This window comes from Galleria mellonella, unplaced genomic scaffold (assembly GCF_026898425.1).
Source record: "Galleria mellonella isolate WM207_F2 unplaced genomic scaffold, CSIRO_AGI_GalMel_v1 utg65, whole genome shotgun sequence".
NCBI lineage: Eukaryota > Metazoa > Arthropoda > Insecta > Lepidoptera > Pyralidae > Galleria > Galleria mellonella.
Genome location: NW_026442138.1, coordinates 241301 through 363196, shown reverse-complemented (window position 1 = coordinate 363196; position 121896 = coordinate 241301). Strand labels below are relative to the sequence as shown.

Here is a 121896-nt window from a genome sequence, read left to right as displayed (position 1 = left end):
AGCAGTACCATGGACATAATAGAGTATACTGTTTCGCCCATGATACCCCCAATGCGTTGCCATTCCTGAGGACTCAGGTGTTATTCCTCTGTACCCAGTAAATTCACGCCATATCCAACCCTTCAAACCGAAACACAGTTATGCAAACACAACTGCTTCACGGTTGAAACACGAATGGGACAGAGGTACCCAAGCAATCGACTTTTGTACAAAGTCTGTCCATTTTCTTAGCTAGTAAAAAATTTCAACTAAGAAGGTATATTATGAAATATTATTGATTTGGTAATTTCGTTGCTAATCTCATACGATTTGAATTTCTAATAATAATAAATATCTCTTATCAAATATTACTTTGTCTAGAGGGTGAATTACATAAATAATATTTGATTACTAAAAACTACAAATTAAATAATTTATATCGTTCATTGTGTTTTAATTTAATAATAATTTTCATAGAAGTAAACTCACGTTTTTAGCTATGATCTAACAATGACATCTAGTATTGAATAGTAAAAGAAAGTGTCTTGCTTTGTCAGTAGATGGCACACTTTATAAAACTGATATAGGTTACTGTTCCTTGATGTACCTCTGTTAATAAAATAATAAAAAACTAAAAATAAACATAGTAATAATGAAATTAAATTTATATAAGGGAATTTACATTCTAATAGAAAAAGAAATAATAATAATGTTTTTGTTAAACACAATTGGTCAAAACGAATCGCAACTTGACATATCATCTTATCTGTGGAAAAAAGAAAAAAAAAGTGCAAAAGCAAGCAAACCAAAGTACTGATGAGAGATTATTGATATTTTTCATAAATTTACTTTCGTTATGGGGACAGAAATAGCTATATCATTTAGTACTTTACGTGCTCAATTAGAAAATGAGAAGAGTAGTTTATATAAAATAGACGAAAACATCAAGCGAATACAAATAACCGGACGTTTCCCAAATGATAGGTTAGTGATTTTAGCTTGATAAACTAATGTATTTTCGAAGTGCTGTTCTCAACGATTGTGTTTATTTACAGATTTAATAACTCTTCGGGAGATTACGCAAGAAGTGGGCCCCGCCAGGTCGGTAGGAATTCCTTTCCAGATACCGGCAATAATTATAAAAATGATGATCAATTCAACAAAAGAAAACATGAAACCAAGACCGTTTTTAGCAGGTATTACTTTGAAACTACTCTATGCTCTCAAATGATTTATTTTATTAAACTCTTGTAATGACTAAAAACAAAAAAATATTACTCTGATGACCACTTTGTGTATGTTCTTTATATGTTCAGATTATCAGCCCGCGTTCATGATAGTGACGGAGAGGATGATGGACCAGGCATTAAGAGAGTACGAGTTCCATCAGCAGTTTGTCGGGAGCTGCCCACTAGGGCTGCAGTGTTACGGGCCCAAGGTGATGATGAGCAAGCGAGGACACGCAACAGACGCATCTTTGGTTCACTATTAGGGACTCTACAAAAGTTTAAACAAGAGGAAATTGTATTACAAACTAAGGTGGCTTACATGAAATATTTATATTTAATATAAAACAGGTTTATATGTAAAAATATTTATATAAACACATCACTGTTGTGCAATGACGATCTATGTTTATTTGTTTTTTTATGATTGGTGTAATAGCAAATTATAGAAAGTACAGAGCTCCATCTAGGCTCGAATTGAGCAGACCATCTGTAGGTAGTAGATAAATAATAATTTTTTTTTGTAAACATAATATGGAAAACAATTATATACATTTATATAATTAGGACTAAAATGAATTCCTATCACTCCAAGCCTTTTTTTTTTATTCCACCAGCTCCATGCTAAAATTGTGTTTTTTAACTTTTAGGGGTTTTTCGTATTTTGTAAATAAAATTTATTTTTTCTTATATGATAAACTTTATTTTATGAGTAATTACAGGATACTATATTATAATTCTTAATCAATGATCTTTCTTGAATGAGATTTCTTTTTTTTTATCTTTATAATCCCTTTTGGTATGGTACAAAATCAATGTCGTGTGACACTCGACATTTGAGTAGAAAGGGTTAATAGTAATACAGTAAATATGCTTAAATTCTTTTATTTTTTAATTACAGGAAGATAAGAAAGCTCAAGTGGAGCGTAAAATCGAAGAACAGGCTCGGTTAGAAAAAGAAAGGGAACAAAAGGAAAGAAAAACTCTTTACGCAGAGAGGGAACATAAGAAGGCCACTATCAAATCATTAGAGGCCAAAATGGCGCGTGTTCAGGAATTTGAGAAGTGGGAGGCCACACAGAAGAAACTTGGCAACTTTATACTGACTAAGGCCAAGCCCCATGTGTACTGGTTGCCTAAAAAGATGACAGATAAGGCCATGGAGAAGTTGAATTCAAGTAGAAAATTCCATGAAAGTAAGTATAATAGTAAGGTAAACCATAAAGTAATATCCTCATTTAACATGGAAAATTCATACATTAATTTAGTCTTGTCCATGACTTTGTATAGAACTGGGTTTTTGCATTGAGTAACTTATTGCTCAGCCCAGTTTGATTGATGAGAAATAACTGAATGCCCAGATAACCATTCTAACTAAACAATAATGTCACTAATGTTGTAGAATTCAAAAGCTTCCTGGCTGGTAAGTACCCAATCACTTATTAGCCGGGGGGGGAGGGATTGTTAGTACTGGAGATTAAGGGCCCTATTGCTAGCAATATCACCCTAGCAGTAGTGACCCTACCAGGTCGATCTCTCCGTGGTCCCCCCTAGAAACCATTGTGCTGAATTCCAAGTGTATTCATCACGATGAGCTTACTGACCTGCCTTTATCATTCTCATCTATCATCCCTCACTGGTGTTCCACCAGCATATACTGTTAGTGCGAGCGGGGTTACCATTCCATTATCAACCATTAAAAAAAAAACACTAGCCAGATTTTGTTTGTATTACTCCTTGCTTAAAAAATAGTCTTATTATAAAGTGATTGAATTGAAATAAGATTTTTTGTTTATGCAACTTAGAATGGCAGACAAGCTGACGGAAAGTGGTAACTGTCGCCTATAGACATGAGCAGTACCATGAACATAACAGAGTATACTGTTTCGCCCATGATACCTCCCAAGTGTTGCCATTCCTGAGGACTCAGGTGTTATTCCTCTGTACCCAGTAAATTCACGCCATATCCCACCCTTCAAACCGAAACACAGCCATGCAAACACAACTGCTTCACGGTAGAAACACGAATGGGATAGAGGTACCCAAGCAATCAATCCTACTGTTATCAATAATAAAGTTACTAAACCTGTAATAAAAAAAATAAATCAATTTTATCATTACTACTTACAGCTAAAAATGGTCCCTTATATCGCAGTGAGTAAAATTAATTGATTAATAAATATTACCTAATAAAGTTTATCATTAAAAATAGAGAAATATTGATATTTACAAAATATATAATAATAATATAATAATATTTCTTTATTTATAGATTACAAAGATCCATTCTTCTTAGTAACAATTGACTTAAACTATGTTAGTAGAAAAAAAAAAATACAAAATTTATTTTATGGCCCCTATAATAATTTTTACCCACAATGAGAGGATCGGGCTATCGTATTTATTACACAATGCCCTCAGAATGCTGTCACTGCTGCCACGCAATCAGTATGAAAGAGATGCGATCCGTTTGCGTTTGATGGCATAGAAGTCATCTGTCCATGCCGCTGCAAACATTGTGGATGCACTACAGAAACGTGGCAGCCGTAACAACACCCTGAAAATTATTGTATTGAACACGCAGAGCACTGTATGCCCGCTGTGTATAGTCAACCCACAGGCTGCCTAGTGTAAAAAGATTGGCAATATGCCTTGAACAATATTATTTTGACTTCAGTCGAGCAGTTCTTGATGGCATAGAGATATTATTTATTTGATGCTATAAGACAGCAGTCAACAAATATAACAGTTTAAGTTTACATAACATACATTATTGGGGGGAAAGGGATTGTTAGTAATGGAGACTGACAATCCCATTGCTAGGTATATTACCTAACCAGGTCGACCTCGTGGTTCCCCCTGGAAACTATCATGGTTAATTCCTGATGAATTCACCATGATGGGCTAACTGGGCTGTTTTCATTCTCATCTATCACCCTTCACTGGTGCTCCGCCAGCGTATCCCGTTAGCGCAGGCGGGGTACCATTCCATTTTCACCGATAAAAAAAAACATACATTACTTCAACTTTTTATTTTGCATAACTGCCTACCTATAATGTGTGTACTCCTATAATGTTGTTACTCTAAGTTTAATTTAATTGACTGTAAGTATAAGCGATGTCATGTGCATTAGTTAAATAAGGTTTTTATTTGTGAAAACCTGTAATTGGTTTTTTGTCTTTGCTGTTTTTTTTTTTTCATTATAAATATTTCTAGCCGTTGGTTTTTCTTTAATGAATAAATGTTCACATTTTCCTGAGCATATAATTCAACATGGAAGGTGGTCAAAGTGAGAGCCTACTATCAGTGGCGTAACTATACCATTTGGGGCCTGTGGCAAATTCCCACACTGATGGCCCTATCAGTAAAAATAAAATACCCGAGTACAATGTAAAAAAAAAAAAAGCTGAGCTCGCGGTCTATTGAGCCGGGGCTCTTTTGGATCGGGGGCCCGTGGCATTTTGCCAGTCTTGCCATCTTATTGTTACGTCACTGCCTACTATGGTCTGTAAATAATTTTTTAATAGTATTTAATGGAGAAATATCTTGAAATTTTAAAACACTTTGTTTTTAATCAATTTGAATTCATTAGTACCTGTAGTTATGTCAAAATAGTACATAATGGTGTAACTATACCATCTGAAACCTTTAGTAAATTAATTAGATGGGACCCTCCATTTACATATCTAAAAAAGCTTGATGTAGTTTCATGTTGCACCACGGACTCAGGCTAGGGGCCTATGGCATTTTGCCCGCTCTGCCACCCTATTATTACGTCACTGGTATACCACTATGCCACAATAACAACTGCAGTAATAGATTAATAAAAAAGAATTACAACATAGAGTAATATTTATTTAATGATTTAAATTTGATTTACAGAATGCATGATAAAGAAACGGCAAGAGCTTCAAGATGAGTTGCAGCGGATAGAGCAGCGTTGTCTCCGGACCAGAGCACCCGGAGCCAAGGAGAATGACCCTGAATCCACTGAAGATGGCCATAAAGAAGAGTCCAATCAAAAGAATTCTGATTCTGATCATGAAATGACAGATGATAAGGGAAGTAAAAGGAATAAGTTTGCAATGGACGCCGATGAAAAGGAGAAAGATGATAGCGATGTGGATGACAGGCATGATGAGGCTCCAAATATTGATATAAAGCCAAAAGAAGAGAAAGGTATTTTTTAGTTTCTTATTTTTTTATTTTTTTTATTTGCAATTGCAATCGAAAATGGTGATAATTGTCACCAATAGACATAACAAAATAATTATTGTGACATCTTTGGTATACTTCATGCATTACTATTGTAAAGTTAGTCCAATTCTTCCAACTGAAACCGTCATACATAGTTGCTTAGCGGCAGAAACTCGAGTGCTATTATCATTTTTAGTTTAACTATTTATCAGTGAGGCAGAACTTCTACCTCCCACTATTGCTGGCCAAAGCTTGGCGATCTTTTTTGCGAGATCATCCCTCCATTATATTCCGCCGCCGTGACCTCTTTTTGGATTTTTTTTAATTCTCTATTTGTTTAATTAATTATATAGTTCAAAAGCAATATAAAACAATAATTATAATTTTTCTAATCAGATTTATATCTTATAGATAAATATATGGCTGTCCCATTCGCGTCTACCGTGAAGCAGTTGTATTTGCATGGCTGTGTTTCCGTTTGAAGGGTGGGATATGGCGTGAATTTACTGGGTACAGGAATGGCAACGCATGGGGGGGTATCATGGGCGAAACAGTATACTTTGTTATATCCATGGTACTGCTCATGTCTATAGGCGACGGTTACCACTTTCCATCAGGTGGGCCGTCAGCTTGTTTGCCATTCTAAGTTGTATAAAAAAAATATGTAACTATATGTATTAGTAACAATATTTGTACTTATTTTAATAGTAAATGCATATCCTACTTAATTTTCTATTTGCTTCATAGTTGACTGGTGGAGGACGCCATTAGGTGTTGAGTCCGCTATATGTACACTTACATAAATATGCATTGAAGTTTAAATAAAAAAAATCTTTTCCAGAATTGGATGAGAGTAAAATGGACACCAATGTGAAGCAGAACACAAGTATCGCCGAGGATTCGACAATGATGACAGAAACGCAAGACGAGAGCGAGCCTCAAGAGATGAGCCAAGACGAGGTAAAGGCGGAGCAGCCAGACAAATCAGACGTCCAGAACTCAGATCATTCCTAACGCCTGTAATCATACTGTACTGAAATGTATAAAGTACTAAATAGACGAGATAAAATTATACCCATATGGAAAATTTATTTTCATTTTATTGGTACGGTTTTTGTTTATGGGATGAATGACGATTGCAAAATATAAAATAATGTAAGGAGTGCAACTTTTTTTTTCATTGATATAGTCTCTGGTCTGGTTATAGTTGTTAAAAAATGTTTTGCAATAATCAAGCCGGCGGTCACTTGATGGAAAATGGCAACCATTGTTTTTAGATGTGAACAGCACCATGGTCGTCATAGAAACTAATCATTTATCAAAGTACGCCTTTATTTTATCCTTATTATGTTACGATATCAATTGTTACTGCTTGTCTATGGTGTCCAGGCTGATTGATGAACTTGTTATTTTCAAAAATGGTATAAAAATGGCCAATATATACAACTTGTCACAATAGGGAGATTGTGTACTATATATTGGGTCGGTGCGTATGAAGTTGCCGATTTAATCAGAGGATCAAAAACACAAAATAATTTGTTTAAAAATTATTTAATTGTGACAAAATAATTACATTGATGCGCAATCGGCAATTTCATATGGCACCAACCCAACCCAATACATTACTGGTTACTTGTGGTAGGTCCATTAATTACGATACCAATTGGTACAAAATTATTTATTTAATTTAAATATATGTACATAGCAGTTATTATATTTACATCGTAATGCAGTAAATTCAGGCTGAAACAACAATATAGGCCTGCTGACAGTGAAAGATTATCAATACGAGATTAATGTGTCAAGCTCCTGTAGACAAGTAAATAAATAATTACATATGTTTTTTACAATAATTGTCTAAATATTTTGGTAACAATTAAGGGGCATATAACTTTAAAAAATCGCAGATACAGCCATCAAATGTACCATTAAGTACAATATAAAGGCAAATAATAAATTATATTAATATCTATAATTATAATAATTAAATTATTATACAAATAATTTATGTTTTTAAATCCTTTTTAATGTTATAGTGCAAGTGAGTTTGTTACTTCTTGATGCCCTGACAGATCAACGAATCATTATAATCTTTTGTAAACACATACATAATATTTAGCATAGACAGTCAATGGGCGCAGATGTGGTATATAAAAGCCCAGGAAGGAAGACAGTTCATCTTTTCTGTCCTTATTTATTGTTATTTTTAATTAAAAAAAGGCAAAGCCTACATATCCAAGCATAATAATCGTGACCAATAAATTTATCATAAAATTTTCAATCTAATGTGAAAATTCTAGAAGCTATATCGTCCAACATCCAATCCATGCCATCTAGAAGGTTCTCTCCGGTGACCGCCGAACATCGCACGATGCGCCAGTGGTGTGTTTTGATGCTGTCCAGGTCTAGAGCCTGAAAATTATATTTAATAAAAAAGGTTTTGTTTTATGAGAATACCACTGTATTAGATTGTGCTTTATATATTTATTAAATAAAATTGTCTAAGTGAGTAATTAAATGATCCATTTTTTATTTTTTCTAGATTTTATACAGGCAAAGTACAAACCATAGATACTAACAAACTTTAAAGACTATATATAATACGGTTCTATAAAGGGTGTCATACACTATCACTTATAATATGTTACAACTACTAAAACTAGGGGGAAAGGGATTGTTAGCAATGGAGTTCGACATTACTAGCAATACACCTATCAGGTCGACCTCCACGTGGTTCCCCCTGGAAAGCATCGTGAACAATTCTTGTTGAATTCGTCACGATGGACTAACTGACCTGCTTCATCCTCATCTATCATCCCTCACTGATGCCCCGCCGGTGTATACTGTTAGCGCGGGCGGGGTTACCATTCCATTATCACCCTTTAAAAAAAAATTACTAAAACTAAGACCTGGTAATAAATAAATCATAATTATGATTCATGTAAAATGGGCCTTTTTTTGCATACGAGCTATATAACATGCTACATTAAAAGAAATATTATACTGTATAAGAATAAAAAGGTGTATGTTGCTCAGTAGTTTGTATAAAACCCATAAGATCACCTCTCTAATCTCTTGTAAACTGAGTGCGCCAGGCAAATCAGCTTTATTGGCCAGCACTAGCAGCGTGGCGCCTGCAAGCCGCTCCTCCCGCAGCAGCGAGTGAAGCTCACGTGCACAGTCAGCTAGTCGCCGCGCATCTGCACTGTCCACCACCCATGCCACTCCATCTGTACTCTCAAAATAATTCTTCCAGTATGACCTAGAAAAATGGTAGTAATCATTACTACATTTAAGAAATTAAATTATGACGAGTGTTATGTTCACTACCAATTAAAAATTGACAAATACCAAAAGGTGTATAGGAACCCTTATGATGTGACTGTCTATTTGTCATAGCCCTATATCTTGGCAACTACTAATGCTATCAATTTAGAATAATTTTACATATTGTTGTTATTGAAAAAAAATTTTTTTATTACAGGAGCCCAAAAGTGGTGCTGGACATTTCAAAGGAGACCTACTAGTTCAAATGGGACATGAAGGGTCTTTGTTTGTAATTTTTAAAACTGTATTTCATTTTTTTTTATACAACTTAGAATGGCAAACAAGGTGACGGCCCACCTGATGGAAAGTGGTAACCATCGCCTATAGACATGAGCAATACCCTGGACATAACAGAGTATACTGTTTCGCTCATGATACCCCCCATGTGTTGCCATTCCTGAGGACTCAGATGTTATTCCTTTGTACCCAGTAAATTCACGCCATATCCCACCCTTCAAACTGAAACACAGTCATGCAAACACAACTGCTTCACGGTTGAAACACGAATGGGACAGAGGTACCCAAGCAACCAACTTTTGTACAAAGTCTCCCTCTGGTGATCATTTATTTTTATAATGCGTATTTTAGTAATTATGATAGACAATATGTGAAAAATACTATTCCCCCTTATCTCAGAAATTTGTGAAGTGAAAAATCTGAAATAATTACAATTTATAAAGTTATATGTGAATTTTATAAGAAACTGTTTCCAACTAACACTGTTTGAGAAGTTTTCAATAAACTTCCAAAAACAAAATTATGTGGTCCAGTTTTGAACCACAATTATAGCCTAAAATTGAGAAATTACAAAATGAAATGTCAATAATAAAAGCAGTAGAGGCAATTTTACTTCCTATCTATCTATGTATATATGTAGGTTTTTCTTTACAATATTCAATACAGTATGTCTATAATATACTAGACTGTATGAAAGGTAATAACATGGCTATATTAAATAAAAGATGAATAAATCTACAAAAAAAAAATGAATAAAATAAAAATAACATCAGGGGGACTGACTCAGAGATTGGATGATTTGACTCGGAGCACCCATGATGCTAGACACCATAATATAGCCAGAATAATCTTCATCTCATTATCTGTAGTTTAGGTTTTTTTTTTATACAACTTAGAATGACAAACAAGCTGACGGTTCACCTGATGGAAAGTGATAACTGTCGCCTATAGACATGAGCAGTACCATGGACATAATAGAGTATACTGTTTCACCCATGATACCCCCCATGCATTACCATTCCTGAGGACTCAGGTGTTATTCCTCTGTACCCTGTAAATTCACGCCATATCTCACCCTTCAAACCGAAACACAGTAATGCAAACACAACTGCTTTACGGTTTAAACACAAATGGGACAGAGGTACCCAAGCAAACGACTTTTGTACAAAATCTCCCTCTGGTAGGTCATGCTTGCTTGCTTACTACAATATGTGTGGTGTGGTCTTAATGTGTTCTCAGTTCCCACCAGATGCTTTTGATGTAAAGCTACCAAATGGGAAGATTCTCAACATCAAGCCAACTGGGTTGGTTAGAATGACCAACTGTCATTGTTAGTATACTAATTTCTTTAAATTCTAAATGCAATCATTGACAATTGACCATCTGGCATCAATCGTATCTATCGATACAAGCAGTGTCTTTCAGCTGAAAAAATGATGATGTACCTAGTCATCAAAAGAGCATGAATACCCATGAGGTTTTCCAGAGCTGGCGCTCCTGCATGACACCAAGCCATATTAGGGGTAGAATGATGATTTGACTGTACCTTAAAGACTTCTGTCCACCAACATCCCAAATATTCAGCTTGAAACCGCGGTGTTCTAAAGTCTTTATGTTAAAGCCGAGAGTCGGGGATATTGTGTCTATTGGTTCTCCATTAAACCTTTTTAATATTGTAGTCTTACCGGCATTGTCTAATCCTCTGAGAAAAAATTCTAAGGAAATTATTAAACATAAAATAAATACATGTGGCAGTAAATTGTAGTATAAAAGGATACAACATAAGTATTCGCATCTCTTTTTCCTTCTGTCGCAATTTCTTTAATATTGTTAGAAAACCCATATTGAAACTTTGTATCTGTTTGTTAAATAAGCCGATATCGTATTTTATTTTAACAACAAAAAAATACTAAAAAAACAAAATTTATCAAATTTTAGATAAAGTTGACTAAGTTTGACTGACACATCAACTGACTGACAGCTTCATTCAACTCGATACTCCTATCATTTCTATCACTAGAACTTCGTTCAAGGCTGTCAAAATCACAATAACAAATCCGAATTCGATCCAAAGAAAGCTAGAGAAAAAGATTCATGAATGGATAAGATAAGTAAGATGATTGATGCGAGATTGATAAGAGGATCAAAACTAATAATTAACGAATTTATCAGTTAGACTTACCGATAAAGCTAAGAAAGGAAGCTTTGAAAGGAACAATAATTATACATTTATAATTTCTACTCAGCTCTTATTCTACGTAGATTTATCTGTTACTATATAATTTTATGAGCTCTCTGAAAGGAAATTGATTCCTGACAGTAAAATTTAGCTAATCTTATTTAATTTAAGCCACGGACTTTAAATTTCATTAAATTAAAATGCTGAGGATTTTAGTGGGATGTTTTGAAAAATAACTAAAATATTATTCCACCTAACAAATAATTACATTTTCTAATAAATTATTTATTTACTGCTGTCTTGATAGTTATTAGGTATAATTCAAAAACATTATGTGCAAATATAATAAGTAAAATGAATGGGATACGTACTTATACGTAATTTATTATCTTCTGTATGTAAATGCAGATACTTTAAAATATTGGTAATGAGGGTTCGAAGGGCGCATATATTATTTATAAACGCAATCAGTAAACAAATAAAACACCAGCTCTTTGAGCTTTCCAATGACAACACTATATTTTTTAAATCATTTATATTCTACAGTTTACAAATGGCCAGTTTGAAGTTTAACAGATACGTCTCTGAAAACCTTTAATCATATTTTTTTAAAGACATATTTTTTTTTAAGATTAAGGATATAAATCCAAGTATCCAGTCGCAGCGTACTTCCAGAATATCTATCCTATGTTTTTGTGTCTGTACCTGCCATAAGCAACCCTTAACTTTTTCAGGAAATCGAATTGGAATCCATTATTGACCATAGAGTAAAATATCCAATCCATCCATGGCCGAACTCGTCGCTGTCAAATCTTTTATTTAATTTCTAATTCAATATGAAGCGTCTTCAATGATTTTATGCGGGTTTATCGTGTGGTAGTGATCGTGTGGCGGCGCGGTCTCGGTGATACTGCTCGTTGGTCGGCAGCACCATGTTCAGCGGGACGGTGCGAGTGAGGGTTTGTGAGGCGACGGGTCTCAGGCCGACCGACTTTCAGAAAAGGCACACTGTGACCTTCGGGAAACCAGGTGAGCTTTGTGCACGGGCTTAAAATTTCACTGCGCTATTTACTTTTGTTATGTGATGTAAAATATTTTACGTCGAGCGAAGTTTGTCCGCAATAATTCGTAAAGAAAAGGCGTTGCATGTTTACAAAATGGGTGGTGGTATATGTAAATACGCGGTATCGTTGCAGACGACCAGCCGATAGACCCGTACGTCTCGATCGACGCCGACGAGCACCATCTAGACCGTTCGACCACCAAACCCAAAACATTCGATCCAGTCTGGAATGAAACCTTCATACACGAGGTGCACAATGTCACCAGGTTCGTATCCCGTGTGTCCGCAATCGTTTTTTTTCACTTTTCCGCACTGTATATGGTTACTGATTATTGTTCTTTGTAGTTTGGGGATCACTGTATTTCACGACGCCGCTATACCGCCAGATGACTTTGTGGCAAATTGCACCATTCCATTTGAAGATCTGATGCATAGAGATAAAGAAGCCACAGATTTTTGGGTGAGTTGACAGATTTTTTGTGTGCTCCTTGTCATAACAAGACTGAAATTGAATTGGAAGTCAATGTTATCATAATCTTGAGATAAGATATTGATTGAGTTTGCTGCCTATAGTATGATATTTTAAAGATTCACTTTAATGTTTGTTTTGGCTGATAACAGTGTGATGGTTTGATATAAAAATAGAACCTTGGAGAGTGCACTGTTTATAATCTGTTTTAGTGCTCTGAGTGGTATGTTTATTGTAAAGTGATGATTGTCATACCTAGACTCTTGTTATACACAGCTGGTGGAAGAGGTGGGCTTGCTGTTTTGTGTTTGTTACATTTGAATATTTTAATTTCTAATAAGAATTATAATTGTACATAGTTTATTCACATGTGTAACAACTTATGTGCATTTTAATTATATGAAATTAAAATATACAATTTATAGACTTACACTTATTATTAGAAACTAATATTTATTATTTGATGTAAAATCATAATAGAAAGAATAAAAATGATCTTTTTTGAGATATACTTAATTCCTTTATTACTTTAAAATTTTAATTTTTTTTGTAATTCTACTGCTGGCTTTGGCATATTTGCAAGAAACTCGACAGTTATTATTAAATTTTTTTATGAATCATAATAAAATGGTAATGAGGTATATGTATTATTTATAATATTTTTATTGTAATTTTTAATTAATGATTTAAATATTTTTTGTCCAGTGTACACTTCATTTAGAACACTACATATTGTTATGGAAGTAGAATTCTCTCAGGAAGTTTCAAAATGTCATGGCATTTGGGGATGTACAATTTTAAAATGTTATTTATAACTTGTATATTTTTGTAGAACATCAAAAAAAAAAAAAAACAAAAGTTTTGAAAGACAGCAAAGTTAAAAGGAAACTATTTATTTTGTAAAAAAAAAAAATTCCACTTTTGTGCTGCTTTGTGTATTATTATTGATTTACAATAGATTACCATGAATGTATCATTTTCAGGTGGACCTAGAACCTCAAGGGAAGTTGCATCTCAAAATTGATCTGAAATGGAATTCTCAAGGTAAGTACATTTTTTTTTTCATTTATTACAAAAATAAAACATCCTTTAAGTTGACAATAAAATTGTCATATAGATTTTTTTTTATTATGGAATTAGATTATAGAATATTGTTACTATTATTGAAGGTCTTATAATTGACTTTAATTTTGCTTGATGGGAAGTGATGTTGAAGTCAAAGATAGAACTTGGGGGGCCTGTGAACAGCCTATACACTTTATTGTCATTTATTCATATTTATTTCACAGTATGTATAATTATAAAATGAAATTAAATTTATTTGTAAAATATGCTGTTTGACTAGTACTAGTATCTTGTTTTTAAGTGATTTTCAAAATGAATGATGTTTTTAATTGGCCTGTATTTTTTGTGAGTAGATTATATGAGGTCATCATCATCATCATCAACTGATTTTGATGTTTTTACAATTTTCATGTTGACTTCATATTTGAAAAGTTTAACTTAAATACATAAGTATAGTAATGATATTATTTGTCTATTATAAATACAATTCAGTCTGTTGTACCACTATGCTTACAAATGAACATAGGGGTTAAATGGTGGTAAACTAGCTTAGGGAGACTTGCAATGGGACAATGTACCACACTATTGTCCCTGAAGAAATTTAGTCTAGGTAAAGTGTGTTCAGGAAGCACAATCATAATTTTTTTTTTATATAACTTAGAATGGCAAACAAGCTGACGGCCTACCTGATGGAAAGTGGTAACCGCCTATAGACATGAGCTGTACCATGGACATAACAGAGTATACTGTTTCGCCCATGATACCCCCCATGCGTTGCCATTCCTGAGGACTCAGGTGTTATTCCTCTGTACCCTGTAAATATTTTCTGCCTATTCATAGCAGGCTTGGTGTGATGATATATATTGGTAAATGTATGATTACGAGTGGAAATTCAAAATGAAAAATTGACAAGATCCTAAGTTATTTTTGTTATCATGAATGAACAAATTTTTTGCTTATTATATTTCATATTTTTATTTTTGTTTAGTTTAATTTACATACTATTATTTTAATAAAGGAAACCCAAATTGTTATTTAAATGGAAAAAGTGTTTATTTTATCAGTTGGTTTGAAATCAATAATTATATTAATTGTCATATGATATAATCACATCAATGATGCATTTCTATTTTTAGTCTTGTTTTGTTACAAATGTCATATAGTTATTTTGTTTTTTTTTTTTTTAATTTATAATTCAGTTCTGAATCGAACCATTGTATGGTTCCTTTAACAAAAAAAAAAAAAAAAAACTGAATAAATATAAAAAAAATATTTAATTAAAATAGAAATATGTTTTTTGCACTGTTGCTTCTCACTATCAAGCAATGACTATGTCAGTACATAAAAAATATTGAGTAAATATTTTTTATGTTGGACTTGGCTAGTTAGTTGAATAGTTTGATCGTGACTGGTTTGTTTCTGCGGCGGCGGTTTGTGCGCTGCGCAGCGGGCAGCGTGGAGACGAGCCGCGGCGGCGCGGCGCCGGCGGCGGGCGGCGGCGGCGCGGCGCGCGGCCGCGAGTTCAAGGAGGGCGCCGGGTTCGCGCGCCGCCGCGGGGCCATGCGGCGCCGCGTGCACCAGGTCAACGGACACAAGTTCATGGCCACCTTCCTGCGCCAGCCCACCTTCTGCAGCCACTGCCGCGAGTTCATCTGGTGAGCTTTATATGCACCCACCGGAACCTGTGTTGGAGGAAAATGGACATTCCTACAACAATCCCTTTTCCCCCGCCCCGAGAGTTTTTTTTTGATGGGTGAAAACGCTATGGTAATCTCGCCTGCGCTAACGGGATACGCTGGCGGAGTAGCAGTAAAGGGTGATAGATGAGAATGAAAACAGGCCAGGAAGCCTATCATGATGAATTCATCAGGCATTAACCATGATAGTTTCCAGGAGGAACCGCGAGGAGGTAGACCTGGTTGGGCATATTGCTAGCAATGGGATTCGGTCTCCATCACTAACAATCCCTTTCCTCCCGTCCAAAGAGTATTAGAGAGATTCGTTTTTTCGAAGTCGCTAAATTATGGCTTCTGCCCTACCAAAAAGTTCTTTTGCCCTACCTTCAACTTAGGTCTAGCTATGGCCCTACCATAAACGCATCATTCTTGACTACGGAATGGTTAATAGTTGATGAATTTTAATAGTTCTACAATTTATTTTAATTTTTTAAAGACCTATTATAATATTAAATACAAGAGTTGGTAAGCATAGATAATAAGCATAAGTGTTTGTTATTCTATCACGCGAAAACTACTGAACTGATTTGATTGAAATTTGGTACATGGGTAGGTTATATCCTAACAAAGCATATAGGATACTTTATGTACTTACGCGGGCGAAGTCACGGGATATAGCTAGCATGGAATATAGAGGAAAATGCAACAAATTTTATTATGCTCTGAGACTTTATCCACGTAAATTGAGATATAGAATATGATATTTCATTACTCTTTATAAAATAATAAATTATAAATGGGACAGTAGCACATTGTTGAGCCTTGTTTCATTTCGTACAGGTAATAAAAGAATACAAAAATTATTTTATATACCGATTTGTAACAATAATGTATCGTATCACAATCCAATTATCCGCATGTGCAGAAAATATAACAATGTATGCAAGGACCTTGATATCTTCCAACAATCCTTGCAATGTTACATTAAGGCTGCCAATTTGTTACTTTAAATTTATAGCCGTCATTCTTTTAATGTATATAATATCGAATGTTATGCAGAGCAGTTATTGGAGTGCAAATTTAATGTCGTTTCATGTAATATTTATTTTATAAATGTATTAATTTGTAATCTGTTGCCTTGCTATAAATAAATAAATAAATAAATATAATTTTTATTAATATATATTAAGTTATTTAAGCATAAGTTAATAATAATAACGTTTATATATTTCGATTTACAGGGGCTTGGGTAAACAAGGTTACCAGTGCCAAGGTAAATATGACTTTATTGCTTTCATTACAATGACTATATTTATAAATCTCAGGTGTAACTGAACATTGTTACTTTTCTTGGCAGTGTGTACGTGCGTCGTTCACAAACGGTGCCATTCATCCGTTGTCACCAAATGCCCCGGCATGAAGGAAGAGGTAAGTTGTTTTATATAATAATAAACATACATTACCAGAGGGAGACTTTGTACAAAAGTCGATTGCTTGGGTACCTCTGTCCCATTCGTGTTTCAACCATAAAGCAGTTGTGTTTGCATGGCTATGTTTCGGTTTGAAGGGTGGGATATGGCGTGAATTTACTGGGTACAGAGGAATAACACCTGAATCCTCAGGAATGGCAACGCATGACGGGTAACATGGGCGAAACAGTATACTCTGTTATGTCCATGGTACTGCTCATGTCTATAGGTAACGGTTACCACTTTCCATCAGCTTGTTTGCCATTCTAAGTTGTATAAAAAAAAAAAAAAACAGACATGTACTCGAGCTCTTGCTTGGGTGTGGAATATTAACTATCGTGAGTTATTCTATATTGTAATTATTTATGTCGATTTTTATTTACGTTTTAAAACTAGTAGTTGGGCATATGCGAATTTCCAAAATTCGAATACTATTTTAGATTTGAGTAGTGTTTTAAATGATTTCTGAAGTTTACTTTAATGAAGATAATAAATTAAACTTCATTCAATATTTTTTGTTAATAATTAAGTAAATATAAATGAAATATTACCGTAAATTCGCCATAAAACCACCAAAAATGTTTTGATTCGATTATAAATTCATGAATTCATAAATAATTTATTTATCTATCTATCTGTATAAAAATTTACGAAAAAACGCGACTAGTAGTCGAGTACTCTGTAGTAGTGCAAGTATATCTATTACAAGTGATAATTACAAGTGATTATTTCTTGTAATTATTTATATTTATAATAAGTTTACTATTGTAATCTTTTGGAGGAAACAATAAAGAGTATCTGTCTATCTATCTATATTGAGTACTCGAGGAGCTGAGTACTTAGTCCCTTGTGAGGCTGATTGCAACCATGACTAGTGCGGTGGGTAGTAACGTGTCTCTTGCGACTGCAGCAGCAGGGCGGCGCGGGCGTGGCGGGCGGCCAGCGGTTCAACGTGAACGTGCCGCACCGGTTCACCGTGCACTCGTACAAGCGGTTCACCTTCTGCGACCACTGCGGCTCGCTGCTCTACGGACTCATCAAGCAGGGCCTCCAGTGTGAAGGTATGCTTTGCAGGGGACTGTCCTTGCCAGTTGGTTAAACTAAATGAATTGCCCAACGGATCATAAAAGAAAGAAAGAAATGTTTTTATTCAAGTAAAGTTAGATTTAAGCATTTTTGAATAGTCATTTTTTTTTTCATTACCTCCCATTTGGAACGCAATTTCAGACTAAGAATGAGCAAGAAAAAAAAGCTGTTGCTTTTTTTTTTTCAAAAAGTTTTAATATATAAATAATGGATTTGACAAACGACATACAATTTCCAACCTTTCATACGATCATAACGACCAACTGCTCAGTATGGCCCAAGTTTTTTGTCATTTTTGAATTATTATTTATAAAATTTTTATCGTATTAATGTTCTATACCATGTGATGGGGTACGCGCCGCGGTATCAGACAGTCCAAAAAATCCCCGAAATGAAACACTACATATGAGAATGAGTATAATGTAAAAAAAATTATTACAGTACTAAATATTTCAAATCTACAATGCTAGAACCTGAGTTCCAGGGAATTAACAGAGCGCCATGTAGTATCAACTTTGGAATTTAAACAAAATAATAATTGTGTCTCCGCACAAATAATTAAGTAAACCTAAATAAACCCTTTGTAAAGTACAAATACAAAATATATATAAAGGTGTATAAACAATGAATTTATAAATAGGGGCGCTCACACCATGGGTAGATAAATTAGTGTCACATATCTCTAACGTCTTCAATTTCAACCTGTATGCAAGAACAGCTCCATGGTGATCACTTTGTACACTGCAGTTGAGATGTTATGTTTCTGTATATTGTTATTTCAATTCCATGTCCCATTCTTCAAACTGAAGAAACAGTCGTGCAAACACAGCTACTTGGCGACAACAATACGAATGGGAATGCGATACCCAGTGTTATATTTAAATATCCCTGTTAATTTAATCAAATGGAGAGATTCGAATATAAGGAAATATAGGGCAACACTTAAGTAATTGAAGTGCCCATATGGCTCATAAGGATAAGTTTCCAGAGCCGTAAAACATCTTATTAATAAAAAAATAATAATAATAATGAAGTGCCCACAGAAATGTGCATTATTTTTATTTTCCTAAAAATATCAAAACTGTGCAAAAAATCATCATTGATCGTGGTTCTGATTGCTTGTGATTTATATAACGTGTTATCTCTTCCAGTATGTTCCATGAACGTGCACAAACGGTGCCAGAAGAACGTCGCGAACAACTGCGGCATCAACACAAAGATGATGGCCGAGATACTAAACGAGATGGGCATCTCGCCCGACAAAAACCCCAGGCCTCGACCCTCCAAGGTATGTTGTCCATTACTATAGTTTTTTTCCTATTGTTTGGGTGACGGCGGTAGGCTCGTTGTGCCTGCTATGTTGGATCTTTACATGTTATATTTACCACAGTGGCGACCTTTAGCAAATGCCTCTTATTATTTCATATAAAAAATATATATATATATATAATGAAAATAAGGACTGGAGATTTTCATTTTATGCTTGATTGTAATTACTCCTCTCCATCCAAAGGTTGCGTGGAAGAGATCGCCCTCAGCAATAAGGTCGCCCATTGTTTTCTCCTTGTGATTATTTCTTGTAATTGTTTGTATCTATAATAAGTTTACTATTGTAATCTCTTGGAGGAAACAATAAAGAGTATCTATCTATATTATTACTATTTATATTATTTTTATGCAATTTGAGGCAATTGTCTTTTTTTATACCACTGAGGTGGCAAACAGGCATAACGGCCCATCTGATGGTAAGCGGCCTTCTTCTAAACATCATAGACTTGATACCCAGAGATAGATAGATAGATAGATACTCTTTATAGTTTCCTACAAAAGAATAATCTTAATAATTCCTGAGTACTAATGATGATAGGGTGATAGGTGTGACTGCAAGTAGGTTATTAGGCTCATCTCTTTATGAGATTTATGATAATTGATCGAGAGTGATCCACAGTAGTTACTAGGGGGGACCCCATGGAGGTTGGCCAAACGAGGTATATTGCTATCAATGGGGCCGTTAGTACCCTCCTACTATTTGCTTATTTAGCATTGTAAGTATCATACCACTGTCGCCAGTACCTGAACACGGCGCTGCTGGAGGGCGCGGCCGAGCTGGTGTCGTCGGCCGACTCCGACTGCAAGGAGCACGGCGACAAGCACGACGACAAAGGTACGCTCCCACCTACTCACTACTGCTATTTTCTTTTAGATGGGTAAATATGGTATGGTAACCCCGCCTGCGCTAACGGGATACGCTGGCGGAGCACCAGTGAAGGGTGATAGATGAGAATGAAAACAGGCCAGTTAACCCATCATGATGAATTCATCGGGAATTAACCATGATAGTTTCCAAGGGGAACCGCGAAGAGGTCGACCTGGTTGGGTATATTGCTAGCAATGGGATTTTCAGTCTCCATTACTAACAATCCCTTTCCCCCCGGTCCACCTGGTTGGGTAGCAATAGCTAGCAATGGGATTCTCAGTCTCCATTACTAACAATCTTTCCCTTCATTATCCTGCTATATTACGGACCAGTGTAGGACATAGCCATGGGCAATAAGGATACCGATCCGATATCTATATATTGAGCTTCTCTGGATATTGATGGCGGAAAAATGGTCACCTATTTTGATGTCAGTCAGATATCTCATTTCGAACATGTTAAAAGTAATGTTGGATAACAGACTTTTGACATATTCATTAATAGACCAATATATAGATATTGCAACTAAAATATATAGATATTGCAACTAAAATATATAGACATTGCGACTAAAATATATAGATATTGCGACTAAAATATATAGATATTGCGACTAAAATATATAGATATTGCGACTAAAAATATAGATATTGCGACTAAAATATATAGATATTGCGACTAAAATATATAGATATTGCGACTAAAATATATAGATATTGTTAAGTACTACCCACTCCTAGTAGGAGATACTGCCACGTGATATGTACAGTGGCTCACTTGTAGACTTTTAATTCAATAAAAGGACGATAAAAGAATGGACAGCGATGCAGTCGAGGTATTTTTTATTGTGCTTCTTTTTTTTTTTTTACATGTCGTCAACATGTTAATTACGTAAAGCGACATTTGAAGTATGTCTTGTTTGTTGTTGCTAGAATCTTCTGTATTGTGCAGTGTCCGTGTAGTTGCATGCTTCAGTAAACATTTGTATGTCCATTCCTTGTTTGTATTGTTATGTTTGTTACATTTAGTTTTTATTTTACTACATTTATTTTTTATTCACTAGACCTTTGTGATGGAGTATTGCTCAATATTTTTATGTACAAATGTGTATAAATACATATATATTCGAGTGTAAATTAATACCCTGCCTCTCCTGGTCGTGACATTATTTAAATAAATAATAGTATTTATTTTTTAAATAAAAAATAAATACTAAAATTATTTTAATTACATTTGAAATATATCCGTATAAAAATTATGTTGTAAACGGTCATATGTGTTCCAATTTGTCGGTGCCAAAAATTGAGTGATATATGCAAATTCTTGACATAAGGGCCATTAACCTAATCTCTTATTATTATTATGAGGGGGAAGACGTTTGCTTTATTAAGTCTTGCGTGGCGGCGACAGCATCTTTGCGATTGGTTTAGGATGAGATGTAAGACGATTATAGTTCTTTCTATAGCGTTTTACTTCTTCAGAAACTGTTTACATTGGATTTTGTTTTTAATCTATGCAAATTTTGTACATGAAAACATTGAGTACTACTCCTACTGTGTATTGTGTAAAATTTTCATACTTTGTTGTATATCCCTTTCAGACCTGAACGCTACGGGCGTGAGTTGTAACTTTAAAAATTCTAAAACCGCGCGCAATTCATTTTTACGCACGAAGCTGAAATAATATGATAGTGAGATTCTAAACCAGCCAATAAGAAATCATTTAGGTTAGGTGGTGCAGTAGTCTCGTGCGTGCCGGCAAGATGGCTTGGCTCCAAAACACGAAAATATATTTAATCTGAAAGAAAAAAAATCTTGGGTCTGAAAGGGATATGTGTGAATCATTTACTTTCAACTGGCTTCAAAAACGAAGGTTGTCTTAAAGTCGCTTAAAATATGCGTATAACTGTTCATGTCGACACCGTGGTTTACCGAAATATGTTGGAAATTGACAGATAATTCCTATGTTGCCACACTTCGGCATGTTTCGGTGTGAACGGTCGCAATCCAATCCAATTATTTTTCCAATTAATGCCGATTGTCAGTTGATGAAGTATTTGGATTTATTTGGAATGGTGTGTGATGCAGTAAGTGTGAGTATGGCGTGGCGTGCAGCGCCGCCAGGGGGCGCGCGGTCGCACTGGGACGACCTCGCGGACATATTCGCCTGCACCGACCAAGGTTGCCTCTTGTTACAGCTTCGGGTGGTGGCCTCGTTGCTTGTTCTATGCATGCCCTTTGTAAGGTTGCCACACAACATATTTCATATTCATATTTTTTTTATTTTAGGGCAACTTATAAAGTAATCGACAAATTTTTGGTATATAAAATTAAGGTCATTTATTGCTTGTAATTATAAGACGTTAGGTATGTAAGAGATTTGTGGAGTTTTTTGCAACTAAATGAAAAAAAAAAAATAGAAAACAAAATACAAACTAAATTATAAATAAATTATTAAGTTACTGAATCATTAAATTTTGTTTAAAAATGTATTTACAATGTGATAACGATAATTTCGTGTTAACAAGTGCATCTACTGCCTTTGTTATACACTAAAGCGTCTGACTGGGTTTGAACCGAACCAATACTTTACATGCTCTTTGAAGCATTAAATAAATGATGAATAATAAAATGTACAATGGACTGTGCTCAGAGGAATTGTTCAATATGATGCCCACAGCCACTTTCTACCATCGTACGGCTCGACATCCACAGGGAGTTCATCCTCATGTCCTACAGCCTCAATGGTCGCGTACTGCGCGGTTTCAGAGATGTTTCCTCCCACGAACACTCAGGTTGTGGAATGAGCTCCCTGCCGAGGTTTTCCCAAGAGACTATAGTATGGGGCTCTTCAAAAGGGGGGTAAAGAGGTTTCTACGAGGTCGGCAACGCGCGCGTAATATTTCTCGTATTGCAGGTGTTTATAGGCTACGGTAACCACTTACCATCAGGTGCGCCGTATGCTTGTTTGCCACCTCAGTGGTATAAAAAAAATACTCAATCGAATTTAGAACAATTCAGAAGGTTTACGCTGAGAACTTCGTTGCTACAAACTAGTGTTCCACCCATTAACATTGTTTAAACGTAATTAAAACGTATAAATAAATAATTTAAGGTCCAAATTTGTGTGGCAACCGTTTAATATTGTTGTTGCAGTGTTTGATAATGTTTGCATACGTAGGTCCGCAGGAGAACGGCACCGCGTACCGCTCGCAGTGGGCGGACGATCTCACCGATGTGTCCATCACATACGAAGGTTTACATCTTACACACTACGGTGGCGGGATTATTGATTTGCTATTGGCTGATGGCGTCGTTTGCATGGTTGTGTGTAGTAAAACTATGTATACTGTCAATTATATACAAGTTGTAACGGAAAGTTGAGTAATGTAAGGAAATTCAGTAACTAACAGAGGAAAATGGTTTAAATAAATCTAATACTCCAGTCATGGTTTGAAGGGTGGGGTATGGCAATAAAATTATAGGGCACAGAGGCGTGACATCTTAGTCCTCAAGAATGGCAGTGCACGAAGGGTATCGTGGGCGACACTGTATACTCTGTTATGTCTATAGTGCTGGCCATGCCTATAGGCGACGGTTACCATTTTCCATCAGATTGGCCGTCAGTTTGTTTACCATTATAAGTTGCATATAAAAACATGGTCCAGTCGCAGTGGCATAGCTGTATTTCTGTACGAAGGGTGCAAATAGCAGCGTAGTTATAGGGTGCGGAAGTATTTAATGTTAAATGTATTTGAAAAAAAACTATCTTTCTAGTGTAGTTCAAACTTAAGTTTATTATTAGTACTGAGTTTGGGTATAGATGGCGCTGTTTGCATAAAGTGGTATCAAGCCTGAAAAAAATCACTAGACAACATTGTTTTTAATATTATGAATACCAACTATAACTGGACTTCCAATAAATTTTTTTATGCAACTTAGAACGGTAAACAAGCTGACGGCCTACCTTATGGAAAGTGGTAACCGTCGTCTATAGACATGAGCAGTATCATGGACATAACAGAGTGTACTGTTTTGCCCATGATACCCCTCATGCGTCGGCATACTTGAGGACTCGGGAATATCTCAGTTCAGTTGCCATATAATATAAACTATTTTAGTCAATTGTAACCTTTCTGTTACATTTGTATATAAAAATTTAATCGCATGAGCAATATATTATGATAATGATTTATCTACTTTCTTTATATACAATTTTCTGCTGTACGTTCATAACACGATTCCGTTGTTCAGTTAACTTCAAATAATCGTTATATCGTTATTTTCATTATTATTTTCGTAATGAAAACATCCGGAATATGTATTACAGTACTTTGATTGCTAAGATAATTCTGACGCTGACTGTACCTCAAGATTTTTATGTTACAAAGGTCGGCAAAGTGCAAATAATGCTTCTGGTGGAGTAATGCCTTCATACTCTATGTATGTTGGCTATACACATTCATAGGATTTGACGGTTAGAGTGTTGGGTTGCCATTTCAAAAAAAAAAAAATTATATCTACTGATGTGAATTTATTTTATATTTAAAATTCGGTTAAGGGATTCTGGGCTCAGAAGTTCCGGTAAGGATAGCAAAATTGCGTTTTTTTTGTAATTAATTTTCGATAATATATTTTTACAAGATAAAAATGTTGCGGTCCCTGTATCACAAAAAGGAGTGGTCATTTTTATGCTGTAAACACACAGTGGTGTATGTTTAAATTAAAACTTGGATAGACTATGAATTTTGCTGTTCGTACCAAAGAACTATTATTGGTATAGTCTGTTTCTATAGAACTTAATGGAAATGTAATCAAAATAAATGATTCGATGTCAAGACAGTTTGATAGTGTCTAATTGTGATATAGATTAAAAATCGATTTTCCGGTTGAATGTTACCAATTTTTTTTTTGATGGGTGAAAATGGTATGGCAACCCCGCCTGCGCTAACGGGATACGATAGCGGAGCATCAGTGAAGGGTGATAGATGAGAATGAAAACAGGCCAGTTAGCCCATCATGATGAATTCATCAGGAATTAACCATGATAGTTTCCAGGGGGAACCGCGAGGAGATCGACCTGGTTGGGTATATTGCTAGCAATGGGATTCTGTCTCCATTACTAACAATTCCTTTCCCCCCCAATTTAGAGTGATTTTAACAAAGTATTGTTACTATTTCGTTAAGTTGTATAGATTATATATTATAGCTGGTAGTTGTGGGTGTAACGGTGTGTAGTGTAAGGTGGGTTGGGTGGGTAGTAGTGCAGTGTGCATGTCGGCAGGCGGCGAGGGCGCGGGCGGCGGCGCGGCGCGGGACAAGGTGTCGCTGGACGACTTCCACTTCATCAAGGTGCTGGGCAAGGGCTCCTTCGGCAAGGTCATGCTCGCTGAGAAGAAGGGCACCGACGAGGTAACACTACATATACCACTCACAATTAAATTAACGATTGTTTACTTTGGTGATTAGGTGAAAGCATGTTGATGGGTTTAAAAAAATTGCAGTATCAATTTTAAAAAAAAGTCGACGTAAGGGTTCAAATAAGGGGTAAATGCCAACAGCGTAAAGGGATAATGAGTGTGGCGTCGTCCATAGCGGTGTATATATAGTGCGTGCGGGTGCAGGTGTACGCGGTGAAGGTGCTGAAGAAGGACGCCATCATCCAGGACGACGACGTGGAGTGCACGCTGACGGAGCGGCGCGTGCTGGCGCTGGCGGCGCGGCACCCGTTCCTCACGGCGCTGCACTCCGCCTTCCAGACGCGCGACCGCCTCTTCTTCGTCATGGAATACGTCAACGGCGGCGACCTCATGTTCCAGATACAGAGCGCCAGGAAGTTCGACGAGCCGCGCGCCAGGTACCCTCGCCTCTCTCACCCTCCATTCTACGTTCGCCCTCTATCCTAAGCTCTCCCCCCATCCTAAGCTCTCGCCTCCCATCCTACGCTCGCCTTCCATCCTACATTAGGCTCCCATCTTACGCTCGCCCCCAATCTTATGCTCGCCCTCCATCTTACGCTCGCTCCCTTCTAAACATACATCGTTTCTATTTCTGTCCACGTCATTTTGGTTTAATTTTTTACCGATTCAAAAAGTGGTTTCAATCTAGAAAACTGTGTAAATTGATTAGTATTTATTTTCTGTGGTAAAATAAAAAAAAATCGTTCATTAACTGTCCATTGCATATAGACCTCCCCTAAAGGGTTTTGCCTGTTGCCACGCTCAGCAGGCAAGTTGGCAACCACAGTTTTAGACTACAGTGTAATTTTAAGATGAACACTCTACTTTCTATCCCTTCACTATAAATTTCCCTTAATCACTCCCTTACAACACCCACGGGAAAACAAGAGATTGCCCAGTCAATGCTAGAACCATTAAATTGCCCTTATCAAAAATTATAATTAATTATTAAATAAAAAAAGTGCAAAATTATTTTAAATTAATAATTTCCAGCAAATTACTATGTTAAGAATTATATGCTTGCATATATTTTTTCTATAGTTTCTTATAATTTTTTTTTTCATTACTATCTATCTCCGTCTGTCAGTTCCCGTGTGTGGGCGTATAACGAGTAGTGTACTGTACTGTACGCGGCAGGTTCTACGCGGCGGAGGTGACGCTGGCGCTGCAGTTCCTGCACTCGCACGGCGTCATCTACCGCGACTTGAAGCTGGACAACATCCTGCTCGATCAGGACGGCCACATCAAGATCGCCGATTTCGGCATGTGCAAGGAGGGCATACTCGGTCAGTACGCAGTGGACATAATGTTGTCCACATTCACCACATGGTACTTAGAATTACTGCGAGACTACAGATTGTTCTATGTTGCGGGTAGGATGAGGTTGGTAGAGACGTATATTTCTAACTCCTTGAAACTAAAATGTTAACAAGTGATCTTATATATTAAACTAGCGACTGGCCCCGGCTTCGCACGGGTACACATTACATCATATCACATTAGAAACCTCTAAAATTATCAGTGTTTCTCTACAATATTATGCATGTATTATACATATAAACCTTCCTCTTGAATCACTCTACCTATTAAAAAAGCCTTAACAAAATCTGTTACGTTAGTTTTAAAGATTTTTTTATACAACTTAGAATGGCAAACAAGCTGACGGCCTACCTGATGGAAAGTGGTAACCGTCGCCTATAGACGTGAGCAGTACCATGGACATAACAGAGTATACTGTTTCGCCCATGATACCCCCATGCGTTGCCATTCCTGAGGACTCAGGTGTTATTCCTCTGTACCCAGTAAATTCACGCCATATCCCACTCTTCAAACCGAAACACAGCCATGCAAACACAACTGCTTTACTGTTGAAACACGAATGGGACAGAGGTACCCAAGCAAACGACTTTTGTACAAAGTCTCCCTCTGGTAAAATTTACTATTTTTATACAACATACATAATAATAAAATGCAGCCACCTATAGTATACAATGGAGTCATATCTCTGTTTATGCATGGGTTACATAGCGAGCCGCTATAGACACCGCTGACGCCGCATCGCATCCAACACTCGTGTAAATGACGTAAATGCCCTACTAATTGGACCATTGTGGTTAATTCTTGTCGAAATCATCATGGTGGGCTAACTAACCTGCTTTCATTGTCACCTATCATCTCTCACTGGTGCCCTGCCAGCGTATACCGATAACGCAGGCGGGGTTACTATTCCATTTTCACATATTAAAAAAAAACATTATATTCCTATAATATTATTTGATTCCAGTGACAAGTTTGTTTCCGATTACATATCGATCAGGGCTAAAAAATAAACTGGTGGTTTACTATAAACTTTTAAAAATCTAACATATTTTATACAGGTTAAAAGCAGAAAACTACCTTTCCACTGCGTATTAAAAAAAAAACAACTTTTCTCTGCCCTTTTTGTAATCTTTCAATAAACTACGTGTCACTTTTATAAAACTTTTATTTAAAATTATTCGTTAATAATAACAATATCAATATAAAACTAACTTTGTGTACGTCGTTGCGTGTTCTTGATTGTTTTGATCCTGTAGAATGACTTATGTTTAAATTTCAATGTATTATTTTGCAGATGGTGCTACCACCACAACGTTCTGTGGTACTCCTGATTACATCGCGCCTGAGGTGAGTTAATATTTATAAAAAAAAAGAGTATTGAATAAAAAATTTACGTATTAACTGAGTAGTTATAATGTTGGCGGTGACCGTTAAGTTTTTTTTTTTATTAAAAATAATAAAACAGTAACTGTGGCTGTGCTAATGGTAAACGCTGGTGGGGCACCAGTGAGGAACGACCATCATCACTCATTGGTGCCCCGTATAAGAATAAGAATAAGAATAATTTATTTGCTCGAAATGTGGTACAAAGGTCTTAAAATGGTAACTGAACTACACATTTCGCCTTATCTAAAGGCATGCAAATTTTGTCTTAGCACATGTTAAGTAAAAGTTTATCAATTATGTATGTCCAAATAATTATTCTAAATACATATTAATTGTTACATTGAATTAGTTAATTATGTCAACATTTAAAAATAGTCGATATTATAGTTATGAAGCATTAAAATTGTACATGTCATATTATTAATATTATTACGTAAAATGCATTCTTAGTCTAATCTGCCATTCAGACTTACAAATTCTTTTATCGTGTAAAAACACTTTTCAATAAGCCAATTTCGTAGTTTTCTTCGGAAAATTTCAAAGGGCATTTCACGAAATGACTGGGGTATCTTATTGTAAATATTTATGCACATCACAAAACAATTTTTATGATAGAGGCTACTCTTACATATAGGCATGTGTAGTTTGGTAGGGTCCCTTTTGATAAATTTATTAATTTCACAAATTTTATTAAATAACTGTGGGTGTTTTTTAACAAAAATTCCAATTTCTAAGATATATAAACTCGTAACTGTTAATATTTTTATATCTTTAAAATAGTTTCTACATGATTCCATAGGCGCTAATCCACAGATAGCTCTAACGCATTTCTTTTGTGAAATGAATACTTTGTTAATCAATGTTGCATTACCCCAAAGTAAGATTCCATATCGCAATATAGATCCAACGTAGCCATGATACGCGGTAAGAGCTGCATTTTTACTGGCTGTATTGCGTAGACGTCTGAGTGCATATACAAATTTATTAATTTTAGTACATAACACATTTATATGGTTCTTCCAATTACAATTTTCATCTAACGTAATACCTAGAAATTTTACTACATTATCTTTGGAAATTAATTTGTTTCGATATTTTACTGTTAGGTTCTTATTTGTGGAATTGTAATTAGAAGTGTATGGTATATCAAAATCGTAGGCAGGAATACTATTTTATTTTCAATCATTAAAAAAAAAAAAAAACAGAGGGCCTATCATGAAATGTTTATTATTATAAAATTACATAATACTTACCGTTTAAAAACATAAAAATATGAAAATATTATTCCTTTGGATTTTTTTGGTAGGATTTATGACGAACAAAATATTAAGCTCCATTTACTGGGCCGCCTTAGGTTTTTTTTTATACCACTGAGGTGGCAAACAAGCATATGCCCCACCTGATAGTAAGCGGACGGTAAACGAGCGGTAAACACGAAATAGAGTCCGAAACTTCGGAATTTCATTACATGGTAGGCCCCCCAGTTCTTCCTTCTCTCCGTTTTCACAATGTAGAAATTTTATGGTGGTGGTTGCAGATCCTACAGGAGCTAGAGTACGGCCCGTCGGTGGACTGGTGGGCGTTGGGCGTGCTGCTGTACGAGATGCTGGCGGGGCAGCCGCCCTTCGAGGCCGACAACGAGGACGACCTGTTCGAGAGCATCCTGCACGACGACGTGCTCTACCCCGTCTGGCTCTCCAAGGACGCCGTCTCCATACTCAAAGGTATCCACTGTCTGCTACCAGCTCATTAGTATTTTTATTATCACTACACCATGGTATTAAAGATGGTGTTGTTCGTGTCTGTATGTTACCACTGTCTAAGGTGGATGGGCTGTATGTTTATTTTTAATGTAGAAAAAATATATATAACATATATATGTCTTAAATAATAATGTATGAAGCATATACAGTGTATTGTTTTACACTTGGACTATCTCAGAGCGTTTAAATCTCTTTTAAAATGCGCGCCATTTCCTGAGGAGATAATTGTATGTAATTGTGTATTTTAATCACATAACTTGTGTTGCAGTATTTCCATTTCCATTTAGCAAATATTTGTTGGGTTTAGGTTTTATTAAATTAATTCTATTTAATGAAATTATCATAAAATGATTGAATTCGATCGCAAAATGCATTATTTTGTGGTCTGGCAAGAATTTTTTTTTATACAACTTAGAATGGCAAACAAACTGACGGCCCACCTGATGGAAAGTGGTAACCGCCGTCTATAGACATGAGCAGTAGCATGGACATAACAGAGTATACTGTTTCGTCCATGATACCGCCCATGCGTTGCCATTCCTGAGGACTCAGGTGTTATTCCTCTGTACCCTGTAAATTCACGCTATATCCCACCCTTCAAACCGAAACACAGCCATGCAAACACAACTGTTTCACGGTTGAAATACGAATGGGACAGAAGTATCTAAGCAATCGACTTTTGTACAGTCTCTCTTTGGTAATGTATCAATGTGGGTAGAGTATTTGACTGGCATCACGATGCTAGTCGTATTTGTCTGTGGGTTGTGCGAGGTTGTATTCGAATTTTGAAATTTAAATCGGATTCGCTAACAAATTTAAATGATTCTGTACTTAAAATATTAGTCGTCGAGTGGGTAGAGCGAGTGACGAATCATACTCACTGTAATAGTTTTTTTTTTAATTTTCGTTATCGGGGTTAAGAGACAAATGCTGGTCGCGTCCACTGGTACCGATTGTAACGCTTGTCTGAAGAACGTGTTTTGCCTTTTGACTTTTTAATTAATTTTGTTGGCACTGGTGTCTTAGTTTTTTGTTTTGATGGATGAAAATGTAATGGTAACCTCTCCTGCGCTAACGGGGTACGCTGGCGGAGTACCAGTGAAGGCTGATAGATGAGAATGAAAACAGGCCAGTTGGCCCATCACGATGAATTCATCAGGACTTAACCATGATAGTTTCCAGGGAGGTTAACCTGGTTGGATATGTTGCTAGCAATGGGATTCTCAGTGTCCGGTACTAACAATCCTCCCCCCCCCCCCCTCCTCCAATGGAGTCGCAGTTGGAGTACAAGTAGCAGTAGTATTAGTAGTAGCGGTAGTAGTAGTAGCGGGAGGTAGTTAGTGAAGGCGGCGCGCGTGCGTTTGCGTGCAGGGTTCATGACGAAGAGCCCGGCGCGGCGGCTGGGCGTGGCGGGCGGCGCGGCCGGCATCCGCCACCACGCGTTCTTCCGCGACGTCGACTGGGACGCGCTCGCGCAGCGCCGCCTGCGCCCGCCCTTCCGCCCCAAGCTCGTACGTACACGCGCGCATACACACGCACACGCACACATCCAGCAGTATGCGGTTATACTCTTACTGTTCATTCGGTTACATATTAACAATAATACTAGATACCTTTTGCAACTATTACTCTGTCCCTTTAAGATCATTTACAATTTTTAGCTACCACAGTGTGGCAACAAAGCACTTATTTGTCAATTGAGAAAAAAAATTCAATGTTTAATTAGCTGATGATTATAAAAGTGCTCTATTAGCGAATTAAAATGTTAATCGTAGAATATATTGTATATAAATGTACCATTAAAAATCTTTGCATCTATTTAGATAGATAGATAGATAGTTTATTTACATTACTTACTTACAGCACACAGATTACAACATAGATATACAAAAGTCTAACCTAATTCTAACTAATTATAATAAACCTATTTCATATTATTATGCTGCAAAATTTTACAAATACGTTTATACGTTTTAAATCCAAATTTCAATAGTAACAAGAATATTACTGTGTCATTAATGTTTTTATATTCATAGACCAGAGAACTATTTAATAATCAGTCAATAACATTGAAATTTCATCAATTGTTATTAAAAATTGTTTGATATATGTGCGATGTTGCCACACTTCCTTATGTGTAATTAAAAATATGTAAATTAACATGTTTGCAATTCATATCTCTTTATTTATTTATTTAATAAGGTACACCTACAACTTTTACATTTTACATGCTATGTAATCAATAACACAAAAATAATTTTAGCTAATGTAAAAATCTTTTATAGGCGAACACCACATGCACTATTACAATGTACTTTACTATAACTCACTGTGTACAGATGAGTAAGCGCGAGGCGGTGAACTTCGACGCGGAGTTCACGAAGGAGGAGCCGGTGCTGACGCCCGTGCCCAACGACGTCGTCCGCACCATCAACCAGGTGGGTACACCTCCCCCCCACACATGCTCATACACAACTACCAACGCGAGAGTAAATCCTAGTTGATTACAAAAAGAATATTGAAAAATAGCATGTAATTGGCAGTTTTTACCAGTAGTTGCCATGTATAGCAGGCGGGTTGGCAACCACACTTTGGCTTTTGGTGGTGTTTCAAGTAGGACACTGCTGCCCATCACTCCACCATAGGCATACACAAAAATACATAAATACACACGACTAATTGAGAATATTGTTATTTTGGAAGTTACCAAAAACCGTAATGTTTTTTTTTTTTTTACAAAATTATATCGAAAACTGCTCACACATATTTTCAATGGCAATAAATAAAATGTGATCTTAATTTTTTTTTTAATTTGTATGGAAGACACATATAACACACGAAACGTATAGATTGTCAACATACACACATGTATGCCCCTCCAACATTTTACTTTAATTTGCGTGATCATATACAGACGTGGTGCTCTGTTTGTGTTTGTTAGAAGACGTTTCCAGTGGTACTCCGACGTTTTTATTTGTCTAGCATATTCGAGCAGTCTACGTAGGCTTTCTGTTGTGAGTCAATAGTTGATTTAATACATAAACAGATTACTTTGTCATACAAATTAGAGTTCTAGTTATATTTTTCACTGAGTCTATTGTTCTTTGGTTTTTGACGTATATATTTACACACTTGGATACTATGTAGCGCTCTCCATTGGTATATTGATTGTATGGAAGACACATACAACACACGGAACGTATAGATTGTCAACATTCACACATGTATGCCCCTCCAACATTTTACTTTAATTTGCGTGATTATATACAGACGTGGTGCTCTGTTTGTGTTTGTGAGAAGACGTTTCCAGTGGTACTCCGACCAGAGAAATATATTCCTTGGTCGAAACCTTGTAAATATTTTTACTCGCACATTTTTGATTCTCGGGATTTTGGAGCGGCGTGCCATGTTATCGTAGACGATCCATACACTGTTTGATGTAAATCCTTATTATTGTTGATAAATGTCTGGTGCTGGTGTCCGCAGGAGGAGTTCCGCGGCTTCTCGTTCGTGAACGCGGACTTCAGCCTGGCGCCCGCCTACGACAAGACGCCCGTCGGCTGAGCGGCCGCCGCCACCGCCGCCGCCTCCACCGCTCTCACCTCACACTCTGTAACTATCGTTTTGTACGTCTGTCTCTCTCTCCGCGGCTAGTCCGGGCAGCGCTCGAGTCGTCCGAAGGCTCACGGACGGCGTGCAGTGCTGCCGGCGACGCCGCCACGTCTCTCCGTACCGTCTGATTTCTTGTGACGCCGCGCCCGCAGTGGCCGCCGGGCCGCCGCCGGGCCGCCGCCGGGGGACGGCGGCTGCCGCGCCTCGCTAGTCGATAATATTAAACTAAATATATATTAATACGATTGCAAGTCTCAGGTCACCGGTGCAGGGATGGATATTTTTTTCAGCCGTGACCATCGTAGACGATATGTAATGGCTAGCGCGATTATTGATTGTTGTAAATATTGAGGGAATGGGTCGCGTACATGTGTGTAAAGTAGGGCGCGTCGCGGCGGACGATCAGTAAACCCCATTCGCGTTAGTGGCGTGCCGTTGTGTGCGTGCGTGTGTGTGCGTGTGCGTGCGTGTGCGTGTGCGTGTGCGTGTATGCGGCCGCTCGGTCGCCGTCGGTTCGTTCGCTCGCTCGCTCGTTCGCTCGCTCGCTCGCTCGTTCGTCCGCTCGGCGGCCGCGGAGGTCGCGCCGAGCCGCCGTCCGTACGGTCGGTTCCTAGTTAGTCGGTGGCGGCGTAGCTCGCTTCTAGTCCCTCGTCGTGTATCCACAGTAGGCTCGCAGCCCGACTACCAATACTCATTATGTGGCCGCGCTTCGCACGTGCAGTATTAATTTTCCAGCGGCGCCTGTATTGTACGCGCCAGTGTTACCGTGCTGGCGGCCGAGTCGTATTGACGAATTTTGTATTATAAGAGATTATTGTAACGTTTAGTCTTATTTTGTGACACTTTTGTGTTGAGATTATTTTGAAGTATTTTTAGCGCGTATATTTTTTGTTTTGTTTTGTATTTTAATTAGTACTAAAAGTACAAATTGTGCCTGCCGCTTCGAGTTTAGGAAATTGATCAAATATTTGCAGCCTCTGCTGAAATTTTATCGAATAATTTAGATACTGAAATATTCGAAATTGTTTGTAACGGTTTTTATTAATTTATTTTATTTATCGAATTATAAGGAATATTTTAAGATGTAATGGCGGATAATGCGTATATTGTTGGCAACGAAAAGGGAACCAACATACGAGTAAGAAAAAATTTTATAGTTTTAGTTCAAAATAGAATCTGTTGATTCATTATTTAATGTCCAACATTAAGTAAATAAATATAGTATATTTATTATTGCGGTTGCAGCAAACAACTTTACAATTGTCAGTAGCGCTAGTCGATAGCGCCCCGTGCTCGTATACCTTTTCGTGGTCGATTGTCTTTCACGTGGCTAATTGCTGTCCGTCATAAGGACTTGGTTTCTACATCAGACAATGCAATTATAATCCAGTGACCGTTATTGCCATAGATTAATTATATCTAGATAGTGCATCCTATTATCAACGTTTGACAACCGCCTATTTTTCTAAAAAGCTGCGTTTTGTTTTTTTTTTTTTTTATTAATATTCAGAATGTATAAAATTATATTAATTTTGCTAATGCAGACTTTAAATGAACAGTAATTGTCATTTATTATTAATTTTAATTTAATTTTACTATATTATACTATCAGATTTTACGTGATGAAAATCTTTTGTCCGTGTTTTCTCACTTTTGACTCTCCGTCTAGATGTATTTGATCTTTTGTATTTTATTACGTGAGTGAATGCCTGTACAGAGTCCAAGATTCAGTACTTGTTAGCTTTGGATGTAATTTATTAAGCAATCCAATACAAATCCTTTCCTTTAATCATTCATATTTATTAGTTGTTAAATTAGTATTGAAAGGAGAAGTTGTTTAAATGGCATTGAAATGTTTTTATTTATTTTATTTGGTTAAATGCTTTAATTAAATAATAAGGGTGTTCTATGAATCATAGGCTGTCTTTGCGCCTATAAGTTTTTCTCACGTAAGAACGTTAAATTTGTAAATGTAAATTACATTTATTGATTTATCAGTTAATTACGTTAACTACTTAATTCACTTCGTAAGTAAAATTTGCACATAATATAAGAGAGGCACTAAATATGTATATATGGCTGCGAGACTTGTACTCTGTACAGATGTTTTCTCTTACTTTCTCTCGATGTATTTATCTGTACTTGAAGTACACTGTATAGTATTAATCTGTTTAATTTATAATGCAAAACCAAAGGTGTTAAGTTTATTCGTTTAGTTGTTAACTGAACGTGTTTAGTGGTATACATATATATATATATATACACACACAGTGTGGCGTGTTCGGCCGTTGACCGGCGGCGCCGAGTCCTGCGGCAAACAAACATCAATGCACAAATGTAATGCTTTATGTAGTTGTTAGTATATAATAATTATATATAAATAATATAAATTATAAATCTCTACGTGTTCCCGGTATATTGACATGTCCATGTGTAATCACCTTTTATATTTTATCTGTCGTTTATTTTTTATAATTGTTCGAATGTTACGTTTGTATAAAACAGTTTGATTTCGTTTGGAGTGTACGGACTAACACTGGGCCGGTCGATGTCCACAGCGCTCGCGTTGAACCCGCGGCTCGCAGACACGCCATATGGCCATGGCACTGTCATATATGTGGGCATAATATTATTCGACCATGTAATTCCTTTCAACATGACTGCTCATGTATGTATATATATGATAAGGTATGGTCCCACATATATGATAATGTAATAACTCATGTACCGTGTTTAAATACCACCGATCACCTTTCGAGGGAGATGTATGCCCTCGTACTCCGATAGGTGGCGCTAGTTGGCACTATTTCGGAAGCGTTTTTGTGTCACTCTGTGAATATTGATTTTCCTAAGACGCAACTGTATTGATATGTTTGACAGTCACAATGTTAGTATACATGGTTTATAGATCTAGAACTCTCACAGTGATACAGGACGTTTCCGAATCTGTGGGCGCGTTTGCGAGGCTCGTTGGACGTCTCTCCGGTTTCTAGTGTAAGCTGATGTATGCGCCGATTAATTTTTTGATGTGGATCATACTAATACTGGAGTTATAGTGTATAGCCATTGTTAGTGTACGTTGAACAGGCGTGTGACCGGTGGCGTCGCGTGCAGCGGCGTCGACCGTGGATTTATTTATTCAGTCGTTTCATAGTTGTGTGTTGTGCGCGTGTGTGTCTGCGTGTGCGTTTGTGTGCGTGCGTGCGTGCGTGCGTGCGTGTGTGTGTGTGTGTGTGTGTGTGTGCGCTCCCCATCTGATGTTGCGTTTCTTCATAAAAATTACTAATTGTTGTGACGTTAGCGATCGTGAGATATCTAGCGAGAGTCATTCGTTTTTATTTGTCTAGCATATTCGAGCAGTCTACGTAGGCTTTCTGTTGTGAGTCAATAGTTGATTTAATACATAAACAGATTACTTTGTCATACAAATTAGAGCTCTAGTTATATTCTTCACTGAGTCTATTGTTCTTTGGTTTTTGACGTATATATTTACACACTTGGATACTATGTAGCGCTCTCCATTGGTATATTGATATATCCTTGAAGTGATATGTTACCGACAATGTCTAGTCACAAATTATATTCTCAAGTTACGTCCCAGGCCTGCGAGGTTGGGACAGTTGGGACGGTTGGGAGTAACAGTTACCCTATCGCCGACTGTTATTATTTTGGGGCTGATTAAGTAAATAAAAAAAATATTTTTTATTATTAATAAACATAATTATAAGCATTTTTGAATAGTCGTTTATTTGTGTATCTACCGCCCAGTTTGGAATGCAAGTACAGCTGAGAAGAAACAGGGCAAAGCAACTTAGCTGTTACTGTTTTTCAAAAAGTCGAGTTTACAAGTTGAAAAAGAATTAAACGGGTACAAAGAGTATTGCAAAGTTTGTATTAAAAAAAGAAACTATTATAATTCGCAGTATTCTAGAACAGATCGGTCCCAATGAGGTTGTAAGTTTTTTTTTTTTTTACTTTGGGTAAATTATTGAATAAAGTATTTTAGTTCATATTGTATTATATTTCAACTGTCGCCATTGTTAAGAAACCCAGTGATTAGCACCTTTATTGGGGCGCCCTTCGAATAGTTTATTTTATCCAGCATCGCGTGTTGCTTTGTTTTATCACCCTTACAACGAATCGTTTAGTTAGACTTTGTTACGACAATTATTTCGTTGTGAATAACCAATGTATGTTTCTCTTCTCTTCTCTTCTATTTGGTAAACAGTCTCGAGAGAAATTAATTATTTAACAATAAGTTAAATCTTAAATGATATTTTTTTTTAATTTAATTATTAAAAGAAATTAAACCGGTCAGTTAAAAGACGTGCGGTCGTTTTGATCTTATGTATGTAGTTTGTGGAATGAGTTTTCCCCTGAGGTTTTCCATCTGAGCTACAATTTGGGGTTTTGTTAAACGACAAACAACGCACTGGTTACTCGCCACTTGATCCAAGTATTCGTGGACGGTAGCCACTTCCCATCAGGTGGTCCGTCAACTTGTTTGACCAACAATAAAAAAGGTTGTCTAATTGATTAAAATTATTTTGTTTAATTCCGCTACCATTCGTTTTTTTTATAACTACAACTGCTAATTTGAGTTTTGACAACTATTCTCATCGGGAAAGGGAGGGGTGGCTCATTCTATGCCGGGACCACATGGCTTTGATAATAATAATAATAATGTTTATTTACTTATCTCACAACTTTTTTGAGTACAATGAAACATTTAAAATAACACCATAGCTTTAACCCTTTGCACTCGAGCGGCGTCGATACGGCGCCCGGTAGATTCGAAGTGGCAACTCGAGCGGCGCTGCTGCGGCGCCCGAGTGTTTTAAAACTTTAAATCGAACTACGCTGCTACGACGCTATGGTTTTTTGTAACTGGATCTCCTTATTTACAATATGCGATAAGATTGTTTTCTCGGAAGGCCGAAATCGTCCCGAGTTGCTGGTTCGCGCAAGCGAAAAATGCCTCGAGTGCAAAGGGTTAATTTACCATGGCTTTAACTAATAATGGTTATTAATTCTTAAATGTTAACAGTTGTACGCATACTATTCTGCAAATCTTCTGTAAATATAAAAAAAAAGATTGTTTACTAAAATGACAAGTGAAGGAAAACATACACTAGATCCAATTTCGAACGCTCGGAATTCTGAACTTTGCTGGAGTGTTGCCACTTTCTGTTCGTGTTACGTTAGTCGTACTTTATATTCTATACTACATACATTTTTTCCAACGACTTTCTCAAGTCTAAGTTCCTCGACGGCTCATTTACACACAGATGAATCGATATTTTTCCGAATCGAACATTAACACGCATCGCTTTTATTTTACAAGTGGCTTATCAAGCCTTTTTTTTTATTAATGAAACTGTTAACCCCGCCTGCGCTATCGGTATAGCCTGGCGAGGCTCCAATGATGGATGATAGGTGAGGATGAAGCAGATTAGTTGGCCAATGAATTGGACAAGAATTACCACGATGGTTTCAGGAGGGAACAGCGTGGAGGTCGTCCTGATATGGTATATTGTTAGCAATAGGACGATTAAACTCGGATTACGATCTCCCTCACGTTTCACCCACAATCGAATCGTGAAATATTACGGGTTTAAATTTTTAAACATTCATGATCGTTATACCAGTCGTTAGTTGTCCAATGTTGGGCATAAGTCTCCTCCAAGTTTTTGACCATTTTTGGACCATCAGTGCCGGATGCTTAAGTGTAAACGGGCCGTAATTTGGGACGATTATTTTCCACACGTCTGTGTTCTCATCGCCGATTTTACGTTTTTTGAAGAGTTTTTGAGAGATTTTAATTTTTCTACATTATACAAGAATATAATTTATTTTAATTAAATAAAATTATACTTTAAATATAAATAGTTAAATGTAGTACAATTGAGTAGTTGAGCGTACCGCAGTCGCTATATGTACAGAGCACAAAATGAAGCTATATAGAGTGGAGCACACTACACTACACTATACTACACTACCTACTACACTACACTACACTACACTACACACGGTTGTAGACATACTGTGGAGGTAATGTAATATTATAACTCGAAATATATCATATGTTATATAGTGAATGGTGACAGCCGATGGTTTAGTTTGAATTCGTAGCTTGTACGCCATCATTTATTGTTGTATACCATGGGATAATATGTCCTCAGTTTATTATAAATAATATATAATAAATATGCCTGTAACAGCTTCGAGAGGGAATAGATTCTTTAAAACTAAATTCTTGGTTTACATAGATATTTATTTTATTATATGGCCTGTTGTAATTCGTGTGATATGAATCCTAATTCTGTGTTATCCAAGATTGTTTTGTTTTTTTTTTTGAAGAAATTTGTGAATAAAATCCCATTGAAAACATTGAAATTTGAAGCGTGGAATTTAAAATTGCATGGTTATTTTTTAACTGTGGTGCTGTCAAAACTAGTAATCTATTAATGTAAGACAGAAACAATGAAAATACTGGAAAATTGTAATAAAAAAAAAAAAAAAGTAATGTAATTATTTATGTAACAGTTAAAATTGTAAATTGGTTAAAAGTGCTGTTTTTAGCCTATTTTTTTTTGCAATACTTTTAACCTTTTTAGGATTTTAACTGTGCTATGTTCACTTAATGTTTTGTTTTAAACTGAGGATGTATATTTCCATTCGTTTCGCATCATAGTTAGTGAGTACGCCTGTAAATGATCACGCCGCATCACCACCGTCGCTCCGGTGGTGATTCGAATAATAGTGAGTTTATTTAGTTATGTTCCTGTCACCGTATGTGCCAAATGACCTCGAATTACAGATTATATCAGCGGTGGCCGGCCGGTTTGTACTGTATATTGCGTGTTACCGCAATTTGCATACTCTTGCATTTAAAATTGTACAGTGTACACTTCGTATTAAATACATGTTAAAGGACTGAGAAGAAAAACTTAATACTAATTGGAAATAAAGCGTCAATAATATAAATAGACAAAGAATTTACTAAAAAAAATCGATATTTTTTGTAAGAATACGCAGCTTAGATAGAAAGATAGATACTCTATTGTTTCCTTTAAAAGATTACAGTAGTAAACCTATTATAGATTCAAACCGTTACAAGAAGTTAGTTTTTTTATGCGACTTAGAATGGCAAACAAACTGACGGCCCACCTGATGGAAAGTGGTAACCGTCGCCTATACACATGAGCAGTACATAACTGCTTATGTCTATAGGCGACGGTTACCACTTTCCATCAGGTGGACCGTCAGATTGTTTGCCATTCTAAGTTGTATAAAAAAAAAAAATTTATTTGTTATGTTAGAAAAAATATGTTTGGGAATGTCCTATTATGAAACTGTCCATGTACAATCAAGTGTAGTCACTACAGTGTGTGATTGCGATGACGGGTAAAGTGTACACATAATGTCAAACAGCCGGCCACAGCGACTAGATACATACATTATTTATAAATAGCAATGCATATAGCTTGGTGCTACAGCGAGCCGCGCCCTATTGTAATACTAGTGTTACGTTTGCATAGACGTCTAGTTGTTTTTATATAAGTTTAGAGGATTCTTTATATGCGCAATATTGTTGTTCATTACATTGGAATATTGGAGTGTTACTTTGTATGTTTTTATATATATTTTTTCTTTCGAATATATATATATTAACAATTGATATGAATATACGAATGTTTTGTATTATTAACATGTTAATTGGTGACAGTAGCAAATGCAACTAAATTGGGCTGATTCTGGACTGTGCTAAGTCTATTACTAAAGTTACAGTTAGTTCAAGGAGTACAGTTTAGAATCGTTACCAAGTATGATGTTTAAGGTTAGAATCTAAATGTTTATCATTGAAATAAAATAAAATTTTACATATAGGCTTTGATTGTTCAGAATCTGTTTCTATTCATTGCATGTAGTTTTACTTCCTTTAATCTTTTGACGTTTTTAATCTGTCATAAACCTGTTTTAGCTATTGAACTGTTTTGTCTCTTTCTTTTGTACTAAATTTCCAATTTGAATGAAAGTGATAGAACATTGTAATAGCTAAGATTTGTAAGTGTTTTTTGTTTTTATGAATAATGGGGTTCGGGTATATTTATTGAATGTTTAATATGTTTTGTTTAAAAATATGTAATAAAACAAACAATATGTCGAGTAGTGAGTCACTGCACTTCGGGGGCGTGGCCTAACTGGTTTGCTCCCTACGTGACACAATTTAGTTTTTTTTTTTTCTAAATTATAAATAAGTTTGTCTCACTTCAACTTGTTTTTTGTCGTTTATCGACTCGTGTCCACTTTGGAAATGTTCAGTTTTACTAGCAGTAACACTGCCTTAAAAGTTGCTTCAATTTGCCCTGTACAAGCATTGTGGGAGTACAGTGCCCGGTTGCGTTTGCTATTGAGGAGTGGGGCGCGGCCACGCCACGCTCGCTGCAAGACGCTCCGTTGTCCATTATATGACGAACAGGTAACTGTTCGATGCCATACGTTAGCCGATAGCAACTTGACATATCACGCTATATTTCGTTGAATTGTAAACATATATTTTATAATAGATCTGTTTCGCGAACAGTGGCGCACCACTAGTGGGGGCTGCACTGGTTACATTGTTAGGGGCTTGCAAAACTCTCAAATACAATCTAATATACATACATATTTATAGATTTATGAATTAATGCACTTTTGTTAACACAGGTAATATAGTGAGTTTTTTTTTTTGTACTCTAAATTGTGATCTATGTGAGCCCTATAGCCTCGGTTAGTGGTGCATCACAATTACTGTTGTTACATCCAAGAAGTTTATAGCCAAATATATATATAGCGAAGTGAACAGAAAAAAAAATAATTAAAAGAAAGAAGGAAAATTATTTTCATTTAACCAAACTTGGCTTCGATTGATTTTAACTTGTAACGAGAGAAGCTGCTACAAAGTGGTGCTATTACTCCATCTCGCTCACACTCAGCGCTAATGTCGAGACAGATATAGGCTTTTTAAGGTGTAATGGAAGGCGTCAACTCTGTTCACTTTGCAATATTAACTCGGTTGTAAGCTTGTTGCATTGTACCGCTGATTAGAGATGTCCTGTGTCAGACATAGCACATTGTATAGACGTATTTGCAATTTTCACAGATTTTTTTAAAATATCATATTTATAGTTATACTCCAATCTGCAGACTTTATATTAATATACTACGAATTAATGCAATTTTAATTGATTCGAATCTGTAATAATAGACAAAAAAAAAAAAAAACTATGAGAGAAAAGAAAAACATAACAAAAGAATGAGTAAAATTTTTCATCGTGCCTCCGACCAAATTGTTTATAATTACTTCTCTCTATCCAAAGGTTGCGTGGAAGAGATCGCTCTTAGCGATAAGGTCGCCCATTGTTTTCTCACTGTGATTATTTCTTGTAATTGTTTATATTTATAATAAGTTTACTATTGTAATCTTTTGGAGGAAACAATAAAGAGTATCTATCTATCTATCTATCTAAAATAATTAAAAATACAAATTTACAGATCCTATAAGAATCTTTAGTTGATAATTTATAAATTGTATAGATATATGTATACTTGTATAGCCAGTCAGTCGAGTGAATATTAATTTAATATTTATTTACTAACAAACGTTGGATGGTTCCTTTATATAATTAATTATTTGTACTTGATTACAAAATTAAGTTTTTAACATATTTTATGAAATTTTGGATTGTTAACGTTGTACTTAAGTGTGTTTCTAGACATGGATTTCGTTTTATTTATATGACGTCATTAAGGTTTCGTTTTGACCACCGTGCTGTTTATGTTAATCGTTAAATGAAGATCTATTAGAATGTTTTAATTATATCAATAGTTAGTTATAATTGTTGAAGTTCAATTCCCTATTTTGTCAAATCTTTACATTTGGCAAGCGAGGTATTGTTTACTGCTAATGTTTTTGGATATAACCCCAGCTGTGCGAGATTAAGGCACTATCCATATTAGAACAGATGGACTTAGCTTAGTGTATGTAAAATAATTTTAATATATAATATTGATTTTATATTACATTTCCTACGTATGTCCCGTTTTCATCAGTTGTAATATGGATAGGCCTTAAATGATAAATCTATTAATATACGTAAGGCATAATATTTAATGTGAAATTTATTACAACAATCCTATAATTTGCATTTGTCAAATACTATTTTATTTGCCCACGAATCGTGCAATGGTTTGTGAAAATTGCAAATTTATTGAAATGTTATTTTGTACTCATTTTTAAAATGGCTTTTTTATATAAATATATTTTACGCTTCCCAGAGGTATAAAGCCAAAGAGTGGTATATTGTACAAAGTGGCTTTGAGCCTATATTTTGTTGTTTATAAGTTGTTGTCTTGCCAGTGGTAATCAGATATGAATATAAATAGTATATATATATATATATACAAAAAAAAAAAATGTTTTGTGTGGTTGAACATTGTTCCGTGCGGGGTGCACATTCCTCTATTAATTACAACTGCATCGTACTCCCATTTTGAAGTGCCGTTCTCTATCTCCCTCTAAAACTAAAATTTCACTCTTAATATTGTGGTGACCTAATTATTTTTAAATCATTATGAAGTAAGTTTTGATAGATTTTAGTGGAAACTGCTTTTGGTTCACAGTATCGAATGTTAATACCAACCATAATAAATTCTTGCTCAGATGTGACATTACAATTTTCATGCTAAATGCAGCGAAGCCGTTTAGATATATCTTCCCTTTAAACTTTGCATATGTAAGCATTTTTATGAGCCGAAAAAAATGGTACACCCTCTGCGTTATTCAGTGGGCATATACTGGCGGGGTACCAGTGACGGATGAAAGGTGGAATGAAATCAGGTCATGTGGCTCAACTTGACCGATTCAGCAGGAATTAATCAGGTTGGTTTCCTTGGGTATTTTTTTAATGGGTGATAATGGAATGGTAATCCCGCCTGCGCTATCGGGATACGCTGGCGGGGCATCAGTGAAGGATGATAGGTGAGGATGAAGCAGGCCAGTTAGCCCATCGTGACGAATTCAATAAGAATTGTTCAAGATGGTTTCCAGGGGGAACCGCGAGGAGGTCGACCTGGTTGGGTATATTGCTAGCAATAGGATTCTCAGTCTCCATTACTAACAATCCCTTTTCCCCCTACTTAAACTATAAAAAATTCAAAATTTTAATTTTAGAGTTACATTTAGAGAATGGAACTTCAGAATCGGTCATTATTTATTCTTTTGCGCCGAAACAGGTTTTTTATGTGATTAAAAACAGTTATTGAGGGTGCCAACCTAGTCATTTTAGAGTATACGTTGGCCTCGTAGGTAGTGCACCTCGCACTACATACGTATGTATAAATCGTTTGTGTTAATTAATTGTAGCTAACACAGAGATTATGAGATCTGTTGCTCGCGCCGCGGCCGCGCCGCTGGCCGCCAGCGGTTGTGCCGTCGGCCGCGACCCACCAGCGCTGCGGCCGCGAGCTCCGGCATACCCGTATTTGTTGTTTCACTGATCACTATTAGGACACATTTAGCTGAGTAAATTAATGCATATAATATAGTTTTATGATGAGATGAAATATGTATATGTAATCCTACATGTCTATTAAATCAATGAAAATAGATTATAAACGAGACGTTTTATTTCATACATCATCATCATCATCATCTGTCCACTGCTGGACATAAGCCTCCCCCACAGACTGCAATAAGGAACGGTCCTGACCTACCTGTACTTATATAATTTCCTACTATATCTAATTATTTATTTAGCTAGTTTTATCAAAGACTTGTACGAAGGGTGGGATATGGCGTGAATTTACTGGGTACAGAGGAATAACACCTGAGTCCTCGGGAATGGCAATGCATGGGGGGTATCGTGGGCGAAACAGTATACTCTGTTATGTCCATGGTACTGCTCATGCCTATAGGCGACGGTTACCACTTTCCATCAGGTGGGCCGTCAGCTTGTTTGTCATTTTAAGTTGTATAAAAAAAAAAGACTAACCGGATCTAAAAGTCGTTAAATAGAAGTGAAATTACGAAAATCGGTTTAAAATTTAGAAATATATAGTGTACATAACAACAAATAATCCATATCATGGGCGACACAGTATACTCTGTTATGTCCGTGGTATTCATGTCTATAGACGATGGTTATCACTTTCCATCAAATGGTCCGTCAGTTTGTTTGCAATTATAAATTTCATGAGAAAAGCGTAAATATATATAGAAACAGGCAAAATTCGAATTACTTTTGCTATCCAATGTGGTTAACCGCCATGTTTTATCAAGATCCAGTGGTTATTTCTTTAGTGTTATAAAATTTACTTAAAAGAAAAAATCCTAAATACCTAGTTACCTATCTAAATATTTTCTGAAATGATCCAAATGTATGATTTGATAAGGTGACTTGTAATTTAAGTCTGCTGTCTATAAGTAGTTAAAATAATTAGACAAAGTTCCCATGACACTGCAAGCTAATCTGTTCTAAGAAATACGTTAGTGTTGCCACGTTACTCGGAAGTAGTTAGGCTAGCAGTACAGAGTAAGTTGGATAGCACGCGAGGTGCAACAGTGTAATATTAACGATTCAAGTACTAATGAAGCGGTATCCAGTGCTCTCACCGCGGGCCGAGGGTCGGGGGTCGCCTAAATTACGTCCGCTAAGGACTGCCTGGCCTTTAGTGGCAACCTCATTCTCATGCGACCCGTTTTGGCCTAGACAATTTGCTAAGCAATTTGCTCGAGTGCCTTTGTTCTAATGTATGTACTTACTGATTTTAATTTCACTAATACCTATTTTCTCACGTGAGGTTTTTGTCATCACTTTTATTTATTAATTTCACCTTATAGGGGGGAAAGGGATTGTTAGTAATGGAGACTGAAAATCCCATTGCTAGCAATATACCCAACCAGGTCGACCTCCTCGCGGTTCCCCCTGGAAACTATCATGGTTAATTCCCGATGAATTCATCATGATGGGCTAACTGGCCTGTTTTCATTCTCATCTATCACCCTTCACTGGTGCTCCGCCGGCGTATCCCTTTAGCGCAGGCGGGGTTACCATACCATTTTCACAAATAAAAAAAAAAAATTCACCTTATAAACCAAATTATCAAACAAGCGTCAAAAAACAAAGGTTTGTATGGATTCGATGTCACATTTTTTTTATACAACTTAGAATGGCAAACAAGCTGACGGCCCACCTGATGGAAAGTGGTAACCGTCGCCTATAGACATGAGCAGTACGCAGTCGATTGCTTGGGTACCTTTTCCCTATTCGCGTTTTAACCGTGAAGCAGTTGTGTTTGCGTGGCTGTGTTTCGGTTTGAAGGGTGGAATACGGTAGTGAATTTACTGGGTACAGAGGAATAACACCTGAGTCCTCAGGAATGGCTACGTATGGGGGGTATCATGGGCGAAACAGTATACTCTGTTATATCTATGGTACTGCTCACGTGTATAGGCGACGGTTACCGCTTTCCATCAGGTGGGCCGTCAGCTTGTTTGCTATTCTAAGTTGTATAAAAAGAAACTTATTCTTACTTTTATTAAATCGATCAATTCTATCCGATATCTTCGTGGTGTCAATATAAGTACTGCGTGTGTTACACGAGACCGGTTTAATTGTGATTTTAATGTCAAATATTTGACAATAATATATTTTACATTACTAGATTATATATTTGACACAGTTTATGTAGAAAGTATGCAAGCATATACAACCTGTATCTGAATTTGGTAGGGTTATACGGCCGTACTTATAACATTTTCTATACACTAGCATGCTATAAATTGATAATTTTATCACTCCTTCTATATAATTCCTTGTTCTTAGGGTATGGGCGCCATGTCGCGTTGGATACTCGGTAGTCGTACAAACGGGAACCCGGGATCCAACATAAGCGCCTCGAGGTACGTCGTGTGGTTTTTAGTGGGTACGAATCCCACACACCCCAGCTGCCCTCCCTTCGGCAGATGGGACGGTCTTTCCGAAGATTTTCCACACGGAAAAAAAAGGGTATGGGCGCCATAGTGCATTCTGTTATGTCATGTTATGTACTGTTCTTGTCTATGGTTATTACTTCACATCAGGTTAAGTTGTTAGTTTGTTTGCCATTCTATTCGTAAATTGTATAAAGAACGTTTGTAAGGTGCTTAAGCGGTTTTGCATAGATCAGCACAGATCTAAACATGTTTTACGAACATCTGTGTACGTATAGCTGTCCACTTGTTGCAAATGTGTTCATTAAACTAATTCATAAAAGTAGGGCTTACATTTGTTGAGCGCGCGCTGTTTATTAAGAGGGTGTACTGACAATAGCCCCTCGGGTAGGTTTTTTATAGTGTCAGCTGCACAAGTGGAGTACTATTGTTTGTGGTTTGTGACAAATATGGGTATTCGATGCAAAAATTATATGAATTTTATCTCAAACGGATAAAGTTTATTTTGTTATAGCAAATTTAACATGTGCACATAATTTGACCTCAGGGTAATGGGGGCCCCATTGCAAAATTTATCTTTTTTTATTTATTACGGAGATTATTGTGTTTAACTGAGCATCGCGGCGTGAAATCGGATCGATTAACATTTATGTATCGAATAGATTATCGAGTGGCGATTATTATCAAACGTTTTTCACCGCTACCGTTATTATTGGGCTCCGATCGTAACGAATTTGACTTGAATGATGGCTTCTGTTTATGAGTTTTAAACGGTGGGAGTAGCTATTTTTATTATGTTTTTTTTCTTTTTGTTAACTGTAGCGTAATACATTACCTATATTAAATTGGATATGCGGAACGCACAGATGAGAGGTCGTTTAGATGTGGCATCGAGATACGAGTGTAATAAACAATTCTATTAATTCTCACCAGAGGGAGACTTTGTACAAAAGTCGATTGCTTGGCCACCTCTGTCCCATTCGTGTTTCTACCGTGAAGCAGTTGTGTTTGCATGGCTGTATTTCGGTTTGAAGGGTGGGATATGGCGTGAATTTACTGGGTACAGAGGAATAACACCTGAATTCTCAGGAATGGCAACGCATGGGGGGTATCATGAGCAAAACAGTATACTCTGTTATGTCCATGGTACGGCTCATGTCTATAGGTGACGGTTACCACTTTCCATCAGGTAGACCGTCAGCTTGTTTGCCATTCTAAGTTGTATAAAATATTAGTTGTATTTATTAAATCATCAACCAGTTGTGAACTGAATTTAATGATATTATTGTGAGGATTTAATATTATTTTAGTGTGCAGTTTCGAGGCCACCATTGTTATATATGAAGTCTTATGTGGGGAGAACCGTGCTCAATAATGCAACGGTAATGGTTTGTTACGATGTCGACATTTGAACTTTAAATACAACTATAACAAATAAAACTTTGGATATGTTTAACTACTTTCGGACTCGATAAAAGGCTTTATCATCAGCGCAGTTCACGGGACAAATTGCTGGACAACCGCGAAGTTAATACGTATGTAAACCAGCTTATTAATAAAAAAATAATATAAATAATTAATTCCCGACTGTACTTTACATAACTGTATATATTTATTTATACTTTTGCATACATGTTTCAAATAAATTATTGATTGATCAATTGATGGGTATAATTAAAAAAAAAATAAGTGCATAATGTTTGGGTCACTGGCGACATACATGGCGGAAACATATTTTTGTATTATTTTTTCTTTTTATTGTTTTAGTTTTTATAATTGTGTATATCATTTGAATGTATGAATTTAGTTGTTAATTTACGTGCGTCATAAATTACTCAAAGTGTTTATCTATCTATCTTAAAGAAATTCGTTTAGCACTGGACTTAGTGAGTACAAATCGTGTTAGACGAGTTAGTGTTAGATAGATAGTTCGCGTGTGATACGAGAGCGTGGCGACACGAGATCAGCGTGTCCACTATTACTAGCTATTGTCACTCGTGCTTCATTATTTCACACTTGACGATCAAAAAGTCAAACGTAACGAGGGACGTGACGCGACACTCGACTCGTGCTTGTTACAATCACCTTCGTATATTTACAATCGGCTGAAAATAAAACATTCATAAGCTCCGAGTTCAAGTAACGGGTTTTGGTTTGATTTTTAATCGATTTAAACCGTATAAATCAATGTCTGTGTTAGTGTTGGGAGTTCTTGAAGGAATTTCATTATTTTCGAAGCCAATTAGATATAAAAGGAGCCGATTAGGTATAAAATTTTACAAACATGGCTGTGTTTCGGTTTGAAAAGTGGGATATGGCGTGAATTTACAGAGTACAGAGGAATAACATCTGAGTCCTCAGGAGCGGCAACGCATGGGGGGTATCATGGGCGAAACAGTGTACTCTGTTATGTCCATGGTACTGCTCATGTCTATAAGCAACGGTTACCGCTTTCCATCAGGTGGGCCGTGAGCTTGTTTGCCATTCTAAGTTGTATAAAAAAAAAATAAAAAAACATTACTGTATATATATTTGTAAAATTTTATAACTAACCTAAGTGTTGTGGATACTTAACAACTAATACATTTTTTATGCAACTTAGAATGGCAAACAAGCTGACGGCCCACCTGATGGAAAGCGGTAACCGTCGCCTATAGACATGAGCAGTACCATGGACATAAGAGAGTATACTATTTCGCCCAACTAATAATTACACTTAAATACTTTATTTATTTTTATTTATTTACATAAAAATTACATAGTTATAATTTATTTTGAATATATCTTGTACAATAGGCGAGCTTAACTCTGTAAGAGTTCTCTGCAACATAAAATGGACATTACAAATACATTGACATTTATTATAAAATGGACACAAGAAAACAATTTTCTAATAAATGTAGGAAAGACAAAAATGATGAATTTTAATAACTTTAAAAATACTTCAATTAATATACATATAAATGAACAAATTATAAATAATGCAAATTGTGTGACATTTCTAGGATTAACAATAAATTCTAAATTGACATGGAAAGAACAAATAGAAAAGGTATGTGCAAAGATTAAAAGATTCCCTTTTGCACTTTACAAATTAACCAAGATAGCCAATAAAAATACTGCTATTACAGCATATTTTTCATATGTTGAATCCATGATTAGATATGGATTGCTACTTTGGGGAAATGGCGTTGATGTTGGGAAAATTCTAGTCGCGCAAAAAAGTTATATACGTGCTATATGTAATATTGCACCTGATGTTTCTTGTAGGCCTTATTTTAAGTCTCTAAATATATTACCTGTTCCCAGTCTGTATATACTTGAAGCGGGTATATTTGTTAAATTGAATAAGCACATGTTTACAGAAGCAAAAGAGCAAATACAAAGAAGCGCAAGATACCCTAAAAAACTAGTGACCAATACAATTCCTAAAACTAGCCGTTTATTAAGAAATTCCTATATGATGTGTTTGAAAATCTTTAACAATATACCTACGGATATAAAGGAACTTCCATTAAATAAATTTAAAATTGTGTTACGTAAATGGTTACTTAGCAAAAGTTTTTACTCTGTTGACGAATTTTTCAAGAAAGAATAGATAAATATCTAATATAGTTGTCGATGCATAAATTAAATTAATCAATTCCTGTCAAAATGTGACATTTGCATGCTATTCTGTAATGGCTAAATAGGCACGAAACTTTATGTAATGTAAGACCACCGATACCTACCCTATATAAAGCAAATAAATTTATTATTATTATTATTATTATTCCCTGAGTGGAAAGGAGTATTAATTACCAGCGGACAGTGTGCGTACAATAAGTAAAACAGTATAGTAACTACTTTTGTATGTACCTACATATCTATGTATACGCAGAAAATACCGCAATTTATAATTATGTATTTATAACAGGTACCTACAAGATGTAGGTATTTATCATGGGGAGTGCTCTGAGGAATTGTTCGGATTGATACCTGCTGCTGATTTTCACCATCGTACAACCCGCCACAAACTAAAGTTTCATCCCAATCATCTGAACGAGTGGCGGTCCTCCACCGTGCGTTTTTCAAGGCACTTTCTTCCACGCACAACCACTCTTTGGAATCAACTTCCAGCAGCAGTATTTCCGAACAGATACGACAACATAACCTTCAACAAAAGAGCATATCCCTTTTTAAAAGGCCGGCAACACACCTGCAATGCCGTTAGTGTTGTGCGTGATCATGGGCGGCGGTAGTCACTTACCACCAGGTGAGCCGCATGCTCGTTTGCCCCCTGTGTTGTAAAAAAAAATCAGCACTAAAATATTTTCTCCTGTTATATAGATAGGTTTTATATTTAAAATTGTAACTAATTGACATCTATAATAGAACATAACATAAAAGAGAGATATTATCTGTGAGAGCTGTATACACCTTTAATTGATGTGTTCATATGGTAAGGCCATTGCTTAAGCTTGGTAGTGATGTTTTTGTTCAAGTAAACTTAGATTTAGGCATTTTTGAATAGTCATTTTTCACTTTTTACTTACTTATAACATTGTACATTGTCTGTTTAATTGTTGTGAGCATATTGTTGGTGTGTCTTTTATAAAATAAATAAAAGAGATTTTAAGAATCGATCCGTACTTGTCAATAATGATGCTTACGATTTTGCGCTGCATTTATTATTTTAATTAAGTCTTTAAATCCCGAGATGGTTTGCTTATTAGGCAGGCATTACCTACAATAGAAGCTTTCAAATGTACGAGTCACGAGCGGCTGGTGCACTTCCGTGTGCTCTGAGAACTTAGAATGATTGCATACTGTACCGGGCGGCGGCGGCGCAAGCGACTGGATAGTTAACTTCAATATATAAAATAATTTACCCTACTGTTAAAAAAAATAGTTGTAAACTATTTGTTACTATCATCTCAGTCCAGTATATATATATATATATATATATATATATATATATATATATATATATATATATATATATATATATATATATATATATTGTTTGATTTTAAATGGTGCTATCTCTCTGATAAATTGGTGCCACTGAAAATCAGCGTCATGTTCGAAAGACCATGGCATAAAGCTGGGAGACACCATTTTAGTGCTTATTTTTTATCATTATTTTTTGTTTATTGTTAATATTTTTTTTATTATTACGTGCTTTTTCATGTGAAATTAAGCACAAAATAAATATTTCTTTCTTTCTTTCTTGTTGCCCAATTGCGTAGATTTGATCTTCTATTTTGACCTTGAACTTTTAAGTGCTTGCTAATAATATGGACTAAAGATCACTTTTCTGGAAACCAATTTAGTTATTTTTTGGTACATCCGTCACGATGGATTAACTGGACTGTCTTTATCTTCACCCATCATCTCTCACTGATATCCCACCAGTGTATACATAGCGTAGGCATTACCACAACATATCATTATTAAAAAAAGAGTCTTCGCAGCTTCTCTGGTAGAAAGTTCCCTTAAAACAATATTAATGATTTCAACCTGTATTAGATTTAGTATTACAGCAAATTTGAATTGGAATAAAATTTGTGTAAGATCAAACTTAGAATTAAAACCTACCGATTATAATATAATAAATCATCAAAAACAATTCCATAAAAACAAACTGTGAACGTTCTTTTTGAAGTCGGTTAAAATTTTGTAAATACAGCATCCCAGTGCAGTATGGTGCAATAATCTGGGTTAATGACTTTCAATTATCGAGGGTAAGCGGCGTGTTCGCTCCGAGTCGATATTGGATGCTGTTTTTATCTGTGGAATTTGTCTCGCGCCGTAATATCCACAATAATAATGAATGTTGTGTTGTTAAACATTAGCTTGTCCAACGAGCTTGGTAAAGAGCTCGAGCTTTGAGCTCCGTAGCGAAATAACGCAATTAAATAATACAACCAATTTTTCAAATAGACAAAGTATCTAGATAATAAAAATATATCCAAACTGGTCTAAATATAAAAAAAAAACTATTTTTTTACACAATATATTTATTTAATATAATATTGAAAGAGGGGCTTTATTTCAGGTAGAAAACTCTGTGGCACTTCAAATTTTCCATGATCTTTTGTGTTTGCTTTATTTTTAAAGTTTGCAAGGGTACAGAATAAAATTGGGGTGATAACCCCACTCCGCCGGGGGGAAAGGGATTGTTAGTAATGGAGACTGAGAATTCCATTGCTAGCAATATACCCGACCAGGTCGACCTCCTCGCGGTTCTCCCTGGAAACTATCATGATTAATTCCTGATGAATTCATCATGATGGGCTAACTGGCCTGTTTTCATTCTTATCTATCACCCCTCACTGGTGCTCCGCCAGCGTATCCCGTTAGCGCAGGCGGGGTTACCATACCATTTTTACTCATCAAAAAAAAAGCCCACTCCGCCGGCACTATCAATAACTGTATGGTAGTTGGATACCACTGACATATTCATTACGGTGAGAATGAAGTCAAGCCAATTTGTCCCCTGTGTTATAAAAAAAGCCCGAATGAAATGAATCAATGACGAATCCATAATAATGATCAACATTTTTTTTTATTTATTTATTTAAAGCAACACCAACAGCATATTGCATTATAACACATATAACAAACATTAAATACAATACAATATTAATGCACACGCCTATTATAGGTATTCACAGCATTTACTTTAACATAGTTGTACAGTGCGAGAAAATGAAGTAACAATTATAATGAATTAAATAACACTAGACTATAAATATTTTAAAAATTGCATTTTTAGTTATGGAAATAGGTATACATGTAACCTGAGTTGTGAGCAATATCAGTAAATACGATTATAAGTGAATTAAATTAAAAAATATTAAAAAAAAAATATTATGATAATTAGAGTTACTTTTTATTAGATTATTGTACAAAGTGTTTCAACAATTTATTTCTGTAGGAATTCGAACTATCATGCGCTATATCAATTTCAGGTAATTTGGCATTAATTTCATTGTATGACGCACTAATCCTGGCCAGAGGTTGATGTAGTCCTAGGTTTGTTCTGCAGCGTGGCAAGCTAAATGTTCTAGTTATAGGGTGTCGAGGATAATTTAGAGGTACCGTTAATTGGATTAACATTTTTAACATTCTTCAATCAATCTTTTATTGTAAGTGTTCTTTAATCTTTTGCATACATTGACGATGACTATGGCATGCAAATAACATGTTATGCAGTTATCGGCAAGGTCTATGAGAAAGTGTGATGGTAGTTTACTTGTATGTGGCAGCAAGGTATCTAGCTCCCTATTAGAACTGTAATAATGTGCCAGCATGCACGCAACACAACAATTTACAGAATTCCTTACTTGCAACCAGTTTCCCGTGCAATGCTAATGTTGTTTTGTTTTAGGTATTAAACGTGTAGTCTTTAAGACTTGCTGTAGTTATATAGTTATTGACTATAGTATTATTTTATTGTTACTCTATTCCCTTTGGCCGCAACAGAATATCAGTGCTTTGCTCTTTCGAGGGCGAAGCAATAAACTGAGTTGTGACCATTATGTAAGTATTTTTTTTTAATAATTTCTCTTATCTCGCTTTTTATGTATATCTGTATCTGTTATAATTTGTGTGCTGTAAGTAATGCAAATAAATTATCTATCTATCTATCTATCTATATTACTAGTAGCTATGGTTCAGTCCTACTATATGACATAGTGTATCGATCACCATTTTTTCTTTAAATCTGACTTCAAATGTCTTTTAGGATTTGATTTATTTTGTATGATACTTTTAATAACGTTACACTTTAATAATAATAATAATAACTTTATTTCCTTAAACAAATATAAAATTTCCTTAAACAACAATACTTAGTGTTTTATTGGAAAAAATAATAATCATGTTTGTAATGTACACATGTTGCCTCCAGACTTGTTAGTTCTATCTCTCTGCTCACGGGGTGAATAGCAATGGCTTGTGGAAGTGTTGCTATGCGTAGAACATAATTTCCCCTTATCTGCGTAGACAATTGCTTGTGGAACGGTGTTGCTATGCGGAGAACATTAGTTCTTATGTGCATAGACACATAGTAAAGGTAGAATAGTAAGAAATAGGAATAAATGGACAAAGAGACTGCCAAGAACTTGAATAAATAAATAATTATAATATACTAACTGTTTGATCTTCAAACCATATTGCGAGAAATAAAATTTGTCAATTTAGAAAATTCCAAAGTTTTCCTTAATTGACCAACCGAGAATTTATTGCTTGTTTGCTAGTAGTATTTACTCATTGATCATATTTTTAAATATATATGATTCAAAGACACAGTATGTCCTTCTACTCACAAAATATAACTCTCTGCCGGTCAAACTTTAAAGAAATAGAAATGCATACGACATACATACAAGTTTAGAAAATTACTAAACGGTTTCGGCCATGCAATACACCATTATGAAGCTTATGAACCCTGATGGCCACCATTAACAGCGATTATGGCTCATTAGCATGGGCTTTCTTGTGCTTGGCCTCATCAGCTCGCCTGCAATTAAACAGCTAAGGCCATCTAATGAGGAATATTGTCGCCGTGTAATTGAATCTTAGTGGGAGATATGGCTCTAGATTTACATATTAATGGTTAAGCGTGAGCCTCAGGGGTTGTTAATGGTTCCGTTTACTTCTTTTGTTTTTGTTAAATATTGAGAATTTATGATGAAGCACTTTATATTAAAAATACCAGGTCTTTTGAAGTTTTGTGATGTTTTTTTTTTAACTTTGGCTTTGTTTAGGCGTTTGCATTTTGTAAGTACTAAGGTACATAAAACAATTTAAGACTTTCATATATTTTAGAGGTTTTTTTTTGATGGGTGAAAATGGTATGGTAACCCCGCCTGCGCTAACGGGATACGCTGGCGGAGCATCAGTGAAGGTGATAGATGAGAATGAAAACAGGCCAGTTAGCCCATCATGATGAATTCATCAGGAATTAACCATGATAGTTTCCAGGGGAACCGCGAGTAGGTCGACCTGGTTGGGTATATTGCTAGCAATGGGATTCTCAGTCTCCATTACTAACAATTCCTTTCCCCCCTACTTTAGAGGTTTGAGTAATCGTTTTAAATTCTACTCCTTCTTTAATATTTTACCAGAATATTCAAACACAAGAGCTAAGTTTGTGTAGTAATTCGTATTTAATATTCGGCATTTATTTTGTAAAGAGTATTGTCATAATTATGATCTGAAGTATGTATATATTGATTATATTTATTATCACAGAAAGAGTAGTCGAAAACTTTTTTTTTATACAACTTAGAATGGCAAACAAGCTGACGGCCCACCTGATGGAAAGTGGTAACCGTCGCCTATAGACATGAGCAGTACCATGGACATAACGGAGTATACTGTTTCGCCCATGATACCCCCCATGCGTTGCCATTCCTGAGGACTCATGTGTTATTCCTCTGTACCCAGTAAATTCACGCCATATCCCACCCTTCAAACCGAAACACAGTCATGCTCAACTCGCTGTAAGTAAGCAGCGCACGGTTCTATAATATTTTTAAATAGTTCAAACTTTTCTTAGTTCTAGTTGATATAAAAAACAATAACATATCTTCGTATATGGAACCCTAAATAAAAATATGATAGTATTGCTTAGCATGTTAATACGCGTCAGTGCCACATATTTATTGAGCAAACACGGCGCTTGTGAAGGGCGGACAGCGGCGCCCACGCCACTACTCTATACCCGCTGATTGGTATTTCTATCACGTTGAAATGAATAATTCTTTGTTCAGTCCCAAATATATGATAATCTTTTTTTTTTATTTCAAATGTTTAATTGATGCTTAACTCTTCTTTGCATAATGGTGAAAATTTCCATCATAACATTGAATGCCCAAAAATTATATAAAAGAACAATTTTAATTTAAATTGATCGTGTCTGGATACCTTTTTAATGTTCATTGCAGGAAAAAAAACATACCTGTCAAATTTATTTTTTAACCATTCTTCTTTTAATTTTGCACATTAATTATATCACTTTGAATTATTTCATCAATAAAAAAAAATCATGCAAAGAAGGGTTAAAATGTTGAACATCTCTCTCTCTTCGTCCTTTTCATTACTGAAGGTCGTGTCCTTGAAAGGTGTCCGTTGCCTCTCTTATGATGTTATTCCATTGTGCACGTTCTTCAGCTTCTCGCAGGGCAGCTGCAATTGACAGTCCCGTAACGGCGGTTACTTGGTCCGACCATCGATTAGGCGATCGTCCGCGTGGTCTTTTTCCCTCTATCTTGCCTACAACTATTAGTTTGTCCAGATTGTCGGACTGTCGTCGAGCAACATGACCGAAGTATCCAAGAATCTTCCGATAGCAGACTGTCGAGAGCCTATCTTTTATGCGGAGTTGCGTCAGGATAGATATATTCGTGCGCTTTGCTGTCCACGGAATTCTCAGCATCCTTCGCCAGTACATCTCGAGAGATGTTGAACGTACTGATTTGAATAAGAGCATTCTTTATGGGCAACTTATGGTGGAATTTCTAAGCAAGTAGATAGTGCAGCTCATTAGAACAGTCCTGGTCTCCGCAACCTCTGAATGCTTGTAACACTCCTGAAGCAGCATTCAGTAATTTGATTTCCTACTAGCTGTTCCCCTCGACTTCAGCCGCATATACTGCATTAGTATTTAAAAAGTCCTATATGTTAAAATATAACCTATCTATGTGGCAAATTTCATTTAAATCCGTTCAACGCGTGATTGTGTATCAAACATCCAAGCATCTGTACAAACTGTATATTCAAACTCTTATAATACAGAAGTATGTTTGTGGGGAAAGGGATTGTTAGTAATGGAGACTGAGAATCCCATTGCTAGCAATATACCCAACCAGGTCGACCTCCACGCGGTTCTTCCTAGAAACTATCATGGTTAATTCCTGATGAATTCATCATGATGGGCTAACTGGCCTGTTTTCATTCTCATCTATCACCCTTCACTGGTGCTCCGCCAGCGTATCCCGTTAGCGCAGGCGGGGTTACCATACCATTTTCACCCATAAAAAAAAAAAATACAGAAGTATGATTAGTAGGATGCCATCTATCGACCTGGAATCAGACTTTTAAAAAAAGATAGAGCAGTTCATGTAGATGCCTTTGTACACACTCTTCTATCTACTATTGTTATGGTGTCAAATACCACAATGGTGTTCATGGAGAGATGGAACTTGTTTGTTCGTTTTATGATATACTTAAGTAATAATAATAACTTTATTGCATAACCATGATTGTAACAAATTCAGCACTGGAAATTACAGTAAAAGTAGACACGAATTCATTTGTACATTTGGATCAGTTTAAACATCTGTGTCTGAACTAGGTTATAAAGCCTGTATCTCAGACAACAGCGCTCAACCCTCATTACATAGTATAATATTAGTTTAGCTAAATTTTTAGTGCTACATATAGAATGTTTTAATATCTACGCCATACATAACATTTATTTGAATTATAACTTATTTGATGAAACAATCGAATTAAAAGAGTGTTGTTTTATGCACATTGCAAATATATGATTAAGTCAACATCAATATGTATTTGTGTATACAATAATGATTTTTTTATGCAACATAGAATGACAAACAAGCTGACGGCCCACCTGATTGAAAGTGGTAACCGTCGCCTATAAACATGAGCAGTACCACGGATATAACTGAGTATACTGTTTAGCCCATGATATCCCCCATGCGTTGTCATTCCTGAGGACTCAGGTGTTATTCCTCTGTACCGTGTAAATTCACTGCCATATCCCACCCTTCAAACTGAAACACAGCCATGCACACATAACTGTTTCACGGCAGAAACACGAATGGGACAGAGGTGGCCAAACAAACGACTTTTGTACAGTCTCCCAAATGATATTCTTTATAGGTAATATGTTATGACAGCGCAGCTCGCCGACCTCAAATGGTATATATTTATATTTAAATTTCAACTGTCAGTCCGTAAACGCAACTTTATTGCTCTTTATTATACGGCCACTGTGATCGGTGTGATATTAAGACAGCCTAGACGTTTAAATTCGCTTTTAAAACAACAATAATTGTAGTTGCACATCGCGTGACAGAAATACAATGCGTAAATAACATTTTACTTATTATTTACTTGTTGTTATCGCTCGGTCTATATTTAAAACTCATTTAGACTGTTGTTAAGGAATTGTTTCTATGTTGCGACACACCTGCTAACTAAATAAAATTATTTATTTATAATAATTTTGTAAATTACTTGCTGTTTTTTTATTAATCTTAATTGTTTGGTTTTTTCTTTAGATTTTTTGCTATTATGGTGTATAAATAAACTTATGTATGTAGTGATAAACTTATATCATCAATAGTATAACTATTATCAATAGTATAACTATATTACATAACATAGATAATTATTTAAAACTGTATTAGAACTATTTTAAGTTAATATGAATCAATTAATGAATTAAATAGATTTGGTGCCATATTCAGATGTTTAAAAGTTTATTTTCCTTGAACTTGGGATAAAATCTTATCCATGTGCGATAGATAAATGCGTTACTGTTTTTTTCTAGTCATGAATATAGGTATAAAAGACATTGGAACTTTTTGTAAATAGGTACCTAACTTGTAGGTACAAGATTCGAATGTAGACAGTCATATTTTTTATGACACGTAGAATGTGAAGCAAGCTGACGGCTACAGATATTGGCTGCTGACGGCTCACCTGATGATAAATAGCATCTGTCGAGCGTTGACGTCGCACCATATATAGTATATATAATGAGAAATAAACAAGAGAAGTACAAAATAATACATATATAATTTTTTTTTCTTTTTCATTAATTTTATCAACTTTATTGGATATTAAACATTTCCGAACGCAATGCCGCAATATCCATCTACCTTCCTTACTAATCCATATTCTCGATCAAATCTGGGATCGCATTTGGAGGTTGATGAGTAACAAAGTCAGTCTATCGTCCAATTGCGCGTCAAGCAAATAAAATTTTGTAAATATCTCGATAAGTCATTGAGATCTTTTCAAAATTTTATAGCTAATTACGCATAGTCTAATCAGCCGCGATCTCTGCGTATCAAAAATATATAATATAGCAAATCCGCAGTAAAATAAACAAGTGTTGAGACGAAATAAACAAAGTAAAATACGAATGCGTATAAGACCTACACGTGAACCAGGTTTGTCCTCTTCCCTTTTTTTTACTCGACACTATACATGTATATAATACTTTTATTTGTATTATTATGTATGTATGTATGTGTGTATGTATTATTTTATCTTTTTATGAGTAACTGTGTCGAAAAATCACAATACTGTTTATAGTTTATAAGCAAGCCGCACCTTAAGCCATGGGTAGTCGTGGTTTGCAGAAAAATGGCCGCAATAAGAATATCCGTGACAGATAGATTGCGCTCGTAGCGACCTCTGTCGGTTGCAGAGCGATCGTTCATTTGCTGTGGCGACCACACGTTTTAAAGAACATTTACTGTTTTATTTTAAAATAACCTCACTATTCTTTTTTCATTCGACTTAAATGCTGAATCAATTTTGACAATTTACTTTATAATCGATAGAGTTGACTTTCTTATTAGTATCATATTAATTTTATTTCTCAGTGCGGTAACTTTTTAAATAAATTCCAACAGATCGATATTAGAATTAAAACGTTGCCAACTTTCCAATTGCAATACTCGTGACATAATGTTGCCATACTGTTCTGATAGAGGCATATTAGTGTGACTTGTTAATGCAAACTATTGCAAACCGATCATAATTTTAACCTAATTATTATTTCACGAGTGTAATACAAGATTGTCATTGACATTAGATTCGATTGATATCGGTATTAGATTAGAGTAGGCCTGCTCATCCTACATATCTACCTAGCTTTCTGTCTTATTCGTTCCCCTAAATTCATCTTTATTGATATACAAGTTTCACTTACATATGTAGGTATTTAAGGTTTTTAAAATTCACAGAAGCCTGCGTGTGGCCCGCCACATCTATGTATACGATATGACAAGATTTATCACACACTTATGTTGATATACATCATTTAGTTTCGCTGTAACGCACTGAATCAGGTGGCTAATTGAACCGTGTTACAATGTTAGCGATCAGTAGGCTGTAGTTCATAAAACTCACGTCTCTTTTACGGCCTCGTAAACGGCTGCCCTCTGTTTTTCTAATAATAATTATAATTAATGGCGACAGTTGATGAGTTTAATAAAACAAGACCATTTAAGAGTACTGTTATGCAAGTAAGTAGCTACCGTTGCGGTCGTTGTGAGTTTATTGAACTTATTTCAGTGTTGAAGTAATTTGTTTTGATAGTTGTTATGGAGTACTGCATTTAATTGTTTATTATATGCTGTGAATGGCGCCTACTTCAAACATCTTGTGTCTGAAACAGGCGTGAATATAGAGTATTATGTAATCAATACTCACTTCTTAAAGAAGTTCCCTTGAGCCTTGGATTTTGGACGACGGAGCGGGGCAACTTATCTTAAAAGACGTTATTTTTCAAGAAATCTACTTCACTCTTAATCTGAAGTCAGGTATTTTAAACATACACAAATAATTATGCCGTATGGTCCCAGTATAGTGTAGGCCATCTTTTACTTTCCCGTGGATGTCGTAAGAGGCGACTAAAGGAACTAAATGATAGTGGGATGAACAGCAGCGTCTTTCTTAAAAAATCATCAAAGTTTAACTGCGGTAACCAACCCGCCTAGCAGCCAAGCATGACAACTATTGGCAAAATCCCCCTTATGGAGGAAGCCTATGTTCAGCAATGGACATTTAACAGTCGATATAATAAAAAAAATCACTCTTTTTTTTATTCAATTTACAAAAGTCACTCACCATTAGGTGAGCCGCATGTTTGTTTGCCTCCTGTATTATAAAAAAAAGTTGACATTTTAGGGTATTACTTTGATTCGGAATGGACAAAGTGATTGACTCGCTGCTTCTTTTTTATACCTTTGAAAGATGCGTCTTTTTTTTACAACACAGGGGGCAAACGAGCATGCGGCTCACCTGATGCTAAGTGACTACCGCCGCCCATGATCACCTACAACATCAAGGGATTTGCAGCTGTGCTGCCGGCCTTTTAAAAAGAAATATGTTCTTGAAGGATGATATGATGTTGTCGTATCGATTCGGAAATACTGCTGCTGGAAGTTGATTCCAACGAGTGGTTGTGCGTGGAAGAAGGTGCCTTGAAAAACGCACGGAGGAAGACCGCCACTCGTCCAGATGGTTGGGATGCAACTTTAGTTTATGGCGGGTTGTACGGTGGTGAAAATCAGCAGCAGGTATTAATCCGAACAATTTGTCTGTCTGTATTTTTTTTTTGATGGGTGAAAATGGTATGGTAACTCCGCCTGCGCTAACGGGATACGCTGGCGGAGCACCAGTGAAGGGTGATAGATGAGAATGAAAACAGGCCAGTTAGCCCATTATGATGAATTCATCAGGAATTAACCATGATAATTTCCAGAGAGAACCGCGAGGAAGTGGACCTGGTTGGGTTATGTAGTTATATAGCTAGCAATGGGATTCTCAGTCTCCACTACTAACAATCTCTTTCCCCCCTCGTCCAGTCTGTATTGAAAAAGGGATATTGTAGGGAGCGAAGCAGTCCTGGCGTGTGCGTGTCGTGTGGCCTTCCCAGAGCGCGCTCACGGCTGCACGGGGCAGGGAGCACACTGAAATCTCTCGGCTCTCATAAATTATCGTGCGACGTCGGCCGGCCGGTCGCCGCGGCCGTGACGTGTAATTGCGCCGGAGTCACGGAACTAGCGCGGGCGGGTCGTGCGCCGCGCCGCGCCCGCCGACTGCACCCTAGTGCTAGAGCTCATTGCAAAAATACTCCTGCTTCTTTGTCCACAATAAAAATTAAACGTTATTGTTGAAAAAGATTAATATTTGACATTTAAATATCAATTCTTAAAATTTTACCCTCATGTACTGTTTTGTAATAGCGATGCCACAAAGGGAAATTAATCCTAAACGGTGTAGGACATCCAATAAAGACTGTAGGATTAGAAGATACGTCTCCTCTCATCACTTCTGTAATAGAAGATGAAACTATAAAGTTTTTAGTGCAGAGTCTTGTTTATCGGTGTCTCACATACTCATATTTAATATATAGCATTTACACCGTACCTTGTTGGCTACAGGTAGCGCAGAAATATTTTTTTTTTAATATGTATTACCTAATATTATTAACTTAATTAAATTGACTCTAAATTGAGTTGATTGAAGATATTGACCGCGAGCTCTTAAACTATCGCGCCCGCTCCTGCCATTCCTTCTCAGTTGGTAGTTTGGTTGCAGATGCTGTAACAATCTCTGCGGTACAGATGCGGTGCTCGGCGCGGTGGCGTGCTCCGCCGTCGTTTGTCTGTTGCGATTTATTGACGCCGATCGGCGATACTGCACTAGGCTCGTTGCCGTGATACTGCGCCGAAATGCCAAAACACGCAGATTTTCACATTCCCGCAATAAGCTAATGTTGTTAAGATTCTCTATCATGATTTACTGGATTTTTTTATCAGGACAAGTTTTATATTCAAGGAAATGGAAACTGGGCTGTTCACTGGATGAACAGTCGCTACCTGTATATTGTGGTATGGTCGCTACCATCGACTTTTTTTTTAATGAGTGAAAATGTAATGGTAACCCCACTTGCTCTATCGGTATACACCGGCGGGGCACCAGTCAAGGATGATAGATGAGGATGAAGCAGGTCAGTTTGCACATCGTGACGATTTCAACAAGAATTGTTCATGATGGTTTCCAGGGGGAACCACGTGGAGGTCGACCTAATAGGGCATATTACTAGCAATGGGACTGTCAAACTCTATTGCTAACAATACCTTTCCCCCGCTACTATCGACATTAACGACCGTGGAATTTATTTACAATAGAAAACTCGACGAACTACGAGTAGTATAACTCGAGAGCAAATATATCGGTGGAAATTGTTGAAAGCACTTAATTTTTTTTTCAAGTCAATGATAATGATGCGCTAATGAAGATCATTTTTTAATACATCGATTGAAAAACAAGGTCTGATGAACTATCTGATGAATGATACATACAGAGACAATGTGCTGTAAATAACACGCCTAATGACTTCCTAATTTTTTTTATGTAGCTTGGAATGGCAAACAAGCTGACAGCCTACCGGACGCCTGACGAGACAGAGGTGCCGTCAGACACTTTTGTACAAAGTTTTCCTCTGGTACATTAATTAATTCTGAGGATTATGGTGTTACACTTCCATACTCTATAATTTCACTGCCATATGCTCTTCAAATTGAAACACAATCATGTTGTTTCGTGACAGAAGCATAGCTGCTTCGTAAGGCAGACGACTTCTGTTTAGTTTCTCTCTGGTGAAATCTATTCGAATTATTACAATTTGCTTTAAAACGTCCCAGCTCCGAGTTTACAGGCATCACGCACAGCTCTGCCGGCTGCTGGTAGCCGGCACCTCCTTCGATCACAATTACAGATGGAACGATAAGCCGCCGCAGCCTGGCATTCACGGACATTAGAGGCGGCCGCTCGCTGATTTATATCGTGTTGTACACTCCCAACACTTCGCCGTAATTAGAGCGAATATTGTTGGGAGTTATTTCAAGAAACTTGGGCCTTTTACGTAGGTATTATTACATAATAAGAAAGTCATTTAGCAATGTGTTATATTAGTGAAATTTGCCATGTGGTCCCGCTATAGAAGGGGTAATGTACCCTTTCTTTTCTCGTGGGTGTCGTAAAAGGCGCCTAAGAGATTTTTTTTATACAACTTAGAATGGTAAACAAGGTAACGGCCCACCTGATGGAAAGTGGTAACCGTCGCCTATAGACATGAGCAGTACCATGGACATAACAGGGTATACCGTTTCGCCCATGATACCCCCCATGCGTTGCCATTCCTGAGGACTCAGGTGTTATTCTTCTGTACCCTGTAAATTCACGCCATATCCCATCCTTCAAACCGAAACACAGTCATGTAAACATAACTGCTTCACGGTAGAAACACGAATGGGACAAAGGTACCCAAGCAATCGACTTTTGTACAAAGTCTCCCTCTGGTAAAGGTAGTTAAGGTCCATCCCTTAACCATTAAATTATCTTAGTCGCTTCTTAGCAGCGTCCCTCTTAAAACATCTCCTAGGCCTAACTGCGACCCAACTGGCCTGCCGAGCGTGGCAACTACTGGCAAAATCTCCCTAATAGAGAGAAACCAATGTACAGCAGTGGACAATTAAGGGCTGATATGGTACGGTATAATAGTGAAACTAAACTATTTGTCGAAAAAATATGGACTGGTTACGTAAGTCGAAAAAGATGGTAAGCAACCACGGCCGTATAATATATACTAGTCGCGCATCACAGACCCTTGTGATGGGTCTAGTGTTTAGTAATTAATTTTTAATTAATTATTAATATTTTTAATTAATAATTAATTTTGTATTTAGTAATATTATTACCATTATTTTTTCCATGCAAACAAATTCAAATATTTAGGAATGAGACAATGTGGACAATTCTTTGAGTTCACAATGTCTCTGACGGCCATATCTCATACATATCGTCATAGTGGTAGAATACTGACGTATTCTACGACTATGACGATATGGGTATGTGTATCTATAAATTTTCAAGTTTTTAAACGCAGTACTTTATATGCCACGATGCGAAAAAGGTGTGCATCCCTGGTGCGCAGAGTACGTGCCAGTGGCAACAGCATCTTGAGTATGATAGCGAGCAGGCTGGACTGTGTGTACGTTAATCGCTGCTGCGCAATTTCCAATGGAATTGTACAGCGGTGATTATCTGTATACTGCTTAATATATTGTATGTGTGTATGTGTGTGTTACTAATAAATATTTAATGGACCAAAAAAGTCCGAAATAAAAATTATTATTATTATTATATCGTATTATAATTTAAGCGTGATTGACCAATATTAAAATTTTTATATTAACGATAGTAGTAAAGTGTTAGCTAAACTTTCGCTGCCACAAGAATGCTTTACTTTTCCTTGCTGTATCGTAAATCAACATACAAGCAGTTAAAGCTGTGTCTACTTTAATCGATCAGTCGGTCAGTGAAATGTACGGGATAAGGACAGGTGTATTGCGTAAACATTAATATAAATAATTATATAAATTTAAGATGTAAATGTACAGTCGTCATCATTTCTTATTTATTTATTTATTTCTTATTGCATTCCATAATATAATTAGTACATAACATTTCAATTATGGACCTTGTTGGGTACAGCAAGTAGGATTTCAGGCAGTATCTGCCCACTGCTCAAAGACTGCCACAAGGAACGGTCCTGAACCACCTGCATCCATTGACTTCCTGCAATGCATGTTTAGACAATAAGATATAAAGAATTATGATCTATATAGATAATGGATTACATAATACCTTTTTACCCAATTAATACATAATGCCATTTCTAATTCGATAATTAGAGTCGTGAAGAATAAGTCCGGATAATCGATAAATCGGATAATCAGGATTCTACTGTATTTTAATTCTGGTAGCACAAGTACTTAATAGTTCCTATTAAATAAAATTTGCTAAGCAGATGGTGAAAAACTTTGGTGATATGTTCCTGGTTCTACACTTCGATCTTGTGACAGGCAGGTACAAGATTATCTACTAGTTACATTGATCAGATTTAACTTGTCCAGTTAGCTTTTACTTTGCTGGTTACCTAACAGTATCCGCGTTCGAATACCCACGTAATCTTTATTCCAGGAGATAAATAGCAGCTAATAGTAAAATCGAGAAGTATGTAATTATTTACAAATAGCTCAAAATAACATAGTTAATGTTTTGTCGAATTTTATTTGCAATTGACTATTAAATCAAAAAGACTATTAACTCAAAAAAATTAAAAGCCGTTTGCTTAGGTATCTACCTCTGTCCTATTCGTGTTTCTACCGTGAAGCAGTTGTGTTTGCATGGCTATGTTTCGGTTTGAAGAGTGGCGGTGAATTTACAGGGTACAGAGGAATAATACCTCAGTCCTTAAGAATGGCAACGCATGGGGGTCATCGTAGGTGAAACAATATACTCTGTTATGCACACGGTACTGCTTATGTCTATAGGCGACAATTGTTTCTTTTCATCAGGCGAACCGTAAGCTTGTTTGCCATTCTAAGTTAAAAAAATCTATCTATCTATATATCAGTTACGCTATTGTTTTTTGTTGTTAAATCTTATAATCTTAATACTGAAATCGCCATCTTTTCATTTGTGAAAGGATTTTATATTTTTTTTTTATTGAAACTTATATTATAAAGAGGAAAGATTTGTTTATTATAGATAAACTAATAAAAACTTAATTAATTTTAAAACTTCTTTCATCTATAAAATAAAATATTGTCTTACTCGCTGATAATGTATATTAGCGAGTAAGGCTATATTTTATTTAAAAAACTTTATGCCCCGGAACGGGTCACTGGTGCACAATAGATTGGAGAAAAATGGAGTAATATTCGTTCAGTTGTACATTACAGAATTCATTATAGCAAGATACCAACAGGATCCTTTACTACTATTAATTTGAACAAGGTTACACTTCTAGTAAGTCTATGGATTTATTTATTTAGGAAGGCAAATGAACTTAAATCCATCGGTTTAAGTGACACGATACCATATATTTTTTTTTTATACAACTTAGAATGACAAACAAGCTGACGGCCCACCTAATGGAAATTGGTAACCGTCGCCTATAGACATGAGCATGTACCATGGACATAACAGAGTATACTGTTATGTCCATGGTGGGAAATGATGCCCCTCATGCGTTGTCATTGCTGAGGACTCAGCTGTTATTCCTCTGTACCCTATAAATTCATGCTATATCCCACCCTTCAAACCGAAACACAGCCATGCAAACACAACTGCTTTACGGTTGAAACACGAATGGGACAAAGGTACCCAAGCAAACGACTTTTGTACAAAGTCTTCTTCTGGTATAATTTAATATAATTGGATTGTTTTCTATTAAGTACAGAATTAGTGTTGAAAGTACGCGGGCGGGTCACATGCCTCGCCCGGGTCAGGTAAGCGTTACGTCACTCAACTGGGGTTATATTTAAGTCCGATTTACATTTGTCATGTTTTTAGGCAAGTGGTGAGTACAAGTACAATAGCCAGTGGTGAATATTCTATACTATAGGTATTCAGATCTATCAATCGGCTTGCTTGTTTAGTTGACTCGTCACTGTATAATCGGTTTACCCCACTACCTACTTTTATGCTTTGTATTACTTTAATAGGAGACAGGTGTGACAGATATGTATGTATGTATTTGCTACAACCTCCCTTCTACTGGGTGGAAGGGATTGTTAGTAATGGGGAGGTTAGTCGCCATCGCTGTGAATATATCTTATCATGTCGACCACCACGCGGGTCCCCTGGAAACCATCGTGATTAATTTATCGTTGAATTCGTCATGATGGGCAACCTGACCTGCCTTTTCAACCTCACCTAGCATCCTTCATTGGTGCCACGCCAGTGTATACCGATAGCGCGGGCGGGGTTACCATTCCATTATCATGCATTAATTAAATGAAATGAAATGAATTTATTATGCTAGGATGTAGGTAGTTTTCGATAAAAGAGGTTTACATTTCCCATATACATTCTGCCTGTATGTCGGCGTGCAAATTATTAACAATAATAAAAAAACCTCCTTTCTACTAGGCAGTGGACACGTATTTTATAAGAGCAGGATATTAATAACAAAATAATAATTACATCAACAAACGGATGGCCAAACGGATTCCTAAAATATTTTATTTCAAGACTTCTTTGTTTTCAAAATAACGTCTGGCACTATAACTATGCTATTTCCCCAATTATCTCTAATGCTACCTTGAGGATGACCTTGATTGTACTTACTCTACCACTACTAGGAAACTGACTTAGTCACTTTGCTAAACACATGGCCAATGTAAATCAGGCTTAGTACTGCTGGGGGTCACCGTTACACTAGATTGCGGCAGCGTGCTGCGACACGGGCGGCGCGAGCGCGAGGCGGGTGGCTCGCGTGGCGCGGGCGTGGCCTCGCCGTCGCCACGCCGCCATTGGCCACTTGCCATTTGACGGCCAGCTCCTTAAACAATGGTCGTGAATGTAAACAATAGGTTGAAACGTGACCCGCGGGTAATGCACCGGGTCGATGCGGCCGCTCTCTTTATTAGTTTTTGTTCTAGTTGCACAATGTCGGTCTCAAATTAAGTCCGGCTCCGTTTCGCAAGCGAGCTCGTCGGCGCGCCTCCAATCTCCTGCCATTCGTTTTATTGTGTCAGATCGAATGCTCTCGCCTTATAGTTAATGGCCAGCTCTCGTGTTACAGCAGCATTGCGAATCAGGTTGGGAGGTAATAGGTATGTATTTAGTGCACGAACCCACCATGCGTCGCGGCGTCGCGTCGGGTCGTTTAAAGAATTGTAATCACGACATTTCTTTGTAGATTCGAATCAAAATCACATCAGAGACACGACCTGTGTCAAGTAGCTGTAGGTATGACAGAGTGATGTCTTAACAGGCGGGAAATATTAAAGTATTTCTGTCATAGTTACCTTTTTTAGGCGTCCGTTTATTTACAAATTGCCGCTGTTGGCGTATCATGACATCATAAATGTGGTGGAGAAATATTACAAAACGGCTCGTGTCCGTCGCAGCATGTGAATGCAGGTGGTTTACCATGAAACGAAAATCCAAATTTTCGGGCTCAATTTCGTGTTTTTGTTCGTACGAAAATCGACCCAGTAAATGAAGCTTAACATTTCATTCATCATAAATCCTATCCTAATAGTCCAGAGGAATGATATTTTAACATTTTAAATAATTGTATACGGCATGTATTATGTAATTTTAACATCAAATTTCTGTTTCATTCGTGCCCGAAATTTCGAAAAATATTTCATGGTAGGCCCTCAGATTAGATGAGTAAATTGGTGCATTTTCTAGTGACTATGAACGTCCTTACTTGGAATTACCTACTCTCGTTCCGTTCTGAAACATAATTTCTATTAGCATATTTAGTGCTTAGAAAAAAGATGTTGATGAACTTCCAAGAACGATATCCAATTAGATCAATTTCATATAAGTAATAAATAATTGATATAATTAATTTAGATAGATAGATAGATAACCTTTATTACCAGTATTAGGAAAATAAAAAATTAAAACAACAAAAAGAAAAAAAAACAATTAATGTTGCTGGTTGCTGGAGCCGCCTCAGCTGTTGCTATATATTTACAGCTCCGGCGAGATGTACCTATATAGTGCTGATTTTCACATTGATATACTAAACTTATTATTGATCAAAAGAACGAATGAATATATTTTGTAGAAAAGTTTCTTGTAAAATTACTCTGGTTTTTTTTATTATCGCGAACGTGCAGTGTTCAGACGACAGTTGAAGACGTTTCAAGCATGTGAGGAAAAAATCCCTATTGACGGCGAGCGGTGCGATGACAAAAGGTGGCTGTGGGCGTCATTTCAAACAATTCCTCAGAACACAGTCTATTATACAAGCGGTAGAACACACAAAGGGAGGCAAAGTCTCATCTTAGACTTAAGGGCTCGATAATTTCTTGAATACAAAAAGATAATGCCCAAATTAGTTGCTGTAGTCAGCCTACTCAGCATTCTGGTAAATCTGCCACTGCACACGGCTAATAAAATTAAAAAGTCAGGCATATGTATTACGTAGCTGTGACGTGGATCATAAAGTTCATGTTTTATATCACATTAGAGGTGTGCAGCTATAAATATGTATGATGACACGTCATTACCCGCGACGTTGGTAACACCAAATCATTTAATATTTCCATTAACTTTATGTTGGACGCCCACACTCGGTCACGGCTGTGACTGTCCAGATGTAAACAAACCGACACCGGCCACTACAATAATAGCTTAGTAGATAATTTATTATGGTGACCATGATTTTAATAAGTTTCGGTGATAGCAACAAGACACATTTTTTAAAAGTGACTTATTTATTTTACAGAACTAGGAAGTTGCGGTAGTCCATACCACTGGGTTATTAGAACTACTAGAAACCCTGGGGATTAGAATTATTTTGTTTAATTCGGGTACAATTATTATGTGTGTGACAACCAATATTTGAAGATCGACCATCACTATTATTACCAGAAGTTTCCAATTTTTCATATATAGCCATCAATCTCCGATTTCCATTTTGTTCACGCATGTTTTGCGACACGATTTTGACCATTAAACAAGGCAAATTATTGGATTGCTACTCAGAGCCTAGTGTTAATCGTTCGATACCTAAACTGCGCATTTTATGGAACTGCATAAATAAAAGAATTTTTAAAATCGATTGAGTAGTTTTCGACCTCATTCATTATTAACAATTTTTTTTATACAAATTAGAATGGCAAACAAGCTGCCGGCCCCCCTGATGGAAAATGGTAACCGTCGCCTATAGACATGAGCAGTACCATGGACATAACAGAGTATACTGTTTCGTCCATGATACCCCCTCCCCCCGCGTAGCCATTCCTGAGGACTCAGGTGTAATTTCTCTGTACCCTATAAATTCACGCCATATCCCACCCTTCAAACCGAAACACAGTCATGCAAACACAACTGCTTCACGGTAGAAACACGAATGGGACAGAGGTATCCAAGCAATCGACTTTTGTACAAAGTCTCCCTCTGGTGAGGACAATCAAATCCTTTATAATATTAATGTGGATATAATGTGTCTATGAAACCTCCCGTCGTTCATCTATGTGCTCTGTTATGAATATAAACCCTTTTATGAAACCAACTTACTTGCTTTATTCGATTTGATAAATAGGCTGATAATTTAAGGGAAATTGTTGTCGTCGCCTACACATACACAGCACCATGGGTAGACGGGACACATTGTGTCGCGGCCTCATGTGTTCACATTCTTGAAGACTAAGGTGTTATGTTTCTATATCCTGTAATTTAATTACCATATTGTTGTACCCTTGCAAGTCGAATTCATTAAAGATTTTTTTACGTTTCATCTCTCTATTTCTGGGGGTAGAGCGATTGTTAGTAATAAGATCTATAGCCTTATTGCTAACGATATACTCTCTCAGGTCGACCTTCACGCGGTTCCCCTGGAAACCATCATAGTTAATTCTTATCGAATTCATTATGGTGAGCCAACTGACCTGCATTCATTGTCACCTATCATCTTCTACTGGTGCCCCGTCGGTGTATACCATTTTCATGCCATATTTCTTGGCTTGTTGTTGTTCTCAGTAAAAATATTGTAGATGTCATCTAAAATATTATTTCAGTACAGCATATACGTAACAGAGTAACGAACGAGCAAAATCGAAATAATAACTCCGCCGAGGGAAACCTCCGGGGAAACATGTTTAAAGCTGTTTCCAGGCAAATCACGAGTTAACTCACTGAAGCCTGCATATCGTAAGTTGCATTTTTACAGTTTAGAAAGTACGGTTATCTCGGGGTCTACAATTAAGTACGTGAGGCGACTGCGCGCGCTGATCGATGGGGGAGATCTGCGCGCGCGCACCTCCCGCATACAAACTGCCGGTAATGCGCGCTTATCACCGGCGCAGGCACAGCAGATTTGTAACATCTTTAGCCGTGATCGTGTCTTTTAAGGCGATTTATGCTTTCTGGATTCATGTTTGTTTTTATTTTTATGTAAATTAAGTTTATCAGGGCCGGTAATATGGCGGCCGTTTAGTTAATCTCTCTTGACGTTTTAGTACATTTACGGAGCATTAGCGTCACTGTAACAGTACATAAGTATATTTTAACAGCATTTTAGAATCAGTATTTAGTTATTTTATTATATTCTTATTTCAATACGGAATAAATGCACCTACCGTTGAAAGATATTTTATAAAAATATTAAGAAACAGTACAGTGGTCAGGCTGAGGTAATCATGAGATTCATGAGGTACATGGTGGACTGTTCCATTATAAGAAATTGTGTTAATTATTTGAATAACACCATGGAGGTAATCTATCCCTGCTACGGCCCACCTGGGTTTGAAATCTATTCACTTTTTTTTATACAACTTAGAATGGCAAACAAGCTGACGGCCCACCTGATGGAAAGTGGTAACCGTCGTCTATAGACATGAGCAGTACCGTGGACATAACAGAGTATACTGTTTCGCCTATGATACCCCCCATGCGTTGCCATTCCTGAAGACTCAGGTGTTATTCCTCTGTACCCTGTAAATTCACGCCATATCCCACCCTTCAAACCGAAACACAGCCATGCAAACACAACTGCTTCACGGTAGAAACACGAATGGGACAAAGGTAGCCAAGCAATCGACTTTTGTACAAAGTCGATTGCTTGGGTACCTTTAAGTACTTCTCACTTCCAGGGAGACTTCCATATCGCCTGTGAATGCTTTCATGAACTGTCATAAGACAGTGTGTTTTACAGTATTTATTTAGTTACATTTTATTGCATCGTTTATAAAAAATAATAAATATAGTTAGTTAGTAATGAGAATTGATACAAAAGGTGGCAGTATTCCTATATATCCACCTCGTATATACCTCGTATGTAGACAAGGCGCTCACAGTTCAGCACTAAATACGAGATGTGTAGGAATGGTGGAAAAGATTCCACTATCTTAATGAAGTTCTCACGTGTGTGCGATAGTGGCGAATCGGCAAACGGTCGTGGGGCGATCTCGATACTTCGGCTTAATTGAATCTTATTATCACAACCACTCTTTGGAATCAACTTCCAGCAGTAGTATTTCCGAACCGATACGACAACATAACCTTCAAGAATAGAGCATATTCCTTTTTAAAAGGCCGGCAGCACACCTGCAATGCCGTAGGTGTTGTGGATGATCATGGGTGGCGGTAGTCACTTACCATCAGGTGAGCCGCATGCTCGTTTGCCCCACTATTTTTTCATCACTATTTTTTTAATGGGTGATAATGGTACGATAGCCCCGTCTGTGCTATGGGTATACACTGGCGGGACGCCAATAATAGATGACTGATGAGGATGAAAGCAGGTCAGTTAGCACATCCTGACGAATTTAATTAGAATTAGCTTCCAGGGGGAACCACGTGGAGGTCGACCTGGCAGGGTATATTGCTAGTAATGGGGCTATTTGGCCCCATTGCTAACAATCCCTTTCCCCCCTGACATCATTATTTGTCTATGTTTTGTAATAAAGGGAAAATAATGTTATTGTTTATTATTGGTAAGAAGGAAAAATGGTGTTTGTGAAAATTTTTAATAGAAATTGTAATAAATTTAAAATTTTAATAGAAATCATATCAAGTAACACAGTTTATCGGTATTTTCTTGACCGCTCACACGATTGTAGTGACTTTTTTCTAGAGTAAAATGTAGTTGTTTGTACATCAGTGGGAGTGCAGTCTGGTTTAAATACTGCCATGTATTTAGTAGCTGTAGATAATATAGAAAAACATAACGACGTGAGTCTAATGATGGGCGGAAACTGTAATGCATTATTCACACCAGTGCCAATGTGGCAGTTAACGCGTGTCGAACAGCACGTTAAATTGAAAAACCCTTATACGTCTTTTAGTTATGTTTTGTACTTACTAAGAGAGAATTTATTTCCAACTAGCAACTGACGGATTACTTGTTGGAAAACGGCTAGGAACAAGGCATTACATAGAAGTAATGATAAAATTAAAAACCAAAAATCGTATGGTTGCCTCCTTTCTTCTTATGCAAATATAATTAGTAAAAAGAGGACGAAAGATACACCATCAGTTGCTATTTTTCTCAATTCGTAGCAGGCTAGTGTATAGAAAATGTTTGATAATATGTCAATTATTTGTCAATGACAAATTTTACATTACTGGATTATATATTCGACACAGTTTATGTAGACAGTATGCAATCAGGCTGTATCTGAATTTGGTAGGGTTATACGGCCAATAAAAACCAAGTGACATAATTATCTTGATGAATTTGACTGCTACGGACTAATCAAAAGGCAGATGCGTTTTTATATGTCCATCCCCCTCTAACGCATTGGTATTGTCATAAATATAACGAATAACACACTATGTTAATTATGCATTCCATCTATTCTATTCCGAAATCTTTGGAAAGGGGGTAAAGAGATTGTAAGTAATGGAGATTAAGAATCCCATTGCTAGCAATATACCCAACTTTGTGCCATTATTTGTGCCGTCCACTGCTGGACATAAGCCTTCCCCATAGACTCCCATAAAGAACGGTCCTAAGCCACCTGCATCCATTGACTCCCTGCAACGTGATAGAATCCGAAATGAGGCTATCGGCAAAAGAACCAAAATAACCGACATATCCCGAAGGATAAGCAAGTGGCAGTGGGCTGGTCACATAGCTCGAAGAACCGACAATCGATGGAGAAGAAAGGTTGAGTGGCGACCGCATACGGGTAAACGCAGTGTAGGACGACCCCCACTAGACGACATGAAAGAAGTGGTTACGTACTTTAAAATCCACGCATACCAAGTTGCGGGTAGACACTAATTTATAATATTAGTAGGGTACAAGGTGAATTTAAACTCACTCAATTTTTTTTTGTAAAATATTTATTATATTAAGATTAAAAAGTTTAAATCTAAATTAAAAGACGAATATACGGTAAGAACCTTATTACGATTTTATACCTTTATTGGTTACAGTAATGTTAAATGTGATTGAAAGATAATAGCCAATGGCATTGGCAAAGATCGTTTATTAACGGCATAAAAGCACCATACATAGCGTTCACAAAATATATTAGTTGAGCTACAAGTGTAATCACGTCCATATAAAGAAAGAAATATGGCGGTCAGTCGCAGCCGGCGAGCCGACGCGAACGGACGTGCGCGCGATAAAAGTAATGCTAAATTATTAGCGCCATTAATAAATAGTATTTACAGAGCTTAATTGGTTGTGGTCACGACGTAATTGTCTATAGTTTAAAGATTGATGTACTTCCTTATTGTTGGAGCGGGGAGCGCCAGGGGTCCCGCCACGATTGCCTTCACCATTGCACTGGTATAAAACGTTCCCATACTAGACTATCTCCGATATTGTCCGCTTCCATGGAGGATAATTCGAAACGATGAGTCATTATAAAAATGATTGATAAGTGGTATAAAGCAAAATGTATTTATGTTACATAATTTGTTATACTGTAATCTGGTTTGGCAGCTGGCTTAACGAAGATAAACTGTTTAAAACTCTTTTGTTTTATAAGGTATCCATTGCAACGGAGTTTATGAGTCACGAGCTCGCTCACGACCGTAGAAATGGATGTTCGATATGTATTTTGCTAAGTACTTTAAGGTATAATAATTAATATATTTTAGTTATTAGTATTGAAGTAATTTAAGATTGCATTTCACAAAAAAAGTGTTCATTTGTGGCAAAACCAGTTAGTTCGATTTCTAAACTAGTAAACCAATTTTGATAAAATTTCAATGGGAATATATATATAGAAGCAATTTTCTATATCTTTTTTATAATCGATGGACACGAGGTAACAAAAACAAAAATTAATTAAGAACCTCTTTCCTTTTGAAGTCATTTAAAAGTATTCTCATAATTAGAGTTGAAGTCCACATTATCTGGCTATTTATTATTGAAATATTAGACTAAGTGTGAGTAGATTCGGAGACGTTGAATTCGTAATTTGCATACGCTGCCAGGACATCAGTGAGTGATGACAGATGAAGACAAAGCTATTTGAATTATTGTGACAAACTCATCAGAATTTAAAATAACTACGATACCTTCCAGGGAAGTTGTATAGAGTTCGACTTGAGTGGGTAGGTATATTTTTGTTATGGGTGATAATGGAATGATAACCCCGCTTGCATTATCGGTATATGCTGGCGGAGCACCAGTGAGAGGTGAGCCCATCGTGACAAATTCAATGAGAATTAATCATGATAGTTTACAGGAGAATCATTTGGGGGTCGACCTGATGACTCAATGTACTCTTGCTAGTGATAGTGCCGTTTGACTCTGTTACTGACAATCCCTTCTCTCCGGTAGGTAAATTGTTAGCAATGAGGCCAACAGACGTTTTTAAACCTCCATTTCCAACAACGTGAATAAATAAATAATTGGAATATAATTGAAATTAAGTATCATTGTTAGTAATATAATATCCTGTCTAGTCAGCCTCCACACAGTCCCTGATAGAAACCATAATGGTTGATACCGAGCGAATTCGGTACAATAGGATTTATCAACTCTGGTATCTTGCTCGAGTATATTAACAGCAAAAGGGCTACCATTTCATTTATATCACGTAAAAAAAGAAAACACAAATGCTTTCCGGATTAAGAAAAATACACGTGGAAATGGATGTCGTGACGTCACAATAAAGAAGTACTTTTTACACGAATTTCACAGTACGCTCCCGTTGCATTCACGCTTGACCTGTTTTTGTTTTTGCAACTGGTTACCTCAACTTTTTAGTTATCCTTAAGACGTATGATGTTGATTTTATCTCTAAAGGAGTATTTATGGTAATAGTTTCTCCATGATTCATTGGTGGGAATAAATTGTTGGTGTTAACTACTTGATAAAGGCAAGACGAGGTGTTTGCAATGTTTAAATATACATGGATATATGAAGATGGGCTACACAATACTATTAGAAACATTTGAATCTTCTTTTTTCCTTTTTTTCTGTTAGTAACTTAATGTAAAGCTTTTTCGCTAAACTTACATTTTTATTACAGTGGTGAATGGTAAGCGGTTATTGTAGCATAATAGTCCTGCCAGCAGAATAGCAACCTGTCCAGTGTTGAACACAGGTTTCCTCCTGTTGAATAGTTTTGCCAGCAGTTGCCACGGTTGGCGGGTGGGTTGACAACCGCCACTGCCCATCCCTTCACCCCTCAGCCTTAATGTTGGTCTTATTCAATCTATGTTAGCTGTACTTAAACCAGAAATTTTTTAACATCTCTGTAAATTATTGATGCCCATTAATTCTTCTCTTTCCGCGTCTAGGGATAGTAGATAAAGTTTTGTTTAAGAAATCAGTTCAGGGTACGATAGGACTGATATACCTGAAGAAGGTAAAAGCCCTTAAAATAATATAAAAAAAAAAGTTCCCTCAGCCGTCTCTTACGATATCTATGGCAAAAGAAGGAGTGGCTCATTCTATGCTAGGACTTAATACATTTTTTTAATAACTATATATGGTTTTAGGGAACAAAAACCTCATTAGAAATTTCTTTCCATAATTTGAATGATCACAGAGATATATTTTAATAATTGTGTGATATGATTTATTTTATTTTAAAGTTTTCCTACGTTATATTGATTTTTTTTTTTCAACACAGGGGGCAAACGGGCATGCAGCTCTCCTGGTGGTAAGTGACTACCGCCGCCCATGATCACCCACAACACTTACGGCATTGCAGGTGTGCTGCCGGCCTTTTAAAAAGGAATATGCTCTTTTTTTGAAGGTTATGTTGTCGTATCGGTTATTGCTTTTCGAATAGATTGGATGTTATAATTTTTTATGCAATAACTTAATTCTTTTATAAGTTGATTTAATTTTATTAAATTAACAAACGTTATTTTTGTATTTGGAAAAGTCTTTTTGAGGATTTATTCTTTATAGGGAATGAATGGTTCTTGACGAAGGCAATGTGTTAAATCATGTAGCGATTTGGCTGTTTATATCTGCTTTAAACTTTAATCTCCAACAATCTTGTACCCGCTTCTCTAGAAGTGAGTATGACTAGTTTGCAGGTAACCTTTATGTAACACTGTGCGGCGGCGGGCGCGGGTCATGTTGTGATTGACCATTGTTGTCAATAGCACCGTGTATTGGTTATTATGACCCCTAACTACACCGGCAACGCTATGTCTTAGGGTTGCCAGGAACGTAAAAATAATAAGAACTGAAAATAATAACATATTGCGGTGTGAAGTGTGGGGTATAGCAGTGAAATTACGGGACAGAGAGGCATAACACCTTAGTTCTCAGGAATGATAACGCATAAGCGGTATCATGGGCGACACAGTATACTCTGTTATTTCTATGGCACTGATTATGTCTATAGAAGATGTTTACCACTTTCTATCAGATGGGCCGCCAGCTTGTTTGCCATTCTAAGTTGCATAAACAAAAGATTCTAACCGTACCATTCGATTCTATTGTATCGTGAAAATTATTATTTCTTTCTAAATACTTTACAAATGTGAAAGGATTAATGGCCATTTTTGATCCCGATCAATTCATACAACGTGAATTAACCGGGATTAAAAATTAAAAAGTATCCTGGTCATGCGAATGACGTCCGTATGTAGTACTTAGAGAGAAATACAGTATCAAAAATGTCCGTCCCTCACTCGATACGCAGATTAATGAATTGTATTCTCACTTTAAATGATTAAGTATTGTAATCCATTTAATTTTAAAATTTTTATGACATATGGCTTACTTCTTAAATATTCCAATAATGTATTTGCCATGTCAGACCACATAAATGAGGTTAATAAAATAAAAAATATATATTAGCAAACATGAACCTTTTTTTTTAAATTTGATCTGAATTTTAGATTTGAAAACAGATTTGGGGAAAAATCTTCTTAGAGAGGCACGAGATCCAGCTTTTATTAGAGGATCTTTCTGTTGGAAAATCGCAACAATTTTGTTGTAATTTTCTGACAGAAAGCTTGCATCTATTCAAGTTGTACTGCAAGTAAATTTATAACGCATAGTAATGCCTACTATTTTAGCAATTTAAACACACAAACTCCAAGCAACCCTGACAACAGCGGTGCAGCATTCATCCGGCCATTCCTGACCATTTTGTAATTTGGCCGTCGCGCGTCGCGATCACGACTCGAGATAAGAATTAAAAGAAACAGTTTAACGTTCTTTGTTGCTATTGTAGTATTGTCAGACGTACAAGTACACAAATAGTGCTGTAATCCGATAGTTAAACGGCCCAAATGTTATTTCATTTTGGGCTAGTGATGGCATGTGATGACTCTCGTATAATTATTCTCCAGAGGGAGACTTTGTACAAAAGTCGATTGCTTGGCTACCTCTGTCCTATTCGTTTTTAAACCGTGAAGCAGTTGTGTTTGTATGGCTGTGTTTCAGTTTGAAGGGTGGGATATGGCGGGTACAGAGGAATAACACTCTGACAATGAGTCCTCAGGAATGGCAACGCAGGGGGGGTAACATGGGCGAAACAGTATACTCTGTTATGTCCATGGTACGGCTCATGTCTATAGGCGACGGTTACCACTTTCCATCAGGTGGGCCGTCAGCTTGTTTGCCATTTTAAGTTGTATAAAAAAAAATATGGACAATTATTCCATTTTTATCATAATTTTAGAACATTTTTTCCATTTACAGTTAAATAAACAATAGTACCAGAAACGCAATTTATATCAGGAAAATAAACAATTATTACCAACAAAATTCGGTGTCTATGTATAAATATGGAAATTAGTGTTTACATTTCTACTATGAATTTGGAGTGCAACAATTTTTTTTGGGTGTCTTCTAATTGCATTATGATTTGCATTTAAACTAATTCTGTTTATTGTAGGAAATCTTATTTAATTTACGCTCAGGCCAACTGAGCTATTGAGAAATAATTATTTTACCTATTGATTTTCATATACATACATACATATCTGTCACGCCTGTCTCCCATTAGGGTAGGCAGAAACAATGGAACGCCAAATGCTTCGATTCAAACAAACCTCTTTCGCTTCTTCCACATTCATTAATCTTTTCATACACGCTCGCTGGTTACGGGTACTTTTAATTGATTTTCATTTGTTATTAAATCATGTTCGCAGTTTCGGAGTGGTCCAATGGTCTCCCAAAATCTCTAAATAGGAACTCTTAAGTAATTTTCTAGCAAAGAAAATATGCCCAATTTTTTTTAAATATTTAACTCTACCGATTGTACGTCACATCACTATGTTGTTCTAAGTAAACTGATCCATTAGGTCATTAACAGTTTCATAAACTCTCCATTAGTGAGCATTGACATGTCGAGTGTCTGACGTTTATGGCCGTGCCGTGACACGGTGCTGTATATCACGTGACCGCTCAGCACAGATAAACTAATGAACAAATGGGAAAGCTTGTAATATCATTACGATATAAATATATGCAAATATTCGGTTTACCTGATGGTAAACAGTACCAGCGGATGTTTGTTCAAAACTGTTTACACAGGTAACTTTTTTTTTAATTAAAAAAAAATATTTTAACCTGATGGAAAATGGTAACCATCGCCTATAGATATGAGCAGTACCATGGACATAATAGAGTATACTATTTCGCCCATGATACCCCTCATGCGGTGTCATTCCTGAGGACTAAACTGTCTTTCATCTGTACTCCGTAAATTGGTAGGTTGGTACAAAAAAGAGGAGCCAAAGTAATTAAAAAATTGGCTCAATTATGGGTCGAATACCTTCATGTTTTTTTTACGTTGCTGGGTTATGCTGGCGGTGTATCAGTGAGATGATTCCTGATGAATTCATCATGATGGGCTAACTGGCCTGTTTTCATTCTCATCTATCACCTTTCATTGGTGCTCCGCCAACGTATCCCGTTAGCGCAGGCGGGGTTACCATACCATTTTCACCCATCAAAAAAAACCTAATTAGATATATTGCAAGTCCCGGTTAGTAATGATCCCCTCTCTTCAAAATCTTCATGTAAGAAATATTAGCATGGCACGAGTGATGCCTCTGATGCTGCGAGCGTTCATGGGCTGCCGTAGCGGTTTACTATTATATCACCCATCTGTTTAATAAATAAAAAAAGCTAAGGGCCTACCATGAAATGTTTTCCGAAATTTCGGAGCCAAATGAAATACAAATTTGATGTTAAAATTACATAATATGTTACATGCTGTTTGGAAATATTAAAAATGTTAAAATATTATTTCCTTGAACTTTTTTGATAGGATGTATGACGAACGAAATGTTACTCCATTTATTGCTCCGATTTTGGTATAAATAAAAACACGAAATCAAGTCCGAAATTTCGGAATTTCATTTCATGGTAGGTCCGCTGATTTGGAGAAAATGACTTCTCCTACTTATAGAAGCTGCATTACGTTCCTAGAGAATGTTATTTGGTCAAGTAGCAAATAAGTTCCTAGAGGGAAATTTTGTATAAGTCGTTTGCTTGGGTACCTCTGTTCTATTCGTGTTTCTGGCGTGAAACATTTCTTTTTGTATGGCTGTGTTTCGGTTTGAAGGGTGGGATATGGCAATGAAATTACAGGGTACAGCGACATAACACCTTAGTCCTATGAGCGACGCAATATACTCTATTATGTCCATGGTACTGAATATGTCTATAGGTGATGGTTACCATTGTCTATCAGATGTGTCATTTTGTTTGCCATTCTAAGTTGTATAAAAAAATTGGCAAATAAAATGTATATATATATATATATATATATATATATATATATATATATATATATATATATATATATATATATATAATTGTATGTTATAGGCTCTTATTTTTTTTTTGTAACTATCTTATAAATATTTCTGTTGATGCTAGAGATTATTGGCATTTAGTGGAATTGGGAACTCATATTTATAAGTGAGAACATGACACTTAATACTGATTATGCCTCAATATGGTGAAACCGGTTCAAGTCATAAAATTTATATGTGAAATAAAAAAAAAACTATGGAAGTAGTACAAGTGTTCTCAATTATATAAATATTTTTTCAAACAGTCACACTTTTATATTTTTATTGCTATCGAATGATCCATTTAATTAAAACGAACCATAAATCAGTGTTGCCATAACTGTGAAAAAATATCATTGTGTGTAGGTAGTACTAATTGCGGAAGTATCCAAAAGTCAATTTGAAATCCTCTAGTTGTAGTAGTGTACGTCTGTCCGTTTGTGTCAGACCACGATATTTGGTCGCTGATAAGCGTAATAAATGTTTGACCCCCGACCGCACTCGCCGTCCATCGGATCTACTACGACTATAGTCCAAGCTCTGTCCACAAAATATTAGACTGTAATAATTTAGTAAAATTATAACAATAAACAAGATGAAGAAAATCGCGTAATTTTTTTATTATATTATGGGGTATTTGGAAAAAGGTGTATACCTGATAGCTCAAGTATCAGAGTCGGCAATGCGGAATGATGCAGTCGGCCATAGGCTACGGAGTCGTTTACTATCAAACGAACTAGAATAGAATAGAAATAATCTTTATTCAAATAGATTTATTTTACCAGCTCTTTCAAGTTTTAATTTTTTTATGATTATACTGTTGAATTCAAAATGTTGTCATCTGCTCAGAAGAGCCCACAATAAACAGAATGTTTGTAGTACTGTGACTATAATTAGCATTAAGCTCTATTTATATGAATTTTAAAATGGAAAATAAACAAGCAAACATGAGTAAACCAGTCCCCACAAGCAGTTCACGAGTATGACGGTCGAGCTAGCCATCATCGCTTCAACTATATTTTAGGGAACTTAACAACCCGGTTTACTTGGTGCCATTAGTCAAGAATTGTATGTATCTTTGTCAACTCTGTGATATAAGAAATGTTTTCATTAAATCTTTTTAGCAATATGCGGTGAAGTCGTTAATAAGGTCGCTTTAGAACTAACCAAAATGGGTGTTTCCATAAAAATATAGCCTGAAACATGCTGTGTTTAAGACACGATGCAAAAAGGCAACAAATATTTACTAACTTTATTTTATATGAAATAGGAACACAAAATGATAATGAGCTATTTAGAAATAGAATATAGGTGATACAGATGTAATACTAGAAACAAATTTGCACAGTTGTGGCAATTTTATAAACTTTATTATTACAAACAAGTTTCTTGCCACAAGATCTCGGCCTATAAGCAATCGCCGTGGCTCATTAAGACATTATCTCCTCACTCTATCTGTTTTGGTGCGTATCTAATGCATTTCCATGGTGGATTCTAGCAAGAAGAAATCGCTTGTCTTTGTTTTGGTAATATTTGAGTTAAATTGAAAGTCGTTAGGGCGTTTGCATTGTCTTTTAACAAAGATTATCCTTAATATCTTTACGAGTATCTTACATCTTACTAGATAATGGCGGAATAGATTTGTTTTGAAAGAATGCTTATAAACCGTATCTTAGAATACTGTTAATGTCCAACGCAGAAATAATTCTTTTTCCGAATAAAATATCCTTCATATTTTGTGCGCGGATATATTTTCCCTCGTATATGAGGTCCACAGTTCAATTTCTAGTTGGGCTAATTTACAGTATGAATTTTTCTTGGATTCTTATTGAAATTTATTGGTATGGCAGTTCTGTGTTGTGCCCTCAGATTGTTCCTTGGTGTTCCATCATAACACAGGCTATTCTAGCTTGAGGATCAAGCAATTTTTTTTACAACACAGGGGGCAACCGAGCATGCGGCTCACCTGATGGTAAGCGACTACCGCCGCCCACGATCATCCACAACATCAACGGTATTGCAGGTGTGCTGCCGCCCTTTTAAAAAGGAATATACTCTTTTATTGAAGGTTATGTTGTCGTATTGATTCGGAAATACTGCTGCTGGATTTATATGATTGACGGGCCAATTAACTCCTTGTTATTTTATATCAGGACAAATTTTTTTTTCTTTGGGTTTGCTCGTCTGTTTAGGCTTTTACATGCGATAATGATGATGTCTCGGGAATGATTATCAGCGTGCATTATAACTTTAATAAATTACTTAAAATAGCAAATTGATACAAACCTTTTAATACACTCTCGGATATTAAAAAATCTTATAAAGGCCACAATAATACTGAAGTCTGAGTCAGGTGTCAAATTTGTAACCTTTCCTCCAATGATTATAAAACAGCGTGTGGCCCAACAAAACATTCATTTAATTGATATAAACGAATATTTGACTTGTCGTGATACGAGAGTCGTGATGATGTCGCAAGCGCATGATAATAACACCTATATAATTATGATAAATTAAGACAGATCGTCTATTATGTTAATTACTAGTCACTTACGTACCATGTGTGACAATTGATAGATGGTATATAATTATTTTAAATTGTACTGTAGGCTATTAATAATATTCGACATATTAGGCCCCTTAAAATGTCACCAAAATTTAATTGCGGTTGCTAACCTGCCTGCCAAGCGTGGTAACTCATCATCTTCCTACCCTTATCCCAATCATTTGGGGTCGGCGTAATATGATTGTATCCATATTACAAAAAGATTTGGTTTTTAGTTTTACGACCGGCCACCTGCCTGACGTCAACCCTCTTTGGGAATGCATTTGATGGTGGTTTCCGCCACCTAAGGTATGCCAAGCGTGGTAACTACTAGTAAAATTCCCCAATAAAGAGAAGTACTGGGCAATAAACAACTGATATGGTGACGATAATGATAATATTAAGCTTCTTTATTATTTTAGAAGCTGGATTATATTAATTTGTGTATCGAGGTAGTTTGGTTTTCGACAACCAGTAGTTTGATGTGTGACAAAGAATAAAGTACTTGAAAACAGTTTTCACAATTCCTAAACATCAAACTGACTAGTATGGGTTTTTTTATTTTTAAAATCCATGCGTACGAAACCTTAGGCGAAATTTATTTAGTTATTACAAAGAAAATAAGAATGTATTAGTTAGCTATTATTAGAAAGCAAGAGAACTAGAAACCAGTGCTTCGCTTTTAAGCAAAACTATCACTGAGCTGTAGCCTATTTGGGTCACCGCGACACACTTGGTGAAAACATATTTCCATACTTCATCTTTTGTTTTATATTTAAAAAAAAATGTAAATAATCTGATTGTATAAACTCATTTGTTAATTTACGTGTGTCATAAATGGCTCAAATAAAGTGTTTATCTATCTATCTATAACTATGATGTTTTAAAAGAAATCGCCTTTCAACAAAGGAAAACGGTGGCGTCCAATGCTTATTTCCACTTATATTTGACTTCTTGTGAATGAACAATAAGGTTCTATTCCAGTTATAAGTTACGTACATAAAACAAATATATATATTGAGTAAACAATAACGTGCACTGGTCCACGAAATGAAATTACCTTTGGAACAATGAAGATTGTATTTTTAACGACGCTATGTAATCGACGACACGACTTTCCAATCAGGGCTGATGTGTTTAATCAGTGGTAGCCATTACTTGAGCTATCTGACGGTGACCGTCACACGGCGGGCACGGCACACGTCGGGTGGTCTCCCTTTGACTATATATAAACGGTTAATGTATTGTACATATAAATTGATTTCAAATTAATTCCGTTGTAATGTGATCGCGATATGGGAGAATTCGAAATCCGATTCATTAGTACCGTATCGGGTGCAGCTGTTATTGTATTCCTCATCTGTTTTAAACGTAGATCCGGGAAGGTCTATAGACGAAGTTCTATTGATATGTTTACGCCTTGGTTTAGAATAGTGATTGGTGATCCTTGTATTTTATTAGCTTTGATTGTAAAATATTCATATCATATTTTTTTTTCTAAATTGACCCTAAAACACCTGAAGGAACAATTCATATGTCCCGAATTGTTCCTTCAGATGTTAGTTTCCGGATTCCTTACAGCACAGGGTATGTTGGCTTATAAATCAGGTGCTTAGGCGTTGTACTTGTAAATAATTCATTTTGTTATTTTATTTTACATTTATTAGGTTACAATCAATAAAATTTAAAACATTTATAGAAAAACAATGTTATGAATTACATTGAGACCCAGACAGGTGTACACAAAGCATCGTTAAAGTACTTGGCAAATTGTGTTAAATTTTATATATATATATATATATATATATATAAAATTTATATATATGTTATATAATGATGCTCTAGGTACTTAGGTTATGACGTGAATACCTAGAACATTTGCTTTACACTCTGATATTTTGATTTCAAATATGAATATTAATTCAGAAAATTTTGCTAGTTATGTTTATGTAACTTGGGACATGAAACAAGTTGTAGATCTTTAATTCATTCTATTAAACATTTTTATATCTATCAAAGTTTTATTAAATCACACAGCTTGTTTAAGTGATATTCCGTTATGATGCCTCGAGCTTGACTGAAAATCGATATCTCACAGCATAGCACACCATCGTAATTACTATATGATTGTTTATAACATATAATTTTACTATTTGGCGCAGTCAATGCCCGAAGCCGTGATTTTATATTCCAATGACCAATTTTAACAATTTCTATTATTATATAAAGCCTTATTTACATAGGATTTAAATAAATCAAATGAAACAGAATACAGCGTATTCACAAAGCAATGTTTTATTGTTTGTTTGATTTGGACTAAGTATAAATGGACTAAATAGAAATGATTCCTTTTTATAGATTACCTTTATAGATTACCTTTACATCGGTGTGATAGTAGGAAATCTCTGAATTATATTTAACGGAGGAAAATTTTCAATGTCATAGCTATCTCTGTTTCATACGTATTTTTGTCAATTCAATTCAATTTATTCTATAACAATATTACATTGTGTCGAATATTATAGGATTTTTATACTGTACAGCTGCAAAATCACAAACATGCAGCAATTTTTACATATAAACAATGTCACATACAAATAATGAATTAATAATAATAACAAGTTAAGTGAAAAAACAAGTAACTTTACATAACTCACAGTCATTATATTTCTAAAAATTTTCTTTTGTCACCAAATAATGTTATGCGTACGACCTATATTTTGGTTTGAAATAAAGTAGTGAAATTTATACGGTATGGCGGCATAAGGCAAGATTGCTGGTAGAAGAAATGCTTACAGAAGGCGGCCCTTTAAGCTGTAGAACCTGCAGGAGTAGTTGGGTTGTAGTACCACCTCGCTCTTCAAAGTGGCAGCTTCAAAAATTAAATGGTCCTCAAAGAAAAAGGCGGCATAATAATTTGGTAGAAATGAGGGGTGCCCTGAGTGTCACAAGGTATTCACACCCTTGAAGCCCACCTCGGGTCGGCAACGCGCGTGACATCCCTGATATTACAGGCGTCCTAGGCTTCGTCAACCCTGTTTACCATCAAATTGGCTGTATGTTTGTTTCCCACTATAGTTGTTTAAAAAAACGTTTTTATTTATGGGGAAAAGTTGTAACATTGACTAATATCTCTTTACCCTCCTAATAACTCCTCTTCTTATGGGCGATTTATGGTCAACAGTAGTATAGCATTTGGTATATATGTGTATTCATATTTTATTGTTTTACTTATAAAATTTTACGTTCAAATGTTTTAGTATTGTTTTAATAGTTGTCATTGTTAAGTTTAATTAAACTTTATACAATCTTCTCCAATTTCTTGTATATCTATAATTAATTATTTTTTATTTTTGTCTGTTTTATATTATTTTATTTATTAGGCGCACATAACGGAAGTTTACAAATATAAACTTAAATTATAACATGCAAGTACATTAATGTATTGATCAGGTAAACTTGCCACAACATGTGCACACAGCGTGATCCAATATTAAATGCGACTGCAACAAAGCCATTCGGTTGCAACTATTAGTGAAAAAAAAAAAATTAAACATAAAAAGAAACATAAATATAAAGAAAGGTAAATAAAAAAACAAAACAATTATATAAGAAATTTCTAAATATTACATTATTTTATACAATTGTCTGCGATATTGATTATAACCGAGTCCAAATATGTGAAGGTATTTTGTTTTTTACAAATAAAATAAATAAATAAATTGCTTTACAGATGAGGTACAACATACTTGAGTTTACTGTATGAGTATACATTCTACAATAAATTATACTTTTGACACACTACATTTGGTGTCTAAGTATAATTTATCGTGTCGTGATTGCTGATTTATAAGCAAATTAATTGAGTGAGACTAGTCTCAGATTAAATAGAGCGACTTATAACAACAGTTCTAGTTTTTTTTTGCAGGCATTGAACCTCAAATTGCAGGGAGATCGTTGATCCCTAGGCGGCTATGTGCTCCTGTGTAGCGGCTACCTAGTAGACAATGTAGGGTTGCCACCTTCAAAAAGACCATAAATGTAAAGTAATAAGTTTCTTTTTTATGCCACTTAGAATGTCAAACAAGCTGACGGCCCATCTGATAAAAAGTGGCAAAGTTTTTTTTTATCTAAAAGGATATAAGTTTTTTTTTTTTATACAACTTAGAATGGCTAACAAGCTGATGGCCCACCTGATGGAAAATGGTAACCGTCGCCTATAGACATGAGCAGTACCATGGATATAACACTACACACACATACTGTTTCGCCCATGATACCCCCCATGCGTTGCCATTTCTGAGGACTCAGATGTTATTCCTCTGTACCCTGTAAATTCACGCCATATCCCACCCTTCAAACCCAAACACAGCCATGCAAACACAACTGCTTCACGGTAGAAACACGAATGGGACAGAGGTATCCAAGCAATGGACTTTTGTACAAAGTCTCCCTCTGGTAAGTATATCCTTTTAGATAAAAAGGGATTTTTCAAATCGGTTTAGAACCAACGGAGCTATGAGGTAATAACCGTAAGAAAATACACCTAAATTGAGACGTACTTTTAAAGTCAGTTGAAAAATACAGTCGAACACAGAACCTTCTCTTTTGTAAATCGGTTGATAATAGTCGTGCACAGCCCTGGTGCGACGAGTGCTCGCTATTAACTGGTATGTTTTGGCCGTAAGTGGACAATTCAGCTTGATTTATGTAAATTTTTATCGTCAAATACCTTACGCTGTTAACGTGTCAAAATTGAATATGCCGGATAATTTAGTGAGGTGTCGGCTGACCCCGGGCGTGTGCTCGCCTCGCCTACTACCACTTGACTCGTATGGTACAAACAGTCAAGTGGAGATTGGAACTGTGGTTACGTTAGTTAGACACGAGTGACAAGTAGCTACAGCCCGTTCCTTTCCCGTGGGTGTAGTAAGAGGCGACTAAGGGAGAGCGAGGGGTGGGTAGCAGCGTCCCTCTTAAAACATGCCCAAAGCCTAATTGCTGTTTGCCAATTCGTCTGCCAAGTATGTCTACTAGTACTATCTGATGCAAACCATCAGAGGAGATTTATATTTAGCAGTGGACAGTTGAAGGCTGATATGATGATGATATGATGAAGCGGCTACAGCAGATCGTGATCGCTTGCCACCACACAGACGTCACTCGGTGTTACCGACCTGTGTGATATGTGATAGTATCAAGTTACAATAGGACACCTTTACTTTTAGTGTAACACTTCTTGGCTTTTTTTAATGCATGATAATGAAATGGTAACCCTGCCTGCGCTATCGGTAAATGGTAACCCGTCCTGAGCTATCAAGAATTTATAGGCCCTCACTCGACTGTGGTAAAGAGATACCTAATGGTAGCCATCAAACATGTCCACGCGAATCATCATCGTCATCATTTCAGCCATTACCCGTCCACTGCTGGACATAGGCCTCCCCCATAGACTGCCATAAAGAACGGTCCTGAGCCACCTGCACCCACTGCCTGTAATGTATTTCAGGTGGTCACTCCATCTAGTGAGGGGTCGCGAATGCTGTGTGTTAAAAGCCAAGAAGTGGGACCATTGCTAGCAATACGCCCCGTCAGGTCGACCTCCACGCGGTTCCCCCTGGAAACCATCGTGGTTAATTCTAGTGGAATTGGTCACGATGGGCTAACTGACCTGCTTTTTCATTATCACCTATCATCCCTCACTGGTGCCCCGACAGCGTATACCATTGAGCGCAGGAGAAGTTACCATTCCATTATCATCCTTTAAAAAAAAAGTATCAATGTTTAGATTATTCCATTTGCACACACTGATCAATAAACTGTGAAATATATATTAGTTATGAGGCTAGAGGGCAGTGGAGGAATCTGCATATGCTGCGTGGTTTGGACACTAGTCAACGGTGCACTATTATATGAATCGAATGGATTAAAGTATTATTCGGTGCTATCATTTGTTATATATTATATATTCGTAGACGAAATATTTATTTATTTATTTATTTATTCATTAGTACAAATATGTGTACATGGCGGACTTAATGCTAAAAGCATTCTCTCCCAGTCAACCATAGGGAAGTGTCAGAATACTCGAATGCGGTACTACTAATTATTGATATACATACATACTAAAATTATATATATAAACGAATAAATATATATGAATAACAAATATACTTACACATATATGATGTATACTATATTATACACGAATTTGGGAATAATATAAAGCACTTACTGCTCGGATAAAGATAAAAAGTGAGCGTGAACGCTTTTTTTGAAAGACGGTTTAGTCGGTTATTTGGTATAAATTAAAATATTTGTTTGTAACTCGCGCAGCACAGTTATGGGCCTTTCAAACGATCTATTTACATAACAATGAAATCGTAACAATAAATATTTTAAATATAACGAAGCAGGCGAGTGTTTTATAAGTCTTCTTTTTAAATTAGCTATCCATTCTTCTAGAAATAAACCAATTAAAGAACACTCTTTAATTGGTATAATTCAAAAATATGAGAGACGATCAACGTCAGAATCTGTTTGCCAGTTACGCGCTAAGGATCCTGAAGAAACCGTTTTAGATCTTTTTTTAAAAATTACTAAAGTTATTATATTTTTTTACTTTTTTAAATATCAATGGAAGGAAATTTACTGTCACAGATTCTGTGACGGACCTATAGGAATATTTTGAATTGATTGATATTCCCAAGTATGTCTGGATTTTCGAGAAATGTTTAAAATTGAAAAAACCACGAAATAGAATCGACATTTATACTTTCTATATGCAGGCGACTTAATTGAGTAGTTTACAATATCTTTCTTTAACTTTTATTTTATTACACCAAACACCTCTTGCGTCATCCTAATGATGAAAAGTAGTGGTAACACTTTATATTCTTACTGCATCATCGTTCCTCATTATAAGTATTGTACAAGTGGTGTACTAATAATAGTTACAGAGTAAACTCGAATCCGTGGTACACCATAGAGGCAGGAAGTGTTATTAATAAGCAGCAGGATGGGGTCCGCCAATTAAATGATACTATCGAATAATTAACCGGACAACGACGGGCGCGCGGCCGATGCGCGGACATCGCAAGGTTAATGAAATGGCCCCCACTGTAATTATTTTCTATAGTTATGAGCTGGATATTATAAGTCGTGGTGGGTATAAAGATTCAAGTACATATTGCGGATCGCCGCAATTATGTTGCCGCTGTTTGATGGTGTATTAGGAAACATGGTCACTATTTTATGAGTTGTAGTTATATAGATAGTTGTCTGTTACAAGATTTTCCCTAGAGACTACAGTATGAGGTTTTTCAAACAGGGTATATGAAGAAACCTTATCTTCAGGGTCGACAACGCGCAGGTGACAACCCTAGTGTTGCAGGCGTCCATAGCCTACAATGACCGTTTATCATCAGATTGTCTGTTTGCTTGTGCAATTTTTAACATGCATATTTTTTTTATAGTCATTGTTAAGTTACAATATCAAAAGACATGTTGAAAATCTACTAAAATTGAGCTATTTGTCGCTTGTAGCTAATTAAATTGTAGTATTAAGATTTATGTAATTGACAATAATTATTTATGGATTAAATCGGTAACAGTAAGCAGGCACAGAAAGACTAGTTTAGACTCTTTCCTTTGCTATTTTAAACATATTTTCAGATTAGAAAACAGTTGGAGTACTGCGATTTAATAGAGTGTAAGATATACTCAATCAAATAGCATTCTCTTGCACAAGAAATAAATTTTGGTGTTGTTTCATAAAAGATCCGTTTGTGGGAAACGGTAGATTACAAACACGTCAACATATTATATTTATGGGGACCATTATTTATATAATACCCGTGCCGCGTGCCGCCGTTGACTATAAATTTAACATCGGCAGTCAATACTAATAATTCCGTACTAACAATTAGTCGCAGCCGTCCGTCCGTCCGTCCGCGGTGACAAATCGTCGTGTTGTACAGATAACAACGCGATATATTATTGTATTTGTCAACGTTTATCTTTGTTTTTCAATTACTTGCTTTACAATTTCGGTACCGGCTTCGCTGGTGGACATCTTCGTGCGTGAATCGAAATTTCGACTCTGATTGCATGAAAAATAAATAATCATAATAAAAATTTTCTTTAAAATATAACTCTCACCTTACACCCATATCGTATTTCATCCACTTTCATAACTTGTTCCATGCAAGCACGCTTGTTTTGGAGATTCTTCGCCAGATTTATTTTTGTAATGCGGACTTAAAACTATTGTGAATCTATAAGATAGGGGCAGGCTTTCTTTGTATCTGTGTTTACCATATTTCGTTATTTTTTCATCCAATATTGATCAACTTTACTCGACTTCTATAAGCAGGTTCCCAATTCTTCTACATTTCTTTGTGGCTATGCCGAATACGTCTTCAATTCTGAACTGACTTTTATTTTTTGTGCAACAATATTCCGCATGTTGCGAAGCAAAGTTACTTGTAAACACTACTCTGTGTTTTAACTTAAAAAAAAAAAAAAAAACAGTCATGTTTAATTTGAATTGTTTTAGCAATAAGGCCGCCCATTGTTTTCTCAGTGTAAATTTTGCATCTTATTCTTTATTGCAATTGTTTATATTTATAATAAGTTTATTATTGCAAACTTTTGGAGGAAATAGTAAAGAGTATTAATGTATTTATTTAGTTTATCAACATATTGTCGCTCGTCAGTGTATTATGTCGTGATCGTAGTTGCTTTATTGCGAATAATTTTTTTTAATCATAATTTACTCTTTATATTGATATATAAACGGATGCTGCCGATTATTAATTCAAGTAGCTGTGAGTATATCGCTGTGTGAAAGGCAGCACAATTACAGGGTACGAAAGCATAACATCTTGTTCTTAGGAATAGAAACGTATGAGGAGTATCGTGGTCATTGCAGCATATTCTGTCGTTTCTACAGTGCTGTTTATGTATAGATGACATTTATCTACTGCTTTCTGTTAGTTTGTTCACCTTTTATTGACGTATATAGGATAATTTCGCAGGGGAGGCTTGGCTCTTTGAAAATGTTGCTCATGCACCCATAGATTTATTTTTGCGAAATTTCTCTCGCAACTCGGAGTGGGCATTGGATAATTCTGGAGTAGGTACAGTCCTTAAAGACGTCTACGTTACCGTGTCCTTTTATATATTGCGTAATCTCGACTTAGAATAGGTCACCAATTCCTTTCCCGTGAGTGTCGTAAGAGGCGACTAAGGAAACTTAACCATCGCGGGATAGGCAGTAGCGTCCCGCTTAAAATACCACCAAAGCCTAACTGAGAGAGGAAAGGGATTGTTAGTAATGAGGTCTAATTAACCCATTGCTAGCAATACACCTATCAGGTCGATCTCGCGCGGTTCCCACTGGAAACCGTCGTGGTTAATTCTAGTGGAATTTGTCACGATGGGTTAACTGACATGCCTTTTCATCCTCACCTGTCATCGCTCACTGGTGCCCCGCCAGCATATACCGATAGCGCAGGCAAGGTTACCATTTCATCATCACCTATTAAAAAAAGGCCTGAGGTTGCCAACCCGCCTACCTAGTGTGACAACTACAGGCATAACCTTCCAATAGGGGAAGGCCTATGGTTAGCAGTGATACAGTACCGTGTCCTTTTGCATAAAATCTGTGCTTTACATGAATTGTGTTGTTAACTGGTGCAGTCACGTGGCGCGACGCTACTCAATACATCCGCCGCGATCGACCGACATTTCGTTTAACTATTTACGATCGATCTTCACGGGCGTTGCGGGCGTTTTATTGAAACGCCGACGAGGCTGCCAGTAATCGAATGTTTTGTCATTAACCTGTCGTGCTCTTAAACGCGGTGTCGTATCGGTGCTGCCGGCCTCTTTGATACGGTTTTTATGTTTGCGCTATATTACTTTTTTATACATTTAATGTCGTGGATTAGACAGTGGGTTGGATATTTTAAAATTCGAAATCATTAGTGTCATAATTTTATTTTTAGCCATTCATTCCATTGCTGGAATGAATGGCTAAAAATAAAATTTGAAATGTAAAGGCGAAACATGAAATAGCAAAATTATTTGACTTATGATGCTCAAATAGGGCAGACTTTGTACAAAAGTCGATTGCTTGGTACCTCTGTCCCATTCGTGTTTCAACCGTGAAGCAGTTGTGTTTGCATGGCTGTGTTTCGGTTTGAAGGGTGGGATATTGCGTGAATTTACTGGGTACAGGGGAATAACACCTGAGTCCTCAGGAATGGCAACGCATGGGGGGTATCATGAGCGAAACAGTATACTCTGTTATGTCCATGCTACTGCTCATGTCTATAGGCGACGGTTACCACTTTCCATCAGGTGGGCCGTCAGGTTGTTTGCCATTCTAAGTTGTATAAAAAAAAAGACCACACAAGAAAAACTATGGATGGTATAATAATGGTAACTAGGATGGATATATACTATTATTGCTAAAAGCAATTTGTTCCAGACAATTTAGATAGAGAGGAGTAATTATGAACAATTTGGACGGAGGCAAGATCAAACACAATCTTTAAACTAGACTAGTCGAATGTCATCCTAAGACAACAGTAAGCGTCAATCGTAGCTCCGAGTAGTTGCCGCGCCCCCTAGAGCTCGGTATAACAGTCACAATATTGACCCATATCTCGATTGTTTTGGTTTGCTTATGTATGTCGCACCCTCGGCAAACAAACGTAGGCGATCTCCGAACTGCCACGTGTTTAAAATTCATAGCTAATGGTTGTTTAATTTGGAATTACGTACAAACAAAACAATTTATGAACGAATATAGTAGAGCGGCTTTTTGAGAGACAAGACTGTTTTGTAATTTATGTTATAGCAGATGACTAGTTAGAAAACAAAGTGATCAAATAAAATAAATTTAAATGAAAAGAAACGAAATTAAATAAAATGAAATGAAAAGAAATGAAACGGAATAAAAAGAAACGGAAAGAAATGAAACAAAATAAAACAAAATGAAATGAAACGGAACAAAATGAAACGAAATAAAAGTAAATGAAACGAAATTAAACTAAATTAAATGAGATTTATTTGCGAGATAAAGCCACGTCGCGAATTGTCTTAATAGCTAGAGGGGAAGGGATTGTTAGTAACGAGGACTAGTAGCCCTAATGCTTGCAGCTTCTCAGGTCGCCTATGAGTGCTTTAGGTCGACCTCTAAGTGGTTCTCTTTAAGAACAAACGTAGTTTGCTTTTGCTGAATACTTCATGATGATGGATGGAGGATACCAACGGAAGACTATCGCCTTTCACTCCTCAATGATGTCGCACTAGGGTATATGACAGCGTTACTTAATTTTACAACTGGGTATGCTGTATTAGTGAAGTCAAAACATGGCTGTTCTAACAAACCTAAAAATACAAGGCAGTGGTCAGTCGCCTACGCGCTGTCCGGGATGTTTGTTTGATGTGTACTCACTCTTCAGTTGGGTCTTTGTAATAACATTCGTAGTGGACTGGTCAGCTCGTACGACAGTTGGCGGGAAATTTTGGTGGTTCTTCAACGCACGTACATTCAGTGACGTGGTTGCGTTTTTTTAAATTGAGTTTTTAACAATGTAATGTATTTATTAATGGACGTTAATCACTACTTTAGAAATATTATTAATTTTTAATATATTTTTATTGCTGTTATTTAAAATGGTGTCAGAGAGTTTTTGTACACCTGTAATAAAATCTTCTACAAAAGTTGTGTTTGGGATAGAGAAGGATTTAGAATAGACTGTTTTTTATCTCAAACAATCAATATCTCCCGGTCATTAGAAAGAAGTTGTGAGCACATCTATTGTAACATAATTAAGGTTTTGTTTCATGAACAAAAAACTTATAAGATTAAGTATAAAAACCAAAAATATTCATAGAGGATAAAAATTTTTAAATTGCTTTTTTTTTATAATATATTATGATTTTCACTATTATATAGTATCTACCAATATGTTTATGGTATCTCTATACAGTATAAAACAAAGCCGCTTCCCGCCGTCTGTACGCTTAGAACTTTTATACTACGCAATGGATTTCAATGTGGTTTCCACCAATAGATAGAGTGATCCAAGAGGAAGGTTTATACGTATAGTTTTTTTTTTATTTGTTTTGTATTAATTTGTTAAAATATGACGATAATTGTTCAAATTATCGGATGAAATCATGCCAACTGACAGGTTTCATTGAAAATATTGCCGTTTGAGAAAAAAAAATGGTTAGGATTATTTATCTTTTATAGGTCTATAAAAAAGTCTGCCACGACATATATCTTTTAAGTCTAAGTTTAAGTTTAAGTTTATATCTTTTAAGGATAGCAAAAAATGTAAGCATATCTGTATATACCTGTGCGAAGCCGGGGCGGGTGGCTAGTGTTTAAATATAAGCACAGGTCACAGGCAAACAGCGCACGTACAGCGAGGAAGTGTCGAAGTGTCGGAGCCGGAGCGTGCCGTAAATTGCACTATCCTCGCATCTCATGATATCCTGGTACACGCGGGCACCAGTCACGGTATCGCTGCATCGATATATCGATACTTTTGTATCGTAACGATATATCTCGTTCGATGGCGTACAAGTGGTGGCGTGAGAGATTTGATTTTAATTTCTATAGTGGTTTTACTCGTACGTTGTTGGACTACATGTTTATTTCGGTTTCACCCGTCCTGAATTCGTAATCTTAAATTTTTTTATTGAACTTGAAACCGCGACTACTGGTCATAATCCATCTGATAATGCAAATCTTTAACATATACGTATATACATATTTGTCACGTCTGTGTCCCATTCAAGTAGGCAGAAACAGTGAAACGCCAAATGCTTCAATTCAAACAAACCTCTTTCGCTCCTTCCACATTCATCAATCTTTTCATACACGCTCGCCGTTTACGGGTACTTTTAATTTGGTCTCTCTACAGCACGGTCGACATACTTACGTCTAGCTTCTTCCGACATCTCCATTCATTCTTGTTCAATAAATCTCTTTCGTAATTCTTCTTTTATCTATCCTCTCTAAATGGCTAAACCAATGCAACATTCCCTTTTCGATTTCTGTCACTACATCGTCTTTCAGTGCACACTTCTCTCTAATCACATTGTTTCTTACTCGATCTTTTAATACCACACATACATCTCAGAGCTATCATCTCTATAGTATCTTTTATTAACACAAATAGCATCATCATAATTTTACCAGAGGGAGACTTTGTACAAAAGTTGATTGCTTGGGTACCTCTGTCCCATTCGTGTTTCAACCGTAAAGCAGTTGTGTTTGTATGGCTGTGTTTCGGTTTGAAGGTTGGGATATGGCGTGAATTTAGAGGGTACAGAGGAATAACACCTGAGTCCTCAGGAAAGGCAATGCATGGGTAGTATCATGTGCGAAACAGTATACTCTGTTATGTCCATGGTACTGCTCATGTGTATAGACGACAGTTACCACTTTGCATCAGGTGGGCCGTCAGCTTGTTTGCCATTCTAAGTTGTATAAAAAAATCATAAAATATGGATATTCAACTGTCTATATACCAAATCACTTTATAACATCAATTTAGAGGATTGTTTTGTCAAGTTACTGGATTTATATTACTATAATTGACAATCTTAGTACGACAACATTAACAGAGACGTACTCAACTGCGCGTCATAAATAGTTATAATAAAGTAACTATTAAAGTCGATCTACTGTAAAGCATTCTAGTGGTACAGTATGCGCCGGCGCAGCACCGCATAATGTGCACGATAACCGCACGCTATTACAAGTATACACCAACTTTAAAGTGCAGTTCCGAGAGTGCGGTCGGGGTTGTTTAGTCGCGACACAGCGCTGCCACAATTAGTGGTCACCGTAATGAATTCCGAGCTCGCTTCGTCTGTAAAATGTAGTTTTTTGGCTCAATTCATATGATTGGAAAGGGCTTGTTGTGGTTATGACTCGATTTAACTGTTTTTAGTATTCTTTTTTTATCAACACATAAATAGTTTCGAAAAACGGCGCTGCGGAGAATGATTCTTGCTCTGTGTAGTGCACTGACGAGATTTTTTTAAACAACTTTGAATGGCAAACAAGCTGACGGCCCACTTGATGGAAAATGGTAACCGTCGCCTATAGACATGAGCAGTACCATGGATATAACAGAGTATACTCTTTAGCCCATGATACCCCCCATGCGTTATACTTTGCCATTCCTGAGGACTCAGGTGTTATTTCTCTGTACCCAGTAAATTTACGCCATATCCCACCCTTCAAACCGAAACACAGCCATGCAAACGCAACTGCTTTAAATACGAATAGGACAGAGGTACTCAAGCAAACGACTTTTGTACAAAGTCTCCCTCTGTTAAAGTTTATATATTGTTAATTAATTTACAGTTACTAATTCAGTCGTGGTAACTGTACAATGGAGCCCTTATCAATGCAGCAGCGTGGCGCTCGTCTAGTGATGTAGTCGACACCTCGTAAATACGATCTCGTGCAACTTAGCGCATGCGCACAACAACACCAACAACACCGGGGCACCAATATCAGCATAGCATACGTAGGTACGTTTCACACGAATAGTACGCTCTTCAGAAATATTTATTTTGACTTTCAAAAGAAGCAGATTTAAATTTTCTTTATAATAAGAAAATACATAACGAGGAATAACTGTATAGGACAGATAAAAGAAACATTAGGTGTCATGTCGTATAGGGAGGTCAAGGATATGGCCTGGGATAGAGCTGGCTGGAGGAAGATGCATGAATTAGTTGCACCGACAAGAGGGAACTCTTAAATGAAAAGAAGAAAACAAAATTGGTTGTCAATTTTGAATTGAAGTAGGTCTTATATTAAATTTGTGAATAAAAAATATAACTTCAAGTTGTAATGTAAGAACAACCGGATTAACTTACGTGTATGTACATCAATCGAAATGCTTGTTTAGTTTCGGCACAATCCGGGATCCTTTGTCATGAACAGCCGTGAAGCGTGCTCGAGCCTTAAAATAAAACTCTTGCATTAAAAGATAATGTCTATTTATTTAATTTTAAACAATACAACTTTCGTCCCACTGAAGTCGCCTCTCTATGCTAGATAAAAGAATGCTTATTGTGCCAAAAAATCTATTTATAAACGCGATTTACATAAAATTTGGTGGATAAATAATGCGATTTTGAAAGATTTTACGTGGAAGAAATAATATTCCTTCTATCCAAAGGTTGTGTGGAAGAGATTGCTTAGCAATAAGACCGCCTTTTGTACTACACTATACGTATTGAAAATTGTTCAACAAATCCTGTTATGTTGATGCAATATAGTGTTAAATATATAAATAAATAAAATAAATATAATTCTATTATCTTATTCATCGCATAAAATTACTTCGATCGCGTGAATCTTTATTTAAACTATCCTTTATTTTAAGGTAGGATATGACCTATGTGTATACCTAATTTAAATCAAATTTATTCAGTAGTTTTTAATTGAAATATTAACACACAGCCATCTATCCTCATAAATTTTCGCATTGTAGTAGAATTTATAGGAGCTCGACTAAAATAAAAACCCAATCGCTTTAGTTTTTTCCCATTTTTTTGGAATTCACAGATAGATAGATAGATAGATAAATAATTTATTTGCATTACTTACATCACACAAACAGCAAAAGACACAAATGCAATGTGAAAAAAGATAAAAAAAAGATACATATACAAAAAAATAAAAAAAAAGAAACAAAAACAAAATCAGAATGTATAAAATTAGTAACAATTTTTTTTTCTTCATACGTGCACCACAGTAATACAAAACGGCCACAACTCAGCTTTTTGTTTTGCCCAAAAAAGAGCAAAACACTGATATTCTGTTGTGGCCAAAAGTAAGCCGCGAAATACCACTGAAAAAAAAAATAATAAAAAAAAAATACAGTGTGTTTTTCCTTTTATTCTGGTTTTAACAGTAAATAGTAAAGCGATGTTCTGATATTGTTGAGTGTCGTGTGTACAGCGCCTAACAGCGTGATGTGGTGCGGTCGTGATGGCTCAGAATGATGGGGGTTGGCCTGGGATCAAACCAACAACGCCTCACCTCGTCTCGCTTCGCCTCGCCTCCACCGGTACCCGACGCCTTATCTGCCATATTTACGATAGTTGACTTCAGTTATCTGTATGCAGATTATACGGAAATTAACTTGGTAGGGAAATATATTTTATAAGAATCCAGGCTTAATTTTTAATCGATTAGTCAAAAATATATTAATCATTTTGTCACAAGAGACTTGCTGAATAATTAACTTAAAGTTTGGCATATACCCAATTGTAGTACGTGGTCCTTCGAGCCGGATATAAATGACTATTGTCACAACTGTTTTAATGCAGTAACAAATGCAAGTGTAGTACGTAGTTTTTCTTTGTTTTAGTATGTTCTCTTCCATCTAGTAATAGTAATGCAACTTGTAATCAGTTTACTACTTAATTATCTAGATAGATGTTGTACAATAGCTATGGTCCTTCGAGCCGGATATAAATGATTTGTCACAACTCTTTTAATGTATTATTACTGGTTATAGAGACTTAATTCTTCAGTTCTGTGGAACAGCAACGTATGAGATGTAGGTACTGTGCGTGTCATATAGAGATATCCATGGTGTGATGGTTTTCACTTTCCATCACTTGGGTTATCATATTACAAAATCATATTTTATAGAAAAGATAATACATTACTTAATTACAGTCTTCATTAATTAGCCTCTGGGCAAACAGAAACATAATTATGCGATGTGAATTATTGAAAGTAAGTCTCGGAAAATATATAAATATAATAAATGTATAAATATGAGACATGGAATATAATTTTTTATTAATGTATAAACCATTTGTTCTGTCGGGACGGATAGATGTCATAGAGAACTACAATAGATGTATTAATATTAATCTATCGATAACATTTGCCGGCAAGTATGAGTGATTACATCAGTCATGGAGTTTATCTGTTTGTCCGCAGACGGACTGAGAAACAATTTAAATACGAGTAACATGGACATTAACATGAAGTTGCGGATATCGGATCGGTTTACATCGAGAGCGAGCCGCGGCACCGGCTGCGATCGTATCGCCGCCATGAAACATGTGTACACCGACGGTTGCATCAGTTTATAATTTCCAATGATGCGGATGAACATCCATGAGGAGTCAGCGCTGTCATCATATTGTTTCTACATGGGTGGTTAACATGTATGATTTTAGGCGAAATAAAGATATATATTTTCTATTATCTAGTGCTATTGCTATTCTAGTAATAAGTATTTTTTTTGTACAACTTAGAATGGCAAACAAGCTGACGGCCCACCTGACGGAAAGTGGTAACCGTCGCCTATAGACACGAGCAGTACCATGGACATAACAGAGTATACTGTTTCGTTCATGATACCCCCCATGCGTTGCCGTTCCTGAGGACTCAGGTGTTATTCCTCTGTACCCTGTAAATTCACGCCATATCCATATCATATATAAGTGCAGAGAAGGGGATTTTCTCTATTTCAATTTGTTAATGCTGAAAACTGTTGCCATTAGATAGAGTTTGGAAATATTTTTTCAGCAGTTCAGTATTTTACAACTTACTGATACTTTGCAACTGTTATAGTTAATTTTAAACATTTCATAGTTTTTTTTTTTATTATTTAATTCTTTATTGTACACACCAGTTATAAGAATATGACAGAGGTAATCAAATGTACAAAGGCGAGCTTAACTCTAATAGAGTTCTCTTCCAGCAACACCCAAAGTGGAAAGGAGCATCAGTGTCAGCGAGTATTAAACTAGACAAAATTAAATTAATAACATTATATTTAATAGTATAAATACACACATACATATACATAAATATATACCTACATATATGCGAATACTTATACATACATACATAGATATGTACCTACATATATATAGATACATACATAGATAGGTAGATACCTACACTTATAAAGAGGAAAGGTTTGACTTTTGTATGTTTGTTTATTTATAATGGATACACTCAAAAACAACTTTATCATTATCATATCAACCGTTTACTGTCCACTGCATAGGCCTCCCTCTATTGGGGGGGTTTTGCTAGTACTTGTCACGCTTTGCAGGCAGATTGGCAACCGCAGTTAAGCTTTGGTGATGTTTTAAGAGTGATCATCCCTCAACCGTTAAGCTCCCTTAATCGTCTTTTACCACATTCACGGGAAAGGAATGGATGGCCTATTTTAATGACAAAAAATAATTAACAGATTTTAAAAATTCTTTTATTTATGCTACATGATCAGCTGGTAACAAAGACTATCTATTATTTCTTTCTACCCACGCAAAGTCGTGTTACTAATACATTTTAGAAAAATTTCAGAACATATTTAAAGTATCAGGTAGATAGATAGATAGATAGATACTCTTTATTGTTTCTTCCAAAAGATTACAATAGTAAACTTACTATAAATATAAACAATTACAAGAAATAATCACAATGAGAAAACAATGGGCGACCTTGTCGCTAAGAGCGATCTCTTCCAGGCAACCTTTGGATGGAGAGGAGTAATTATAAACAATTTGGTGGGAGGCACTTGATTGAAACATTATTTTAAAGCATATTACCTTACCTTTGCAGCTGCCTTCGAAAACAAGAAATCAATTGAGCACCTCCAAAGTTGCAAGTGTTTATCGGTCACATTAACCACTTCCCATCAGGTGGACCGTCAGATCGTTTGACTTGTTACCATTAAAAAAAAAAGTACCACAAAATACGCCTTTTGTACGAACAGAGCAATGAGCACGCCTTCTAATTTTAATCTCTCCGGTGCGAGCAAACAAGAGACGTTATTTATAATAACAGTGACATGTATTCAATGCTCGTGCGCAGAACACATTCAGAGATTAATCTGAAGATTATGGCTTTCACGGGTACCGTGGGCTGCGCCGTATATCACCATCTCGCTGGTGTTTGTGTGCGGAGTACAACAGCTCGTAAAGATTCGGAGCGTTCATTAGTCGCTCGTGACTACTCGTCAGAGTACAAGCGCGAGATAAGCGGCCGCGGCACGGGCTGAATACTGATGACGGTGATGCTGCGTCTACTTACGGACCGGTACAGGACAGGTCTCATTTTTATAGATAAAAATAAACCCCGCCCGCGCTATCGAGGACGAAGCCAAATCCGTTAACCTTCCACTATTTGTTACTAATTGTCGATGATCCCAGGCTCATAAGCGATATCGAACCCTTAAGTCTTAGGAGAGATTTTGCCTCACTCTGCGTGTTCTACCGCCTGTACAATGGATTGTGCTCAGAGGAATTGTTCAATATGATTCCCACAGTCACCTTCTTCCATCAAACGGCTTGCCATCGACAGGGAGTTCATCCTCATTTTCTACAGCCTCAATGGTCGCGTACTGCGCGGTTTCAGAGCTGTTTCCTTCCACGAACACTCAGGTTGTGGAATGAGCTCCCTGCCGAGGTTTTCCCAAGAGACTACAACATGGGGTTCTTCAAAAGGGGGGTAAAGAGGTTTCTTCAGGGTCGGCAACGTACGCGTAATACCTCTGGTATTGCAGGTATACATAGGCTACGGTAACCACTTGCCATCAGGTGGGCCGTATGCTTGTTTGCCACCTCAGTGGTATAAAAAAAAACAATTTGGAGCTGGTTTTGAGAATGTTGAAAATAGACCAATTAGATCCCATTACTAACAAATCCTTTAGTTCCTAGAATAATGTTGTAAAGCGAAGTCAAGTCCAAAAGGGTTATTAATGGGTGAAAATGATGGTAACTCGGCCTGTGCTATTGGTTAAAACTAGTGGGTTAACAATAAGAGATAATAGGCGAGTATGAATTCAGGTCATCGTGAAATTGTCTCATTTACATGGTTACATTAATTCTGGGACTAACGACTTAGTTTATAGGGGTTAACTAAAAACTTTTAAGGCGAGACCGCGTGGAAATCGGCATATCATTTATATAGGCAAAACCCTCAAGGAGTCTAAAATATTGGCTTGATATTTCATAATATTAGGGACCTAAAAGGATTTATAATCCATTCACAATTCATATTCCAATGAAAGTTTAATATAAGATGCACTTTGTTCATTACGAATCGCTGTGCCAATTGCCATCTTTAGAAGAAAATAGTTTTAATTGCTTACATTAAACGGAATGTTTTATAATGTGTCGAAAGTAGAATGATTATATTTATAACCTGTTATCGTACTGAAAACAATACCTTCATTTAAATACAGTAATCATGACAATAATAAGCAGTTTTAGGCTCTTTTGTGCCATCCTATGTCTTAACAAGGCGTTTTCAATTCTGTAGACATTTTTAATGACATTGATAAACTACGAATGCAATATCAATGCAATGTAAGAGTATACAAAGAGAGAGCTGCACTGATTATTTTTACTGCATTCCTTTGTAGCGAACCACGCAGCATCCTGGCTATTCGCTGGGAAACGCCGTGGCCGTCTCCTGTCTAACTGTTCCTTCCCGTTACTTATGTGATTGGACGCCAATAAAACAAAAGCTATCACATGCCCACACCGCCGGCATTGGAATGTCGCTGACATAAACTTACAATAATCTGCTACCATTTCACAACTATAAGTCATCCGCTGGTCTCGGTATATCGCCGTTTAATTTTTTTCCACTAGTTCTTCAATGAAATCGTCAAGCGATACCTGCTTCCGATGGAATCCTGTGCATTCGTCTACGTTTTATGTATCGATATTGATCACATCTCGAGAATTCCGATTGTGGCAATTATTCAGCAATCTTCGCGTGTCGGTGTCAATTTCTGAAGATAATTATTCGGTGTATCGATGCATATAATTGTTCCATTTAAGTGTTCGTGTGCGGTGCGCGGGCGCAGCGAAATAAAGTTAAAGAAACACAAATTGGCGTCGGAGAATGTCACACGTTGTTGTAAGACGTTGCCGCGCCATGTTTAATACAGATGCTGTTAATATTGTTAAGTATATAAGAAGTTGTAGATTGTTATATTATTTTACTATTTAGTTGCAATTCTACGAATGTATATAATAATTTCTATGGAATTCAAGTGTTGTACTTTGTTGTTTATTTTTGTTGAAAAACTTTACGCCATGAACAAGCTGGCATTTCCGTCGGTTCGTGTTATTAAGTGCTTATATGATTGGTTTAAACTACTTGTTGGCCTCGGATCTATTTATCTTTTACCTCGGATCTATTTTTCTCAGAATATTGATACTCACACTTATTTCTTAGGCATATAATTAAAATGATACAAAATTTATAAACGCACAAAATTTTTTTTATACAACTTAGAATGGCAAACAAGCTGACGGTCCACCTGATGGAAAGTGGTAACCGTCGCCTATAGACATGAGCAGTACCGTGGACATAACAGAGTATACCAAATATTTACTTACCACAGTTTAAAATAGTCTTTGCTTTTATTATAGTTTTAAAATATTATAGTTGTAATTTTATTTAAAAAAATATCGTGTATATATAGATAAAAATAACACATTAAATATAAGATATTAATGTCTTCATTTCAGCTTCTTTTCCTTTTTATTTTTAATTTTTGAAATAATTTGAAAATAAATAATAATAATCTTTGAGTGGCTTACGTGTTGTGTCTTTATATAATAGATTTCAATATGTTTTAATATTTGAATGAATGAATGAATGAATGAATGATTGAATGAATGAATGAATGAATGAATGAATGAACGAATGAATGAGTATGAATGAGTATACTTTATTTGCATTATACAATATAGGAAATAAACAAGACAATTTACAAACACAACGATACAATTGTATAAGTACAGTAAGGCGGTCTTATTGCTGAGAGCAATCTTTTCAAGACAACCTTAAGGTAATGGACTAATTGTTGTACAAGTAGGTATAATAGTGCTTTATAATTAAAAAAACAATTTTTGGCAAATTAAAAATATATAAAAATTATATATATATTTGAATTTGGTTAAGTTGGTTCTGATTTAATTAGGATGGTTTTTATCACACTAAACTTATTCAGAACTGTTTAAAGATTTTATTATTTACTAACGACTCGCCCCGGCTTCGCATGGGTAGTGGAGCTTTGTGTTTACATTTTTTGCATCAGTTTATTGCATTGAGAATTGTATACCAGTATAGTTATGCCATTATGGACTTTTTTGTATATCTATAAAAGAGAAACAGTCCCTCTCTACAGTATTATGGTTCGGCTACGATAATACGGCACGATTTTTTCCGTCATCTTCTACAATCAACATCATCATCATCATATCAGGCTTTAATTATCTACTGCTGAACATAAACCTCCCCTTCAGGGGATTTTGTCAGTAGTTGCCAGGTTTGGCAAGCGGATTGGTAACCGCAGTTAGGCTTTTTAAGAGGGACGCTGCTGCTCATTCCTTGCTCTCCCTTTGTCAAATCCTACGATGTCCACGGGAAAGGAAGGTGTGGCCTATTCTATGCCGGGACCATACGGAACGAATCATTATTATATTTCAACCAATTTACACAAAACCTTTAACGAATTACACCTACACCTTCCTTAGAATCATTCTATTGATAAATTAAAATCGCATGAAAGTCTGTTCAATAGTTTTTGAGGTCATTACGAAGATATAGACAGACACGCGGAGCGGTACTTTGTAGTGATCATACTCCGTAATTGATAATTGTTTCTCCATATAAAAATCTATTTCAATGAAAACCAATCAATCAATTAGCTTAAACAATATTCCACGGAATCCAATCACCTCACTATATTAACTAACGCGTGTCCGCGCTTAATCTATGCGATGCAATTTTTATAAAGCCGGCCTTTTTGATTGCCATAAACAGTAAAATAATGTTGCTTTGTTCGTAATCAATACTCGTTGAGCGAATCGCGTTCTCGAGTTTGGTTTTTTGCCCACAACTATTATTCATTAAAAACGTAACCAGTGTTGGTTTCTTTGACTGATTAAATTATAAGTTAATTCCTATATAATTCGATTGATCTGTTTTACGAATGGAAAATGAAGGCTAGGATAAAAATGATCCGTTTGTCGGTAGAGGTAATAATTTTGCGTGTACGTTGGCATCTGAAGCGACTCTAATCACTGGATGGCACGCTAACAATACGTAATGTTAACTACCAGATAATGAGGGATGGTATGCAGTATACGAGTTCGAATCCCATTTCAAACTACATTTAATACAAACTATATTTAATTTTATAAATACATGTTTGCAATTAACAATACTGTTCTTGTTTTACGTATAGAGCATATATGAAGTCAACGAACATAAGATAGTCTGCAGTAGTGCAATACTGTAAATAGAAAAATCTGACGATTGATTTCGGTTTGAAGGGTGGGATATGGCGTGAATTTACAGGGTACAGAGGAATAACACCTGAGTCCTCAGGAATGGCAACGCATGGGGGGTATCATGCGCGAAACAGTATACTCTGTCCATGGTATTGCTCATGTCTATAGGCGACGGTTACCACTTTCCATCAGGTGGGCCGTCAGCTTGTTTGCCATTCTAAGTGGTATAAAAAAAAACGTTTAAATCTAATTTGATTTATTTGTGAAAATTTCAACAAAACTTTATTATAGTAATCAATTCGTTAAGATCAATTCAAAAAGACTACAGTATTATTTGTGGTCGGCAATATTTATTTATTTATTTTCTAAACATTTATTTATTTATTGATTTGACAATTAATTAATTGTGAATTTTTATTGATTTATTAAAATATGAAAGTAATATTTCTTGGCTACGGCACGGCATAGATGGTGTAATTTCATACAATGTTTCATCTGAATTTTGTTTTATTAATAAATATAGCTTAATAATATCCTATGTGTGTCCCGGCATAGAATGGGCCAACTCTTCCTTCACCGTGAGTATTGTAAGAGACGACTAAGAGAATTTATAGTCGAGAGATGGGCAGCAGCTCCTTCTTAAATCATCTCCAAAGCCTAACTTCGGTTACTAATCCGCCTGCTAAGTGTGAAAACTATTGGCAGAGCCCTCTCAATGGGAAACATTAAAAAGGATCAGCATATAAAAGTTGACATTTTCCGGATTTTTTTTTTGACATTTGTTGTAAGATCTGAAACTTAAGCATGATATTTGAATATTTATTGAAGAAACTGTTTGAAAACTATCCATTTAGTTACCAAAGCTCTTGTGTTTCGTGAGTTACCTAACGTAACTCACGGCGCGCAAACAGTGCGCGGCCGGACAGAGGGATATTTAGTACTTTTTGCGAAGAGTTAGCACTTTGTAATATAACGAGTTGCAACAGAATGGTCGCAGATGTCAATTATTGCTTGTATGTATTCGCAGGGTTGGTTGTTAGCACCTCTAAATATAAAATATTATATGGAGGAATCAGGAATAGTGATCATTAATATCTACTAGCTTCATTTGAAGATAGAGTGGATAGAAAGGAATTAGGTATAGTACATAAATTGAGCGTTCAATAATTATGTATGTAACTGACTAAAATGTTTTATTTTGATTTCTTGTTAGTGTTATGGTCACGGGAATGTCAGTGCACACTAATATTTTTTATAATAACTTATAAAAAAAAATATATAATTATTTATAATATTAAAAAAATAGTAACCATAATGTTACTGTATATTATGATAATTTAAAATTAAAATTATATTTCACAAAAAAACCGACATCAATTGTGACAAAACTAGCTATTTTGATTTAAAACTAAAGTACTCAAAAGATTTTAATAAAGTTTCTATGGGCCCAATCTGTAAGTAAAATATATTCTTACAGATAAAAAAATATTTTCCAAATTGGTTTGCAAATATTTTCCAAATATCTATCAGTTACAGATATAAAGTAACAAATATAAAAAAAAATGCAACCTTTCTTTTCATCTTTATGAAATCGGTTAAAAATGTTAAATAAACTAACAGCCCACCTGATGGAAAGTGGTAACCGTCGCCCAGACATTTTAATGCGCATCTTTTATCCCTTCCCATTCATGAGGACTGTGGTGTTACATCTTCGTATCAAGTAATTTCATTGTCATATCCCATACTTTAGAATATAGCCACATAATGTAAGCACAGCAGTTTCATAATAGAAACGCTAGTAGGAGAGAGATGCTCAAGTACACGACTTATGCATGAAGTCTCAATCTTTTAAAAGTTTTTGGTAAGTACACGGTATTGCTCGTTTCTGTAGGTGTATGTTGAAGTTGGCCATCAGATCGTTTACCACTGCCAATAGTGGGTTCTTGGGTTCTTGGGTTCTTGGATTCGATTGACAACCCTGCCGAGCAAACATGGAGGGCACGCGACGCGCAAACACTTGTAAATTACATACCAAACACACTGTTAACATAATCAATAGCCACATTATCGTAGACATTTACTCATGCCCTTAGGCTGGTCACTTTTAATATTTTTTATACCTTTATGTGTTTTAAAAGATTAAATACAGTTGAATGAACTAATTCTTTAAGTTTGCGTAAAGGAAATTTTACCTAATGTAGACTTTTTTCAAGGACTTCAAATGCATTGCCAGGAGGCAATAGATGCAAGTGGCTCAGGATAGATCTTTATGTCAGTCTGTGTGGGAGGCCTATGTTCAGCAGTGGACAGTTAAATTCTGATGTGAAGATGATGAAACTTTTTAATTTGAGTTAATTGATGACTTTTATTTAAACGAGATTGACATTCAGCGTACGGCTCGTCTGATGGTTATGCTGGCACAGCTAAGAAAGGCTTGAAATATCGTATGTTTATGGTACATATTCATAGAATAGAATAGAATAGAATAGAAATCATTTATTCAAATAAACTTACATTGAAGCACTTTTGAATAGTCATTACATTTTTTTTGTTAATCTACCGCTCGTTCGGAAAGCTGTCTCATCACAAGAAGAACGAGCAAGAAACTTGCGTGTTGCTCTTTTAAATAATTTTATTATTACTTTACATAAATCTTGTGAAAAGAAGAAAATGATTGAGTTACAATATACAGAATACATTAGCATTTGGGGATTTTCTGTAAATGAAGCTGTTTCCTCTAAAGGAATTGAAAAATGATAAAAAAATCCTAACTTTTACACCCACTCATTAAAATCACGCCGCGTTCAGCTAAGTTGGTATTTGGGATTAAATTATATGTCGTTTTCCGACCCATGTCTATACAGGAAAAATGTTGAATTTTACTGACAGATTACTCCCATAAAACGACTTCGAATTCACCCTGTAACACGTAATTCATTATTTATTTATTCATTAGTACAAATATGTGTATATGGCGGACTTAATGCTAAAAGCATTCTCTCCCAGTCAACCATAGGGAAGTGTCAGAATACTCGAATGCGGTACTACTAATTATTGATATACATACATACTAAAATTACATATATAAACGAATAAATATATATAAATAACAAATATACTTACACATATATGACATATATGACTATATTATGCACGAAATTGAAAATAATATTAAGCACTTACTGTTCGGATAAAGTAAAAAAGTGAGCGTGAATGTTTTTATTTTGAAAGATGGTTTAGTCGGTAGTCTCTTAAGTTCCTACTTTTGCTCCTGGTTACTTTATGGACTCAAATCCCTATATATTACATGCAGATGTAACAACTTACGACCCAACTAAATTATGTGGAAGGCTCTCACCTTTAACATAATTTAGTTGGGCGTGCTAAACCCGAACGGAATAAACTCAGCACAATATTAGACACGGCGGCGACGGGTCGTCACTTCGTTACTGTGAACATGTAAAGCACAATTTACAGCTCCCGTTAGACGCGACACGGGCACGACGGCGATCGACAACGGCGCAGTCCCGTCGGCAGCGCACGACACGCCGTAAAACAAGTAGATGAGGTGCAATTGGAAAACACTGGGTTGTATTGTGAACGTGGAACGCTGATAATCTACCTGATGGCAATTGGCAATCGTCGCCTATAGTTATGAACAGAACGGCGTGAAAAAGTTAGTACGATTATCTTATTTTTTTAACTTAACCTTGTGTATTTTTCTGAGTTATATTTTTCATCAAAACTATGTACAAATAAATAAAATTAAAATTGTCTATGTTAAATCATTTTAATTTAATTAGTCGCTTAATGATTGATTAGTGTCAATACATAGACACGTTGCGGTTAGGGCTCGTATAAGAAAGAAGACGCTGGAGGTCACCGTTTCATTCTATTCCAGGATTCGGCAGCGATAATGAATTGTTTGTTATTTATCTAGGGCATTCTCTTGAAAAATAACTAACGAATCATTAATTATAAATGCTGTATCTTTTTTTTTTTATATACAACTTAGAATAGCAAACAAGCTGACGGCCCACCTGATGGAAAGTGGTAACCGTCGCCTATAGACATGAGCAATACCATGGACATAACAGAGTATACTGTTTCGCCCGTGATACCCCCCATGCGTTGCCATTCCTGAGGACTCAGGTGTTATTCCTCTGTACCCAGTAAATTCACACTATATCCCACCCTTCAAACCGAAACACAGCCATGCAAACACAACTGCTTCACGGTTGAAACACGAATGGGACAGAGGTAGCCAAGCAATCGACTTTTGTACAAAGTCTTCCTCTGGTAATCAATAATCTACGTGTATCTTAGTTCATGAAAATAAACGATTTATTACACATTAGAGGCGCGTATCTTCGCATAAACATTGTGTACGCGCGTTACAATAAAGCGGGCAATTGACGCGTTCGCGCGACACCAACGACACCTGCGACAACTGATTGCGTAGGCGACCGTTAGCACGATTTACGGCGATCGATAGCGCGCATAACTAGGGGTGCACCAAATACGGGCCGTAACACGTTGTACGGGGAGATGGATGGAGCAGGACCGCTGTCAATTTATGATGTGCCTGTCGCCAGTGATTGCCATTCGATAGACGCTGATGTTTCGTTAGTGTCAGGATATTTGTAGGACATGGTGGACAAACACTATGTTTAGATTATTCTGTTTTAAGTTTATCGACATATATTATTATTGTTTTGTTTTCTTGTAGTTATAAAGCATAAAACTATACAAGTGACAAATATTATGTTCCAATACAGTATTGATCCTACATGTAAAAGAATATTATAAATAGTGTCATACAAACACATAACTGTAGTAAAGAGTGTCTTTTAATTTTCAAATTCAATTTCATTCGAATACTTTTTTTTTATGCAACTTAGAATGGCAAACAAGCTGACGGCCCACCTGATGGAAAGTGGTAACCGTCGCCTATAGACATGAGCAGTACTATGGACGTAACAGAGTATACTGTATTGCCCATGATACCCCCTATGCTTTGCCATTTCTGACGACTCGGATGTTATTCCTCTGTACCTTGTAAATTCACTGCCATATCCCACCCTTCAAACCGAAACACAGTCATGCAAACACGACTGCTTTACGGTAGAAAAACGAATAGGACAGAGGTACCTAAGCAAACGACTTTTGTACAAAGTCTTCCTCTGGTGAAACGACTTCTAGTCACGCGTGATTAACAAATATTCGAAATTTGGCATAATATTTTACCCCCGGAGAAGTAATTTTCAATCAATCAACCATTTATTTGCATAAACATAGGTACAGTTATAAATTTGATGTTGTAAAAAGTGCAGAGCGCTATGTTTTTTTTACAACACAGGGGGCAAACGAGCATGCGGCTCACCTGATGGTAAGTGACTACCGCCGCCCATGATCACTCACAACACCAGCGGCATTGCAGGTGTGCTGCCGGCCTTTTAAAAAGGAATATACTCATTTCTTGAAGGTTATGTTGTCGTATCGGTTCGGAAAAACTGCTGCTGGAAGTTGATTCCAAAGAGTGGTTGTGCGTGGAAGAAAGGGCCTTGAAAACGCACGATATGTTTTACCGTCATTGGGCACGCAAATAATATTATTACATAATGTCCCTTGAATTATAATTTTTAATAATAACAATTAAAATAATAAATAGTTTATGTTAAATTAATTCACTACAATTAATCATAAAAACTTCAATATAATCAACAAAATACCAAATAATCTATACAATATTTATAATTTTCTTTTTCTACATTATAATTATCGGTTACTAGCGGGCCGTCCTGGCTTCGCACGGGTTGACATTTTTGCAACATAAAAAAAAGGGGTTATTGTGCCATAACGATAATAGTTGGACATATAGTATCGCAAAGTTTTTTGTAGTTATTGATATTTTCTTCAATTCAATTAAATTGAATTTATTTATTGCATTCTACAATATTATTATATTGTAGAACATACTTTTGTTCTATCACCAATAGTTTCCGCAGCGCACGCGACGAAATATATTTTATAGCATTTTTTACACCTTGAGTTACGTTACTAAAGTTTTAGTAAGGATCCATAATCTTTTCTAGCAATAAATATAGCCTATATTACTCAGGGTGAATGTAGCTCTCTAATGGTGAAAGAATTTTTGAAATCGGCAAAGTAGTTTTTGAGTTTATTCATTACAAACATACATACACACAAAAATACAAATCTTTCCTCTTTATAATATTAGTGTAGATGTAGACGTATTCGTTAATGGTGCAATAGGCTTTATGCAATAACATTCTTTTTATTTTTTTTTCTTTTTTGAATATATCTATATGGTCTATGGTATATCCTTTATACATTGTGGCAATTTGTTGTACATTTTTAAACCCATACAGAATATACTATTATTGTGTAGGGTAGTTTTAAATTTTGCTATTTTAATAGTAATGCAATGTCTTCTGCTTTGTAGCGTTTCGTAATTTGAAATGTTAGTTTTTATTAGTATCGCTGCTTTGTAAATATATAGCAAAGGGAATGTAAATATTTTAAGGTCTCTAAAATAAATTTGTTTTATGGATGAAAATGGCATAGTGACAATGAATGCAGATCAGTTAGCCCAGCATGGTGAATTCGACAAGAATTAACCATGATGGTTTCCAGGAGGAGCTGCGTGGAAATCGACTTGAGAGAGTATATTGCTAGTAATGGAGTTATTAGGACCTCATTACTAGCAATCTCTTTCCCCCCTGTAAAGTCAGGTTAGTTAGCCCCTTATCACGAATTTAATGATAAATTAGTCACGATAATTTCCAGGGGGAACCGCGTGGAAGTCGAATTAAAAGGGTATATATGTATACTGCTAGCAATAGGGGCTAACCTCTCTTTATTATTAACAACACGTATAAGATCCGATACACTTTTTTTATATAAATTAAACATGTATACAATTAATCCTTTATATTAGTCCTTGGTGAAGTCCGATACTTCTATCGTGAAGCAGTTGTGTTTGCATGGCTGTTTTTCGGTTTGAAGGATGGTATATGGCGTGAATTATATGTACAGAGGAATAACACCTGAGTCCTCAGGAATGACAACGCATGGGGGTTGTCATGGGCGAAACAGTATACTCTGTTATGTCCATGGTATTGCTTATGTCTATAGGCAACGGTTACCATTTTCTATCAGGTGCACCGTCAGCTTGTTTGCCATTCTAAGTTCTATAAAAAAAAATACAATTTTGGTGTGAAGCGTGTCGTGTGAATCACTGACCATATCAGAATCAGTAGTTAATATATTCATTGTAGTGGTACAATAAACAAGTGGCGCGTCGCCTCTCACAGTACGTTGACATGTGACCTACGGCAACACATTGTTCGTAAATCATCCTTTATTAATATGTAAAAACGAATGGAATCTATGTAAACAGAACACGGATTGTTGTCATGAATAATATTTAAAATATATGTGTTGTCATTATGGATATTTGGTTGTGATAACATAACGGCTTTATCAAATTTTAATTTTGGATTAGCATAAGATTGTATTAATCCATTGACGATAGTTTCCCATTACCCACCGCTGGGCAAACATTTTTTTGTGACTACTGTATTGTGCATTTTGTTACTTTTTTATATTACTATAGTGGCAAACAAGTATTTATACCATCTGATGATAAATGGTTAATGTAGCCTATGGACGGCAGTAATACCAGGAATATCATGCGTTATATTATTACGCCCTTTTTAAAGAACCTCATGCTCCCGTACTTATAGCCTCTAGGAAAAACCTCGCCATCATTTCATAGCCTGAGCTTTTGCGGGAGGACGCTCATCTGATGAATTTCCCGCCGATGGTGAGCGGGGCGATAGCAAAAGTGTTTAGAAAATATTATTTCAAATGTATCGAGCTATATCTCATGGTATGCTTGTTTAAGTTGGAATAAAAAGTAACTTATGTACGAATTCAGGATAGTGTTCCGTTTATTATAGTCACAGTATTTGGCAATGAGAAGGATATAGCCTACTTCTAACAAGCTCTACATTCATTATTATTTATTTTTTAAAAGATTGAAAACTTAAATCAATAATAAACTATCTATATAAGTACATATCCCAATTGATTACTCAATTTGGCGAGCAATTACTATGCTCTATTGTGTATCCATTTCATACCCCATTATCTCAAACGTATTTGACATTTACGTCCAGGGCCTATTTATTAAACAATCCGGCGATATAAATCTATATTATCTCCCGACTACAGCGCTCTACAAGGCGTAACGGCTGACATAAACGTTTACATTCTAGCGGGCAGCGTTCCCATAGCGAGCGTCTATAGATCAGTGATCGAGTATCGCGAGATGGCGCGATATTCCGCCGTGTCGGGCGATAGTATCGCAACATCGCACAATGCGCGATTTGGAAGGGTAAACAGGCGTAGTCGTGCACTGAGAGCCGAGAGTGTACATTGCAGATTTGTTGGCGGTGACAACTGGATATTTAACGCGTATCTAGCGGTGTATATTTACATACGACATCTCGACGATATCTGGACTTATAAATAAAACAGTAGTTCATTCCGTTTAGAATTAATGTGCCCTTTAAGTGTAGTTGTGTCGGGTTGTGAACGAATCAGAAATCCTTATATTCGTTTACACTTACTTTACACTTTATTTTTTATGCTGGTGGGAATGGTAAACAAGCAGACGGCCTATCTGGTGGAAATTTGCAACAATCACAATAATATATATTATGGGTATCCATAATGTGTCTCTAGTGTTAGAGATTGTACTTGTTCCCTTCAAACTGAAACACAACAATACCATAGAAGTAAGTAGCTGAGAATTTTGTGCATCGACAAGTATAGTAAAAATAAATATCCTGCAATAATAGGCTCATACAACCCGCCATCATCGATTATCTTGGATAGAATTATAATTATGCTCTTTACTACTAACTTTACATAAAAATCACCTTGAACATTCCGCATAGACTTATTGGCTCGGCTATTCGAGCTGATAAGCAGTTTAAAACTAGCCAAAACCTAGCAACTTCACCGTTTAAGAAAGAAAGAAATATTTTTATTCAAGCAAATTTAGATTTAAGCATTTTTGAATAGGTCATTTTTCATTACTGCCCATTCGGAACACAATTTCAGCCAAAAAGAACCGGCAAGAAACTCACTCAGCTGTTGCGTTTTTCAAAAAGTTTAACTATATAAATGATAAATTTGTGTGAATACAAACTCTTAAGCAGTATCAAGTAATAAATTTAAGCTGGCCATTCAAAAATCAAACGTCACTCAGGATTGTCTGTCTACACTAGACACTTATAAAATCCGATAAAATGTTCGTTGAACTTGCAAGTACTTTTTTGTGCAGATCAAAATAAAAAAATGAATTAAATTAAGCAGCGGCTCTCATACAAGTTGAAACGTATACTAATAATACACCCACACGTCATAATGTCTCTGTCGGTGAACTTATTGCTATCTAAATGAATACTGCTGTATTGTTAGTTAATAGTACTGTAGAAATATTTTGTCTATTTGTTTGCACACATCGAAAAAAAAAAACTACTTGATTTTTTTTTAATTGAACTATTTTACTTGTCGGAAAGCATAAGTCTAACTTTTTGTTTATGGAAAATAGTTAAGCAAAATATTGTTTAAATTATGAATGTTATGTTTGTACGCGCGTAAAGGAGATCGTCTCAACAGTAATGAAGTACATATAATTCTATGTTGTTCCTTGAACAAAAACAAGCAGGATATAAATAAAAAAGTGACGGAATTGGAAAATATTTTCTAGTAGAATTAGTGTTTATATGTAAAATCATTTCTTCTATCTCAATTACTAGTATATTACTCTTGTTAAAAAGGCCAGAGTCCACGAACATAATTTCAATTAAAAAAAACTTAATTTTCTTTATATTTTTAAGGATTTAGGTATTTAAATTATAATGCTGTATGAGTGAATGTGCACGCTATTTCATACAAATCATGAAAAGGTTTTGACGCTGTGGATGTAAATTTACATTCCCACTTATTTTCTATAGAAATATATGGTATATCTGTAAGGTTAAAATGTAGTTTTCGATTAAGAATTAAACTAGAATTGCAACTTAGATTTATAATGGCCTAAGGCGTAGCTAGTACCTAGTGTTGACGTGGCGTGAAGTAGATGCATTTAAGCGCAAAATTTATGGCATATCTTGGTTCTTTCACTTTGAAATAGCATCGCAGGGAGCACAGTATGGGGTCAGGATTAGTTCTCTGTCCACACAAATGTTAATGCCGCTTTGGGTCTCGTAATGTGTATTCCTGAATATTATGTCTTCAGCTAATCTAAGTTGTACTTAGTACGGTTGCCGAGAACTAATAATTTAGGTTAAGTTTGACTTGTTTATGACTTAAATTCTCTTGATCTTTTCTTTTTCTATACCATTTGTTCATTACGAGTTCAGACTATTCAACTTGTTGTGCTTTAAACTGCAAAAGAGTATTGCTTACCTTAGACATTTTAAATTTTTATTAATTTTAATTTTATTACATAAAAATAAATGAGAAAGCCATAAATCTTTTCTCATTCTTAGGAAAAAAATATTTTTTTATTAGATAATATGTCTGTAGTACTGGTAGTAATCAACTGTACTGTTTCTTATTAAAATTTCCTATAAACCGTTTTCTGTTCTACAATGTATATTTTTATTTATGGTGCAATAAAGAGTTAAATAAATAAATAAATAAAAATGTAAGGCATCCAAGCACGACATCTTTTTAATTTAAATTATCTAGTATAGTTTACCAGAGGGAGACTTTGTACAAAAGTCGATTGCTTGGGTACCTCTGTCCCATTTGTGTTTCAACCGTAAATCAGTTGTGTTTGCATGGCTGTGTTTCGGTTTGAAGGGTGGGATATGGCGTGATTTTACTGGGTACAGAGGAATAACACCGGAGTCCTCAGGAATGGCAACCCATGGGGGGTATCATGGGCGAAACAGTATACTCTGTTATGTCCATAGTAATGCTCATGTCTATAGGCGACGGTTACCACTTTCCATCAGGTGGGCCGTCAGCTTGTTTGCCATTCTAAGTTGTATAAAAAAAAACATACATAAAAAAAATTACCATTACAGTTTGCTGAACTAGCTGCAAACAATTTTATATATACCAAACGACTGTGGTTATATAATGTCAATTGTATGAACACATTACATCGCGTGCTGTGCGTTTGTATTAATCAAATAAATATTGATATATTCAACGAGTGTGAATTTAATTAGTGAAATAGATTAAAGATACGCAGGCGAGTGTCGTGTCGCGGCGGGCCGTGACACTAGCCGCGCCGCGGGGCTCCGCCCGAGCTCACATCCCCACTGGGAACTGCACTCGTTTACTTATCACACCAATATCAATAATTATGCTTACAGTCTCACAAACATTATTTATGTAATTGCTTCTATCGACCGATAATTATTTCGCTGTACCGTTTATTTATTGCTTCCTGCGGTAAGCTCATTTGTTGAGCCACTTTCGTCGGCGATTTTCAATTTCTATCATCGTGAGAGATGTGTAATAGGTACGAAGAATTTATGTTTATAGAGCTTGTCTTAATTTGACGCTGCTTAGTTCGAGACTTGTCCTGACAGCTGGCTGCGACCGCCGACCACACACTATGTGTTGAGATCGAGCTATTGAAATGCCGCTTGTGAATCATCAGACCTTGATTTTTGTTTCAAAATGAAAAAAATAAATAAAAATAGCTGATGTTTTTGATATTTTTCGCACTAATAGCTCACGTAGATCGCTCGCGTTTTTATCATATTTCTACAACCGCATAATGGGCTATCAATTTTTAGTGTCAGAGTTTAAAAGATTATGTACATAGGTACATTATGTAATACAACTATTAAAGTTTATCCTTTGAAACCGACTGAAACGTAATTTTGCGATTATGGATTTACTATTTATTCATTTTAGAACTGTCAAATTGTCAAAAGATTAGTAATAATGGGAAATAATAGTCCCATTGCTAGCAATATACCCTGTTAGTTCAACTTGCTGAAACTTCCTGAAACCCATCGTGTTCAATACCAAGTATTAGAAGTAGTAATTTCACCACTGTACAACCCGTCGTAAACTAATGTTTCATCCTAACCATCTGGACGAGTGGCGGTCTTCCACCGTGCGTTTTCAAGGCCACTTTCTTCCACGCACAACCACTCTTTGGAATCAACTTCCAGCAGCAGTATTTCCAAACCAATACGACATCATAACCTTCAAGAAAAGAGCATATTCCTTTTTAAAAGGCCGGCAGCACAGCTGCAATGCCTTTAGTGTTGTGGGTGATCATGGGCGGCGGTAGTCACTTACTATCAGGTGAGCCGCATGCTCGTTTGCCTCATGTGTTGTAAAAAAAGAGTGAATTCATCATGATGGGCAAACTGACCTGCTTCATCCCCACTTATCATCACTGCTCACCTCGTGCTTATGCTCGTGCTCGGGCAGCGTATACCGGTAGCGCAGGCGGGGTTACTATTACGAGTACATTAGCATCCAATAATAAAAAAAAATGTTTAATCGTACATCACTAACCACTTCTAATTGAGTTGTATAATGAAGCCCCAGCTTTCAAAGTCCAGTTTTAAATTCTGGACGGTAAGATTAGAAGGTATATTTTATATATTAGCTGTCAACTATATCATTCTTGGTTTTAATTACAAACTACATATTTACAATCCCGGTTGCTTGAATACAATTCGATATAAACAGGGGGAAAAGGG

The 121896-nt window shown here is 36.1% G+C and overlaps 3 protein-coding genes and 1 long non-coding RNA gene across 12 annotated transcripts; 3 read left to right on the top strand and 1 right to left on the bottom strand.

The window, feature by feature from the left end:
- The first annotated feature begins 749 nt into the window (after positions 1–749).
- Positions 750–7921, top strand: LOC113519700 (pinin). The gene is made up of 6 exons (XM_026904872.3): positions 750–963; positions 1035–1175; positions 1296–1518; positions 2107–2401; positions 5089–5385; positions 6245–7921. The coding sequence occupies exons 1-6, from the start codon at positions 836–838 to the stop codon at positions 6415–6417; spliced, it is 1257 nt and encodes a 418-aa protein (XP_026760673.1). The 5' UTR covers positions 750–835; the 3' UTR covers positions 6418–7921.
- Positions 7066–11916, bottom strand: LOC113519701 (ADP-ribosylation factor-like protein 2). 2 transcript variants are annotated; one of them, XM_052900684.1, is made up of 6 exons: positions 11727–11916; positions 11518–11558; positions 10746–10876; positions 10514–10669; positions 8467–8665; positions 7066–7815 (listed from the first exon to the last, which is right to left on the bottom strand). In XM_052900684.1, the coding sequence occupies exons 3-6, from the start codon at positions 10808–10810 to the stop codon at positions 7681–7683; spliced, it is 555 nt and encodes a 184-aa protein (XP_052756644.1). In that variant the 5' UTR covers positions 10811–10876; positions 11518–11558; positions 11727–11916; the 3' UTR covers positions 7066–7680. The 2 variants fall into 2 exon arrangements, with proteins under 2 accessions (XP_052756644.1, XP_026760674.1); XM_026904873.3 differs by lacking the exons at positions 11518–11558; positions 11727–11916 and having other exon boundaries at positions 10746–11058.
- Positions 11917–12033: 117 nt separating this feature from the next.
- LOC113519856 (protein kinase C) lies at positions 12034–45369 on the top strand. 7 transcript variants are annotated; one of them, XM_052900675.1, is made up of 20 exons: positions 12034–12175; positions 12343–12475; positions 12555–12669; positions 13662–13722; positions 15191–15398; positions 16661–16692; positions 16777–16847; positions 17802–17949; positions 19126–19262; positions 20045–20138; positions 22259–22351; positions 23352–23426; positions 25455–25582; positions 25795–26027; positions 26767–26915; positions 28244–28296; positions 29873–30059; positions 31470–31609; positions 32438–32536; positions 33585–45369. In XM_052900675.1, the coding sequence occupies exons 1-20, from the start codon at positions 12079–12081 to the stop codon at positions 33660–33662; spliced, it is 2331 nt and encodes a 776-aa protein (XP_052756635.1). In that variant the 5' UTR covers positions 12034–12078; the 3' UTR covers positions 33663–45369. The 7 variants fall into 7 exon arrangements, with proteins under 7 accessions (XP_052756635.1, XP_052756634.1, XP_052756637.1 ...); XM_052900674.1 differs by having other exon boundaries at positions 17799–17949; XM_052900677.1 differs by lacking the exon at positions 22259–22351 and having other exon boundaries at positions 17799–17949.
- A 54807-nt stretch (positions 45370–100176) lies between these two features.
- On the top strand, positions 100177–112798 carry LOC128201975 (uncharacterized). Of its 2 annotated transcripts, none has more exons than XR_008253536.1 (3): positions 100177–100345; positions 102783–103012; positions 112595–112798. It is a non-coding gene; the product is annotated as an uncharacterized LOC128201975 (long non-coding RNA). The 2 variants fall into 2 exon arrangements; XR_008253537.1 differs by lacking the exon at positions 100177–100345 and adding an exon at positions 101886–101973.
- The last annotated feature ends 9098 nt before the right edge of the window (positions 112799–121896 follow it).

Coding starts and splice junctions, on each gene's coding strand:
- LOC113519700 (XM_026904872.3), top strand. CDS start 836: ATGGGGACAGAAATAGCTATATCATTTAGTACTTTACGTGCTCAATTA. Junction 1,176..1,295: donor ACCAAGACCGTTTTTAGCAG/GTATTACTTTGA, acceptor TTATATGTTCAG/ATTATCAGCCCGCGTTCATG. Junction 2,402..5,088: donor AAGTAGAAAATTCCATGAAA/GTAAGTATAATA, acceptor TTTGATTTACAG/AATGCATGATAAAGAAACGG.
- LOC113519701 (XM_052900684.1), bottom strand. CDS start 10,810: ATGGGTTTTCTAACAATATTAAAGAAATTGCGACAGAAGGAAAAAGAG. Junction 8,666..10,513: donor GGTGGACAGAAGTCTTTAAG/GTACAGTCAAAT, acceptor CCATTTTTCTAG/GTCATACTGGAAGAATTATT. Junction 7,816..8,466: donor GTTTACAAGAGATTAGAGAG/GTGATCTTATGG, acceptor TATAATTTTCAG/GCTCTAGACCTGGACAGCAT.
- LOC113519856 (XM_052900674.1), top strand. CDS start 12,079: ATGTTCAGCGGGACGGTGCGAGTGAGGGTTTGTGAGGCGACGGGTCTC. Junction 12,176..12,342: donor TGTGACCTTCGGGAAACCAG/GTGAGCTTTGTG, acceptor GTATCGTTGCAG/ACGACCAGCCGATAGACCCG. Junction 30,060..31,469: donor CGCCGTCTCCATACTCAAAG/GTATCCACTGTC, acceptor GTTTGCGTGCAG/GGTTCATGACGAAGAGCCCG.